This window comes from Ptychodera flava, chromosome 20, assembly GCF_041260155.1.
Source record: "Ptychodera flava strain L36383 chromosome 20, AS_Pfla_20210202, whole genome shotgun sequence".
NCBI classification, from domain to species: Eukaryota; Metazoa; Hemichordata; class Enteropneusta; family Ptychoderidae; genus Ptychodera; species Ptychodera flava.
Window position 1 is genome coordinate 35429527 of NC_091947.1, and position 144179 is coordinate 35573705.

The 144179-nt window shown below is 35.6% G+C and overlaps 4 protein-coding genes across 8 annotated transcripts in view; 2 read left to right on the plus strand and 2 right to left on the minus strand.

Moving 5' to 3' along the window:
• Positions 1 to 3492: 3492 nt before the first annotated feature.
• Positions 3493 to 18353, plus strand: LOC139120815 (uncharacterized). 2 transcript variants are annotated; one of them, XM_070685383.1, is made up of 10 exons: positions 3493 to 3711; positions 5045 to 5203; positions 6331 to 6479; positions 6686 to 6786; positions 7903 to 8031; positions 11931 to 12160; positions 12469 to 12668; positions 13881 to 14019; positions 14476 to 14585; positions 15486 to 18353. In XM_070685383.1, the coding sequence occupies exons 1-10, from the start codon at positions 3688 to 3690 to the stop codon at positions 15832 to 15834; spliced, it is 1590 nt and encodes a 529-aa protein (XP_070541484.1). In that variant the 5' UTR covers positions 3493 to 3687; the 3' UTR covers positions 15835 to 18353. The 2 variants fall into 2 exon arrangements, with proteins under 2 accessions (XP_070541484.1, XP_070541485.1); XM_070685384.1 differs by lacking the exon at positions 14476 to 14585 and having other exon boundaries at positions 3528 to 3711; positions 15486 to 15637.
• A 3788-nt stretch (positions 18354 to 22141) lies between these two features.
• On the minus strand, positions 22142 to 57852 carry LOC139120817 (condensin complex subunit 3-like). The gene is made up of 20 exons (XM_070685387.1): positions 57711 to 57852; positions 52956 to 53080; positions 50637 to 50861; positions 47609 to 47837; positions 46919 to 47149; positions 45822 to 46014; positions 41298 to 41447; positions 39052 to 39171; positions 36384 to 36597; positions 35272 to 35448; positions 34715 to 34822; positions 34370 to 34489; positions 32714 to 32959; positions 31852 to 32033; positions 31230 to 31407; positions 30646 to 30816; positions 29702 to 30122; positions 28984 to 29089; positions 27911 to 28153; positions 22142 to 23608 (listed from the first exon to the last, which is right to left on the minus strand). The coding sequence occupies exons 2-20, from the start codon at positions 53070 to 53072 to the stop codon at positions 23560 to 23562; spliced, it is 3480 nt and encodes a 1159-aa protein (XP_070541488.1). The 5' UTR covers positions 53073 to 53080; positions 57711 to 57852; the 3' UTR covers positions 22142 to 23559.
• Positions 57853 to 58016: 164 nt separating this feature from the next.
• Positions 58017 to 89660, plus strand: LOC139120818 (aspartate aminotransferase, cytoplasmic-like). The gene is made up of 9 exons (XM_070685388.1): positions 58017 to 58245; positions 82254 to 82435; positions 83424 to 83532; positions 84593 to 84705; positions 85432 to 85536; positions 85780 to 85930; positions 86326 to 86491; positions 86835 to 86977; positions 87682 to 89660. Exons 1-9 carry the CDS (start codon positions 58137 to 58139, stop codon positions 87831 to 87833), a joined length of 1230 nt encoding a protein of 409 aa, XP_070541489.1. The 5' UTR covers positions 58017 to 58136; the 3' UTR covers positions 87834 to 89660.
• Positions 89661 to 95516: 5856 nt separating this feature from the next.
• LOC139120819 (LIM domain-binding protein 2-like) overlaps positions 95517 to 144179 on the minus strand; it is a 49185-nt gene continuing 522 nt past the window's right edge. Inside the window, exons 2-13 of one of the 4 annotated variants that reach the window (XM_070685389.1) lie at positions 142730 to 142817; positions 129963 to 130237; positions 128285 to 128329; positions 119453 to 119528; positions 109237 to 109339; positions 106942 to 107114; positions 104599 to 104721; positions 103471 to 103560; positions 101337 to 101460; positions 100312 to 100374; positions 99783 to 99955; positions 95517 to 98345 (exon numbers count right to left, since the gene is read on the minus strand). In XM_070685389.1, coding sequence (XP_070541490.1) covers positions 98112 to 98345; positions 99783 to 99955; positions 100312 to 100374; positions 101337 to 101460; positions 103471 to 103560; positions 104599 to 104721; positions 106942 to 107114; positions 109237 to 109339; positions 119453 to 119528; positions 128285 to 128329; positions 129963 to 130027 — 1269 coding nt within the window. In that variant the 5' untranslated portion in view covers positions 130028 to 130237; positions 142730 to 142817 and the 3' untranslated portion in view covers positions 95517 to 98111. The remainder of the gene's footprint in view (positions 98346 to 99782; positions 99956 to 100311; positions 100375 to 101336; positions 101461 to 103470; positions 103561 to 104598; positions 104722 to 106941; positions 107115 to 109236; positions 109340 to 119452; positions 119529 to 128284; positions 128330 to 129962; positions 130238 to 142729; positions 142818 to 144179) is intronic. The other 3 variants (XM_070685392.1, XM_070685391.1, XM_070685390.1) reach the window with 3 other exon arrangements.

Consider the following 144179-nt stretch of genomic DNA (forward strand, 5'->3'; position numbering starts at 1 on the left):
AAACAGTTTAGATGGACACAAGTCAATTATTATGCTCCAATAATGAGCTAGTTAATTGACAATCTAGGGGACATCTGCATAATTACTATGGTAATTGATATTTTTCCTTTGTACTTTAAAGGTACATTTTAGGTTGAATGCAATACAGAAGCGGACTGATCCTAGACTAATGCTTACACCATTTTCAAAAGCTTTCCTTGCACAGTGACAATTTGACATTCAAGTGGACATTTTCCCAAGATATTGGTCAGCAGTTTTCATATTGGAATTTTATATGATGCTGTATGATGGAAACAGTAACAGCATTAAACAGTGGGCTTTATGAAACAGAACATAGAGAGTAAAGTTTTCATATATGATTTTACAGGCAAATTATTGTTGTAGGATGTACCACCAAAAAGTCTGACCAAACAAAAGTTAAATTGATAAAATGTAGTCAGTACATGCTTAACTTAACACATGCTATGACATCGATCAATGCATCATTTCATATTGCTTCCAGTTATTTTCTGTATAATTCAATCAATCAATCAATCATAAATATATATATATATATATATATATATATATATATATATATATATATATATATATATATATATATATATATAATATATATATATATATATATATATATATATATATATATAATTTTTTATGTATATATATATACTGGTAATAATATCTGTTACTTAAGTTTCATACACCATACATTCCTAAGCCAGACTAGCTTTTTTGTTTTCGCTTTTGCAAAATTTATATGGTTGAGACGAACCATTATACTACAGTCTTAGGTAGTTCTGAAGTACAACAAATAATATTTATTTCTGTTCTCACTTTGACTGCACAAATTTCATTATCATTTGTCAAACTTGGAAAGTCATCTCTAGTGACCTATTATAACAAATTTAACTACTGTCAGACTTGTGGCTTCCAAGAAGCTAATTTTAAATATTTTTCAAGGAAAATGAGGGAAAAAATTACTGTACTATTGCATATGAAAATTTAATTATTTAAACTTGAATGCGGCAATCTCAAGGGACATGAAAATAAAAACATTATTGTTAACTACAGACGATGAGTGACGCCAGAGAAGACAATTATTCAGTTTTCACATTAATTATTCTCATTTGCATAATTACAGCACTAATACCAAAAGTACATCTTCATAATATTAGTTCAAGGCACTGTAAAAATTAACTTTCACCAGGATTTAATTTCTCTTTTTGACGTTGGAACTGTCACTGGTGTTAAATTCAAGGATGTCAGTAAAAGAATGTATTTTCACTGCAATTTATTTTTGATTTCAGCAATAACAGCAAAATTAGGTCCCAGTAAATAATTAATGCTTTGTCACTAAAAGGTGGATCCAGTCAGTTTTCAAGAGACCTCCATGGACAGATATAGATGTATACAAGGCTACACACATATGTGAACTAATCCAGTCAGTTTTCAAGAGACTCCATGGACAGATATAGATGTATACAAGGCTACACACATATGTGAACTAATCCTAATACTTCCCCATTGCTATTGATATGGCAAATGGGAGCTAAAAATTAATGGTATTATGATTGCTTATCTTTGGTTTATTGTCAGATGTCACCATGGATATAAAGCATGGTGGGAAAAGGAGTGATAGTGGTCATACTAAGAGGTCATCGATCATTGATTGGTGTCAACCAACCTTAAACCAAAACTCCTTCATGCAAAACAGGTTTAAGGAAAACTGTCGATTTTTATGTATGGAGAATACCTACCTGTCTTTAATGCACACACTTTGCAAAATCTATGCATTAGATATAGATAAACTTTACGTTTACACTTTTTCAACTTTCAAAGCATCAGGGTAGTCTATATCCTTCTATAATAGTTCAAATTATGTTTTTTATCCAGGAGTAAAATAACTTCATGGTAGGCCAAAACACGTGCAAACCCTGGGAAGGTATTTCAGAGAGTGTTATTTTCCTGGTAAAAATTATTAAAAAGTTTCAAAAATGATGGATTTCATAATTCTGCAATAAACAGGTCATTCATCAAAGTCATGACTTGGAGCAATTTCGTGTGTTGCAATCGAAATATTGTATTTATTATGATTTCACATTCTGAGTATTTTTAAATTTTTTTGCTACAGCAGAATCCTTATTCCGATTTTGACGAATGTAAAATGGAATTTGGTGTTACTCCCTCCCCTAAACCTAACTTAATTTTCTAGTACATCAGCTTTCAAGACGCCCCCCCCCCACATTAAATTTAAGCTTTACATATATATATATATATATATATATATATATATATATATATATATATATATATATATATATATAATATATTAATAATTATTAAATTATATATATATATATATATATATATATATATATATATATATATATATATATATATATAAAATTATAATAATTATTAAAATATTATTTTTATATTTAAGATTTTTTGTAGAAAATGCTGGATATTTAACTGGTCATTCAACATTTGGACAACCTAAAGGCTGTGTCATCAATGCAGTTATTTGATTACACATTGAACTAGCTTCTTTGGAGCTCTTCAAATGTAAACACACAAAATGAAAGTTGACTTGCATATAATTAGCAAGTCAAAGTTGTTGTGCAGAAGTAACTTTATATTCAATTATACACCAGCCATAGATACATCAACTTATTTGGAAGTATCAAATTCTTGTTGAGACTTTAATAAAAATTAAAAAAAATTTATACCAACCAGTAGAAGAATTAATTTAAAAATAATTGACTGTTTTATACTAGCCAGTGCTTTGACTCTAATAGTTCAAATGGCATCTGGCAATCAAGAACATTCTAACTTCTAGCGAAAATTTGCATAGATTTTACAATAACAAATGGAGTACCACACTCCTAGGTTACAGTATTCCGGATCATATGCTTGTTGTAAAGATATCTTACTTCATGACTCTATCAGTCTATGAATTATCCACCCTTGTGTCAAGTTTGAAAGGAATAAGAGCCCGAGGCTCAAGCATTTCTGAGAAAATAGACGGGGATCAAACTATTAGAATCTGTCCTCCTTGCTGACTACACATTATAAGAACTCGATATATTAACATATATTTACTGTTGTCACAATCCGTTACCCTGGTTACCTGTATGTCTTTTCTTTCACGCCGGTCTTGAAAAACCCTGTGAAGAGCTAAAGATAGTCTCATTATTGTATTTTCCAGGGCATTGGAAAGTGCTATTATAGAATAGGTGAGTCCGTGGGAGTGAGTGAGCCAATTTTCAATGTTGAAATTACCTTAATTGTTTTCGGGTGAGCAGAATGAATAGAAAATTAAAAAATACTTTCCGTGATTTTGTTTTAATTTTTTTTCCATTGTTGAAGACTGTCACTGTTTTCATCGGCAGAATAATTTGAAAAACGCTGCATATGCATACTACGGCCATTTGTTTGGTGTATCGATCAAAGTGGAATGGTCTGATTTATAGTTGTTTGTTCGTCGGCACTTTACTCACACATCTCTAGCGGCTAGCGGGACAGTTGAATTGAGTGTTTTATCATCTGAAACAGCGCTTTGGTGACGGTCCTTAGGTGCCACCCCATCACTAGTACGCGCACCTCCACTATAGTAAAGATTGTTGACATGTTTACTGTAATGTTCATTTGAATCCAGGCAGTGATTGAGATTTCGCATCGGAGATGAGGAGATCCTATCCCGATCTGGTGAGCCCTCGATCTGTATCTTGACTTGAGTCGAACACATGACTTACTTGTTTATGTTTGTACACGCAATCACACTCACAGTGGAGGCAGCTACTTCGGTGGTTATATTCTTCACATGTGCTTGCAATATACCCTCGTGAAGTTCAGGCGAACAGAAACAAATCGAATATGAACAGGAAGTGACACTTCGTATTTTTAACTCGAAAGGTTCGGAGTGTTCAAAGTGGTATTATACGGGTCCTACTAAAAACTGCCCGGCAATGCCCGGCACTGCCCGGCGACACACAGGGCACTGCCCGGCACGAAATAAGCGCGTCAGTTATCACAAGAAGTCGATATCTACATACCACAGACCACTAACTCTTATTAAAAACCTAAAAAACGATAGTTCAAGCCCCCAAAACGTCGATTTACTGGTCTATAGTTACGGCGTTCGTAACCTAATTGCATGTACGCTGGACCGGCCCTCAGCCATCTTGTTTACAGGATCATACTATTTACTGAGACTAGAGAAGGGGTAGCAGCCTGTGGTGCCCAAGGCTCGGGCGGCAAAATTAGTTTGAGATCAGATCTTTTTACATGTTTTCCTCCCGTAATGTAATAAAGGGAAAGCGGCTCCACACATCGCGTATACTATTTTTTTGTTCTCTGTGTTTATGTTTGATTTTGTGTGTATGGCTATTGGTGCAGATAAGCCATGGCGAGACGTAGCGGTAATCTGGCTGTCGAATGACAGTGAACTAGTGTGCAGTGTGATCCTTTGACGCTACGTTTCGAAACCAGTGTGTGGTCTCTTCCTCAGACGTTTTGGGGGCTTGAACTATCGTTTTTTTTAGGTTTTTAATAAGAGTTAGTGGTCTGTGATATGTAGATATCGACTTCTTGTGATAACTGACGCGCTTATTTTGTGCCGGGCAGTGCCGGGCAGTGCCGGGCAGTTTTTAGTAGGACCGGTATAAAATACAGACTTTTTACGTTGCTGTGAACTACATTGATTGAATCCATAATTGTTTCTTGCTATAATGGAGGGACTGTGTGTAAACTGAACACCCTAAGCGCCTGTGGCTCGCAGTGCACCCTCTCCCCGTCCATTCCCGCGCATCAGTTCATGATGCATTATAAACCACAAAAATGTATATTTTCATCGTATATATACACTAATGTTGTACGTTTAATGAATACATTTGATTGGGTACTTTTTCGTCATCAGTGAATAAAACTCATCTTTTCTGTTTTCTACCTCCATGTTTGAACGAAAGTTTGAATGATTCCATCATTGTACTGTACTTCCTACTAAAGTGACCAACTTTTCCCCAAATTGTTTGCACTGTAGAGATACAAGTATGTGCGAGGTTTAATACGTCATGAACGTGATCAAAGAAGGCATCATTTTCTAAAGCAAGCAGCAGAATGGACATCTAAAGCAATAGTTTCCCTGTCATTGGCAGATGTGCCAATAAGATCAGTGAAACAGGCACAGAAACTTGAAGGAGTAAGTGTGGCATCTCCATGTTATTACATGTAATACTGTATTTCTGATCTTCTTTCTTGTTGAATATAAAGATTTCAAGAATAAAAGTCATTTAATAAGTGAATTGTGGGTGCAGTATAATTGACAGCAATGACTGAATTAGTTCAAGACAGCAATTCCTGGTTAGTGGGATCTCTTCCTTTTTAACATTATGTTAGTTCTATTGTCTGACTATGAGATGTTTTGCTGTTGCACCAAGCCAATCCTGCCTACACATTACTACCAAGCCAATCCACCAAGCCAATCCTGCATACACATTACCACCAAGCCAATCCTGCGTAACATTACCACCAAGCCAATCCTGCATACACATTACCACCAAGCCAATCCTGCATACACATTACCACCAAGCCAATCCACCAAGCCAATCCTGCATACACATTACCACCAAGCCAATCCTGCGTACACATTACCACCAAGCCAATCCTGCATACACATTACCACCAAGCCAATCCACCAAGCCAATCCTGCATACACATTACCACCAAGCCAATTCTGCATACACATTACCACCAAGCCAATTCTGCATACATATTGCTAGCTAAGGGAATCCTGCATACACATTACCACCAAGCCAATCCTGCATACACATTACCACCAAGCCAATTCTGCATACACATTGCTACCTAAGGGAATCCTGCATACACATTACCACCATTCAAGCTGTTAGAGATAACCGTTAGTGCACTGGTACTTGAGTACTTGAAGTGAATGACTGAACTCGGACATTGTTCAATATTTGTATCTAATTGTTTATTTTGATGGTAAATAACTGAATCATGGTACCTGATTTTTCCATAAATCTCTACATCCTGGGTGATTATTCAGAAAGGGGGAAAGTGTGGGGTCGATGTCCACCCAGGGCCTAAATTTAGCATAAAAACATTTCTCCTGTTCATTCCAGAACTCAACCTTCTATAATGAGTAAATCTAATACCTTGTCTATCTGTTGAGTTTCATGCTGGTTGAGCAAAAAAGGGACCAAAAACACCAGAAATGCATATTTATTGAAGTCACAGTCACACCTGCATGTCTTAATTCCTGCTCAATGGATCACAGTGTCATTGACTTTTTTCTTACATCAAAAGGTTGGAGGTGTGATATGTAGGAAGCTCAAGGAAATAGATGATAATGAATCAATAAGTGCGGATGCACCTCGTAATGGCAGATATATCAGTTCAGCTGCTGCCTTGATGGTTGCTATGTTAAATGCTTGTGAAGATCTTCAAAGACAAACGTAAGCTGCTATATTACCTCAAGTGCTTTTTTTTAACACCGCTTTGTAGAGATATATTTTGGTATCAGTCTGGGTGACTAGACTTGAGAATGTCGACTTTGATTTCTGCAAGAAAAGTCGCAGTGGCATCTTTCTACATTATAGGAGAAGCAGATGTATTATCATTATCTGTGCAATGATGTAATGCTTGCATTAATCTGTTGCAGGGGAAAAGAAAATGTGTTGGTTCCTGAGGATGTATTGAGAGAGTTTGCTGCACCAATTTGTGAAGAATATTTCATCAATAACAATAATAGGGATGAACCTGGTAAGAACATCTCTTACATCAAATATTGGAAAATTATAAGTCATGGATATGACTCCCATGGCATTGTAAATTAATAGTATGATTTGCATACATGTATGCAAGCTTTATTAGCTATTAGTGCAAGATGCGAGGTATAATGATATTCAAATATGCAGATTACATTAATGAGCATTGTTTCGGGTATCAAAATTCTATGCTAATGACCCTTAATCAATGTGGAATATTCATGTACCTCGGATCTTGCATTGTATATTTATTAGAGTGAAAAATTAATGTTCATTTCTTTTCAAAATTTACAACTGTAAATGCCATGATTATACAGAGTCTCTGTTGCAATCTCTTTGCCAGCTAGGAGTTAAAATGTTTACATAGTCATGAAAGATTTTCCATTACTTGTCTGATCAACAACTTTTACAAGAATCAAGAAGCTGAATTCTGTATAAAAACTGTCAAATTCATTGTTCAATAGAAAATTTGAAGAAAGCATGAAGAACCTGTTTATCAAGATAAAAATTGATGACAGTTTACTGCATTAACATATGGTACAATGAAGGTACAAAAGATCGTAAACAGTTCTACTCTATTGAAATTCTACATCACGAGCACAAAATTTTCTATTGCAGGGATAAATTTGCTATCTTTTCAAATTATTTTGGTTTGTTTCATGTGAGCATTCCACTATTCAGGTTGTTCTGCTCACTGAAACATGCTAAACTGTCAGTTGTCAGATCTTTACATGCTCCCTGCTTGTGATATAAATAAATGCTGTGATGATATAATTTGTGGTTTATATCAAAAATTGTGTCGTCAGAATATATACATGCTGTGTATATCTACAAGTGGTAGTATAGCTCTGATGATTGTTCATCCAACATGTTTCAGTAAGCAGAACAACAAATATTTTCTAATAACAAAAAAATTACCGAAATTATTTGAAAAGATGGCAATTTTGCCCCTTTACTATAAATTGTCAAAGTTTTCATGTGAACAGATACTCATTGTTTTGAAGTGACTTTTTGTACTTTGTATTTTACAAGCTACAGTGTGTTGTGTTCAGTCATTGTGAGCATATTCATGCATTGAGATGTTGATGTTTTATGTTTGTTTGTTTGTCAGTGTTTTGTATCGCCTGGTGGAGACTCACAGTCTTGATATCCAGAGGTTACATCAAGAAAAGATCTAAGAACAAGAAACCTGTCTATGAATTACTGGATGATGGATTTGAAGTGGCACATCAACTTAGAGGTAAAATTGAACAGAGTTCAGTGTACAAGCAGTGATGTTTATGGCCATGATACAGGTTTTGTGGACAAAGGTTGTATGGCGGAAGGGCCTGAATGTGTGTCGGCCCGTATGCCATACGACTGAGGTCTGCAAAGTCTGTATCAGGGTCATGAAGGTTTTATCATATTCCTTAAGGATGATAAATACCTTTTAGACACTTTCAGATTTTTATTTTTTTCTCAATTGAACATGTCCCAAACCCCAATAAAGTATACATTTTCTAAAAGCCCTGATATAGAGCTATCCGACCAAGCACAGTACACGGTCATTATTTGCATAAGAGTCACGTGACAAACGTTTTGCTGACCCTTCTAAAAACCGGTTTTCCCGGCCTTATGCGAACACGCTGCAAGATTTCCGGTTTGAATTTCTTCATTGACAAGCCTTGACAATATCCTTCAAAACCGTGTCTGCGATTTTTTCTCGAAGGCTCCATTCAAATTATATGGCGTGATAATTAAAATTCCTTGAAAAGCACCTTCGTCCAACACCTTTAAGAGCGCATTAAAAAATAACAAAGGCATATAAGGAAATCCCATACGGATTTTGAGTTCATTATGTTTCCAATGGACGGTGTGAATTTCAAGCAGCTAGTGTTTGTGAGCGCAAATTGACGAGGTGCCAAAGAAGGGTACTTCATTCACACATTGAATTCGAGAAAAACGCAAAAAACATGTTTTGATACTTCTACGCTACAGCATTTGATAATTAGACGTGCACGAGCCTCAACACGGGCATACTTTGTTACCAAGTGATGATGTCGGCCGGGAATGACAGTTGTTCAGAGAAAAAGTCCCAGGAAAATAAAATAAATCGCGGAAAACTACCAACTTTTGGAGCCTTGCGTGTCGACACATCGCCACAGCTAATGGCTTCAGTGGGAAAACAATGACGTCAGCAGTCATTACTGATAGCGGGCGTGTCCTAAATTCATATGCAGATAAGCTTGTTTGCGTTCCCCAGATCACACTCCCCTCACACGCTATATAGACATTGCAGAACCGTAGACTTGATAGCGTACTATCGCACTAATTGCAAAGTCAATTCTAGGACGCGCCATTGCGCAATAACATCTCGAATGGCCCTCATTTCTACATTTGACGCGCCACTAAGGGCGCAACATTATATGAATGGGTCAATCACGCAGAGTTCACGAAGTTCATACATTCGCGTAGCTCCTCGAAGGTCATTACCTCAGTCATAGTGTGACCCATCTCTAAATCTCTATGTACCACCATATATGCGAATGTATGAACTACGTGAACTCTGCGTGATCGACCCATTCATATAATGTTGCGCCCTTAGTGGCGCATCAAATGGTGAAATGAGGGCCATTTGAGATTTTATTGCGTTAATTGCGCAATGGCGCATCCTAGAATTATCTCTGTAAGTTGTTGGAATTTTCTGACCTGAGACATCAACATGCTGTAAAGTTCACTTGCAATAGTACATCACATACAAACCAAATCAAAGCAATGAATATGGAAAGACAAATCTTCCATGGAGAATAGGAAAAGTACTGCTCTCACTTTAATAACTGTGCATGCTTCGTTTTGGATATGATACTTTCATTTGTTTATTGCAAACACGGTCACTTGAAGACCAAAGCTGACACGTTCTTCTGCTTGTTGTAATTATGCTGCAATTATGGAAGACTGCCTACTCATAGCCAATGTTCAAAGCCATTGCAAATCCAATGTAGAGACAAAGTAAAATGTCTATTGATGGCTTAGTCTATTTACACTCTGTTCATAGGTTTTACTGCTGTAACTACAGTATTTTGGATGCAATTTGCAGAAATACACATTTCAGAGTGTTTGCAAAATATTTGATCAGGATGTTAAAAATTGAATCCAAGGCTATCCAAATTTCTTTTTATTTCAGATAAATATTCTGCCATGAACAGCCTGAATTTAGAAAACTTGTAGATTTTTTAAGCAAAGAGATCTTTTCAAAGTTTTAATGATCAAGTATTGTCATACTACACCAGTTTTGTGACTTCACAAACATGGATTTGTAAAATTCGAAATCCAGAAGTTGATGAAAATGACCTATTATTAAGTTTTACAGTACCAGAATGTCTTGTTTTATGTTTTGTCACACATGGTTCTGCACTTGTCTGAAAGTAATGACTGATGGCTGAGATGCACTGATTATCTAGAAATCAATTAGACAGCAGTAGTTGGTGTCAACGTATGTATTCTCTCAGGATAATTTTTCTAGGAAATGCAATCCACAACATTTCTAAAAAGTTTTTGATCCAAGTCACATACAACTTGGGAATGTACACATTGCTAAAAATCAAACAGTACTCACCCACTTCAAATCACTTTGCATTATATTGTCACAATGTGATTGTGTGCATTCTGTGTTGCTATGACGAGAGCTCTAGCTAATTAATCTCACATACACTGTAATCTCGTCCATACATGCCACTATTATCATGGGTTTGTCAAATAAATATCCACTGTATCCTTCAAAATGGCAGTGTTTGGTAGGTTTCTGTCAAAGTAGTCACATGCAGACCAAGCTACAAACTCATACTCCCAGTACCTACAAAAAGCTTGGACCTATGACCAAACTGGTTTTGTTTGCACTGAACTACAACACATATGCGATATCCAAAATGTCTAATTCTCACATGCTGTAAAGTCGAACATTTCACGTAAATGTGCATATTGAGTGTAATCTCAAAAGATAATTGTACATCAAGTGTAAATGAAAGGATGATCAGTTGAAACACATGGGTTTTTCTTTGCTGGCAAATTCATTATGTTTAATATTTTTATAATGTCCAACAAAATTCAAGAATGGCTTTTTATATGAGGAAGTCATGGGACATGAAGTATTGCACATTTTTCAAGAGATTGATGTAACATTAAATGTGTACTGACAGACAGAACAAAACCATTGCAATTTTATACTCATATTTCTTTTTACATTCACACACACTGGTAGATTGGCATGCAGCTTGTAATGTTGTTGATAAGACAAATACATGTAGGTATGCAAAATAAAACTAAACATGCTGGTAGATTTTTTAACTGTTTTAATTTTGTTTGTATTGCAACTGTTCATTTCCCAACCAACATTTCATTATTATTATACACCTACGTCTCTAACCTATGGAGTTTCGTCGTACAGTAAGTTTCGGTATCAGGGGATGCGGAGTCCAATAACTTTGACGCGGATTACAATAACTTTAGGTGTTATTGGACGCTGTTTGACCTTTGACCTCAAAACACCTTTACGTCAACACGAGGAAAAAGAAGAGAATATTTTACATTTTTTACAAAATTATATACTTCTTAACATTCAGTACTTCACAAGGTAAATCATAGTGAATTTGAGTGAAATTATGCTGCTGACGTAAAATTTCTACCACGTGCACTGTGCAGCGTGGGTTGAAATTTCGTTCTGTGTGCTTAGCGGATGCGCAAAATGCGTTTCCAGTCTTCACAAAATACCGGGATTCATACATCGTATGCTACGCTATTGTCCTCGACGTTACGTGTCTCTGACAATACCTCCGCTGCACGATGTACTCTGACATACATCCTGGTATTTTGTGAATAACCTTATACTATCAACTTTTCATGAGACTAAAAAAATGGTCAGATTAGCATATGACTTGCATAATAGTATGGTACATGTCTTTTAGAATTTGTTACACAACATATGAATCCTAAATAGCAGCAAAATTTTACCACTGATGCAGTGTGATTTGAGAAATGACAATATTAAGAATTATCAGTGATGTGTCTTGTCAAGAAAGCACCAATAAGTTTGAATTATCTTTGTGGTTCACAAAAAGACACTCTTCAACATAATGATAATAAAATCTCTGTGTTCATTCCAAGGCACAACTCCAGTATCAGACAAGGCACGACTTCCAGAACTCATAGACGATGTTGAAAGCAAGCCTGGAACATCACTGAATTCATCTTACAGTCAGTCTAGGTCTCCAAACCAAACAACAGCAGCAAAGCTGTCAAGTGATGCTTTGTATTCTAATGATGATGGTTCTGATGGTGTCTTACTTTTAATTGACATCCATGAACAGGGAGGTGATCGCTGCAAACTTGGAGAGGTAAATTCTATGTTAATGTTGCTCTTATATATGGAACACTCATATCAATAGACATCTTTTCAGTAGTTTCTGTACATGTTTATTTTATTACCATACATCATACATGACAAAACAATGACTGAATGTCTTCAGATATGCAGAACAACACATAGACTGATCATCTATCTATGTACAGAAACATTGTCTGTTGCTGTACAGACCAACACTTCGATGTCTATAGCTAAAACGATTCAAACTCTTGTGTTTTTGTAAAGCCCAACCCAACCATCTATTGTTTTGATGCATCATGTATTTGGCACTGTTTCTAGCTTAGTCAGTCATTGACTGAGATTGGTGTACGACACAAGACAAGACATCTTAGTTGTGGAGATTACTGTTGGATGTGGAGATGTCACGGAGAGGAAAGAATCCTGCCAGTATTGGTTGAAAGAAAGCGAGCTGATGATTTAGCATGGAGTCTTAAAGATGGTAGATACTTCAGACAAAAACAGCAGATGCTGGAATGGAAGTATGTTGATTATTCCTAAACTGATCTACACTGTTCACTTCTTGTCATACTTTGTTTATTGTTGTATCACATTGAAATCATTTCTAGAAACATGTCACAGTATTGTTCACATTGAGACAGCTATTTCATCATGCAGCCTTTGCAGTGTTGACTTCACATAAGAATATTGTACAGATCTTTTTATCTGTGTAGAAATACTGAATAGTTATTGCCACTTACTGATCAGACAAATGTTACACAGTCAGGGCTTTGATTGTACTTTTAAGGTTCACTTTTGAAGGAAGAAACAATCATGATTATTGCATTAACCCTTGAAGCGCCAAAGTCAAATTTTGTCGTCAATATCATATGTCCAACAGTCAACGTTTTCTTAATTTTTGCTAAAATTTTGATAAAAATCTGTAGCCCATAGAATGTGATGTTTATTTTGTCCAAAATTATGAAAATATGACATAAAAAATAATAAAATCAGTAAAATGTTAGACCAAAAATTTTGTCAGGAAAAATTACAGCACTCAAAAGGTTAACTCAATAATATTTGAGGATAACAGAAATAGTACCAAGGTTCTCAAACCATTTACATATCGTCCTAACCTCAGGAAAAACACTATCACTGTGATATGTAGGCTGCTTCAGTCTCATCTAAATATGCCTTAATTTGATTGCTCTTTGTTTCTTAATGTAATATTATGTGTAGATGAATTAACTATATCAATTCGGCAAGGACAGTACATTCAGTAGACACATACATACCAATTTAATTTATGATATGATCTACTTTCCAGATTGCTTATTATATTCCAGCTTTCTTTATATCTAAATTAATTAATTTGATATGCCATAGATGTCACATATACCACATGCTGCTTTCAATGAAAGTTGTTGCATGATACACCAGTGGTAATCTTTTCAAAAAATGTAATAATATTACAACATAATAACATTAACAAATTACCATCGATAATCCCATTGATTGTGATTGCATGTAGACAAGGTGTATTTGTATGGAGAACGTCTCAGCGACTCATATTTATTGTGCATTAGTTTGGTGCTGGTAGTTGAAGTTTGCTAATTTTCTAGCTTTTTATGAGAGGCGTTTGTATGTAAGATCCATATTGTTTTCATAAAAAAATCTACAAGAAGGATCTAATCTAGACAGTGATGATAACATTACCCTAACAATGATTTTTCTTGCTGTATATTTCATCCTAGGAATACTTATCCAAGTCAGGGAGTGTCAGTGACTCTGCAATACATCATAGAATCCAAGCCAGAGTCTTACAGAGTAAAATGTGGTGATGATTGTCAGGGCGTTGCTAAATGTGGTAATCCATCAGTTGATCAAGTTAATGTAAGTACAACACTTTCTGAAAAAACAGACAATCACTAACATGAGGCTCAAATGTGTCTGTGTTTCCATTAACATGGCTTCAGTAAATGATATCCTTTTGATTGCATTTGTAACTCAACACCATGATGAAAACCAAATAATTTGGATTTTGTTCGTGAACTCAAAAAAGTTTGCCCATAAGACAGAGTAAAGATTTGAGGTCAGAGAGTTTTGACTTGGATTTGTGAACACTGTCTTTTTCCTCTGCAAAAAGAGCCATAGGATCATCTCACAGACCCTCCAAAAAGGAGGGTCTATTGTAAGCTGTGATGTTTCATAAATTCTTGGTAATCAAGATAGCAAATATTTAATGATATTCTATTTCACTACCAAATAACACTATGCATGTTTACAATGCCATGCAATGCATTATTTACCAATGCACACAGTGTTACTTGATTTCATTTGAAATTACAGAATGTGATCTCAGAACTTGAAAGCAGTGCCGACTTTGACGTAATACGAACACCTAACATAGAGGGCACAATTGATTTCTTGACTTCAGTCACATTAGAATTAAAACAGAGGTGGGTATACCAACTAAGTGCTTGATTTATACATGTTCAATATTTACATTATGCACATTTGGAATTATCACTGTTGTAGACCGCTTTGACCTATACCGGTACATCATATTCTGAAGAGTAGAAAGAATGAGATGGAAATTGTCCTCAGTGCATGTCTCTATCAAGGTAAAACGCGCCTCGGGGACAGATATTCGGACTCTTAAACTTTTAAAATTCTTTTCTGATCTACCACTTGTTGGGGCTCATTGTAAAGCTCTCAGTGTAAGAAAACTTTTCACTGGCTTAGTTTTTCGAAATTCGAAAATTTTATTTTCTCCACAGAGTTAACACAGGGATGGCGGCCATTTTGAATTTTAAATATCTGTAAATCCTGGGTTATTTGTTTCTGTTGTTGCAAAATTTGCAGAGTGACCCCTGATTTGTATTCTTTACTTTGAAAGAGGATGGTTGAAAGATTCGTTATAAGGAAAGTTTGAGCAAAAGTTTAAGTCTTTCACTTTCAAGGCGCATACTACCTTAAGTGGAGATATTTACACAAATATTTCAAATCATTTATTTGTGGTCAATATTACATACTTGACATTTCCCTTTTCCATTCTCTATATTGCATGGCCTTTGGTCAGTATTACATGACACCTTCCTTTTTCATGCTCTACTGGTATATATTACATAGTCACACTCACTAATGTGCGGTGTACACAGTGTATGCTGCTGTTTTGTGTGCATTCCATTAAGGTTTGGATTTTCCTTTGAAATTAACATGCTGATTTCTTGTAACAGGGATGTTTCACATTGGTAGTTCTTCATTGCTGCTTCTATCAGAAATTATAGCAATCCAAATTTTTTTGCAAATGAAATTTCTCTTTGAATTAACTAACTAAACTTGTTGTTTTTCTTTAGGTTGGATGCGGGTGATTTTGATTCACTGGCATTATCTGATCAAGTTCCAACATCCACTGAATTCTGTCAGCAAGCACCGGTAGCTTCATGTCAAATATGTTGCTCCAAGAAATCAAAACACAGAAAAAATGAATTTGCAGAGAACAACAGTAAAAAGCAAAGGAAGACATCAACAAAACAAGCTGGAAAGCAGGATTTCAGCATTGATGACATCGCTGAGATGGTTGGTAAAGATACCCCTGGTGACTTTGTTGCTGTTGGTATTCCAAAATGCAAAGTCAGAAAAATGGAGGAAAGTCTGTCAGGAAAGAGCAGCAACAACAGAAAGATACAAGTACAACTCTTCTGAAAGGCAAAGGGGAAGAATAGTTGCCATTGGTGGAAACACAGTATCTGATCACAATGCTGATATGCAGTCTTCTCACATTCATGGTTATAAGAAGCCATCAGAGACTGTGAGATCAGGTTGGCATCATCATGATCAGAACAAAGGAAGAGAATCTAAATATGGGCAAATATCCACCATTGGAGGGAGTTTCGGTCCCGATATCAACAGAAATGCAGCTACTGTGAAAGACAGATACCACAATGCAGGCTTAGCCGCAACTACTTCAAATTCCATGCAGTCCAATCTAAGAGACATACAGATTCTGTCATCAGATCATGCTAGCAGTGATGAAGAGTTACAGACAGCCACTGCTAAATCATCAAGACCATCATTATCAAGTATTGGTGGTGTCTTTGGATCAGATATCGGCAAAGTGTCCAAAGAAACACCTAAATTGTCAGAAATTGGTAATGCATTCAAGTCAGAGAACACTGACATAGTCATACTAGGGCAAGACAAGGATGACAGATATGCAGTGAGAAGTGTTGGATGTAGTCCAACACTGTCAAGAACATGGCAGAGACAAACACCTACAGGAAACTTGAAAGTCAACTCAGCCAGCAATGACATTATTCACAAAGACAAACTGTACAGCAGAGAGTCTAAGATGAGCTGTTCTGCAGATGCCAGACCTGGAACTTCCACCGCTGTATCCAGAGACAAATGGAAGACTACAAATGACAGAGCAGAGTGGGATGGAAGAGAACTGACAGACAAAAGGCAACACAGACAAAAGACAACACAGACAAAAGGTTCCAGGAGTATTGGTGGATCTTCAGGTCAAAAGAACACAAATATTGGCAGGAGACGCCATACCTACACACCTTTACCATCTTTTGATAGTGATTCTGATGAAACAGATACTTCATGCTACACATATCTGTCATCTGCTAGATGTGCCAAAAATAATGATACTGCAAAAACAATAAAAACATCTACAGCAGTGGCATCATGTTCAAGTAGTAAAAATGAAAGAAATCCAAGATCATCAAATACTCAGTCTGGGTTTGGATTGGATTTTTATGAAAGTGACATGTCATCTGAGGAGGAACTTGTTGATCCATTTGCATCAACACTACAGAGTGATATCAAATACCCTAGCAGTACCAGGATGTCAGGCAACACTGAAAGAAAACAACACTTTTCAAGTAACCTTAGAGCAACCAAAGCTAGAAACAGTGTTGATGATGACGATGATATCAAGAATGAAATAGAGACTGTACTCAGCATACTGCCACATATCAGTCATTATAAAGCTAAACAAGCATTAGAAATGTCCAATGGAAGTGTAGAGGTCGCCATTGATACACTACTCAATGACACATCAAATTCCATCCCAGCTAACCTCAGTGCCAATCAACACCATGGAAGAAACAATGAACTGATTGAAACAGCTGACTTGGATGGTATCATTGATTTAACAGACTCTCAGTGAATGTTCACTATGTGTAGATCTCATGCACTTGTCATTTAAAACTCAACACATAATTATCACTTTAAGATTGTAATTTTTTTTAACTTTATCAACCAAATCTATGATCTAAATTGAAGCTTTATAACTGCCAGGAATAGATGGGAAAAAAGAAGATATGTGTTTGTTGTCATATTTACTATATATTATTGTTTTCAAAGTGATAAATGATTCAAATATATAATCATGACAACCAGACTACACATATACAAATAGATTTGTTAACGATACCTTTGATCAACTCCTTGATGAAACATGTTGTAACTGAGTTGCAATTTACATACTGTCCATTCTTTCACTCCAGAGGTTTATTTCTGCTTCACAGTGCTTTGCAAAAATAACCCAAATCTATTGCTGCAATGAGGCCTGTGTTTTACAATAATTATATTGCCCTCTTAGTTGTATAGTTGAATTAAAACATGAAAATATAACACTTAAGGACTTTAAAGTGCATGTCACTTAACATTTTGTCTGGTTCTACATTGTCAAGGTGTAAGGGCTAGTTCATTAATCTTTCATCAATTCACACACATACATACACACACAAACCACTTTAAAGGCATGTGTTGGCACCAGATTGTCTCATCAGAAAATTTACCCACAAGCTTACAATTTCAATGGAAAACAAAAGGCTATCACACCTCCGTAATCCTCTTACAGACTAGAACAAAGGCGACTCAAGGGATTGTGAACAGTGCCTTTAAGTTCTGAGTCCCTCAGTATGCAGAAATGTATCAAGCATTATACATCGCCTGAATTAACGACAAACATGTTTATATATACATATTCAAAAACATTTCTTACAGTTGATAAGAATTATTTACATTTTCTAATGTAGCTTTAGCACGTATTGTGACAGTTGTGTTTTATATATCACAATTCATTATTTTGATAGCTTTATAGTATACTCCATGTCCACAATTTTTTACCAAAGTGTCAGTATTTTTACACTCTGCAATAGCATCTGCATGCATACAAAATATTTAATAAAAGCTGATTTTATTTCTGATGAGTTTGTTATTAATGCTTGTCTTTGGTGTGAAAGGATTGGTCCTCATACGTTGTAAGTGTATATATTGGACTGGTATTAGGAGCAATAAGCTGATAAGTAAACGATACTGTATTTCTAAATTCAATTGTCAAATTCGTGAGTTCATCCTCAAAGCAAGTTTGCTGTATTGTGTAGAAGAGGTACATGTAGATATCAGATAATCTGTATTGAATATTCCCTGACAACAACGGAATATTAATTCCTTTTAGGGTGCCAAAAGTTACTATCAAAACTTGCCACTTAAAAGCAGCCTCACACAGCACAAGCATGGAAAACAAGCAATATTGACTATAGAAATAAAGGGCGACGCCCAGACCATTAACATTTATTTATGGACTAGGGTGAGAGAAAAGCTAAAATTTACGGTCAAAGCTTGCTGAGCCCATTTGGCTTGCTTGTGCCCATAAATAAACGTTAATGGTCAGGGCGGAATCTGTTATTTCCATCATATTATCAACGAACCCAGGAAAACCGTCAAAATTTATGAAAATTTCCCACATGAAGGACAATGGAGCCCTAGAACTTGTATTACATAAGTGTTGTTTGAAATTAGTACAGGACTGTCAAGGGTGCTGTAAAAATTTTGCAAATCCAGAGTTTTTTGGAAAAAAGTGTCTAAACTGGCCCACAAATGCTCCATTTTATTTTGTGATTGATTATGATCTTTGTATAAATCACAATTTACGTTTTAGCTGTAAAGTTACTATGTTTACGATACTGTAGGTTGTCAGTATTATTATTCATATGGGCATGTAAACAAACCATTACTGTGTATTTGTAGTCAGTCACATGGTTCGGTTCGACCAATTAAAATGCGACGGACAGGGCACAGTAATATAATGAGAAATGCATGTATGCATGGAGGTTCTGGAAAGAAGGGACTTGACTGCACTGTAGCAGCATGGAGCTACCACAGGTGCAAATCTTGCCAGTGGCAATGATGTCTGTCCCACTGTGGGCAAAATGGCCTCTATATTGTTCACACTCAAAGTGTGACAATTTTTTGCCGCACATACGCTGAATGAGCGTAAAGAGAGCCAAATCAAGCTTCCGCGTAATGTTGAAAACTTCGCCGAATTTCCTAGCCGCACAGCTAAATATTCAGGAAAGAGATTCAGATTCCATTTCCTCATATGTTCCTCTGTCCATTATGATATTTCGGCAATAATTTCATGAAGTAATTCTTAAATACCGAAGCGAAAATACTCTATGCAAAAATAGGCGAAAACACGGCCAACAGCACAAACGATCGTAAACTCGTCATTTCATAAAAATAAGAGGGAAATTTAAAAACTAAAACCATAGAGTTTAGTTAACCTTCATGAGTGCTTAATCTCAAATATTGTGAGAAATAACAGCGAAATGAAAATTTAAACCGGCGGGTTTTTTCAGATGTATTTTTCATTTTACGATGTGCCGAATAATCTCGATTCCCATAGAAAACAATGGCGTTTATGCGCGTCCGATCGACCGAACACATTGCAAACTTCTCGCCGGTTCAAATTTTTCAATTCTGAACCAATGATAATGAAAATTGGCACGGTGATCCTTTGACTAATAAGCAAAAATCGTATCGTTTTAGATTTTTGAATTTCTTCGTAAAATTTGTTTTATTGCCATTCTATTTATTCTGATCACTGAAATATACTGTTGCCGTCAACAATATGGCGATCTGACGGCGTTTACATGTGCAGAACAAGGGTCTGAAATTGACGCAAATTAATCAGCAAGTGTCTCCTAAATTGTACAGATCAAATACCTGTCAGGTTGTTGTCTTTTATACAAAATTTGGTGAATATGAACCATGAACATCGCAGTAAATTGGTAAAAATAACACAAACGGAAGCGAACTGGTGTAGAGTCTCCCACTGTGAACGTGTAGTGAACGTTATCGATCGATATTCTTTTCTTGCGAATTGATACAATGTCGTGTTGCATACCCGCGGATCGCATGGCGCCAAACTTGTCCAAAGAGCGCCAAAATATGCTGAGACATAAAAGTATCACCAAAACTAAACAAATTGTCTTCGATTCAATTTGACTGGAAGAAAACCGATACGTTGATTTTATGGTACATAAGTCAATATATACGGGCTGTCATGGAAAAATTCATGGCGTAACCTGAAAATACGAGCGACAGGCGAGCAGATTTCGATCGATATTTTATTGAAATGAAATTGATACAATGTTCGCTGTCGTCACTAGTAACCAGCCCAAAGCGTTGTCCGGCGGGGGCGCTGTACCCCGCTGTACTGAACAATTTAGGGCCCTTTTTGCCCATAGTGGTCCTACAACACAGTTTACACCGTGGCAATGATGTCTGTCCTACAACACAGTTTACACCAACTGTCCTGTTTAGAAATTTTCACAAAGGCAGTTTGTATTGAATCATAGCTTTATCAGCCCATGCCCTGCCACCAGCTTAAGATGCCAGTGCACTTTACCAGCATTTTAAAGGTAAACAGTCACCTGTTCCAATTTTGCCACAGTTACCATGGAAAGAGAAAATCTAACCAATCACAGATTTTAAGCGGGTGACCGCTTTTTAAAAACAGCACCCTCACATGGGCATTTTGAATACCAAGGAACCATAATATATGGGCATATTTAGATTACAGGTGACTGTATACCTTTAATTGTGAATTGTTGGTTTAGATTACCACTGCAAACTAAAGCAATTTTACCATTCCCAGCCTTTCACATTTAATATAGACAATATAGGGACATCATGTACCAATTCCATTAGTGAATTATCACAAGCACTTCACCGTATTTTGCATTGTTTGACAAACCACATTGTCAAACGCCCTGGCAAAACTTCATCTTCCAAGGAATTTTGAATGTTCTATTGCAAGTGTACCACATTCACAAAGTGGCATAACTGTGGTTGGATCAAAAAAGAAAATGTTTTATTTCTCACCCTCTCACACAAATCTAGGCAAGCCAATTATGCTTTTTTTATGTTCACTCAAAAGAAATGACAATGTGTTGGGTAAATTGGGTTATATCTGTAGGATCAAGTACAGACACTTGACAGTTCAGAACAGTGAAGTTACCATCTTGCTGCATGTCAGAATGCAACTACGTCAACTAATCTAATCTTTGTGATTGGTTGAACCTGGATACAACTATGTGTATTCCTGTGTGCAGGTGTATCCAAGCGTTTCTTGTATACTTCCACATGTGTTTTCCAAAGAACACTGCCGTAGTTAGTGTGGTATTTTATTGCAGAGTAGGCTCATTTTCATGTCAGTTGTTGGATTGGGAGAGTTCAAAAGCAGGAGAAAATAAAAGAATGCATGGCCATATCTTTTTTGTGAGACCTGCACTGAGAAACAAATCTGTGATTTTATGGCCTCATTGCATATTCTTATCAGGCCAGGACTAATGAATGGACAATAAAAATGAGATCTGTTCACTTATATCAGATCATATTCAGAATTTTGGCACATAAAAACAGCTGACTTTAATTGACTTGGTAGGGAAAAGTTACCTTTAATCGGACGGCACTATGGTGAAATGACCGCTGTGCTTGTATCACTTTTTGCCACACCTGGACTGACCAATTGTCAACAGGAGGTAAAGTCCTGGCTCAAATCACAAATTTGACAGTAAAAATATAATGTACTGAGCACAGAAGTCAAAATCTGATTTGCCTTCTGGCATAGTGATTATATCATGGAGACAGGGAACAAGACATACACTACGTTGTAAATCTGTGGGACAAACCCAAACACAAGCTGGGATTATGTTTAGCAAATACCATTTTATTTCATACTCTGGGATGATCAAGTAAATTGATAAGGTGTTTGCATTTGATTTGTTAAAATGATCTCACACTACAGGTATAGTAATGTACATTAAAATCAAAACATCTAAAATATCTGATTTCCATTGGACAGATTTTCCATATTGTTTTATACTTTATGCTGGCATATGTACCATTTAGTCACTCCAGGTAAAGACTGGCTTATATTTACAGCTATAAAATTTGGCAGACTGAATCAGTATTTTTTTGACCCGTGGCAGTTATATACAAAATGTTTCTGAAACTTAAAAGGAGTACAAAGGGACAAAAATGATGTTTTACAATGTGTATGTTGCTGGACAAAGTAATGACAAGTTCATAATGTCATCTAAGCCCAGTAAGTCAAGCAAAATTTGCCAATTTCAAAACAAAGTCCAAATTGTAAGTGTTGAAATCTAGACCACCAAAGTTGCTGGTATTGTGTGTGGATCTAAGGGTGCAATAAGCCAACATGGATCACTTCTGATCTGTGATGACTAATTCTTTTTCATGGAACTGAAGTTTACTATGATATATATCTTAGTACGAAGATGATGATACAACTGATGATTAACTCTTACATCTTTCTCAGGCAGTATCTTTTCTTCCATCAACAAAGTTTGTAAAAAGTAGTATTAAGCCAAAACTATATTTTCAACAAGTTGATGTTTAGCCAATTTAGTCAATAAAAATCATGTTTATAGTATTGTTTTCAGGGTCAGGTGCCTTCAAATCTTTATTCAAATGCAATGTATGGACTTGATTCAAAGATTGACCTAAGTAATAACAACTTACGAACTTGGCAGGATAATGGTTAATAGTTTTACCACTGGGAAAGAAATGAGCATTGCTATCCAAAACAGGAACTGATCAATGACCATCCACAGAATGCTTCATGATTCAATATTTCTGGCAGTGCACCACTGTCCCATTACATCTTTCAAGGTACAAAGTCAATGATACCCCTACAACATAAATAGTAATTGGAATTGCTAAGAGGACAAATGGACAAGGGAATAGGTAAGAGCACCATAAAGTATCATGGGTATACTGGTGTTCAAGAGGATAGAATAAAGGCATATTGACCAAACATCTGCGATCACTACAATTGACACTACGTGAATCACAATTCCTTTAAAATAAAAAAATATGAAATAGGTCTTCAAACATGATTATAAATGTATACTCTGCTAGTACCACTACAATCTTGTCAGTCTGAACAATCAATTGAAATTACAGCTGATGTTAGCAACCATCATTGCAATTCAACCAGGCTAGTATCAAGTCTCATATGCTACACTATCTATTCCTATTATTTATTCACAGTCTACTATCACTCTGCAGTGTGTATCTTCACCAATGTAGCTGAATAGCAGTTTACTGTTTGTTGTTCTTGGATGTAACAGGTTTGTTTCTTCTTGTCACTCTAAAAAATAACAAAATGAAAAGAAAATAATGAGTAATAGTCTACTAAAACATATCTTTTTATGTGAACCCTATCACCCTGACATAGATGCACTAAAAGAAATGGTTTAGGAAATGTAGAGCTTAACAAATAGAGGTCAGATGTCCTGTTGATTGGACAACTGCAGTTTGGCTGTGCAATTGAAATCGTTGTGTGCTTGACTGATAGAGTATGCACAGTTACAAATGGATGATTTGTTGTAAACATAAACAATGGGATCCTTTGTAGTCTTTGTATATATCATAGCCAAATCATGTTACACCAATCACACTACAATATGTATGTGACTTCTTTGGAAAGCAAGTAGCACCTGCTCAGCCAATAATGATGCAGCTGATAACTGATAAGTAGATTTTGATACAACTAACAGTTACTCAAGATAAACCTCACAATGGAATCTCTCAATACAACCAACACTGTCAACAGCCTCAAACATGAATTAAACAACTGATTACATGAACAAGTACACCTAGACTGCAATGACACGACCGAAGAAGCCATCAAGGAGCCAGGTTATACAGTGAAACATGTACTGCTAGTTTTATCAACAATGTGACAACCACAGTGGATATGACAGAGACTTTGCAATGCATTGTTAAAAGGCAGTTTCTTCACCAACTGTGGTTAAAAATCAATGCCTGAATTCATCATTCCATATCCTGGCTCCATATTTTCTCAACTACTCCTATATCTCCAAATCAATCTATGAAGTTCTTCCTCACCATACCTAGGATACATGTACCTCCTTGTTCATTTCCATTTTATTCACCTCTTCATTGTGCTTAAATTGCAGTTAATCAACGGTATGATGGCATCAAAGACACAGCAGACAACATCATTAACATGAAAATTATCTGGCTTGTCAAAAATCTTACCATCTGATCCAAACTTACACAAATGCTGATATCATAAGCTACGCTTGAATTGCTAAATACATCACATATTCCAGAAAAAACCATAATGTATTCCTAACCTTCAGATACCCAAATTTTGAGAAAGTTTACAACACAACATAATTCTAAGTCACTGTTAATAGAATGAGTAACAAGATTCCACAAAACTGTTTAAAACTAATCACTACATAATGATGGTGTGCGAGGACTGGCAATGGACTCATTAACCACAACTGACTGGTTTCATAAAGACTACAAATTTTTATATGTACACAATAACATGCAACTTGCAGTAGAGCAGCATATCCAGTAAAGATAATTACTGTTGATTTTTACCCTTTGGATCACATGACTTCTCTGTGCTTACCTGTCCTGCTAACAACAATTAGAATGAAATCCGTGATCAGGGAATCAACAGCTTCATAGAGTACCATATGTGTGTATGAAAACTTTTGCTCATCAAGATATTGCACATACTGCACCTCAGTTATAGAATGATCCAAATCAGATTACATTAGTGGCAATTTTAGACAAACACAACAGACATGCTTCTTTATCTGTTAATTTCCTATAAAATTGCAACTTTTCCAGTGAAAATGTTTGTGAGTTTTGTCCTATATATTCATTTTACAATGATTTTTTGTTTTGCTTTTCTATCACACATATGAGCAGACAACAGTTTTGTTTTTATATTCACACTGAGCATATGGTAAATTGAAGACCTGCATGCTGAACTGTAAGTTAATACAAAAAAACCCAAAACTTTGAAGACCAGAAAAGGTTATTTAGAAGTGACTTTTTCCTCAACTGTATGTTCACGATGCAAAATTTTGCTTGTTCTTGTTAAAGCCTTTGCTGAAAGATGACAAATCAAGATGAAAAACAAATTACAATTTTGATGAATGCTGCTTTCAATTCTCATTCAGGAAGACATCACAATTTTGTTGATAGTTCCAGGCTACACCAGGATGATAAATTGTTTAAAATTGAAACATCGTACAGAATATCATAAAAATGAGATTGTTTTGAGATAACCTAACCAGCAATTGAGCAGCCAATCACAATTGCTAATGCCATTTGATATAGAGATACTAAGATTTGTCAAAGAAGTCTAAACCCTTACATGTCACTGTACACAGACATAATTCTGTATTTCCTGACTGTTAAATCAGGGAGATTGGTTTCCGGCGATCAATTCCTGATTTTACTATGTGAGATTATTTTGATAAATTGTTATAATTGTGCTGATCACTTTCATGATGTGCAGTATCAGTCTCACAACTGTCATGCATATAGCCTAGATACTAGTGAAAAGACCAGTCATTGTGGTCTAGAAGTGACCTCAGTACATGTGCTAAATCAACCCTTACAAAAGTTCATGTTTTTATGGCAGGAAGTTTGATAATTTGATTTAGGTTTGGCTGTGACATCTAAGTGAGATGACTGACTTGCCATTACAGCATTCTTCTGGCAGTAGTAAGTGATAATTGGTGGTACAGTGTATGTAAGGTATTCCAACAAAATAAATTCATGACAATTCATTTTTGAAATTTGTAAAATTTATTTTTGTGAAAATTTACAGTTTACAGTCTTACAATTTATGTTGTTGTTTTGTTCATAATAATCTGTTGAACATTCTATCAGACTGAGTCTGGTTACTGTGATATTTATGCTATGGTTGTACAATGCTTCTGCTCTGTTCATTTCTAATACTCTCTTTACATCTACTTTTAGGTTTGTACGGAATCTGTGAGAAATCGGTTTCTAAGATACTAGCACTTAATAAAACTTAATTATCATTGAAAATTAAGTAATCAGTTTGACTGTACCAAGGAGAATCAACCTTCCCAGGGCTCAAAATTATAGGTTGTCTTGCGTCAAATGACCACCATTTTTCCGTGCTTGACCTCCAAATTCTGTAACTGGTGGTCATTTTGACCACCATGTAAAACAATTAGTATTTCAGCGGTTGCCGGTTTGTCTGATGGCGAGGGTACCGTTTCATCAATACAACATTGCAATCGGCCTTGAAGAAATTGATACACATAACGTTTCATTCCTTTTTGTGGCGCAGGGCCTTCACAGGTGCTAATAAACTAAATTTCATTTTGCAACATTTATGCAAATATTTCTCGCAACGGAAAAAACAATTTCAAAATCCTTCTACTTATCATTACAAAACATTAGACAACGCAGCGATCACTTTGGAACTCTGGCAAGTATAAAAATATGATTGCAAGATGAACGAATTGTGCCATCTACATGTATTTGCATGTTGTTTGGGTTCCAATAAAGCACGAGTCAGTAGATGAGAAGTTGTTGGCAAAATCATTATCATTTTTTTTTTCTATCCAACATAGGTATTAATTTTTTTTTATCCACTGTACAGACATGTACATTTTGGGTACAGCCATGTTCAAAGACTCCCACCATAACATTGACCTCTCTTTTCATGAATACAAAAAGCCTGATAATATGATTCAGTTAAAAAAAAGATATTGACTGCCAGTTTCCTTAAAATGACCACCAAATTTAAAATGTGGTGGTCAAAATGACTACCAGGATAAAATGTTAATTTCGAGCCCTGCTTCCTTACCAAGTTTAGCCTTGTCTTCAGGGACATGAGCAGCCAAAATATAGTATGCAAAAAAACAGTGTTCATATTTGAACAACAGAACATTGGGAATTTATTTTGACGTATCTTTATTTTGAGGTATCTTTGTTTAAAAGGTGACACCCAGGAAGCTTATTTTAATTGTGGACTACAGATAGTTGACTTGCTTGTCTGTTTTACTTGTCAAGTTACACATACACACATTGCTGTTCAAACAACTATACACACTATGCTTTACCACATTGACACTTGATCAGAGTTCTCGATCAACGATAACCAAAAAAAGCACTTCTAGAATTCTGTTCCATTTTCAGAGATGAAAAGAACCTTGAATGGAGGTGAAGATTCAACAAAAGACACTGCATACGGTACTTGAGTTTAATGGAGTTTAATTTAAAATTCATGTTGTTCTCTCTTGATGGTAAAAAAACGGCTACTTGTAGATTTCTGGTTCAATTTTCAGTGATGACTAGCAGCTTCAATGGGAAATCAAACTTCCAAACAAGACACTGCATATGTTACTTGAGTTTGGTGGAGGTTAATTGAAAATTCATGGTGTTGGTGATCATACCACTATCAAAGCATGTCATAGATTGATCAGATACTCAGTATAAGGAACTCACAGATACAGTAATAGAAATACAGCACTGATTAAGTTAGAATCTGACTCTACATTGTTATTCTGAAAAAACACAAAATCACCGTAAATTCTGTACCTTTGATACTGGTAGTCATAATTTGGAAATGTAGACTCACCTTTTCACGACAATTGGACTGTCCTCAGCTGGAGAATCACTGTCTGACAAGAGCTGTGCTAGTTTAGCTTTTGCCTCCCCTTGTCGCTGGCTTTTGCGAGTACTTCTCTTACTAGACCCCAGTACACTATCATCATCAACCATGGCAGCCTGTGATGATTTTCCTTTAGCATGTGACTGGCTGGATCTTGTAATGCGTCTTGTACTGGTTGCAGGCGTAACAAAGACATCACTTTCCAAGTCGCTGATGGTGAAAGAAAACAAATCAACAAGACTATTACATTTAAGTACTTCTATGCTAATTTCAAAATTCATAAAGTTGTGACGCAAACTCATCTTTACATTTCACATTTGCTTTGGTTTAATTTATAGCATACCTGTCAGTTTAGGTTTATGAAATTTTAAACATAAAACACTATACCACATGAAGGTTTAGATATTTTTTGTTGTGTCACTTGCAGGCATTCAAAGATATAAAGATCAGTTAGTAGACGATTAGAATAACACAAGTCCTTTGCTGTTTTCTTGGTAAAAATTATTGCATTGTTGCATCTGTAAATATTTCATCATCATTCTAACAAATCAAGGTCATCCCTAGGGACTTGCAAACCAATATCAAAGAGAAGAGCAAAACTGACAGACAGTGACAGATGATGATGACTATCTTTCTGACAAGTTCTACATTGCTGACATCAAAGCTAAAAAAGTATGTCACTTAAAATTTTCAGCACTGCCTTCTAACAGTAAATTATTTGTGACTGAAATAATTCCTCATACGGATGGCAAGCATACAGTACGAGAATGTTAGTACTGATCAGTGGATGGACAGAGTTTCAACATTTATTGCCAAGTATTTGGAGAATTTGACGAAGAATAGGCAATCAACCTAGATGCTGAGTAAACTGAACATATCAGGACATCCCTGAAACTTGAAGAACTCTAATCAGTACAGAAAAGACAAGTCTTGGCAATATAGGCTGCAATCATTTCTTTCTTTGATACCAAATCTGTACTCTCTCTTGGAATAAGCTGCAACCAAATATTTTCCAACTAATGATGGATATTATGTTTTACCTGTTGTCATCTACATCAACTTTTTTAGCTTTTCTCCCCCTGGTTACAGGAGTACTCAGAACACTTTTCTTCTGTGTATCCTTGCTTTTACCGGTTGTACTTTTTCCTGTTGACAGAATTATGTAAGAATTGTGTTACTGAATCACGTCATCATTCAGCAATGTTAGTAAATGAGGAATGTACAAAATTGGACTGATGAATTCTAGTATAGCATCAGTGGAGAAAAATTCACCAGCAAAAATGTACAAACATTGATGAATCTTTTGCATAAAATATCTTTGAGACTAGGATCTATGCATTCACAGACACTTAAAATTCAAGGACTTTTTCAGCTATTTTCAAGGACATTTTTTGGTCGAAAACAAAATTTTCCAAGTATCATTTTTACGATATCATGACCAATCACTTCGTGACTTTCAAAAATCAATTTTATTGCTTATCAATTTTCCATGACTTTCAAGGACTCAGTGTCATTTTCAAGGAATTTTCCAAGGACTTTCCTGGAGACTTTAAAATTCAAGGACTTTTCCAGGACCTTCCAGGAGCATACGGATCCTGTTTGACGAGGGTCTATGATTTGACAAATTATCATAGTAAACAGTCACAATTGAACAATGAGAAACTTTCAAATTAATTTACACCAGTGAGTTTTATGAATTTGTAACTTAATAGCTCTAGGCTAATTTGACAAAGAGCTGTGCTGATTTTGAACACTGACCTCTTCCTCTGGTCTCACGTTTAGTTGGTGTCTCTGCAGGAACGTCATCATTTTTCTCAATAACTGTTTTTGCTACACTGACAGTTTTCCTTGTTTTTCTGGTTGCTGATGCTGTAATATTTTTCTTGCTGACTGCATTTGCAGTGTCTTGAATATCTGTCACTTTGTCTTCTGTGCTTTCAGTTAAGGTCCTTGCCTCCTCTCTATCAACTTGAATATCACCATCACAACCATTCTCATTCTTAGCCTCCTCATCTCCCACTTCATCCTCTTCAAGTTCTTTCTCATCATTTTCATCTTCGTTATCTTCATTTCTGTCGTTTTCTTCCTCTGTATTTCCCTGATCAACTTTACCTTCTAGCTGTGTAAGCTGTTGCTGAAACTTCTCCACTAAACGTTTGGCATTCTTCTCCTCAATGGCCTGAACAATATGAATTATTCATAAAATACAATTAGCATAAATTACAATAATTCTGCAAGTCAAGAGGCAGATTCCCCTTCCATGGTTCAAAATAAACCTGCTATTGTTTTTCATCTCATTTATTTGGTTGTTATACACTATTCTTGGACACAAAATAATATCTTGGTTGTCAATACTGTATATTGTTATACCTCCTGGTATCAGAACTCCATTGCAAGTATTGGTACATCAGAACATATGTCGACAGAGCTGACACACAAGCCTTTTCCCACTATTACTGCAAATGCTTGTATTAAGTCTTATCATTGCCAGTTATGTGATGTGCATCAGTAAGTTATGAAAGACACCATGATAGGTGAGTGAAGCTCTCTAATTTTGTGTTAAATTCCAGCTTGTAATTTTGAAACGATTTGCCATATGATAAAACTCAAAGGACAACCCTTCATCATAGTCCCTACCTTTGCTGTTATTTCCAATAGAAGAGTAGAGTAGAGTTTGTGACTAAAAAGGGTTGAGGACTTACCTGTATCATTTGTGCAACCATTGTTTGTAGATCTTTGACCATAGTCTGATTACTTGCTGAGATTTCCAATAATGTCAGTGTTTTACAAAGTGTCCGCACACCAGGTGCCTCACAATCACTCAGAATCTCATTACAAAGTTTAATGGCTAGACCTTCATGTACTGAACAATCCTGCCACCAGATAGAACCAAGATATCATTAGTGCATTAGAGCTGATATAAAAAGAATAAGTCTTTACATCAGCTGAGATTCAATTGTAAATTATACCTATATATTATTGTGCTTCATTTTCTCTGAGTTTGCTATGTGTTACACCACAGACTTTAGTATGTTGTGAGAGATAAACAAGGTAATCCAAATTACATGAATGTGAAAAAAAGCCAAACTGACTTCAGATATAACTTGCAATGTATTAAAGTAGGAGAACATTTTCAACCAATTCAATAGAAAAGTGTCCTGTGGACCCTATGAAAAATGCTTTCCAATACAGAAATGATAGAAAAAAGATGGAGTATAGAAATAAGTGAGGTACATTTTGAGGGTAAGTAATAGATAGAATTGTGCCTGATTGTAGATATACTCACTTCTGTACCATCATTCTGCTTGTCTTTGTTCTGCTGTAGATTTGCATGATTTGTCAAGGTCACTAACAGATCAGCTACATTGTTCTCATTGATTTTAGCCAATGGTGAAAAGATAGGTGCATTGAAGAGAGTCCGTAAGGTTGGTAGGAATGCCTCACTTATGCACTCTTGGTGAGACCTGAAAATTTGAAAAAGTAAAATTAAATTCAAACCTGCTGCTGAAGGAAAATTCTGTAAAAAATACATTGAGTACATGGTCTTCTGATTAATTTTATAGCATTTGCAATTTCTAAACACTGGACAATAATGGTTGGAAAAGTAGGACTCTGAGGTAATTCTTGCATTATAATATCGGTACATGTCTAGTATCTATCCTTTGTTTTTCTTTTGAATAGTTTAAACACACGATTCGAACAGACCACGGTACAAACAAAACCATGTGCGCAAATGCGTATAGAAATATGGGTGAAATAATCACCTCGCTTCGCTCGGTGATTATTTCCTGCCAAATACGCTAATTTTCACCCCAGAGGTCTTATATCCGCAACCAAATACCCTCGCTTGCCGTTTATAACCTCTAATTCAGTTGTAACAAAATGATTTCATAAACTCATAGACTTACTTTGCACTGAATGCATAGAGTGGTAAAAACAGACCAAGACAATGACGCAGTCTGGTATCTTCCTCTGTGATAGGGTTGTACCATAGAATTACCAATCTGGATATCAATTTAGAACTGACAATACGTCCTGATATCAACAATTTGGCCAACCCTTCTGCTGCTACAGTGCGGATCTCTGAACTCTGTCAACATGAAAACGTATAAATATATCGCACATTGAAATGCAAAATGGTTTAATGTGGATCTAATCTCAATAACTAATAAATAATATCATTTACTTTATGCTGGTATTCTAAGAATAATGAAAAAGACTATCAAAAATCATTATCACTTCACTTTGGCAATCCATAGATACTGGAATATCTTCATCAATAGATACAACACCAACTTGGGAAAGTTAAGATTTGCATGAGGAAAGAATTTCCAAATGTCAGTATGATTCATTTTTATGCTTCATCTTGCTGGATTGTATCTTGCCAAACATTAACACATACATGTAGGTAGATGTACATCATAGTACATTGTCCCTATATGAATTTTGAATAAGATTGTTCAGACCTGTCTCTATAATGGCTTTGAACATGAAAACACTGTAATCAAATGGCAACAAAGCAGTCACATTGGATCTATCATTGTTATGTATGTGTACGGTATGTCATAATGGATTATTCTTGTGCCAGGTTTGAAAGAAGTTGGTGCACATATGTCAAATAAATGGCTCCAGACAGAAGAAACAGACAATGTCCTATCTACAAGTCCCACCTGGACTAACAAAATATAAAATAGCATATCAACATACACTGCTTTCTACTTTGATTGACAGAAGTATTGAAATATCATAATGTAATACTTTCTATCTCACCTCATTATCAAGGAGTGTGGTCAAAATAGTGAGGATACTGTTAGCAGTTTTCTTCTCGTTTGTTTCCTTAGCAACACTCCTCTCCATCTCATCACTATCTTTTGATTCATTTCCATCTTCATTATTAGTTTCATCATTCTTTTCATCCTCATCAGCAGTGAAAGTCTCAAAGCCGAAGGTCAGCATCAGATCAAAGATGGCTTTCAAAGCTTCAACACGAATGGTTTCTTGATCCACTTGAGATACCTTGGAATTGCAAAAGTTAACATCAAGGATTTCATCAATCTCAAATGTTACTATACATGCCAGATAGAACAGAATATTACTAAGTAACAGACATCTCATGACAAGTATTTGACTATGGATTACAAGAGTTTTCTCTCTAGTATCTTGGTATTTTCTGTGGGCCATTATACCGGTATGATAGAATGAATAGCTGACATGTATGCAAATCAGTACCCTCATGCTACTACGTCTCTTCCATAATTTGAAATGAAACAACTTATCGTAATCATACAATGTTTACATGTATCCGCTGCCACTCAACCTCAGTGGGATATGGGTACAGAACATTTCCTCACACTCATATACAAGTTCCACATTTGTTGCTGTTCCCTGTATTTGAATTCCTTGCAGGGCCTTTGTGCATATTTTCTGCTGTACCTTGCTTAAGAGGTATATTCCTGATGAAATATTAGAACTATTGGTCTATTCTACCATGTGAAGGAATATGCCCCTTTAAATGTGCAACTGAGAGTTCTTGACACAATAAGAGTCTCTAATGATAATGTGAGGATTGATAAATGGACTTGCTTTTTTAAATTGTAATACTGTGGAACACCATTCAGATACTTTAGACCTCCTATTTTCAAACTTTTAAACCAATCTTCATGGTTTGATAAACAGACATGTTCAATTCAGTTTCCAATTAAAGTCAGCAACAGAAAAATAGTTGCCAGGTAAAAAAAATGGGGAGTGGGCATGTCCTTTTTAATAGTGAAAACAGTAAACTTTTCCCTGCTTTTGAAGGTGTTGTCGGAGTCATGTCTCCACTCAGAAGTCATTCTTCTTCCTGTCACTTAAAAAGGACAGGTTTGTTATCAGCTTTTATCTTTAACCACATTGATTAATTGAACACACATTTCAAAGAGAACAAAGAACTGATGCCACATAGTTAGTTGACATTGACATGGAGGTAAAAAAGACCTCCATGATGTCGACAAGCACTAATGCAAAATCCAGGGATTGTGGACTGCTGCTTTAATGTACTCTGTACACATGTACTCTGTACACACACATGGCTTGCTTTGTCTTGCAGGGACCCACAAGGTTCTCAGCAATTCAGTGATTATGTACCATTATGATGTGACATCACAGCATACAACTAGATTACATGGTTCACTGTGGAGTTTACGGTGGCACAACACAGACCATACCTGGTACTACATAATATTGTGACATTTATGCGTATTTCTATGCAATATGAAAACAAGAGCAGAGCATATAATGCACCAAAAAGGCATCCAAGAAGCAGATCTTCTTAGATAGTTTAACCCTGACAGAAGCAAGACTTGATAATAATAGCTTATCATGTCTTGTGTAAGATATTACTTATCCCTAAACAGCTAATGTGTACAGGTGAGTTGGTGCATTTACCTGCATCAATAGCAGCAGATACTCCTTGGCAAAATTCTTACATAATTGACAACACAGACCAAGGCACTTGACAGCTAGATTACGCACCAATGGATCTTCATTTTGAATTCCAGGAATTATCTTGAAAGTGAAAAAGGAAAGCAAATGACAAGCTATTAGTTTCATGTTCTGAAGATGAGTTTATGGTTGGGAGTTTGTGATTACATTCACATTACTTCATGGACTGGAAATCAAGTTGTTCAATCATATTTGTAGATATGATGCTACATTTTAAGACATTATTATTCTATTGCATAGCTGATCAGTTATGATTGTTGAGAAGAACTGATTGTCAGGAGAACTTACCAAAGTTTCTGCCATGGTTCTCAGAGTTGGATTCAATCCATTGGTAGACAACTCAAGCAGCATTTCACTGGCAATCGTAAGACACTTTGTCAAAGTAGCTGGGTCATTCTGATAAAAAAATTACCAAATTATAGAGCAAGTTAACACCAGTAATTATCCACTGGCTATTGCTGGTTTTAAATATAAATATTTGATCATCGCTTTGATTCCTGGTTCTCTTAGGTTACTACGTGTTTGACATCCAATTAAAAACTGTTATAGTAGTTAATTTCATGACACACCTCTGTATCAGTATTGCATGGCAAAACAATCCTGTCTCAGTTTATCAGTGCATTTCTAAGCAAGTGTTTTTCTTTATATAAATGCATTACTCACCGGTACAATTATGTACGATCAAACTACATATAGGCCATAGGACAGCAAAAGTAAATATTAGCAAGTGAAATCCCTTTCATAATATTCAAACAAGAGATGAATTGTTTAATGTGCTTTTTTCTTCACTTTCAAGAATCTTAAAACTTTTAAAACACATGACATGTAAATAAAGATGTATTCACCTTTTCAGTAGAAGTTTGCTGGGAGCTAGGTTGAAGTGCTTCTATAAGGCTAGCCTTACTCTGCTCCAGTTCTTCAACTCTTTGTTTGACTTCAGCAGCTTTGTTGAAATCTTGGTGAGTGATACAGTTCTCTAACTCATCTCTCAACTGATTTAATTCAACCCGTACACCTGCAAGCTGCCAAATGAAAACACAACAATATGAATCCATGGTCTTGAAAAATGACCTGTGTATGGATATACATGTGTATTACTTTGAAAAGGATAAGTGTCATCACAGTTTTGTAAAGTATTTATGTGTGGGTGCATACAGCTCTGCCTACAGCTATATCAATAGAAAAATGTACATTGCCATTTTCAAACTGACACAAATGGGTTTACAGAAACACGGATGTACAGTTTTTCTCATTTGCTTTTTTCATGTAGAAACCACTTTAGAGATGAGGCTTTCAGTTGGTGTGTTATAAGGAAAAACATTTCAATAACATTCTCCCAACTTTCCATGTTCTTTGGGTGTATTTTTCTTTGATTGGACTATATGTATGCGTAATATTTCTGCTGTCCTTTTAAATATAACTGCACTGACATTAAATAGGGAAATCCTGATAACTATTACTGGTCCTTTTTACAAGGGAAAATGGCTACAACTTTTGATGTTCTTATTTTTGTTGTCTAAAATGAGTATGTTTTCTTAGTCTTCATTGTACAATACGCTGAAATACAAATTTTTAAACTTGTGAACACACTTGTGTAAAATACAAGTATTATTGTTGACAAATGATTTCTAGTCTAGACTAACACTCAATTGTCAACAAGTCCAATGTCAGCATTTGACATATTAACATACATGCAAGCTGTGTCGACACATTGAACACTTTGCATTTTGGTATGACGTTCCAAGTAGAACAAGAAACTGTATATTGCAAACAAAAGTACTTAATATAACCACTGGTAATACAGTTGTCAATAGAGCCTGCCTGGCATGATTCATATCAGTGAAAACACAAACACATCATTTGCACAAACACTGTACTGTAATGCCATTTTCCACTATACCAGTATGTTACCAAATATCTTGACAGTGACAATACAAGGAAATTTTGTCCCACGTACCTTAACTTGATTTAGCCTCTTTTCCTTTTCATCTACTGGAACATCAATTTCTGTCATTGGTTCTTTGATATCAGCAATGATCTCAGCTATCTTGATGATTCTCTGATCAGCATCACTATGGATCTTATTAAAGCAATCCAGTAACAACTTAACCAAGGATGCAGGGATATCAGGAGACACAAGCATATCATGTACAAGCTTGTCAAGACGTTTTCTATGAATTGAAAAGAAGAATTAACATTCACTTGTGAATATATCTCTAATTAAAAAACCCTTGGTGTTGTTCAATAAATAGAGCAGCCTAATGGTTATTGATTAATATATAAAGGTACTGATTATTTTGTTGAGACAAAAATTTCACATATTGCTATAATAACCTCTAATACAGAGCAGCACTATTCAGAAATTTCTACTTTAAAGCAGACCAGAGGGACTGGCCCTTACTCCTTTCTTCCGATGACAGTCTACTATAAGTTACCAAGTCTGACTTGGTTGCAACATGTCATGGGGTGCCTAGTTGGTATGCTTGTCATAGTAAAGCAAAGTAGTTGCCTCCTGCATTGTTTACTGTGTTTGATAGCATTTTATAGTATTGGGTTACTACTAAAAAGGACTTGGGATATAAGAGTAACTGGTGCCAGGGCAATTAATGTTCAGTTTTAACTCGATGTAGATACTGCTTGGTAAGTTCATGGTAGCTTACAACTAATTCCCACCTGGGAGAAAGAGGGTTACATTGCTTTGATACAACATGACAAAGGTAGCTCTTATTTTCTGTAGGTATGACAGGGCTCGAAATTAACTTTTTACCCTGGTAGTCCACTTGGCTACTTTTCTGAAGTTGGTAGCCCAATGGCAATGGCTTGTAGTCCATGCATAGTTTAGTTTAGGGATATTGTACTCATCCGAGTATAAGCCCTGGTTCAGCAACACAAATAGCAGTAAAACTAGGGCTTCAACTCGAGAAAGCGCATGTTATGTGTCACGAACGCTTAATTTATGCTAATTTAAATTTTTTTTAACACTTTCTATCACTTTCAAAATCGGCTTATATACCCAAAGAAATTGTAATTTAGTAAAGACAAAAAAAATATTTTCATGATCTTTATGAACTGGCATGCCTTGCTACACCCGAGTCTCTCTATACAGAACGTAATACATTGATACTGATCGACAACCATAGATAAAAGACAGCAACACTCAGCAACGATTTCCAAGTTTAACTGACACAGTGTTTTATATCGCTGTTTCAAATCAAACATTACACATTACAATCTCTGGATACAGAAATGACAGTTTTGTGAAATTTCAGCATCAAAAACCCCAAACTTGACACAAGAACGTCTTGTATGCTGCAGATCAACAGCATAGTGTGAAGTGGCATGCAAAGACTGCACGGAAAAGCAACTCAACATTCTAGTATCAAACGCTATGTATCTTGTGAAAACTACAACATAGCAATGAAAATTGTAATAGTCACCGGAAAAAACTCTTTACAGATGAAAGGAAAATTGCTTCAAACAAATGAAACTGCATGTTGACTGCGTTTAGCTCGTCGTAAATTTAGTGACGGACATCGCACGCCAAGTATTTCATGTCCAAGGCTTTGGTAGTCCCTGTGGGCTACCATTTGGTAGCCCTAGGGAAAAGTTGGTAGTCTGAGAACGCGGGACTACTGCTAATTTCGAGCCCTGTATGACCTGCATGTACATTTAACTTTGAAGCCAACAGGTCATTCAAGACTCTGGCAATGTGGCAAAAACAATAAAGCCATTTTGGAAACACTTCTGCCTTAAATGTAAAATGAAAATTAACCCCTTTCCTGCCAAACAGTATCGTTTACCCATCTGCCAAGTCAGTCAAAAGCAGTATTGAGACAAAGTGATAAAGATTTTCACTCACTGGGCTCAGTATGTTATAGCAGCTTAGTGTTGTAAAAATTATGTTTACAGCCTATGTTTTCAAGGGCCTTGTTTGTCAAAATGCACCATATGGAAAATATTGTGCCTTACTACAGTGTAGCTTTAACCAACTTGACCTGATGGCAAAATATGAACTTGGCAAGATAAGGGTTAACTTTGTTTGTATTGTACAAGTGAATAAAAATAACATCTTTGTAATTTTTTAAGTTTGAACTGGGGGAGAATCTGCAACCAACCATGATTAAGCAATAAAGCACCCCATGTGATGGTATACCACGAGATTTTGACCAGTTCATAACATATATGCAAGAGCGATAGCGAGAGCATATATGAAGTGAACTGGTCAAAACTGAGTGGTATACCATCGCTGGGTGTGATTTATTGCTATTAAATCATGACAGTATGAGTTCGCGCGTGTGCCAACCATGGTATATTCGCGATATGCCACCGTTCTTTTCACATCTCGACCAATCAGATTGCTGCACTTGCGCCATCAATATACTGGTATGATATAATAATTGATATACAACATCTAATGTGACCCAATGTGACCAAAACCTTCAAGGGTCACTGTACATTGTCTATTTTCATATCAGGGTAATATGGCCAATCTCTCCAACATTTAAATGAGTTAGGATTACAGTGTATACAATCAGTTTCCTTATGATTTGAAGCCGTTCAAAAGTACAATTATCAAAAAAATCCCATAGGAGAGTGAATGCATGCTACTTTTACAGGTGTCTTACCTTCCAACCTCATCAGACAGGTCCAGTACTTTTGCCAGCAACAACAGCTGTTGAGCAATAAATTCCTGTTTCAATGTCAACTCCAGATTCTCTTCTGACTGTTTAATCTTCTCCATGTAACTACAAATAGTAAAATTACATTCACATTACAGTAAGTGGTTCACATAATTTGGAAAGGTGCAGCAGAGTGATTCACAATATTTGCACAGATAATACCATAACTGATAGTATACTTCTTGTTAGTACATGGATTGTGTGTATTTCACTTTTATCATTACACCCTTTCTTTGTCTGACAGTAAAATAGTGAACTGTATGAGAACATGGTAGTCACTTAGTACAAAGTAAGGGTTTAGCAAGTCCTGCCATACTGTCCCATAGTACTGCTACAATTTTAATCAGCATATTGTTTTCAAAATCAGTCTCTAGGCCTACATGTATAGTGATATTGGAATGACAATGTGGACATACCAACATATCAGATAGTCACATCAAGCCTTTGATTATCAGGTGTAAGCACATCTACAATTTTACATGGCTTTATTCTGAAGAAAGGGCCCTACACTCAATTAAAATCAAAGGACTTTCAAGGACTTTTCAGAAATTTTCACATTCTTTTTGGTCTAAAACACCATTTGCAAGGTGTCATTTTTCCTATATATCATTTTTATTCATCATTTTACATATCATTTTACAGTATCATGCATGATCATTTGGCGATTTTAAAAAATCATGAGTGACATCAATTTCTAAGGACTTTCAAGGGCTCAATCTCATTTTCAAGGGCTTTAAAGGAGGAATTAAAATTCAAGGAATTTCAAGAAGCATCTGGGTTCCTGCAACTTCTCCTAAATGGTGTTGCTTTGAAGTTGCCTCGACATTGAATTTCTGATGATTGTCAATTGCTGATCTCACCAGCACTGTGAAAGTCCTGTTGTTGAATATGGCCAGTGTACAGTAGCTGTTTCAAGCTATAACATCATTGTTATCAAAGTTGCAGCAAAGCGTTCATTACAAGTTTAGACCGTTAGTTGACCCCTGGCAATAAAAAAGTGTAGCTATAAATATCACTTCCATATCTAGCTGCATGATAAAAACAAACTAGGAGTAGAACACACAAAATGTAAACCTGTCTATATATATTGGAAAAAATGACATGTATGAAATTTACAAATGGTTTTGTCAAATTTACAATGTACATATGAAGTAAAATCAGGATTAGTAAATTTACTGAGATTTTTCAAAATCCAGAGGAAATTGAGATAGCCATGACAGACTTTCAGAAGTTTGTTTACATCTCAACTAGCATGATTGTGTTCAAAGTCTAAGATACCAGTCCCTCCATACTCTTTGCTGTGATTTCTTACAAGTCTGAACAGACTCTTCATGCAAAAGACTGGCAGAGTTTGTGATTAATCCTAGAATCTACTTCAAAGAAATTTTGTGGTTAAGTGCAATAGTAAGCATATAACTAACAAATATGAATTAATACGTATGGGCTCTATAGAGAGTATAATCATTTAGTTTACTTATTTGTGATATGCCAACAAAATATGTTAACTGGCAAATCAATATGTATGGGCATCCATCCTGTTGTATGACCATCAATACTGACTACTTACAGCTTCCTACCATTGGTACCTTTGCAAAGTGATATATATTCCAAACCTTTAAAATGCTCAGAAAAAAAAAATCAATTTTCAACCACACAGCAAATCTACAACTGTACACTAATTATATAAAATCAGCAAAAGAGACAAACAGCTCCAATAAACAATAGCTGTAGTTGTTCCATTTGCAACTAAGCTTTGACAATGGAAACTGCAAATGGGCCACAAGACGTGCATGTATGTAGCTATGTCTGCCTTGTGCCTGACTCTTACAGACCTTATCCGAAAAGTGAATATCCAAAAACTCATGAACAGCAACAATCATCAGCAAAATAGAAATGCACAGTGACATGGCTAATAACATATATCCGTTTATATTAAGTTTACTGCTGCTGAATTGAAAGAAAACCATGACAAAGAATTTACATGTATTTTAGAACGTATAGAACTTCCTGTAAAACTGAGGGTAAAGTGTGACTGAAATTGAAATCTCTTTGTAATTTTTGTAATTTTTGTGAACTTAAATGTAGAGTACTGCTTGTGAAATTGTGTGGCAAGTTGAAAGAGTTTTTCTTCATTAGTCGAAAAAGTTCACCGTTAACATACAATAACAAAGCTAGTAGAACTGGATTCTTACCCTTGTGCATAGTCAGAGTATTGGGAGAGAGTGGGTAACAACTTCTCTAGTTTTTCTTCTTGAACTGCTCCAAGAGACTTGATGTATTGACAAAGACATCTCCAGTACATGGCACTTTCACAACTCAGCTGTTCATCAGTTATCACATGCCTGTCAACAAACATTATATTACAGTATAATCTATAATATTTAGTTTTGCGTAAGCAGTATACCCTATCATTATACAGCTTCAACTTGTAAACTTGAAATGTCGGGTCAAATGTCAAGTCTTTAGTGCAGTCAGGTCAAATACACACAAATACAGGAGAAATACATTTTTTGACCAAAAATGTCAAAAATTGCCTTAAAAATGATAATTTGCATATTTCTGCACAATTTAAACAAATCTGAAATAGATCATCCCTAGGGACCTATGTACCAAATATCAAAGCTATCTGACAGGTAGTTTTGAAGAAGATTTTTAAAGATTTTTTTACCAAAAAATGACAAAAATTGCCTTAAAAATACAAATATGCAAATTTCACCACGATTTGGACAAATCTGACTGAAGTCACCCTAAGTAAACTGCATATCAAATTTCAAAGCAATCGGACAAGCGGTTTCAGAGAAGAAGATTTTTTTACCAAAAACAGTGAAAAATGCCCCCAAAATACAAATATGCAAATTTCACCACGATTTGAACAAACTTAAGTGAGGTCACCCAAAGTGAACTGCATATAAAATTTCAATGCAATTGGACTTGCGGTTTTAGAGGAGAAGGCAATTGTTGATGGACGACGACGACGGACGACGGAAAATCAACCTATTTGATAAGCTCTGCTTCGCTGACAGCGGAGCTAAAAAATTCAACATTTTTTGAATTTTTTTCTATATTCCAATATGGCCGCCAGGATCACATGACCTTCTAGGTGGGTCACATGACCTTTTGTGCATTTTTATGATGTTCTGTCATATTGCAATGCTCAATGAAAAATTCCAAATACTCCAGATACAGCTCATGCATGTAAATCAATATATTTAAGGCCATATTTCCATAGAAAACTACGCGTAGGAATGCATGTATAAAAATTAATTATGCAGTGAAAGTGTTAAAAATGCCTCTTATTCAAAATGTAAGAACTTTATTGCCAAACAACATATTTGTTTTGTTATATGTCATTTAAAGAATATAATGTGAACATTTCAGAAAATTTCATCCAGCCTGAGTGGAGTTAAATTCTTTGGAATTTTTGAATTGGGAGGAAAGAGAAGCAAGGAAATCAGGTGATTTGCATATATTTGCATACATTAACACCTTTATATCACGCAACTTACAACTTCTTGACAAGCTAAAAGGTGAACACAACCAATATTTTTATCTTTGGTTAACAAATCAATTAAAATTGAATGAATATTTGCGAAAAATTTATTTTTGAGCAAAATATGCAGCGCCCCCTGAAAAGGTCTATCATAGCTTTTGGAAAAACGCACGAGAAGTTCAAGTCAAAAGAGGGAATCCTTTTTGATTAAAGAAATATACGCAATGTAGTTAATGTCCATTTGAAGTCTGTCAGTACTGGTGAGCAGCAGATCAGTTAAATTTGTCAATTTATGTCATGTAAACATGACAATGGCCATATATGGAAAATACTGATGAAAAATAGCGCCAATGGCACTTGATCACAACTGGCACATTGTGAAACTACTCTATCTCTGGGTACACCTGTACATGAAATACTGAATGGGTAGGTGCTGCGGGTTTGGAGTTTGTCAGTAAATGCACACAGAAAACAAAGTCCCAAAGTAGCGAATTCCAGCCATTTTCAAACCACACTGTTTGTCAGTAGGGTAAGCAATATTCGCAAAAATCACATTTCCAGGCTAATAGACTATGTTTTTACAAAATCACACGTCCTTATTACAAAATAAAATGATCTTTGTCTTTAAATCATGCGCCAGTAAACAGGTCCAGCAGCTAGTTATGTCATCAAGTCTGTAATGTTAAGGGTCATAACAAATGTGAGAAATCTAAAACATTAAAAATGTTGTTTTTTATCATTTTATTACCAAAAGCGCATGAAAATCTCTGATACTTTGAATTAACCATCCTGCATATTTGTAACATTCATCAAAATAGTCCACAATGCAGGACTGGTGTACATTCCAAAACTACATATATGAAAGACCCCTAAATCAATTAGTTAAAGAGGGGTTAGAAATTTCCCAAAACTATCTAACTGCTGCTCCGTTTGGCTCCATTTTTCGGAATCGGAACCTTGGAATTAGTCTGAATATCTCTACCAAATATCAATGCAGTCTGTTCAGCGGTTTTTGACTTTTTGTCGTTTACGGAAAATGGACACTGTCCACCACCGGTTGAAGCTAACCCTATATCACAACTTCCAGATGTGATAATGACCTATGGTCATTATGTTAAAAAATACCGCCAATGGCGCTTGGACATAATGACCGCCTAGTATTATCGGCATTTATCAACAACCACACTCACTGTGAATTAGACAGACCACGAAGTCAATGAGCAACATATAGCTGAAAGACTATTTTTCACATTGCGATTTTAAGCTCATTTTTATGAGAAAAGAGACATGTATATGTATATAGAGAAAAAAGCAGAAGACATATTTGTAAATTGTTTGTTAAGTGACAATCATATATGCATCTCTTGAAATTTTGTGGTTATAAGGTATAACAGTAGTGTAAGAATAATGAGGTTAGAGTAAGTTAGTAAAGCTAAGTTGACAGTAATTAAGATTATACACTAAGCTGGGGAAATCTGATTGAAATAAATGTTGAAAAGTAGCAAAGTCATGGTCATCTTTTGTCTAATACCTTGTGTAAGTTCATGAACTTTACATAAATCTTGCTATAGATTTGTTGCTAATGGGCAATAACTGTGTTTTAAAAACTATCTACTGTTGATTGACCAATCAGAGTGCTCAATTCAGGGTGTTTTATCTACTCATAAGCCTTGGTCACCAATTCCAGAAACGAATGACAGCGCAGTATAGTAAAGTACTGTCCAATCAAAGTGAACATGTCATATTCTGTAGAAATCTTGTACGTTTTAATATTCAAATTTGGTAACACAGCGGAAACCAGCTGCAACACAAAATCTGCTGTGCCCTAGGGCATTTATATAATGTGCCCTAGGGCATTTATAGGATTTCCATTACATTGGAAGGCTATTTCACAAATAAAAGTTTTAATTCATATCCTAAACATATTACATTGACAAAGGGGACGGTTGACGTAAAGACATTGAAATGAAAATATATCACTTAGGGGCGATAGTTTTTAAGTCGGATAAAACCCTCGTACTCGGGCTCTTCTGGTATATAAAGTCCAACCCTACGATAAAATGTCTCGGCCTGCGGCCTCGACATTTTATCATTGGGTTGGACTTTATATACCAGAAGAGCCCTCGTACTCGGGCTTTATCCTATACTCAGATCATTTGAGAGCAATCTATCCATGACAGCTTTAAATTGTAATATACTTCTATTTAAAGGAGAGAAACTTCTCAAATAATTTTTTTCCCTGTAATTTGCTGTGAGAACACATGGACAGATGCTCAGGACTCTATGCTGGTGCTACCTTGATAACTAACCTACAACTTGTAACGTCATTGTCTAACCTGTTCACCCCAATTTCCTGTAGACAGGTCCACACTCTCCATTGATAACAATGGGTTTGGGCCATACCATTGTAGTGAAGAGACTGTAACATGTGAGGTTGTGGATACTTAATCTCTGGAATGTCAAAGTCTGTATTTGACTCAAGGATGTTTACTTAACAAATGCCTAGGGTCATCTCAAAAGTGAGAATCTAAACTATGAAATATGTTATTTTTTAATGCTTTTGATGCCCAAAAGACCATAGAAATCTCTTATACTTCGAATCAGCCATCCTGCATATTTCTAACATTCATCAAAGCCTCATTTCTGTTCAACAACTCATAAAACAGTCCACAATGCGGGATTGGTGTACATTCCAAAACTACATATATGAAAGACCCCTAAAATCAATTAGATAAAAAGGGGGTTAGAAATTTCCCAAAACTATCTAACCGGCGCTCCATTTGGCTCCATTTTCCGAATTGGAACCTTGGAACCAGTCTATGTATCGTATCAAATATCAACGCAGTCTGTTCAGCAGTTTTTGACTTTTTGTCGTTTACGGAAATGGACGACATCAAACACCCGGTTGAAACCACCTCTATATCACAACTTCCAGTTGTGATGAAAAACTAACTTGCTATTCACAACAAACCTAGCTTGTCTTCAATTCACACCAGAATTTTGGTAAGGGTGGTAAGCAGGTAAATGTTACAGGGGTTCCTCAGTCATTTTACCAAGGTTCCCCTTGGTATATCAATGCAATCAAATAAAGGGACAGCAGCAATGTTACCTTGGTTCCCAAACCATTTACCAATATTCCCAAACCTTAGCAAAAAATACTGCACGCAGTATATGTTCATGTAGTAAGGATTACATGAACCTTACAGCTAAATGTACTGATACTTACTGATCATTGAGAAGATCAAAATTTTGGACCAATTCAGCTGCTGGAACACTTTTGAAAATACTTTTCAAGGCCTGCTCTGCTACATCACTGGAGTTCTCTACGTCCAATGCATCCAGGAGATCAATGACATTACCTTCAAATGAGTGCAGCCAAGCCTGGAGCAGCTTTGTAGAACAAGCATTTCTGACAGCCTCTGTGCACAGGAATACAGTACAGCACTCATCAGATTACATGTCATAGTCATGTGACTAAAGCCATATTCTGGTTATTTCACTGGGGCCAACAAACAATTTACATAAATATTAATGTAAAAATATAACAAATATCAGTGTAAGAGATTTTATGTGACAAAATCAATTGGGACTTAAATATAAAATTTGTAAACATTTAAGCTGTATATGCCTATTTCATGGTTGGTTTAATATTGACCTTTGTCTCAACATGACACTTACAGGTGCAGAGTGGATATGCAATCATTTCTTTGAAAGTATCTAATGACATAAAAGTATCTGAGAGATGTCAGAATAGTGTAACAGAGTACACTAGTCTGTTAGAGTATTTTTGTAATTTGTACCATTGTAACTATAGCAATAATGTATACATATAATGCAGTTGTACATTTAGAGCTTCATTATAGCTATAAGTTTTTATGCGTTTCCAACAGTTTTGTTTTGTTACTAAAACAGAATAACATAATCCTTCTAATCAACGCTGAAATGATTGATGTGTTTTTTTGTAATATTGTTCACATCTGATTTTGATACCGTTAGCTAATATTGGCTCTGACATTATGGATAGATTCCGTGAAGTATAGAGTAAAAGGACAATTTTAAGGCACCACCCTCCACATTTTACTTCTGATTTTGATTGGATGCTATCTGAAGGTGCATTATTGTTCCACACAAAGGAAGGCCAATGCCTTCAGTGTAACATGCAAGACACCCACAAGGATTGGAATGTATCTGTACTCTCTAGCTCAGATTTCAAGAGTGACGGTGATGATAAGTTTGATCTCGTAAACTTTAAATTTATCAGGTCATTGTCATGCAAACTTCTCCCAAAAAGCCACCTTTTTTATGAATATTTATGTGACATACCAGACCTATCATTGAGTCCATCTTTCAAGATTGTCACTCGCTGCTGAATTCTCAGTGCCTTTATATGAATCTTCTCTGCCAAGACTACAAAGGCAAGTTTACGGACACCGTCTTTGACATCACGTGTACGCTTCAAAATAACTGGTAATGTTTGAGCTGACGGAGCAATACATGACATGATTGCATATCTCACATCAGGGTTAGGGTCACTGCCCATCATGTACATATAAGCTGTGAAGACACAAACACAAGACCATTTGTTAGCTCTATGGTATATTACAAACAAAAGATTAATTTATAATTTTAAGAAATTTAAAATTTGTAAGTCACATCATTTAAGTACTTGGTAACCTGTCCTACACCAAAATTACTATAATTTTGTTGGCCACTTTTAAGTGCTAACAGCTGCAACAATACTGATTTATACTGATGATGATAATAATGATTTGCTAAACTCAGACTACTTGTAGTTTACATAGCCTTCAACAGATCTCACATACACAAGTTGAAGACAATTTGAAGTATTCCTTGATGTAGAAGATTCAGCAATGATGTGTTTTGCAAATCAAACTTCTAACCTTTATAGTAAGTTTTATGAAATCCACGCAACTTTCAGTTGGGTTGGGAGTTTCATAAAATCAATGCAATTTTCTGTTTTGTGATATCTTTCACAAGAAGAAGTATTCTGACCTTTGATGACAGGACACTCTTTATCAGAGGGATCCTGCAGTCTGGCAAGTGCTGTGACAGCTTGTACACGTACTGAAGCCTTCTTGTCTCTCAGTCTAACCAGCATGTTATCATAGATTCTGTCAAAGAGATCATCATCTATCTGGGCATCATCTCCCATTTGATTTAATAATTTATTTATCATCTGACAGCATCGGAATCTGACTGCTGTGCTGTTGGCACCATGAGACTGGAATGATGGGAAAAAAGATAGACACCAGGACATTGTGGATAGAACATATGGAAAATTCACATTATGACATACCAGTACGCTGAAAGTCCAGACAACTGGCAAAATTTTCACAGCTTTTATCAACTATGTAAAACTACATGTAAGCTCCTGTCACAAACTAATCAGTTCAATTAAAGTACGATTATCTCAATGGCAATATTACTTCTCAGAGCCTAGCATCTCAAAACAATTGACATGAAGTCTTTGAAGCAAACACTGGTCCATGTCAAGCAAGGTGAAATGATATACATGTAGTATCAATGTTCAGACAACAAATATGAATTCTGAAAGTGTACCACAAACTGTATTAATTTTTTTTCATTTGTGTATGAGATACTGTACCTTTAGATTTCAAATCACAAAAGTAAACATCAATGCCAGCTGGTGCCACAGGGAGATTGTACAAACTACGGAGCTATTCTTTGGCAAAAGACACAGATACTGCCAAGTATTAACTCCAAACCTTATATGTATGTGGTCAAAACTGTTTTATACACCAGACTTTAACCCTTTTCCTGTCACGTCCATATTTCACCATCAGGTCAAGATGGTTGAAATTAATGAAACACAACATATTCCATATGATGTATTTTAACATAATACTGTCAGGGCTTGACAATTCCTATCGCCCGACGCCCGGGACAAGTGAAATTTACGTTCGGGCAAGTCAAAAATAAAATCTGGTCGCCCGCCGGACAAGTTGTTTATACAACTTCTGGCGCAATCAACGCGAACCCAAGTTGCGGTTTGTGCATGTGTCGCCCGATTTGCGTTGTCGTTCACACAAAATAAATGTCAATCACTGACTTTTTTAGATACAATTGTGACGTTCTTCTGCGATTCACTTGCCGACTCACACGATGTTGCAATATTTCGATGATCGACATGAAATTGTTTCATCGTCCAATTAAAAAAGTCGCTTAAAATTTGGCGTAAACAGCATTTCTTTGTTGTATGCTGACTGCTCCGCCCCAACAAATTAGGTAAAAATTGCAAAACCCAATCATATTGCTTATCGGCGATCGACCGTGCAGTACTTCAAAATCATTTATGCAGCCTCGCGAAGTAGACGAACATTGTTGGCAGATAGTTTGTGGAGTGATCGCTGTAAATATGAGTATTTTACGGTAATATTTCCACTAACGCAAACAAGGCATTGTGCATTTTCGCGAACCAGAGCGTAATTTCCGCTCCGCAGTTGCGCAGACCTCCGCAAAAACCAAGCAAAGCTGTTGCCGTAAAGAGGCGCGTAGTTTACGACGATGGGCATTGTGTAACTCTGAGAAACGACGTTGCAATGATTTACGACAGCGCCACGAGGGCCAGCGTGAGTGGGATCGTCTGAGAATCGACGACTCGATGTGATGATTAGAACGATGTTTCTTACAAAAGATCTAAACATAAGCGTTTTGATGAGGAAAAACGCCGTAGATGTCATCTGCCGAAATGGAAAGCACAGTAGCCTTGGTTGAAATATGACGGTTCCAAAATGTTCTGTACGTCGTGTCTCAAATACCCCATCATTGCCAAACCATGGAGGTAGGAAGAGACTACCTCCATGGCCAAACCAAGCGAAATGCTTTTCTTGACGGATGCGACATGTTTCGCATTGAATCGATAAGGTCTCACGAGTTTAGTCAACCGCATTTGGACTGTTTGGCGCATCGCAGATGAGATCGTGACGGGGACAATGATTGTGGAAATTTTGTGGGTCCCACTGAGCCCGATACGGATTCACTTGCCAACACCCCGATCGCATGCACTCGCAATGCGTGAACTGACCAATCTTTTTACGACGGCATTTATGCTTGCCAAACACAGGAAGCCGATGTATGATATGTACCTTCAAATTTAATGTAAGCCCTGCGTACAGATCTGTGTGTTCCCGGCGTTATACCGCCTCTTGTGGTGGAGGCCGTATAACGCCGGGAACACACAGACCGTACGCAGGCCTACTTCAATGTAAACTTTTGAGAAAAATCGGCGTCAACATCGGCGAAAATTACCAAAATAAGAAAGCCCTGAAAGCTGCTACGGAATTCGTCGCAAGTATTTTGGTCTTGATTATTACAATGGAGGACAAGTAAAATTTTTGAGAGGACAAGTGAAATTAAAAATCCACTTGTCCGACAGACAAGTGAACTGGAAAAAAAATTGTCAAGCCCTGACTGTACATTTAAAGGCTATTGAAAATAAAATAAATAATAATAATACTTAATAATACTTGGTTCTTATATAGCGCACATATCCACAAGTAGATGTGATCAAGGCGCTTTACAATTATTATTACCCCTGGTCACTGGACCTAATATGATACCACTCAACTCCCTGGGGAGCAGACAACAGCTCACATGTGCAGCCAATAAGCGCAGCAGAGCTAAACGCACACATAACAACCTCTGTCCTACCAGGTACCCATCACTCCTGGGTGGGGAGAAGCAATGAGGAATAAAGTGCCTTGCCCAAGGACACAACACCACAGCCATGCCGGGCTCGAACTCACCATCCTTTGATCGTGAGTCCACTGCTCTAGCCACTGTAAATACTGTAAACTTGATTTTTTTGGACTAAAGATGCTATAAAATACCAAGCCAAGTGGGTGAAAATACGTCATGTTTTGGCCTAATACCACTTTTTACTGACTTGGCTGATGGGGAAGTTATACTGTCTGGCAGGAAAAGGGTTAAATAAAGTCTACCAGTAATATATGTATTATAATGAGTACACAAAACAGCATAATAAACTTTCCAAATTTACCTCAAGGAAGAAGTTAAAGAGAGCCATAAGGACATTGTCTTCCTTATCATCTTTGTTGATATTATCTTCATTTTTGCTGTTCTCATTGGTTTCATCAGCAAAGGAGACTGCAAACTTTGCAACAAATTCCAGAGTTCGTTCAACAGCTGGTTCCCGTTTCAGCACCACCATAGAATACATCAGATACTTGATCAATTCTGAATGAAACTCTTTCTTGTCTTCAGTCTGTAAAAAGAATACAGTATTATGGTAGGTTTAGGTCTTAGAGACAAGAAACAAACTGTATTTTTTTAATACCATCAAAGTCAGTCTGGTATCTGTAGACTGCATCCTCTTGAGAGAAAACTATTAAAAAGCCCATGAGCTGCAACTTTTGAGGTTTCATTCATTCACTTTCAACCTGAGATTAGTCCAAACAGATGTACTGTACTTACTGAAGGATGAGTATACAAGTATTATGACATATTGACAAGATGATCAATAATAAATGGGTGGCACTCTCAAACGTCTGCCTCCACAAGAATATGCAAAAGACAGTGTGGACATGTAGTCTTGCATGCCAGACCTTGAATCTGAATTTGCACTTGATTTACGCCACAAGCGGCAAAGCTGCAACCAAAGGTCTGGCTAGAACCACTGATATACTGTTCAATGGGATGCTTTGGTGATCAATCAGATGAAAAAGTGGAGATATTATTTATTAGGTATATGTTTAAAGGCAAAGTCAACAAAAATTATTTTTTATTCCACTGAATGACTGTGTGCACATTCAACCAGGAAAGTTTCACTGCATGAAAACTGTCTTGAATTGGCCTCCGCATGGATGTAGTACAGGTAAAACAACTACTGCACTCTGATCAATGAAATGAAGAAATCTTTAAAGAAAACTCTTGATTTGTGATAGCATGACTGGAATGAAACATGGGCTTCATAAATTTGCCGATGGGTCATGGCAAGTTGTATATAAACTGTGTACCATATTGCTACATTTACTCTCGAACATTTTACAGTAAGTGATAAACCTGCCTTATGAAGTGACACGTCTAAGTATGAAAACAGTAAAATAAAGGAAAAACCTCCGGCAGAATGAAAAATGTTGCATTGATGGCGAGGTGATCGCAGAATTGAAGCAATATACTTTGACAGTTTCATAGATCATGTAGTGAACACAATGGCCCATAGCCAGTAACTACATGTACTGCATACACCAGAGAAAAGCCAAGCGACCAGAGAGGCAGTTGAGTAATGCAACAATTTAATTGTGCTTGTGACTACAAGTGGAAGATATCAGTTAATCATTGACTGTCAAAATTCTCACTATGGTACATTTTACTCTAATCAAAAGGGCTTGGCCTTTTGGCCCAAGTCACATGCTGGTGAGACACTCAGGACAGTGATATACAGCCTTGCCATAAGTTTTTACTGACACTGTGACATGATTGTATTGTTTTCTTCCCGTTTTGCTCCTAATATGTTAATGTTTTCAAAATGGCAAGATATTTGAAATATTCTGAGACCTGTTGAAATTCTTGCCTATTCTGTCAAAAATTAATGTTGTCATGACATAGTAATAGGTGATATTATTTAATTAGTATACTCAAAATGTATCTGCAAAAATTAGAAGATATTTCGAAGTAAAACAATTTTTGAAAGTTGAAGCACATATATTACATACCATTACCCTTAAACATTCTTACAAAAAAAGTTGATGCTGAATGGTTTCTGTTAAGGCAGATTGTGCCTCATGGATGTTGGGATTCTCACATTTTACAATATTTTATAGGTACGCTGTCTGTGTTGATGTATTTTGTAGGTACGCTGCCTGTGTGGATGTATTTCAAACCTTGAGAAGTAAATGAAGCTTTAACTGTCTTGTTTTATGAAAATAGAATATTTCACCCGTAGAGTTAATTTGTCAATTTCAGCCATTTTGAATTTGCAATATCAGTAAATTATAAGTATTTTGCTTCTCAAGAGCCAAAATTTGCATGGTGACCCCTAATTTTCATTCTTGATTTTGAAAAAGAGTAGTTTAAGGTTTCTTTGAGGAAAATTCAAGCAAAAGTGTAAACCTTTACATTTCATTTTCAAGGTGCACACATCCTAAGGTTGGGGAATATAGGTATAAGTGGATTTATAAAAGTACTTGTAAGTATTTTGTAACATTTTTGGTACTCCATTCCTGTACACAGCTGCATTAATAATGTACCAAGAGCGATCCCATAAGAATGGCTGGTAAGCCTGCTCAATCTATTAGCCTACCATCCTTTAAACTGTTAGAATTCATGCTGAAGTGGTTGGAATTACAAGATTACTTACACTTTCATAGATGTCTTTCAGTTTGCTGAGTAACTTGTTATGAACATAGACAGTCTTATGACATTCTTCAAACACCTGTTGCATGGTACATGTACCTTGACCCTGCTTTGATGGCATCTTCAAAACTAGAAAAAAAGAGAAAATGGCGATGGTTATAAGGATTCATCAATCTTACATGATTTCAATCACTTCAATAAAACCATGTCCAGAATAAGGGCATTTAGATTAGACTCCGTCCATGAGTCAGTCCAATGTGTCTACTGCAAAATGTGTAATTGAACAGATTACTGGTTCAACCTATAACAGAGACTAATGCAAGATACACTATTACTACAGTCACTGACTTTCATTTCAATTTGGTTGCAGTGAGTATGAAGTATCAATGGTGTAAACTTTTCTGTCATAACAGCAGAGCATTTACACATATTGAAACAAATGTATACAATATATTTTCCTGTCAATAAGAACTGTTCATACCTTGAAAAAACCCTAATCTAATACTAAGGGTCCATGGATTTGTAAAGCGTGCATAACACTATAAACGTACAAAATAAAAAAATCACTGTATTAAAATGAAAGTAAGAAAAGATATATGCAATCCCAGATATAGTATATCTGGGATTGCATATATCTTTTCTTACTTTCATTTTAGTTTGGATTTATTATAATTGGAATTATTTGCCACAGTTACACCATGTGAACCCTAAGACTCACTCACTGCTCCATGTTGGCTACACATTGTGGCCCTGTCAAGACTTGGTTTTGAACTCAGTGTAGCCCAACTCAGTAAGCTGGCATAGTTTTGCAACACATTTTCCATAAAGCTGACTTAAACAGACTGTTAACAGTCCGGGTTATGTCCATATAGAGGATAGTAGGGAAGAGCCAATGGCGTACCGTATATGTAATGAAATTAAGGCAAGAACCAATCACGTACTGTATATGTAACAAGGGTCAAAGGTTACGTTGGTTCACTTTGTTCAGATGGCGATATGACCTGACAGATCCACCGATCGAGTGAGACTGTTGGCTACCCGGAAGTATCTTAGCTCCAGTCGATTGGCGACGTTCTACCGTGTTAAAAATTGTAAGATTTCTTCAAGAATAGTTTTCTGAGTTTCTTAACCCTCGACCATATTCGACAAAGAGTTATTGGACGTTTTTCGTTCTCTTTTCCAGCTTTTGGTTAACTTCTCGGCGATTGATCCGGCGCGCGTTTTTCTGAGCGAAGGGTCAATCGTACCGGAAAACGCATGGTGATCGAAAAAATCGTGCTCCATCGTGCTCCGATGACCGACTAAAACAGTTGACCCATCTTTGCAAAGCTTGAAACATTCTCCATACTGCAGATGGCAAGATTAAATTGAAATTTGACCAAAAGTAGGCGATATTTGGCGACAAATAACTTGCTGTAGATTTACAAGGGTCAAAATGCTGATTTCTAGGAGCCGTACCCGGCCAGGAAATTAATCCAAATAAGTAATTTTCAATGTACTAACCACTTGTGTCGGTCACCATCTCGGCCGCACTGAACATTGTGCGTAACGTCTACATCTAAAAACTACCCAGTGCTAAAAATAAAGGGCGAAATAAAGCCGAAAAGTTCCAAACTCGTTGCAATGTACGAGCAAACGTTTGCATGGTTAATTATTCATGACGTTGGCGGCGGCAGGTTCGCTGATTGGTCAATCGTAATATCCTCTCTATGGACATAACCCGGACTGGTTAAGGGTTCATTACCCTAGCGACCTTATCCCAGTTATCCCACAATACATTGCTATGGCTACATCAAACTCCGTATATACACTCAAAATGAGGAAAACATACTGATTTGTGTTGTACAACAGATTGTTATGCAAGAATGAGACAAATTTGCAATTCCAACTAATGTGCTGTGTATATTCTAACCATCAGCAACGAAAATATAGGTCAGGGTGTAATCTGCCATAGAGTCCTATGAGTAACATATACGGTACAAGTACCTGCATGTGTACCCTACGGCAAAAAAGTTTTATGCGTAACGTACGCTTCATATATCCTAGCAACACTAGATCATGGAACTGGTAAAAGAACTATTAGTAACTAACAGATTTGAAGCTGTGCAGCAAATCAGGGCTCTGTAAGAGAGTCTGGGAAAACATACTTTTCAGCAGTTAAACTTCAAACAATCTTATTTCAGCAATTTATCACATTTTGGGGGAGGTCTATATCTCTATTTTGTCATAGGAGTTTCAAACATCAAAACTTTTGTTGAGGAGGAGGGAAAAAGGGGTTTCTCAATTTATTTACAATTTTTTTTGTTTAAAATGATAATCATTACTGTTTGAAGTTTCAGTTTTATGTTTTTGTACATGAGAATGTGAACTTGAAATGAATGAAATGCTTGTTATATCATTCTTCAGCGTTTTTTGTGAAAACAGTGACTTTTAATCATCACTTTTCAGAAAACCAAGCACAGTGACCCCTTTTTAAAAATTTTTTTTATTAAATTGAAATTCAAAAATCCCTAATTCATTACCATTGTTTCAAGTATTCTGATCATACAAATGAAAGATGGTCACAAAATTATTCTTTTGATCTTATGAGAGCAAATTTGGTAGGATTTGTTGTTAAAACTTGCTGAGATCCTCTTGCCAATGTACTACCGGTATGAGTGCAAGAGTTTTTGCAGTTTTGAATCATCCCTCTTGGCACCATGGACACTAAGACACAGTCACAAAGCCCTAAACTACTATAGCAGATTGGATTTTGCAGCTTTGGCTAAAAGCATCTTCTGTTCATAGACCTACATGTATGTGCACCACTACCATTGTGATTGCTGTGGGCATCACAGGCTTAATGAACCAAGCGTCAGTGTCCTTGCCATGGTTCTCTGCCAGTAGTACTACTTGTGATTTTAATGTAGTGGCAAGAGTACCATGAAGTTAGGCTATCAGAACACAAGCCACAAGGGGCTTACTAGTCACTTCAAAATAACTTTGCATACATTTCAGGTGAGCTATGGCCAGTAGTTGGTGAAAATGCTTGATTTACATTTTTGAAGCTAACGTTGCTATGAACAATTATATTAGATTTTGCATTATAGAACCCAAACATGTAAGCCAAATGTGTATGACTATAAACTGCCAAAGCCTGCACATTAGACATTTTAGACATGTTAGGGTATCAGAAAATGTGACTTAAGACCCTCAAAATGACCATAGTAGGTTATAGAGTAACGAGTACGGACCTAACGTGTCTAAAATGTCAAACATTTTAGGGTCTCAAGTAAGTCAAATTCTATCCTGCCAATCGTGCACACCTATCACGTCTTGTGCTGACCTAACGTGTGCGGACCTAACGTGTCTGAAATGTCTAACATGTGTATCATTTTAAAATCTCAACATAAGTACAATTCCATCTTGCCAATCATGCACACATATCATGTCATGTGCTGACCTAATGTGTACTGACCACAGGCGTGATGTTTACTGGGTAGTTTGTATAAGTGTAGTTTATGCTACGCTCCGACGTTCTCTTCCGTAGCCTAATCACCAAGGTAAGAAACAGAATTATCTGGCCTGCAAAGAAAACTGACCGTTCTAGTCGAAAAATAAACACAAATCCTACATTGAGTTACCTCGTTAGACTCGGAAGGATCTCTGCTGTCCAAAAAACACACTCATGTCACGATAAAATGAAAACTTTAGGAGAAATCTGCCGTGTTTTGACAAACTAGGCATTTCTGGCGTCCACCGTTGTAATAACGCAACTCATTATCATAATGGTACGCCGTCCGCATCGCTGATTGGTCCGTGAGCAATGCCATCAACGGCATCAGACTGAGATTCACCGCTTTCTATGTGCGGACACCGTCCATTATGATAATGAGTTGCGTTATTACAACGGTGGCTACCAGAAACGCCGAGTTTGTCAAAACGCGGCAGATTTCTTCTAAAGTTTTCATTTTATCGTGACATGAGTGTGTTTTTTGGACAGCAGAGATCCTTCCGCGTCTAACGAGGTAACTCAATGTAGGATTTGTGGTTATTTTTCGACTAGAACGGTCAGTTTTCTTTGCAGGCCGGATAATTCTGTTTCTTACCTTGGTGATTAGGCTACGGAAGAGAACGTCGGAGCGTAGCATAAACTACACTTATACAAACTACCCAGTAAACATCACGCCTGTGGTACTGACATGTACATGTGTATTAGCCTACAACACAATTAGCACTGCAGTAACTTCTACAGTGTAGGTTGCTGAATAGGAACTTATACAAGTACATGTATAATGCTATAACGCTAGTTCGGGTCCAATACGCAATCTATCTGTATTTTCGGATTAACTTACACAAGCTTCACCGAATTTTCATGTTTACATGTATAAGCCTCGTCACCTGTTCGATGAAAATCAAGAGTTCTAGGAGTTGGTTTTGATTTGTGTTTATCACGTCCCAGAATGTCACTGCTAGGGGATCATAACCTCAAAAATACACAGGATTAGGGCAAGGATGCTTTGGCAAAAAAATATTTTAGGGTAGACTTGGGTGCAGGGTCGAGTTGACTTGGGTAAGGGGTCCAGTTGACCAGTTACCAGAGCAAGTACCCCCCCCCCCCCCCCCCCCCCCCGAGCTAACCTTACCGTCAACCATATACCGTCTATGGTTGAACGGCCTTTCAGTAATTTTGCAATTGCTTTGTATTTTTTTCAGTTAGTATAATCTTAAATCATTTTAGTTGCGTAGCTATAGAGTTATAATAACGACTACGGCCTACCTTGTCCGCTCCTTCAAACTATTGTGATTGACGATCAGGATCGTTGTAACCGTTTACTCTGCCGTTGATGTGAACGCTGCTTTCAATTTTCAAAATGGCCGCTTTTTAACCTAAACGAGAGTTTACGAGATTTGAAAATGGATGATATATAATTGGAAAACAATTGGATATAGAGCCTTAAAGACGTTTTGTTCTTCAACAAAATTATCCATTTCACTATTTTATACTTTATTACAGAAGAAAGAATGTTTTTAACTGTATTCGCCCCAGCAACGCAGCGCCAACTAGCGTGTGATCACCATTTTTAATAATGTGTATGCGCATGCGTAAATGGCATAACAACCGAAATTCACCTATGACCTGTTCGTTCCCGGGTTTAGGTACAACTTGATATAATACATAGTCGTCCTCAAACTTGTATTAGGAATGTCTCGCTTCAAGGACGTCGATATTGCACCGCCAGTTGCCGTTTTTCATCTTACAGCACGATACAAGGAGGATCCCCATCCGCAGAAAGTGAATCTTGGTGTTGGAGGTATGTATAATACGTGAGATTCATTGTGAAGATGTGACGGGAATACGTGCAGTAGATGATGACCCGGTCGCCGCTAGTGCGTTGCGACGTGACCTTGTATAAACCCAAGCCTCGACTCCTCGGTGTCGAGGCTTTGGAGCAGGAGCTCCTGTAAGCAGTCTGCAAGATTAACTCGAAACTTCGTGTGGCATATCGAAGTATATCTAGCCTTTCGTGGGAATCTTCTGTGGTATGTTACCGGTTGTACACTTCCAACGTCGGGAACGCAGAAACCTGGCTGCAGTGTGTAAATGTGTACGGTACACTGTCCGCGGGTCCTACTAAAAACTGCCCGGCAATGCCCGGCACTGCCCGGCGACAAACAGGGCACTGCCCGGCACGAAATAAGCGCGTCAGTTATCACAAGAAGTTTATATCTACATACCACAGACCACTAACTCTTATAAAAACCTAAAAAACGATAGTTCAAGCCTCAAAAACGTCGATTTACTGGTCTTTAGTTACGGCGTTTAAAACCTTACGCTGGGCCAGCTAGTGTGGTCCTGTGCCCCCCCCCCCCCCCAAAAAAAAAATCTATACCGCACAAGTGCATAATGTGCGAATAATACATACATGGCCATACGATCGTTACCCGTTTTCATCTTTGGTGGCCGGTGTATTAGTTGTGGCATGGAATTGGTGGTACACACTGTGTGCTACCTCCATGGTACATGGACTGGTTATCACTGCCTCCCTCCCCCTCCCAATCGATTAGGTGAATTGTTCAGAATCACATGGCCTGGCAGTAAACAGTGTCAATCATGGAGCCAGAAGCGATTCTTGCTTCTATTTCTAGTTCTACCTCCATGCTAATTGACAATTATGTTAACATCTCAGACTTGCAAATACCATGGACGTCTTGTGTTACGCCCATGCAAACACCAGCGCCAACTTTAACACAAGAGGATTGGCATTGTTTTTCCCATGAAAATAGTGGCCATCTTCTGGTAAGTCACCTGCCTGATTGGCCTGGTTCATTTTTCAAGTCAATGACTTAAAAAATTTCGAGTATAAATAGCAAAAATTAATCCCTTGGTATCTGCTGGTAGCATCAGCTGGTGCAAGACAGGCAACGATTGCATAAATTAGGGTAGTTCTGGTACTGTGTGGTTGATGAGTGATCAGCCACGATGTCATAAATTAGATGATTGATGTGTTTATTGCAGTTTTAGTAACAAACAAATAGGTGTACATGTATAAGCCAGAATCAGTGGGGTCACCCAAGCCAATTATAGTGTTCCATTGCACAGTGCAGAGTTAAGGTACTGAGGGGTACAGATAATCTCCCAAAAAAGAAAACGCAAAAGTACATTTGTTTGTCTTCTATTGTACATCCATTGCTTGGATGTAATTTGTCTCCCAAACCACAAATGTATTAAAACCACAAACTGAAACTGAGGTGAGACCTCTCACTGGGCTTTCTATCTGCTCTACACTACATGTATGAATCAAGTGACATTTCATCCTAATAAGTGTTCTCTTTCTATCGTGATGTTTATGTAATTACGTCATCCAATGCTTTTGACACCGAACTTCAACCAGGTCATTGAATGCAACCAAATTCTAATAATTTGAACAGTATGATAATCATGTACAAATGTAATTTCAGTCTCCAAGAGTCTACAGAGTTACACACTATGAAAGTTTACTTCCTCCAGGCAATATCACACAAAATACTCAGGCTAAAATATTCACATGTACCATAAGCACATAGTGATATTTCAGTTAATAAACCAGTTTATGGCTCAATCAACTGGTCAAGTACCAAATAGGCCATGTAATGTTTTCCAAATTTCCGGATGCCTAAGACAATAATTGTAGAGTTGGTTATGGGGTGAGAACACCGCCAAAATTATCTTGAAAACTTTATTTAAACTTATCTCATTATTGTTATTCCATTGTTTGGTGATTTAATGATAATTATATCAGTATTTGGCCATTATTTTGCAATTATTTGATCATTATGTGGATATTATTTTGACATGATTATGAACTTATTTGGTAATTCGGTTGTTTTGACATTATTCAGCATTGATGTCTTGATTTGGAACTTATTTCATCATTATTATGCCATTATTGGTGATTTGGTCATTTTTATGTCATTATTTGGTCTTTATTATGCGATTATTTGGTCATGATTACGACATTGTCTTGACATTCTCTTGATATTGTCTTGACATTATTATGTTAATTCGGTTCTTTTGCCATTATTCGGCATTGATGTCTTGATTTAGAACTTATCTTATCATTATTATTCCATTATTTGGTGATTTGGTCATTTTTATGTCATTATTTGGTCTTTCTTATACAATTATTTGGTCATGATTACGACATTGTCTTGATATTCTCTTGATATTGTCTTGACATTATTATGTTAATTCGGTTCTTTTGCCATTATTCGGCATTGATGTCTTGATTTAGAACTTATCTTATCATTATTATTCCATTATTTGGTGATTTGGTCATTTTTATGTCATTATTTTGTCTTTCTTATGCGATTATTTGGTCATGATTACGACATTGTCTTGACATTCTCTTGATATTGTCTTGACATTATTATGTTAATTCGGTTCTTTTGCCATTATTCGGCATTGATGTCTTGATTTAGAACTTATCTTATCATTATTATTCCATTATTTGGTGATTTGGTCATTTTTATGTCATTATTTGGTCTTTCTTATGCGATTATTTGGTCATGATTACGACATTGTCTTGACATTCTCTTGATATTGTCTTGACATTATTATGTTAATTCGGTTCTTTTGCCATTATTCGGCATTGATGTCTTGATTTAGAACTTATCTTATCATTATTATTCCATTATTGGTGATTTGGTCATTTTTATGTCATTATTTGGTCTTTCTTATGCGATTATTTGGTCATGATTACGACATTGTCTTGACATTCTCTTGATATTGTCTTGACATTATTATGTTAATTCGGTTCTTTTGCCATTATTCGGCATTGATGTCTTGATTTAGAACTTATCTTATCATTATTATTCCATTATTTGGTGATTTGGTCATTTTTATGTCATTATTTGGTCTTTCTTATGCGTTATTTGGTCATGATTACGACATTGTCTTGACATTCTCTTGATATTGTCTTGACATTATTATGTTAATTCGGTTCTTTTGCCATTATTCGGCATTGATGTCTTGATTTAGAACTTATCTTATCATTATTATTCCATTATTTGGTGATTTGGTCATTTTTATGTCATTGTTTGGTCTTTCTTATGCGATTATTTGGTCATGATTACGACATTGTCTTGACATTCTCTTGGCTTTCAATTATCTGACCTCCTTTATTATCTGAACTCATTATTTGACCTGCATTTGAACCCTACCCAGAAATCATTTCACATTCACAATGGCGCAGATGATACGGTCTGTTCCCTCGCATAGAGATAGAAAACCGGGCTTTGCGTTAGTTTTAAAGCGCAGCTCAGCACATCGCGTATCTAGAATAGTTGGGCGTGCTCGAAAACTGAGATCGACCACAATTTTGGATTAAAAATCGATTATTTTCGGCGGCGGAACTGGGCTGTGTTGGGTAGCCTTTGGTGGCCTGTAGTATTAGCTATTACACCTAGCCGAGCGTACAGGTCTGTGTACCGTGTGTTCTCGGCGTTATATGGTACAGGCCCACGGCACGTTTCGTAGATCGTCGTCGGATGGGAAGTGACTAAGACCGAGGTTCGGTCTTCGGCCTCACAGTGTCAGTCACTTCCCATCCGACGACGATCTACGAAACGTTCCGTGGGCCTGCTATGTTATATGGTGGAGGCCGTATAACACCGGAAACACACAAGACCTGTACGTACGCACGGCTAGGTTACACCCAGCCTGCCGCACAGAGATCAGTAAAGGTATCGATACCGTGGACGAAAACGACAATCGCCGCGCTGTCTTAAAAAAATCGCAACACATAGAAGACTAGGGGACTAACAGTTACCATGGATTTTTGAATTCTGGCATATGAGAACAATCAAATATATGAGAAAAAAGATGGGGTCACCATACTTGATCTTATGCAAGTGTACGATGAAAGTCAGTTTTTCTAAAATCACTTAAAATCAATATATAAACCATTCATTTCAAGTTCATGCAGTAAATTAAATTTTCACATCTCATTGTACCAATAACACAAAGTTAAACTCTGAACAGTAAAGACTCTAATTTAAATGGAAAAATGTGTGACTAAATGGAAACTTTTATTTGTTATTAAATTTGCCATTATTAGACCCAAAATTTCTGAGATTAAAACATTAATTTCATGGAATATTTTAACCTTCCAGTATTGTCAATTTTGTAAAACATTTTATAAGTGGCATCTAAGTTGTACATGTCTTGTACTTTGAAAAAAAATTTCGGTAGGTCACTGTGCTCATTTTTTCACAATTTGGTTAAACGTAGCTAGGGATACACAATTTTCATACTCTCTCATGATTGTCATTTTGTGTGCTCTTCAGCTGGTGCCATTGAACTGGCCAGAGTTGGATAAACTCAAGTCGGCTTAGACTGAGAAATCCAAAAAGTTCACTGATGCATTTAAAAATGAATCAATTTTAGAACTTGCCCTAGGTATATGGCTCCACAACCTGCTGATAAGAGGTAGTGTTAAAGATTTGCGTGCAGAACGACACATTACATGTTTTTTTTACTCTGTGTGCATTCCTAATAAATATGCGGCTATATGGTAATTTGGGGGGGGGGGGGACTTGAAAATTTTTGAGGGTATTGAGGGGGGACTTGAAAATTTTTGAGGGTATTGAGGGGGGGGATCTGGAAAAAAAATAAGATTTCAATCGCGATTCCTCCAGCCCCCCCCCACCATTTTTTTTGAACGCAGCCTTAAATATGTTTGACCTTGACAAAGCGATTACATTGTCGTATTTATTTGCCAAAAATAGACCACACTGCATTTGATTTATAGTAAAAAGAATTCAGGTTGACCTATTTACGCCCGGATCTTTTTTTCACCCCGTTCTCCAAGCACAGATCGTAAAGAGAACCTGTTTTGTGGCCACACGTTCTCTTCTCGTTCAGGAACACGGTGGTACAGAAATATGTTGATAAAAATTCATTATTTTGATAAAAAATGCGATTTTTCAAAATCTCTCGCAAAATCCCGTGTACTCTCGCTTACCCTAACAATTGACGGTGCCCCCGCGCGAGAAATTATAATAAAGGCAAATATAAACAAACACAATCGCATTTAATGAGGTGCATTTTGGTATGTTTCTTGCGGATTATTCTGACATTCACCTGGTTTAATTTGTTTGCTTAAATTATCTCCGTGTTTGCGATTAATAATTATAATATCCCGTCTCCGGTGGGGGCTCGCGACCGACTTTTTGTTTGTAAGTGCGCCCGACCGCTATACGTGACCCCCGTCGCTTACCCCTATGTTCTAACGGAACAAAATCAGCACAAACGAAAACCGCTAATTTCAAGTATCTTTACGCGTATAATGTCCCGAAACATGTTAATTTACTCCAGCCATACCTTTGTTTACTCGTCCCGTCTTTAAAATTGTGAATGGGTTTGATTTAATGTGAATTAGCGGTATCAAACGAACACTCCGGACAAGCCGCGGAGTCGCACACCCCCCCCCCCCCCCCCCACGATGTTTTCGCCTGTGCAGACAAACATAAACCTGTGACCGAAACGGTATACGCTCGTAAAAGAGGCGTAGATTTAGATCAATAGATAGGAATATGATAGGAGCCATAAAATTTTAAAAATTATAACCTTTAAACAACATGAACTATTCAAAACTTCCAATTTTCATTAATTTTCGATTTCGCGCGCGTCGCCCAGTCGGTCGCCCAGACGTACAATGAGGTCAACGAACTCCTATGTATTTTGCAAGCCGATGAAAGGCGCGCCGTATCTCCTGGCCTGGGAAAACGTATATTTATGTGCATATCGCGCAAAGTGAGGAGTTTGTGAAGGGATGTTTGGATAATAATGTCAGAAAGATAAAGTTTTACAATGAGTAGGATGTAGTGTATTTCTTTTCAAGTATTGCTTTCACATTGCCGTGATCATCACATCCATGATCCAGTCCGGCCGGGGCTGACACCGGGATGGAGTGGCGAAGGTCGATCATCACACGAACGAAAGGACGTGAAAATGTTCTTATATGCGACGTAGTCCGTCCCTTGGTTTATTCTCAGTGCATGGAGCATAAGCTTATTATTTACGCGATTGGAAATGTGTGATTTACAAAATATCCGCAAAAAAGTAATGCGAGATAGTAGTAAGAAAACTTTACATGGTATGATCTATCAACGCTAACGCCGCGTTTTTGGGGTAAATATTGTCGAGGCCGGGTGATCGTACTCAAACATCCCCGGGCCGGCTCTCGCTTTGTTCAAAGTTGTGACTTCAATGAATGACTTTTCTTCAGGATGTCTATAAAATAAGTCCAAACTATCATTGGATGATATTTTAAAAATAAGCCCTCCCATATCCCTCGGGTTGATTGTCTTCTCTAAAACTTGCGCCACGATTGCCCTTTCCGAACTTTGTCTCAATTTTATACCACTTTGGGGGAAGTTCATCAACAACAAGGTTTGTGAGTGGTTCAAAAATTGCAACTTTCGTCTCACAAGATTGTCAATCAAACAGTGTGGCGTCCATAACGTTTTGTCGCCGCACTCCAGGATGAAAAAGAATCACTTTGCGAGCAGACAACGAACATCTAACGCTGCACATCGAGTCAGAAAATCCTATCGAAAGTTTACTCACCAATCCGAATTTATTCTACTTCTTTTCTACACTGAACTAATTTTAATCAACTAACCACATTAGCCTACAGCGAAGCAGCTATATTTTGGTTTTATCACACATTTTACACTTTACCAATTATCTGTGATGACAAAATGCAGAAAAAAATGAATATTCGATGCCTAGAGGTTTTATTACATTTTTCAATCTGCATCATCAATGACTGATTGCCAATCTGAGACTCAAACTCCAACAAAAATAGTTCTGGGTCAAAATTGGTAAATACTCATTAACATAAAGGAATGGCATAATGTTTTTGGTATTGCACTGCAGTGCAAATACCGGTAGTACGAGCGGGCTTCGATGCAAGTAAACTGTGGTACATATTGTAAAGTATTTTTTCGCTCAGACAAGTTTATAGACCGCGTCTGAGGTCATGACCTTTATCCAACCCAAGAGACGTACGAGGCACACTCAGCATGCTCAGTAGTAACTGGCAACAATTTCAGAAAAAGTGATTTGGAGACGAATATGTGCTTGAAGACGTAGGTATTTAGTGAATATCACTTGGAATTTTGTGTCCTAATTGACCACATGCAAAGTAGAATTAATGATATTAAGCTGAAGTTCAGATCCCGAGGAAATAGAACCTAGCCTAGACAGAGCCGGACTCATTGAACAATCTTCAAAAATTAGCACAATCAAATGGAATACAAAAGAAATTCAAAGAAAAAAATTGAGTATAATGATACTAAACACTAGGACGTAATCTAAATTCGGTATTGAATTACTAACTATTCCAAGGCAAAGCACTTCAGCAATTTTGGATCTGACGCTTTGCTTCTCAATCGTTTTGGTAGCGCAGAAGCTCTTACGCAACACAATCAGGAACTATTTCACTCAGCAGGGTTTTGCGAAGCATCTTGTTGTATTATTAGAATCAAAATCATCTCAACATACTCGTGCCATTATTGAAGCTTTCTTATCCAGATGAGTCCAGATGGGAATTATGAAAAAATGAGAAAGCAATACTTTTATCTTTTATCTTATTTTACGGCCAGTTAGAGTTGCACCTGTAAGCTACAGACTGAAAAGCCGATACTAATAAGTATCAAGGAAATATTCGTTCAACGAAGATGTTTTATCGTAGGTATGCCACATAATATTTTTGGTTGGTCGGGAACTATTCTCGAGCATGGTTTTTTTTTTATTGTAAACTCATAGGGGCACGGTCGCTAACCTAACGACTTTTTATTGCTTTGTTGGTATGAAACCGCAATGAATCAAAATACTTCTTTAAGGCAGAAAAGTCATAACGTGGTGAGCGGGGCGATAAGCTGTAGAGGAACACACAGCATCGTACGCAGGGCTAGGCTAGGTGTAATAGCTAATACTACAGGCCACCATCGGCTACCCAACACAGCCAAGTTCCGCCGCCGAAAATAATCGATTTTTATCCAAAATTGTGGTCGATCTCAGTTTTCGAGCACGCCCAACTATTCTAGATACGTGATGTGCTGAGCTGCGCTTTACAACTTACGCAAAGCCCGGTTTTCTATCCCTATGCGAGGGAACAGACCGTATCAACTGCGCCATTGTGAATGTGCAATGATTTCTGGGTAGGGTTCAAATGCAGGTCAAATAATGAGTTCAGATAATAAAGGAGGTCAGATAATTGAAAGCCAAGAGAATGTCAAGACAATGTCGTAATCATGACCAATAATCGCATAAGAAAGACCAAAATAATGACATAAAAATGACCAAATCACCAAATAATGGAATAATAATGATAAGATAAGTTCTAAATCAAGACATCAATGCCGAATAATGGCAAAAGAACCGAATTAAACATAATAATGTCAAGACAATATCAAGAGAATGTCAAGACAATGTCGTAATCATACCAAATAATTGCATAAGAAAGACCAAACAATGACATAAAAATGACCAAATCACCAAATAATGGAATAATAATGATGAGATAAGTTCTAAATCAAGACATCAATGCCGAATAATGGCAAAAGAACCGAATTAACATAATAATGTCAAGACAATATCAAGAGAATGTCAAGACAATGTCGTAATCATGACCAAATAATCACATAAAAAAGACCAAATAATGACATAAAAATGACCAAATCACCAAATAATGGAATAATAATGATAAGATAAGTTCTAAATCAAGACAACAATGCCGAATAATGGCAAAAGAACCGAATTAACATAATAATGTCAAGACAATATCAAGAGAATGTCAAGACAATGTCGTAATCATGACCAAATAATCGCATAAGAAAGACAAAATAATGACATAAAAATGACCAAATCACCAAATAATGGAATAATAATGATAAGATAAGTTCTAAATCAAGACATCAATGCCGAATAATGGCAAAAGAACCGCAATTAACATAATAATGTCAAGACAATATCAAGAGAATGTCAAGACAATGTCGTAATCATGACCAAATAATCGCATAAGAAAGACCAAATAATGACATAAAAATGACCAAATCACCAAATAATGGAATAATAATGATAAGATAAGTTCTAAATCAAGACATCAATGCCGAATAATGGCAAAAGAACCGAATTAACATAATAATGTCAAGACAATATCAAGAGAATGTCAAGACAATGTCGTAATCATGACCAAATAATCGCATAAGAAAGACCAAATAATGACATAAAAATGACCAAATCACCAAATAATGGAATAATAATGATAAGATAAGTTCTAAATCAAGACATCAATGCCGAATAATGGCAAAAGAACCGAATTAACATAATAATGTCAAGACAATATCAAGATAATATCAAGACAATGTCGTAATCATGACCAAATAATCGCATAAGAAAGACCAAATAATGACATCACCAAATAATGGAATAATAATGATAAGTTCTAAATCAAGACATCAATGCCGAATAATGGCAAAAGAACCGAATTAACATAATAATGTCAAGACAATATCAAGAGAATGTCAAGACAATGTCGTAATCATGACCAAATAATCGCATAAGAAAGACCAAATAATGACATAAAAATGACCAAATCACCAAATAATGGCATAATAATGATGAAATAAGTTCCAAATCAAGACATCAATGCTGAATAATGTCAAAACAACCGAATTACCAAATAAGTTCATAATCATGTCAAAATAATATCCATATAATGATCAAATAATTGCAAAATAATGGCCAAATACTGATATAATTATCATTAAATCACCAAACAATGGAATAATAATAATGAGATAAGTTTAAATAAAGTTTTCAAGATAATTTTGGCGGTGTTCTCACCCCATAGAGTTGTAGCTAGTTGAATGTTCATCATTCCAAAATTATCAAATGTTCAAAGTTTTGTCATGTGAGAAATGATAATGTAGCACTTACATATAAGATTTCTATATTGGTAATATTTCAAATCTTCACTATCTTGGATTATATAAAATAATGATGGTTTACTGATTGATGCAACCCTAGTAAGCTTCAGTAAAGATGCTTATCTTCCCCAGGGCCCTCAGATGAACATACTAACTGATACAAAGCAGAACAACATGAAACATGACAAACAAAGCTAGCACAATACAATGCACAGAAAAAAAGTAGCCAGGAGTGAACCTGCACACAAGAGAAAATAAATGCACAATCGCACTTGACGACAAAAACAATTTGACAAAGTATAGCTTCTTATCTATACCATCATTTCTGTTAGTCATAACCTCTACTTTATTATACGGCATTAGAGAAATGACATTTCAGTACAGAGTTCATTACCCTTTACTGTAAGACACTAGCCACAGATTAAAGTGAAAATTAACAATGGAGCTATATTGAGCTGCCACGTGATACTTACATGTAGTTCGCTTGTTTTAGTAACTGGTGAAGAATTTTAAAACCATACATCATGTCATCTCTTTGTTATTTAGCTAAACTATAAATTACCTTAACATGATACAAAAAATCCTAAATGCATGGCTGTGGTTCAACTGATAATGGTAGCTGCTAAGTTCCCACCAAGCAAATATAATTTAGAATAGAGTTTAACTTTCATTTCACAGATTGACATTATTGGGGCCGACTCGCAGCGATTTCGAAGCTGTTATCCAATTGGTTGGCAGAATCTTACCGTGATAATTAAATAATACAAATAAACTCCCTAAGTTGCTGTGAATAGTAACAATCGACCAATCAGATATAACCTTGCAAACACGCTGCGAGTTGGCCGCATTATTGCAATAACATTTGTATGAGCTCTTGATACTGTATACTAGTCTGAATGAAAAATATTATAAATCAACCAAATCTTTTTTTTTTTATTGCTGTCATTAGTATCATTTTTAAATCTGAAATTATCTATTGTCTTGGACTAGACAGAAGATTTACATTTTGGTAATTACATGTAATGGTTTCTGTGCAATTTGTAACTTAGGAGAATTACATATTAAATTAGATTTGGGAGTAGATGTACATTGTAGATGGCCACTATACCAGTAGATGATGGGCATAGCACATTTGATATAAGTAATGGTGCCAGTGCTTCTGTTGTCATTTACATGTACATACATTCATAAATTGTACATACATTGTACATGTAAGCAACGTAAATACACCTACTGGTACTACATTTCAGCCATTCCAAGCAAATTTTTTTTAGCCATCATGTGTAAGGGTCACAGATTTGTCGTCTGTGCACACAGGAGCATGGCTTTTTCATCTGTGCATACAATTTTTGGTTTTTAAGCTGAGGTTGTCAAGTAGAATCACATATTGCATGTCACTTTTTAAAGATAATTATTATGCTGGCAACAATACTAAATTCTGGTGTTGACGTTCACCAATTAATTTCTCAGTATCAACTTGAGGAAATCTTTGTCAAAATCTCATCAGTCAAGTGCTCTACAGTATGAAAACCAGACTGCATCATTGAGTCATCTACACTTTCTGTTGTCAAGGAATTTCATACCTGTCATTTATTACACAAAGTGAACACTTTTCTCAGGATATTTGAAGGTTCCAAACAATAAGAGATCATTAATAATACAGAATTGATGATGAAAAGAGAGCAACTTTAGGGGACATAGTCACTGTCTTTGGAAATAGGACGTTTTTAATTTTGGATCATTTTTTAGCAATCAGTTATAGATAGCTTACATCACACATCAGTTGGAGACATTCTGTGATATACCAACCATCAACAATACTAGTCTTTGGCTGAACTTTCAAAAGAAGTGCCAAAAGAAGCAAAGCGTTATAATTCTTGTATCTACTCAAATACAGATTCTCTAATAAACCATAAACCCCTAGTAGCATAGGGTCCAGCAAGGTTGTAGTGAGCATAATTCATCAAGTCAGGTTGTGGACTTTCTCTCAACTTGTGATTGATTTAGGAGAGTATGTTATTTTTTCTTGAAACCTATATCAAAAAAAGTATGATATGTCCCATAAATCTTGTGATTACATTGGTAAAGTACACATCCTTATGAGAACCATTGGTATACAGTAGGTCCACATATAAGAAATTTTAGATGCCATGTTTGTTCTGTAAATGTATATTCATTGTATTGGATTCTAGTGCCACGTATATGGAAAGTATTGCAAGTACAAAAATGCATAAAAGAACTACATTTATGTAATAATCCATCTGAAGTGCCTTTGTTAGTCCCCACGGACACCGTTCGGGGGGACTTATAGGTTTGGTCATGTCCGTGCATGCGTCCGTCCATGTGTGCGTGCGTGCATCCGTTCACACAGATATCTCAGAGATGCCTGGAGCGATTTAATTCAAACGCGGTACAAGAATTACTTATAGTCGCGCCAGCAGCTTACTGACTACGCATGCGCTTATTCATAATATACTATGCGAGTAACCGGAAGTGTCCCTTCCTTCATGGGCGCCGCCATGTTTTTTTTTGAGTACTCGTAAATAAACAATACGAAACAAATTACTATGATATAACATGCCTTTTATAAAATATACCTCTTTTATTAGCCAGTAAATGTTATTATACACCTTGTCGCTGATACAATGTATCGTTGATATAGATAAACGGAGAAAACTGTCGTGCATATGAACGGGGGGCATACGCAAAGAATGCTGGGATCGAATTATAGAAGAGCGCGCCCCCTGTGTCAATAATTAGATTCAAAAATGGCAAGTTTTTAGACGGAACGCAATAGTTTTCAGCTTGCAAGTGGAAGGTGGGCAGTGCGGTTACCATTGCAATGATAATTATTGCATAATACGTCCCTTGTTTAACGCAATAGGCTGTTATCATTGTAAAAATTGCCAATTTTTGTCCAAAATTTTTACACGCTACAGAAAATCTATACCTGCCCTGCTGCAGGGTATGATGTCGTGTAAGTACGTGAACTGCTTTCATCAGAGGAAAACTGGGCATAGTTGTCATATAAACGTTTATGAAGTAACAATTACAGTTTATCATGAATCAATACAAATAACATTGCCAATCTTAACCCTGGTGCGACACCAAGGGCTGAGCCCTATATAATATTATGTCATACATATGCACGTCGATTTGTTTTGTGGTACAATCAAATATGGCCGCCATGCGACCATTTTATTACGATTTTTTCATGTACAAAGCCATAACTCAGACATGTTTCAACCGATTTTATTCAAAGTTGGTACAAGGACATTGACCTATGTCGTACATATGCAGGTCAATTTGTTTTTTGATACGATCCAATATGGCCGCATGGCAGCCATTTTGTTACGATTTTTTCATGTACAGAGCCATAACTCAGACATGTTTCAACCGATTTTATTCAAATTTGGTACAAGGACATTGACCTATGTCGTACATATGCATGTCAATTTGTTTTGTGATACGATCCAATATGGCTGCCGTGTGGCCATTTTGTAATGATTTTTTCATGTACAGAGCCATAACCAGGGAAAGACACTAAGGGTTGTCCGATTGCCCAGGGCAAGTGAAAGTCACGTTCGGGCAAGTGAACCTCTGATGCCACTTGCCCGACGGACAAGTGAAAAAAAAATAATTACCTAGAAATCAAATATCACGAGAGCGATTTTCTGGCGAGGGAACACGGTATCATATTATGTCATTGTGAACATTTCCATAAGATTTTTTCATAAAATTGCATGAAGAATTGATGAAAAGAATCATATAATCGCTTCCAATAAAACGCAATTCAAACAATACCCCAGTTAAATACCGTACGCTGATTTTGCATATGAAAAAGCTGTTCAGCTGGTGGAGCGTACGTTCACCAAAGTTCATTGCATTGACTGTGAGGTTACGGTGTCTCACATATGTCGATACGGTAAAAAATAGAATACACAGCGGTTTTTTGTGCTTTGTATGAGCGTTTATAATAAGGTAAAAATAAAGTCAAGTGGTGAAAAATCACCACAAAAAATGAGACTTTTACTAAAACGTACTCTTCAATGTTAACTTGTTGAGAGACAGTGAGTGAGTGGCATCGTGGCAAGACCGCATACAAATTACAATGAAAGTCATGAGCAAGCTTTGGTGTCAACGGGTCCGTCTTTGAGTTTTCAATGAACACTAACGTAATTTTCAGGTCAATAAGCCAAAAGTTACTTGTCCGTGGCGACCAACCTCTCTTTTTGTGAATTTTCCCATTCTAAAACGACTGTCAAGAAGCAATTGGAGCGAGATTGACATCGACAAATTCAGCTTGCAAAATACATTGAAAAACACCGACGCCTTAGGTTGCTGGTTTAAATTCTATTTAGTCTGCGCATGAGCATTAAAGACCACCTAGGTTATTAGAAAAACATAGGATACTGGTATAGTGCAATGGTAATCCAAACTTCATAGGGCTGGTGCATGATATAAGCGCAGTAAAAAACATGACAAAGAAGTACATTATTTTCAGAAGCTTCAAAACATACCTTTAGAGCTACAGATTTTTTTCTTTCAGTATAGATAAGTTAAAACTTTTAACTGCAAAAATACCTTGAAGGTACAATTGAAATGGCTGTTATTATAGGAATTGTAAGAATTTTTTCTATGAATATGAAAGCCCCAATAGCTGTAAATCTTGAAATTGTGTTGATCTAAAAAGGCTTCCTATTTTCTGTGGTTTCTTTAAATTCTACCTATTTACAGGATATAGAATCACTGCTTTACAAAACATTCTTTATTGAAAAATTGGACAAGTAAATTTACATTGTAACCATTATTTTGATTGCCCGCCATACTACAAAGAAAACAAAGCATATGTGTCCCAGTTGAAAATATTCAACACTATGCATTACATTGGACTACTCTCTGTTGTTTCCGTGAATATTCAAATGATATATGCACGGTTGTACACTGGTTTTGCTATATTTCCATGGGTGCCATTTTACGTTTGGGCACACATTTATTATTTTTCTTGTTCAAAATTGCACATGCAGTCTCACTGGGCAGTTAACAATACTTGTATTCCAACCCCTCAAAGAGCACATTCCCAAAAACTTGTTTTTTAGTTCAGAAGTAAAATCACATAAAGAATGCTAAAAGGTACAGCTAGTGGAGCTCTAATAATTAATTGAATATACATGAGCCGTCCTGCACTCTTAGAAGTGTGAGGAGAACCCTATGAGAATGTCTGACATTTTCTCATGATAACATGATAATTTTCAAAATAAAGTGGGTGAAATGTAAAACTGATGTTTTAGCTTTTTTAAAACACGTAAATTATACGGGCAAGTGGTTTTCCAATTCGGACAAGTGAACTGAACCCCCACTTGCCCGAAGGGCAAGTGGGTAAAAAAATAAGTGTCTTTCCCTGATAACTCAGGCATATCTCAACCGATTTTATTCAAAGTTGGTACTACAAGGACATTAACCTATGTCATACACATGCACGTCAATTTGTTTCATGATATGATCCAATATGGCCGCATGGCAGCCATTTTGTTACAATTTTTTCATGTCCTTAGCCAAAACTCAGGCACGTCTTGACCGATTTTATTCAAACTTGGTACAAGGACATTGACCTATGTCATACATATGCACATTGATTTGTTTTGTGATATGATCCAATATGGCCGCCGTGCGGCCATTTTGTTACAATTTTTTCATGTATGGAGCCATAATTCAGACATGTTTCAACCGATTTTATTCAAAGTTGGTACAAGGACATTGACCTATGTCATACATATGCACGTCAATGTGTTTCATGATATGATCCAATATTGCCGCATGGCGGCCATTTTGTTACAATTTTTTCATGTCCTAGCCATAACTCAGGCACGTCTCAACCAATTTATTCAAAGTTGGTACAAGGACATTGACCTATGTCATGCATATGCACATTGATTTGTTTTACGATAAGATTGAATATGGCTGCATGGTGACCATTTTGTTACGATTTTTTCATGTCCGGAACCATAACTCAGACATGTATCAAGCGAATTTATTCAAAGTTGGTACAAGGACATTGACTTATGATATACGTATGATACGTTGTCACAGTATGATCTAATATGGCCACATGGTGGCCACTTTGTTATGGTTTTTTTCATGTCGAGAGCCATAACTCTGGCAAGTCTCAACTGATTTTATTCAAAGTTGGTACATGGACTTTGACTAATGTCATACATATGCATGTCGATTTTTTTGACAGTAAGATCAAATACGGCTGCATTGCGGCGATTTTGTTACGATTTTTTCATGTTCAGAGTCATAACTCAGACATATATATTTCCACCAGTATAATTCAAAGTTGGTACAAGGACATTGACCTATTTCATACATATGCACATCAATTTGTTTCACGTCATGTAAACGTAGCTGTATCATGTCAATTACTGAAGTTTCATAATTAGGTTGATATGTCAAGAAGTATTGCATCAAATTTCATGAAACTTGGTACAGATGTTAAGCTCATATTGCTTTAACAGTGAAAAAGACATTTCTCAGTATCATTTTAATTAGTTTGTCATTGCACATGAAATGAACTTTCCTAATTAGAGTGATATATCCACAAATACTGCGTCAAATTTGATGAAACTTGATACAGACTGATGTTGATCTCATAGTGTTGTAAATAGTCCGTCAAACTTTATGAAATATGCTACCGGTGATAATCTGTTAGTGTTAGGATAGTATGCAAAAATGTTTGGCAACATCCTGTCGATTAATTCCTAATTGACTCATGGCCTTTTGTAATTAGGATGGCGGCCTACCTTGGTTTTGTTTTCACCACCATGGAACTCATTCTTGGCCATTGAGTGCCATCTGTATCAAAGTAGTTTTATCAAAGGACCTTATTAATGAAAAGGACTCTATCATCTCTGAGGACTTTTAATCAAAGTACCCATTAACAAGTGGGGACTGTGTCCTCAACGATGACTTGTTCATAATGGTAGAAGTAAGACCAATCCATGATTTATGTAAAAACAACACTGCAGTAGTATAATAAACGCTGGCCACTGTTCTGCTTGCATTTTGCACATACCTCAGTGATCCCCATAATCATCATTTCAGTATCCAAGTTAGGGTAGTAAATGTCTGATCATTTAATGCCCTACTTGTATTATGTAGTTCCGTTGACCTTATGACCTCACTGCCAGTGACATCCAATGGAAACAGAGCATGAGCAGTTAGTACTTACCATCATTCAGACACAAGTCAGCTTTCTCATGTCTCAAAGACTGCCAGCTATGAACATAGGCACTGCTTTAGGTAGATTGCAAATGTGTTTGAAACTCAATAATAGGTTTGAAATTGATATACCAGTAGAAATAAACCAGAAAAAATGATACAATGTGAAATAAGTTCACTCAGTGACTTTTAAAACATATCATAAATCAGATAAACTGTTTATCAGTCAGAGAGATGTCACTGATATATTTCAAAGTTCCTACAAATGTTTGAATTCTGCAACTTCTGTGTGTCGTATGATAAATAAAAATTACATGGATCATAAGGTTAGATAGTCCTGTTGTGTACAATGCTAACAGCTAATGAATTATTTTCATGAGAGGAGAATTTAGGTCACTGATATTTGCATATTGTAATCAGAAATACACCAAGAGTCCGTCAAAAAATGCCAAGTACGTTGTCATACAATGCAATGAGATTTTACTCTTGGTGTGCCACGTAGATGTCAAACTTGAAAAATTTTCAGGTACACAGCGTTTGTTATATAGTAAAAGTTGAATAGGAAACTATAATACAGTCCGTACAGATGATTACTTCCTCAGTTTCCTGTAATCATTGCATAGCTGACCTGCTTTGATTATTGCAATGACTTTCAAACACCTAGATGTAGAGCCAAACCATTGTTTTCCACAACAGAACAGTATTACATTGGTTCATTGGACTTCAACTCAAGCATAGTTTGATTGGTGTATTATGTCAGTGTTATAATGGTCTGCTTTTTAGTACAGAATACTTCATGCATAACATCCTTTTATGCATAACATCCTGATTGGGATATAATTGAAGATTGCAAGGAAAAGAAAAGAAAAAAGACAATGAATAGGCCAAACCCGGAATTCGAATCGACCACGGTACAAACAAAGCCATGTGCGCAAACGCGCTTAGACGTACGTGTATTTCCATACGCGTTAGTACACATGTGGGCTTGTTTGTACCGGCATCACGTGATTATTTGGGCGTACTGAGTCTGTAGAACGCATCGCGTCCTTTTTATTCCGGAGTAGAACCATTGACACATATACATATATATGTTTCCTGTTCAGCACCATTCATGACTTCAATAGTTAAAACACTAGTCATACATTAGACTGTGTGTATTTCTGACAGAAATTACTTTTGAGTTTAATGAACTGCAAGGTGATTATTTCTCTCAGGAAAAGTACAACCATAAATCAGATTTAGTATTGGTATGTAATAGTAATTAGAGAGAATAAAATTTCCAAATGTGTATACTAGTACAGAAATTAAAGGGGCACATTATTGCTGATTTAAATATTTTAAGAGAAAACTAAATCTGTGTCAAATTCATCTGAAAGAATGTAAATAGATTTTGCAATTTGCGCCCATAAATTGAAGTTAACATAAATAGTTTTTAGCTCACATTTGGTTTTACCAGTGAGTTTATCGTATAGGCAGAAGTCGATGCGTCTGTATCAGGGATTACCCTGGCTCAAGAACGGCATGAGATAAAATCGCACATTAAAAAAAACAGTGGGAAAATTTCAAAGTCTGTGGGAGCCGGACCTAACTTTCCCTGATTTTCTGCATATTGATTAATTTGCATAACAATACACTCAGTGAGACAGTTTTCGGACGACCTCAGTTTTCAGACATTTAATGACATGCTGTTCGTTATACTCACTTCGCTCCGTTTTGATAGCGTTTTACAAGTCATGCTACAGCATATTAAGTCAGGTGACGCTGCCGTCCCGTTTGGATTTTTTTTTGTAAAAGCTATTTCGGGCTACAAACTTGGTAAGTTAGCCACACCGTACGGTACGAGGTGTCGAACGCAACACACAGGGACAGCCCGTGTCCGATATCTAGCAGCGCTATACACGTTGAAATATAGTTGCGTCGTCCATGGATTAAACGTAACTAATTATCACGAAATATTTCCATATAGTTTTCTAAACACATCGAAATTCAAAATCGGGGTTCGAAGTTTCTAAATAACTATATTTAGCCCCTTATCACATTCAAAATACGACATCCGATTACTGCGATAGCAGTCCGATTACACACACTCAACATGGGGGCAAAAATTTGGCAACTTTGACCCCCTAAATGCCACTTCTGTCGGTGTTAACAGTTTGAGGATAAACACAATAAAGTTTCGAAGGGTATGGTAATAAGATTTCGTATTGCTGGTCATTTATGAAACGGCTTTGGGCGAAATTCACTAACCCTGTCCTGAAAACTGTCACACTGAGTGTAGTTGTAATCGAAGGCGATCGAATCTATACTTTCTAGTGCGGGAGTAACGGAAGTACAGTAGTCCAGAATAGTGCATTTTCGTTTTTTCTTCGCACTACCACTCGTACTGGACACGAATATTCCTTTGAAAGCGCCATTTTGAGCGACGACAACACACTGTACATCAGCAATGAACACTTGCTCAATGAACGCGAAACTGCCTGTTGGCAACAATCACAAACGCTGTTGAAACGGGTAACTCTGCAACAGCTTTTTTCTAGCGTAATTATAGCGCTCTCTACGGCGACACAATGAGTTGTTCTGTACTGAAAACCTGCCAAATGTTACCGATGAATTTAGATCGCGTAAAGGTATCACGTACGCGCCATTTGAATTATCGGCGCGACTTTTTTGCCCAATTGATTTTTCTGAATGCGATTTTTCTGATTTTTGAGCGTAAATATCGCGTTATCGCGCCCCAAAGTGATCCCTGTGTATGTATGTGTGTATGTATGTATGTATGTATGTATGTATGTATGTATGTATGTATGTATGTATGTATGTATGTATGTATGTATGTACGTACAGTATGTCCATCAACATCAAAAACACGCAAACCACTGCACGTTTCAGCTTGGTATTTGGTGTGTGGATGCATCCTGGGCTATAGATGGGATTTTGTTCAAATGAAGTCTGCATTGCCAAAATTATGCAAATGAGCTTACAAAATGTGAAAATGGTTAAGAATTAATAACTCAAGAACCGCTTTTTTGATTGCTTTGAAAATTTGTGTGCAAGTACCTTAGGTGAACCTTATACAGTTTTATGAATATTGTGAAGATATCCTTAATTTTGTATTTTTGCTGAATTTTTTGTGATTTTTCTCATTTTCAGTAAAAATTCTTCTTCTCTGAAACCGCCAGCCCAATCGCTCTCAAACTTGGGTTGTCTCTTTGCAAGGCTGTTCCTCTTCTAATTTGTTGAAATTATGACAAAATTGGGAAAATTACTATATTTTAAGCAATTTTGTCATTTTTGGTCAAAAAATCTTAGACAGTATTTCCTTTTAAAACCCTGAACAGACAGCTTTCATATCTGGTACACAGATGTACAGAGATGACAATAGTTAGATATGTGGAAATTGTCCTGAAATATAAAAAATTGTATTTTTAAGACAATATTGTCATTTTTGGTCAAGAAAACTTATCTCAAAATTACTTGTTTGATAGCTTTGTAATTTGGTATAAAGTCCCTTGTTTGATAGCTTTGTAATTTGGTATAAAGTCCCGAAAGATGTTATTAGATAAATTTCTGCTCAAAGTGTTGGGAAACCCCAAAATTTGTATATTTTAGGTACTTTTTCTCAGTTTGTGACCTTAAATGACCTACACCAACCCAGGATATGTTGTGAGACAATTTTGAAGGCTGTGAACATAATTTTGTCATATTTGGTACCAATTTGTAGGAAAATTTGATCCAGAAAACAAAGCTGAGGTGATTTTTTTCATTTTGGACCAATTTTTGCAACTTTTCTATGTAAGACATACAAGAACTGATGAGAAATTTGGATCCAGGATAATTCCAGATGTTGTAATCACCGCCCACAGTGGAAGGCATTTCACTATCTGTAACTAACTTAAGTGCTGTTTACATTAGAATGATAACACTCATGGCATTAAAGCCCGGCTCGAAATGGACCGGGATCAGGATTAGTGCCAAGTTTGGGTGGGCGTTTTGGGGCATGGCTCTGCATAATGAGTCTGTTGGCAACGGTTGCGATCGTTCGCATTATCTGCGTAATCTGTTTGCTCTCAAATCACACTCAGGCTTGGGTACGTACAGCCTTCGTTTCCCGGTTCGTTTCAGTTATGCCATGGCAATACTCGAAAGAAAAAAGAAAGAAAGAAAAACTAGGAAGGAAAAGGAACACGTAAGGAAAATGGCAGGAAAAGGTAAACGGCGACGTCATGACCGATCGCAAAAAATATAGGAAATTCACGGAAGGGTCGAGACTGCCTTGAATCTCGTGTATCACGATATCTGTAATAGCGATCGCGGTCAGTTGCTCGGTTGCTTGGCGGCGGGGTGATATCGAAATATTATCACGAGTTATGTTTATTTTCGGAGCAATTGCAAGTTTTGTTCGAAACGTTTGTTACCTTCGACTGGAATCAATGACAGACTGGGTTCCTCTCCGTCTTTCTTTCTACCTCCATGGTTATTGAAGGAATTAAAGTCCAGCTTTTGCCGAAATATTATTACGATGTAGCGCGGAATCAATGAGCTGTCCTCAGACACGCGTATCCTAAAGCGTTTACAAGATTGGGTGATGGCGCTAACTTGCTCATCTTGAACTGAAAGATTGAATGTTTCAACTGTTCAAATATCTTACAATTTTTGTTAAATTCTCATCACAGAAGTCCAAATGTAACTGGGATAATCGGTATATCAAAACCTTACTAGTACCAGCCCTCCGAACACGACATGTCATTTCCACGTGTAAAAACACGTGTACATACGGCCGTTTTCGGGGCCAGCATATATATCCAAAACAACTCTTCAGTACCGTCACGTTCGGTGTAGATTTTGAAGGGGGAAGTTGTTAAAAACGTGGATCTCTTCGACTGACAATAATTAAATTGATCATGGAGGCTACCGCCATGTTTGATGGTTATTTTCGATGCCATTCTCAGTGCAAACTATGGACTCTGCTTGTGCGCTTTTCGCTAAAAGATTGTACTACGGGTAAGCTTACTGACTAGTCCTCTTGCTAAGTCACGTCTGAAAATGGTTCACTTTCGTGATGTCATTGCACCATAAACGCTAGCAAAAGAGTTGATGGCAACACAAAGTTTTCATCCTTCGCCCGCTGATATAACTCTAAGTTTACATATAGTTTGTTTACATCGTAATTGTTCTCGTATGCACAGCAAATGTTTGACCAGTTTACGCCTCTGCGCGTCACCGAATGATTGACAATTGTTTGAATCATGGAACGACTGTCTCCTGAGGGCCATTCCCTTCATTCAGAAAGCGATTTTTCCCTAATCGTCGTAGTTTTAAAAACTTTGTGAAACTTTGCAGATACCTGTATGGCCTAGGTGTTTATGAAACAGTCTATGTTCATGGTATGCCAATAATATATGTTTGAGAATCGTTTAGGCCGATTTTCACGGAGCGGTCTACCTAGCTATTGCCAGTTGTCACTCAAGCGCCATTATGAATTTTCAATAAGTTAGGGGCCTTTTATACCCCGCACACCGGGTTTAATTAAAAATCTCCAAGTTGTAATTATTCCTGTCATTTGTGCTTATGTTATACCAAGGGGTGGAACATTGTATTCAGGAGGGGGTAGGGTCTAGAAGATCGATGATGCAGCATTACTTTTTACCAGATCCCTTGTGCATTTTTGCCCCACTCCCACCTTTTCTTTTTTATCAAGCCTTTCTCTGTTTTTGTTATTGACATTTGCTTATGTATTTAGGATCTGCTTCTCCCATTGCTATAGAATTGATATGCATGTTCCTAAAGATGACCTCCAGTACCTAAGTTGGAAACCTTATTTGCTTTTGCTTTTGTCATTCTTGTTTTTTCTGGTTTAAATATTTCTTGAATGGACCAATTCAAACCGAATGTGAGCACATAGTGTCCTTGACGGTATTTTTAAATTTTAAAACCCAAGCTCTAATTGTTAAAACAGAGAAGAACTGCTGGCAAAGGTTTTTACTAGACTCTGACAAGGTGGCATAAGTATATCAAAAGTAATATATGATCTACAAACCCTATGTGCCATGGATGAATGTAAACAACACTTGATAAGCAAAACTTAACAAGTTCATAAAAATGCTTCATTAACCCTTTTCCTGCCAGACAGTATCACTTCCCCATCAGCCAACTCAGTGAAAAGCGGTATTCAGCCAAAACATGACGTATTTTCACCCACTGGGCTTGGTCTGTTAAAGAATCTTTAGTCCAAAAAAGTCAAGTTTACAGTAATCTGTTAAAATACACCACATGGAATAAGTTGTGTTTCATTAATTTTAACCATCTTGACCTGGTGGTGAAATATGGACTTTGCAGGAAAAGGGTTAATAGTTCAACAACTTTCCACAGATCACTATTACACTCTATGTTGTTAGTATTCTCAGGAATGCTGATCTATCAAAATGGTGTTACAACTAGGGTTACTTACAAACAGGTGTGTGGAGGGACTGTGGGTTACACAATAGTTGATTCTTGGTTTGACAAGCTATGTAGGTACGGCCATGGAAAGTCCTGAAACATCCTGTAACAAAAACACTGATACTTCACACTGCATCAAAATATAACAGAAATTAACAGTCAACCTCTGTGTTTACTTCATCAGCTTATCGTACAGATGACGGTGAACCATGGGTGTTACCAGTTGTACGTACTGTGGAATCTCAGATGGCTGCAGACCAAAGCCTGAACCATGAATACTTACCTATTGCTGGACTTAAAAGTTTCACTGATGCTGCTACTAAACTGGTGCTAGGAGAAAGCAGTCCTGCCCTGTTGGAAAATAGAGTAAGCAAGAATTAGATCAAGCCTTTATTTGTGATCATCTCACATCTTCATACACTGAAAATTTCAGCAGAAGTTACTGCATCATATGACAAGACCGGCTAGCAAAAGTAACACCTTGATTAGATTTCTGGTTACAGTATACTGTGTTTTCTCTGCATGTTTACTCAATGGGGCAATTTCTACCTCATTCATCAAAATTAAGGGGTAGACTTTACATTTTAGGGGCAGAAACAACAGCAAATTCACAGGTCACAACACTATGCACTCGGGTCACCATCATATGGGCATATTTGCTTGCTGTGTTTTGTGCACGATTTTTGCGCTGTCAGTAACTTTTAAAGGGAGAAAATGGCTCGAAATGCGCAATTTGCACAATCGGGCAGTTGGGAGAAAACCCTGAGTATATGAGTTGGCCAAGAAATGATTCCCTATCTATTACCTATTCAAATACAATCTCTTTAATCTTAACTTTTGCTCCATTAGAAAGGTTTACAGACAATCTGTACATGTATGTCCATACCTATCTCATTATGATAACATTGAACTTGCCAATTTTTTGGCATTCAGTGCTTTGGCAAATATCTTAGGATTTTCCAAGATTACTCAGGATTACTATCACCATACATGGTATGCATGTGTGTGTCTGCAGGAATTTTGTCACATGTACATGTATATATACATATATAGTTATGAACCGTTGGTACACTGATATGCATGGACGATTTACAGCTCATCTAAAATTTCTCATATTGATAATTTGACAATAATCTTAATATTAATGATATTTTTACTTACCCAAATACGCATATCATATGAAAACAAGTGAGGTATTCTGAAGTTTTGCAGAAGAACTCTCTAGAAATAATCCTGAATTTAAGTCAACGAAATTAATCATTCTCCGAACAATTACCATCAAATATATCAATCAGTGTATAGCGTTTTTATGTGCTTATGGAGCCATTTTAAGCTCTTACTGTGATTGTTTCAGGCCAATGGTTTCCAAGCCCTAAGTGGTACTGGTGCTTTGCGCCTAGGAGCAGAATTCTTGAAGAGATTTGCTGTACGTGACATTGTCTATTCCTCCAACCCAACATGGCGTGAGTATTACATGATACTTTGATAGATAAGTTGTAGAATTCTCAGTCTTACAGGCCAATCTCTCTGAAATACTGAAAGCTAACTGAATTGCATGCCAAATGTCTTCAAACTTTTGTAGTTGTAGTTTCCTGAAGAATAAAGTTGTTTTCATCTTTCTCATTTCTTTGAAAAGGTCAGACTATATGCATGTACACAAAATTTTCATCTATCGTTTTCATATTTGTCAAAATGCTAGTATGTAGACAATCATATACCTACTCTGTGTTAGCATATACTGGACATGTCTGTCACTCAAAAGATGTTAAGAAATTTTTTTCAGTACAGCTGAATTTTCAAAACCTTTCTCTTTAGGAAATGTAGGTTGATCTTTTATTGTGAGTATAAAGTAAATACAATTTCAATTAGATACTATAGTGATGATCATACTGATGAATGGCATTGCAATGGTGATTTCTGATACACACAATGTCATTGGGGTACATGTACATGTATACCAATATTTGATGACATTGAATAGTGGGCTTGGAACACTTAAGACTACTAATCAGATAACTAAGGGTGGTTTGACATGTTGAGTAGTATCACTTTTCAAATGAAATAACCAAAATAATGTGAAGTACGACTCTCGATCAAGAATAAGCTAGACACAGAATACTTTGAATCTTGTAAGAAGGTGGGCTGGATAAATTTGTTGCTTTATCAGAAAATTTTGACAAAGCTCTGAAGAGCTTATGATTTCCATGTTTGCATGTCAACTTCATAGCATAAAAGCTATGACCACTAACCATCTAGTATACTGTGGTGAAAGGAGACTTGAGCAATCCCTACACTGAAAAACATCCCCACATGCACAGTTATATTGTAGATTCAACAGTTTTGTGCAGAACTCAGTGTACTAACTTTACTGTAGAACGTATGTGTAGTTTTACAAATTCATAGATCATGTCAGAAATTTGCCCTTCACATACATGTATTGTACCCTCCCATCTTTGCCCATTTACAGTAGCATATACAATTGGCATCAGGTTACATGTACACCTTTTTTCTGTACACTTTCAGCAAACCACAATGGTATTTTCAAAGATGCTCATTTCTCTGAAATTCGCTCATACCGTTATTGGGATGCCAATACTAAAGGATTAGATTTCAATGGTATGATTGAAGATCTTAATGTAAGTATTAAGTATCATAAAATATTACAAATATATAAACTATATTAATTGTTGATGTACTACTGATCCAAAGATCTCTCATTCATCGTAGGAGGAAATCTACAACAAAGACCAAACTGTTACTTTTTAATGCAAACAAGCCATGAACATACATCCACACTATTTGTCAAATTGTCAGTTTTCTTTGTTACTGTTGTGTACAATCAAAAGCAATATAGACATGCAAACAAAAGCTTTCATCCATTAGTGTCATTGTATGGACCATTTAGACATGTACAAACAACTGTTTTAATTTGCCAGGTGGTAAGTTTAATATTGGAACTTCCATCACCAAACCCTTTCAAAGTTTGTGCAACTTACATTCAAACAAAATAGTTTGAGATTATATTTACTTAATGTGGCATTAATTTATGCATGTAGCCTCCTTTTAAATAAATAATGCCACAAGAAATACAATATTTGTAGCCCAAACAATGAAGTGCTTTTTTAAACCAACTCACAAATTATTCAAACAGCAGAGATATTCTATTTTCATCACAAATGATATAAAAATCCCTGACAAGAAATTCAGCATCCTTTACCAATACTAATTTTGCCCACTTGCAGTGACAACATCTCCATGATAAAACAATAGTTTGTGAAAAGCACCATCGCTTGTTTTCAATGATCTTTCCACATTCAAATTGCTATGTTTCTTTATGACATTTTATGTTGTCTATTCCACAGAATGCTCCTGAGAACTCTGTGATTATACTCCATTCCTGCGCTCACAATCCAACTGGTGTTGATCCAACTCAGGAACAATGGAAGAAAATTGCTACCGTTATGGAGGTGAAATAGCTTTACTGTTAAAGCAACACAAAATACTTTTCTTATTTTGAACAGTGAATTTGCTGAACAATTCTTAGAATAGGTACTCTGTCTAATCTTTCTCATCATTAACCAAGTCACTGGCAAGTGTTCTATGTCCAATAGATGTACTATAGCATCTTTGCTCAGTCAGATATGATATCACTGTGAGAAGTGTGATTGGTCATTAGGATAATCACTAGTTGTATTAATTTGTCTACACAGCAAAAGAAATTATTTCCATTCTTTGATGCTGCTTACCAAGGCTTTGCATCTGGTGATTTGGAAAAAGATGCCTGGTCCATCAGATACTTTGTTGAACAAGGCTTTGAACTCTTTGTTTCATCATCCTTTTCCAAGAACTTTGGTCTCTACAGTAAGTAGTGTCAAGTTTATGACTACAACTTGTGTGAAGTAAGGGAAAATGCAATCCACATCACTGTCAAACATGTCAGTGTTTTAGGTGCCACAGTTTATGTGTGCATTCCACTCCATGTCTGACAATCTGTTCTGATGGATTGTGAAGATACCTGCTTTTATTTTTATCCATGTGTACACTCCCAGTGAATGGTAAGACAATCTAAACACTCTGACGATTACGACCCTGGTCTACATTTAGCAACCAAATAGCAGTACTTGCTAATGTTGTCAGATTGTACAGGAATTTACTTCGCATATTGGTGACATACTTTAAAATGTACATGAGATGCATCTTGAGTTGTAAAGTACAACATTATCTGCTCACTAATTTTGTTATATTTTGTCTCACAGATGAGCGTGTTGGAAATTTGACTGTTGTGACAAATGACCCTGAATGTAATGCCCGGATAAAGTCCCAATTGGAGGTTATTGCCAGACCAATCTGGTCCAATCCACCCAATCACGGAGCTCGTATTGTTGCTACAACCTTGAATAATCCATCATTCTTCACAGAATGGTAAGTTTACTAATTGAATGGGGCCAAGATTAAAATTTCAAATGTTTGTGTTAAGTACTGGCATGGTTTCATCAAGACTGCAGTGTAAAGTATCAATTGCAAATTGACACAATGACAGGGAATTATTGTAACTTGCTCTACTGGCATGGCCATGGATAAATTGCATTTTCAAAGTTTGGGTAATGATTAGAGCGTGTAAAATTTTTTGTTATGTTTATAATATTAAGGTGGTTTATGGATTGTAGTTGTCTTCCCAGGAACAGATGTAGTCATGTGTAGCTATGATACTACAAATAACTCCAGACTGTCAATAGCGTTTCCATTATTCTATCCCTTCTCACAGGAAAGATGACATCAAAGTCATGGCAAATCGAGTGATTGCAATGCGTGAGGCTTTGAAACAGAAACTGAAGTCGCTAGGGACTCCAGGAAATTGGGACCACATAACAGATCAGATTGGAATGTTCAGTTATACTGGTCTTGGACGTAAGTTATCATGTTTTGCCGTTTTATTGATACTAAATCACCGTCTTTATGTACATATTAGATCTGCATCTGTGTGTACATGTATGTAACTAATGTATTGTGTGGTTTGTGTGTGTGTATGCTGTACAAATCCCTGCATCACTTCAAGTCCCACATGCCGTGTCTTTTTTCCTCCTTTTTGTATTCAATAAAAAAACCAGTTGATACACAACCTAAGTAATAGACTATACATGTAAGTGTATTTGTCTAGCTGCATACCTGCTAAATCATAAACAGGAAGAGCAAGAAAATGAAAATAATTCTTTGCGTAATCTCACAATGAAGTGGTCAGGGAAGCAAAGAGCACCACATCACTTTCACCCAAAGCCAAGGGTGAGAGACAAATCTTGTTACTTCATGGTTATATATTTGGCCGAGATTCTTTACTTATTATCTGACAATGTGTAGAGTAAAAAGTAATAGGACAATGTGTACAGTATAAAGTAATAGGACAATGTGTAGAGTATAAAGTAATGGGACATGTCAGCAAAGGAGTCACGAGAATGTAGAAGTCAGTGTTTAGAGAGTATCCTGTCCCAGCAGTTGTCAGTTGGATTTTCTCATTTAGGTTTAATAATGACATTCAATATATTTATTACGATAAGACAACATGGGGAGTCGCATAAACAAAAATTTTTTTTTTCTTTCTATCGTTTCCTCCACAGCAAAGCAAGTTGAATATCTGATCAAGAATTATCACCTGTACATAATGAAGAGTGGTAGAATCAATATGTGTGCGATTACCACAAAGAATGTTGACTACATAGCCGCTGCTTTCCACGACGCTGTCTCAAATGTACAGGAAGATCAATTGTAAAACAATAACACAAAATTTCAGGGTAGTGTTAACAGTCATTTCAGATTTCTCATTTATGTACCATCCAACTGAATACTTTGGTATGGCATTGCATAAGATTGTTTTGGGCTTTCATAGTACCTGCTCAAACTAGAACATTTTAGTACATTTGTCATTATCTTTTACATTTGCTGTGGAAGACGCTATGCCTTGCAAATCTTATTACAACGATGGTAGCTGATGTGTATTGCTAACCTTTTTACATCAATCATTTCTATGTGCTGCAGATGAAATGATTGAAAGGTTTTTCAATTCTTTTAAAGTCTAGTTTCTCTGAAATATCAAATCATGTTGAGGCCTACATTAGATTTTTGTGCATCATTTATGACTTCAAAGGAAAGTCACCGGATATCAATTATTTTGAACAAAATCTGCTGAAAGTTTTCATTGCTATACAAAGACACTGAAACTTGTCTTGAGAAATGCATTAATTTCCTGTATAATAAATTCTTGTCTCCCTGTACAGTTATTCTGTGTGTGTAGTTGTTCACATTGCATTTGATCCAAAAATGTAAAATAGATTTACATCATTATTTATCAGTAAATGCATGCAGTTACAACTTTCATTGTACATTAGTATGGTGAGTAAGTAAATATACATTCAGATGCTAGTTTGTATGTTGTGAAGTAGTTTCTTTAACCCTAAAAGAAAAAACGCATACACTATATGCTTTGCCAACCAGAGACTCTATCCATGACTACAACAGCAACAATATCTGAAGCAAGTAAAAACTGAAATAACACTCTCAATAAATAAATCTATGTCAGTTTGGTGTTACTTTGAAAAAACCCTTTAACACTCGGCATGCCTGAACAACATTAGGCCCAAGCTTTATTCTGAAAACAACCAGCTTTTCTCATGGGTCTCCTCCCTAGTTTCATTGAGCAACCTGACCCTAGGATTATGGTGCTTTGTGCAAAAAGTGGAAAATGACAACTGGAAAGAAACCCAGAGTGCTTCCAATTGATTATTAGATAGTTATTCTGGATTGCAGATGTTCAACTGTGCAAACCTTTTTCAGTTTAGGTACGACTGAAGCATCCAGGGCACTGTTTTAAATTATCTTGATATATGCTTTCTGTTAGTGCTTGGATTAAATGCCACACAGACAGGGCTCACTCAGCTAAAGTTGATCCATTTTGTCACAAAAGTTGTTTATGAAAATAAGCTACTGACATATTGCTGTCATTACAATGTCAAGAAGGATAACCAGGGTTTTGTGTGCAGGAAAGCAAGTTACTTTAGAAATGATGTGAAGTTAGCATGAAATAAGTCAAGCATAGGTTGTTGTTTTTCTGATGAAAATTGTATTTTTCAGCCATTTATCAGTAAATTAATGGAAGATGCATAACATAATGTATATTCTACCATTGCAGCCTATTTTTACAGTCTTCATTTCTTCCGCAAATTAAATGATTGTTTGCTGGTGATGATTAATTCCCAATTTTCATGAAATTTCATATAGCAATAAATTTGCTGTAATTTCACTTTCAAGAGGAGTGAAAGACGCCCTCTAGTGTTAGTTCCCAGAAACACAGTAAATGGATGTACATGTATCAACTTCTGTGACAGAATTAATGTATGAGCATTACTCTTGCGTGGTATGTTAACTTGTAAGCAATTAATTTTAGTACGAGTAGTAATTGATTTAATCTTTTATGACATATCATGGTGTGAAAATGTTTGGATTGTTACTTTTCTGTCAGTTGCACATCACCCCATTTGACCAATTGTAATAGGTTGCATAACATTTAGAATTATTAAAGTAATGCATACCACAAGCATAATCCTCATTGCTTTATTTTGTGTGATATTGATGTGTTTATAGGTACTGCAAGGATGGTTGTAAATTACTGGCCAAGTAGTGGGTTTTACATGTTGATTTTGCATACCATGTAGTATAAATGTTAAAACCGTTCTACATGCACATGGAATGGTTCTACTCTGGAATGAAAAGGACATGTAGTGTTCTACAGACTCGGGATGCCAAAGAGATCATGTGATGGCAGCGCAAACAAACCCATGTGAACAAATGCACATGGAAATACTTATTCTGTGCCTGTTAGTGTACGTATGAATGGTTCTGTTTGAACCACAATCTGAATTTAGGGTTTAACCTATTTTGAATGTCATGTACAGCCAGCTGAATGCTGTTCATGGACTTGTCCATGATTGTGATTTCATTCACAACCGAAACATCTTCTGATCTCTGTAAGATCAATGTTTGCAGGTGACGTAATTATTAAATAGGATGTTGCTTTATTTCAAGTAACAAGTCAATCCCTCAGTGTTCAATCCTTGACTAATTTCTTCACCATTTCATTACTGTCAACCATGACACAGACAAGTACATGAAAGACTTGTTATAATGCAGGTCATCTTCTTGTGCTGTATATTATTTTAAAGAACCGGACAATACTCTGAACCTTGTCACCACACCATGGTTTGGCCCAAATCCACTGTTATCAATGGCGATTGTGGATCCATCTACATTGAATTTGGTGAACACGTAAAAGTCATTGAAAGCAATATGGTAATGCTATGGTCAATAGAGCACTCCAGTGGTACTGTCTCACTTTAACATACAATCCCACCCTCTCTAAAACCATAACTTGAAATTAGCTCTACTCTTGTACCAACTACTCCATCCAGACTAGCAACTTTTGAAAATTGTAGGCAAGTTAATAACCAGTAAAAAGTCTGAATAAAGTCAGTATACACATGGTACTATTGAACACAAGTTGGATTAATCAGTTCAGTGACCAATGGAAATTTAAACAATTTGAATCTTTTAGCATCATTTTCTCTTTCATCAGCTGCACAGCAAGTGAGGCTACCCACAATTCCCCTTGATTGTTCACTCAGACATTTTTTGCTAAAGGCTTTTCAATTTTATCAGTTTCTTAACAATTTTTAACTTACAATTTAAGTTCAGGATTATTTGTCAAGACTATGTTCCAAAATTATTGATTATGTTTACAATTCAAGTGTAAATTGAATGAGAAGTTGATGTTTGGAGGTGCTAAAAATTGCACACTTGTCAAGATAAAGTTATCAGCAACTAAGATGGTCTCATCATACCACCTGTCAGACATGCAAATTTTCTTTGTTACGAACATTAAAAAAGAATCAATACCCTTTCTTTTGCCAACACAGATGCAACTTATTCCCTTAGTTTCCTTGAAAATATTGTGTATGGCTGTCAAAAATCTATGTCGACAAAATTACAAAATTGCTATCTCCTCCGCGGAAAAGGGGTTGATCTTCTCATTATTCACAGTGAGAAATCAGAAAATTATGATTATCAGAACTATGTTGCCTGAATTTCGAAAATTGGACTGAGTTGTTCTGTGTACAGAAGAAATTTGCTTCAATTCAGTGAGTGATCTCTCTGTGTACAGATCATGGAGCATTGTGGGTAGTCTCACTTACTGTGAGCTGCACTTTCTGAACTGATATTAAATTAAATAACTATGGCAGGTCCATTAAGCTTATTTTAAACATTTATTTATTTTTCATTTTCATTATTCTTTGTCACCCGTTCTAGGAAACTTTTCTTGCAACAGCAAAAAACATGGAATCTCAAACCATTTTACAAAATTCACCAAAAAAAGAAAAATTGGCCAGAGGCACATGAAGATGCAATATTTATAAAACCTATGATTTTTCATAACAATTTAGAGTCTGAAATGTATACACACAAGTGTGCATGACCCTCTCTGACAATTGTGGATAAAAACATCTAAAATGTGTACCTACAAATATATACCTCTATGAGAATCCTGCACCAAACCAGTCTCTGATTGAGTAATCTAATAGGACACATAGCTGAGATGAGTTCTATGCATCCTCAGACTTAAAGTTTTAAACTTAGAATCAGATGGATAATCCTCGAAATACTTGAATAATGCATTCGGGTTGGACTAAGCTCTCTTTTTCATGTCAATAATAGTTTAATGTTTAAAACATTTAAATCTCCAAACCAGCTTCAGGAAAGTAAAAAAGTTAACAGACTCACAAATATTACTTGAATAGAGATAATTATAAATAGATGCCACAACTACCACAACCTCAGAGTTTTATTTGATGGTAGTAGCGCAATTCCTGAGCTTGTGTAGGTCAATAACCATTTCTTATGTTTTTTCCTGCTATTCAATTCTAAATACTAGTGTTATCATATCACACCAATCCTTTAGATGTTGTACCTGATCTTCAAAATTTTGGTCATAATTTGAATAATCTCTGAAACATTTTATCATATCATGTTTTACCATCTTTGCTTTTCCACACCGTGCTTAAAACAGGAGAATTTGATACCAATTAAGCCCTGCAGTGTGCACCCTACATGCTAGATGTACTAAACATATACCAGACTGTGTTCAGAGAAGAGTGCAGTTGACATTCATGTGTGGCATATGCCATACTGCTGTTCTTTGTCAGAAAACCCAGAGTATTACATGTCGGTTTGCATTTAACTGTTTCACCATCAGATGTGGCTATACAGTATGTGTCGTAAGCTGATGGAAAATCAATGAATAAAATTCAGACAAATGTGATTTTGGCTGTTCTTACAATTTGGTGAGGTTGAGAAAGCTTATAGTCTTTCACCTGACCTGTTTGTCAAGGATCAGACATATTAGCCAAAGTCTTCAATCTACCGTACAAAAATTGTATTTGTCTAAATGAAACCAAAAGCCAATATGTCAGTGGAACCACAGATTACAAAATGTTTACTTGATATCCATGATCTATTTTTCTTACCTTGTTTAGCAGATAATATAGCAAGGCCATTCCAGGCTTCCCTAAAATTGCTGTATGCCACACTGAAACTGACTTTCAATGTATCATACAAATACGATTTGCTGTTTTATTTTTTCTAAGGGAATTTTCCATCACACACTCTACTTTCAGTGAAAGCATGTGTTCCAACCAGGGAGTTACTCAACGTCTATTATTTGCATAAATTTTAGAAGCTACTCTCTCAACCAGCATGTACTCACAAACTTTGAAATAGTTGTTATGACATCTGTTGATTCTTCAAGGAAGTGGATCTCTGCAAAAATTGACCAATCAGTGCTCCCTTATCCATTTAATGACACATGTAGATTCTTTGAGGGAGTGGCTCTCTGTGAGAACTGACCAATCGGTGCTTGCTATAGGCATCTTGAAGTGCTTTGATTCACTGTTGTGACATTGTGCACAAATCTGGACTGCAGTTTGAATTGTTTTGATTTCTGCAATGTATAGGATCAGATATACTGCATTATGACACGGTCCCTCCACAAATATCACCCAATGGTAGTTTTATTTGAAATTATATGCATTGGTGATGACTTTGAGTAACACAGATCCATGCAATGTCTTTTGTTTATTTGCATACTGATATTATATCCGATTCACCATTTTGAACCATTTTTGACAAATTATCAAGTCTGTACGGCGTACGCTTTCACAATTAGAAGACAACTTCACAGAGAATATTGTGTAAACATGGTTGAAATGATTCCTTGTGACAAACAAGCTAAAATTGCTAAATATGAGTAAATCCAATGATATTAGTTACCATGACAACAGAAAGGTGAATTTGAAACAACTAGAAAAAGCCAAAAGTGACAAAAGTGTTTCTTCTGTAGACTGCAAACTTCAGAAAATGGCAGTCAACTTCAGACCACCATCCTAAAAAGTTAATTTTAAACTGTGCACAAAGAAAAGGTGGAAGCCTAGGTTTCACAGTAAACACACAGCTTGCAAGCCATTTACCTAGAATACAATGTACTGACAGTATACACAAGTCAACTGGGATTATTTGGTATGGTCTGTGAGTTACCCATTCATTCTTAACATTAAGTGCAAACCAAATGATACCTACAGTAGCCGATGAAGAATATTGCAAAAAAACAATTTCAGAAAAACAACTGCCTGCAAAGTCTAAGGAACAACAAAGGTTGCTTCAAGGAAGGTTGAAAAAGTTTGCTTGAATGCATCCCATGATGATACAGTTTGGCTTCATGCAGTAAGCTTCTAAATCATTTGAGGCCTGCAGGCTTTCAGCTGGTTTCAGGGACCCGAACTGTCCCTTACAAGCATTTTACCTTAAAATGACGTGATGTTTGACATACATATATACATCAGAGTCCATTCTAATTTGGTATAAAATAGGGCAACCAGTATCAATAGATCTATTATTACAATATGTTCATGCATAAAAAAAGGATTGAGAGATGTGCTTTTTCAGTGAAAACTTGGCAAATGGGATATTTTGTTGAATGCATTTGTTACTGGCTTTGATCCAGTTTTTGCATCAAAATGTAGACTTCACCTTTGTTGCAACAGAGGATTATAGTTTGAGATACTATCTCATACTTGTGTATCCAATAGTCTTCCCTACCAGCCATATGGATAAATCTCCATTGGTCTACAGCAGCCATTACAAAAATTCAAACTTCCATCTCCCCATCGCGCCATTTTACCCTCTTTATCTATACACCATATCTGATTCCTACTGTGGGCTTTTTTTCCTGGTTGCCCGCTGAACAAAAGAACAAAATTACCAATGGTCCTGATGAGAGGAAGTTGTTCATGAAGAAATCCATGACAATAGTTTTAGCAAACATCGCACTGGATGCCCCTTTGACATTTTATTTCCACCATAACTCAATTAGGTGTTTAGCGGTTCCATGATGCAGTGCCCCCTAGGGTATACAAAACTTATGTTTAATACTCATAGAACTTTTTGGCCATGGCCATAGAGTTAACGCATGGTATGTAGAACACTATGGTAGCTGACCAATATTTTCATTGTCAATGGTGTCTTTGTTTAGAGTGTATATTGGTGATTGATAGAGCCACAGCAATGCATTGTGGGATAACCTGGGAAACGGCTGTGAAAGCAGGACAGATGAGTGCAAGGCTTGCCAGAGGAAGTTTTTTTTATGAGATTCAGCGAGATACATAGTACTTCTCATTGTACTTATTGAGACCTCTTTGAGGCATAGATCTTATTGTGAAATGACACCCTATGAGGGTACACTTTGAAATTGGTTGGTGTTATTGTTCTTGTTTATAAATTGGTTTGACAAATGAGATCTTTGTGTTGAAGATACAATATTGTCTTCATAATGCATTTAACATCTGATTAAACTGTCATTTGTTCCGTAGGACGTAGAAAGAGTCTGGTGATTGATTCAGTACATAAAGTTGGTTAAATTCTAAAGGGGTTCAGATATTTGGGGAAAACTAGCGGAAATGAGATATTTATCTGACATGGAACTTACAACTCTGTCCCTTATGATCATGGGGATCTCTTCATGCATGTGTAAACACACTTACTGTAAATGTAAAGTAAATTGTACTTCCAGTAAAGTGAATTTTGTTGAAGACCGTCCTACCTTTACAGAACACATCACGTCACATCAACAATTCCTAAAGGACATATAGCGAATGGAATTGAAATAAGTGATCAGTAACTATGAGTAAAATAATTCACAGGACTATTTGTTTGTTGTGGAAATGTTTCATCGGTATTTTTTGTGTGTCTTTTTTATTTGTTGAGATTTCAATATGCCCTCTAAATATACAGGAAATGAGTTACTTATCAGACTATGAAAGAAATAACCCAGGTATGATACAACACAAGACTACACTTACAGAACACCCAATCTTCTTAATTTATTCAAATACTCAGAAGATCATATCAAAGAAAACGATTTGGTGACTTTCAGAGTTAGTAATCAGTTCTTTGTATAACATGTATACACAGATCCGAATTCTTCAAAATTCAAAAAGACTTTTGTCTCAAAGTCCCACTGAAAAGGGTATTCATAAAACAAAATGTGGAAAATATGTACAAAAATACAAGTCTGGTAGTATTATTGTAAACCATTTTTATTAAAAGAGATGTTATAGTTGATGATGAACCAATCAAGAGAAAGAAAACTAACAATCACACTGGTTTTAATCAATGATTGACCAATCATGAAACATCTCAATTTGACATATTGACCAATCAGAAAACATTTCAATTTGACTTATTGACCAATCAGGAAACATCTCAATTGGACATGTTGACATTGCAACAGTTTGATATTTAAGATACGTCCCTATCTGGTTGACACGCTGATCATTTACAAATCAAAGTAAAGTTGATGTCAAGTTAATTTTGATGCCAAGATATATATGTATTATATTATGTAGTCACTGTTTTATTAATTTAAAAAAAAATGTGTGACACTAGCCATCTGCATATACAATGAGTTTAAATCTTGGAAAAGTCAGGGCTTAAAATATATCTCATTTCCATGGAAACACATAAAGTACTAATCTACATATCATCTGCTCATTTTCACTAAATAATGTACTTTTGAATACATACAGTTGAGCTGAAAAAGTCCCAGCTTTTAAAATAGACAACAATTTCTTTCATTCATCCCCAAAGCTCCCCCAAAATCTGAGAACTGCCCCTTTAATCTGTATAGTTTGCTCAGAATTGAGCTAATTATTGGTTTCAATGAACACTTTCACTGTCATTTCCAATATAAATGTTTGAAATTTGCACATACAAGCAGAACTGAACAAGGAAACAATTTCCGAAGATTAAAGACATCAAACCAAGGAAGTAGCTACATCTAGTTAGTCTTTTGATAAACTGTATACCAAGATAATTTGTTGACAAGAATTACAACACAAAAGTTATTCACACTGCAAAAGTATTCTGCTAATTTAGAAGAGAGTTTGTCCATGAGGCGATGGATTTGAACTGAGCTTTCACTGAAGTATCATGACAACAATCATGCAGCCATACTTGAATTTAAATTTCCAAGAATGAACTGATCTAGTTGGAATATCTTTACAATGACATGGTCAATGAATTGTAGAACTGGACTGGCTTTGGTAGCAATACTCTAGCCATATTTTGAATACACTAATTTTCATGTTGAAACAAAATTCACACTCTAGAGTAACAAATACCTGTGTGGTATTTATTTGTAATACATCTTGGTGATAGACTGATGATATCTGAAATGGTAGCACTATGGTTTTGAATTAAAACATGCTCATGAACTTCTCACAGATTTGTATTTATACACAATTACATTGTAGCCTCAATACAGTTATCCTTGCATGGCAGATAGCACAAGCTGACCGTGCTTTTGATCGATATACAGATGAAAAACATTGAAAGAATTTAATCTCTTTGATAGAGCAACCACAACATAAAAAAGAAAACGAAATTAATGAAAACGACCTTACAAAATTCTGATGATGCATTTTACGGAAACTTGTCTGTTGATATGTCAGCTTTGATTCTATCCTCTAAAAGCTACAAGCTCATTGCCTACATTTCCTCACAATATTAACACAATCCCATCAAAAAATGATCACATTTTCTGTTAAAACTTCAAGGATAGAGTGAATTTCTCAAACTCTTGATAGAGTGGGTGTGTTTGTGTGTGTGTGTGTGTGAGAGTGTGTGTTTGTGTGTACAAACTTTTAAGCAGACAATGTTCTGGTCACAATTTGACCACAACGGCAATGGATTGCTTCATTGAAATGGTACCAACTGACAATCCTTTGTAGAAAGGTGCATGCTGCATTCTCCAAATAAAGTATGTCTGTCTCTTTGTTTTACAATCTCTGTAGCCGATGCCTGTTTCTCAAACTTATAATCTTGTAAAACTAAAATGAACGGAAACTGAATGAAAGTGACATGAGAAATGATATGAAATGAAATGAGCTAAAGGTCAAATACAGACTCTCATCAACACAACTTCTTAAAGCAGAGATCCTGTCTATCTGTGTTTGTACCTTGCAGCTGCATGGCCTTCATGAAATTCAACTGGATCACACCACACAATCAAGAAATTTTAGGTGGATTACAGGTCAGGTCAAGATGACTTATTCCTAGATCATAACATTGAGCTTTACAACAGTCTCAGTAAAAATAGAACACATCAATGAAAACAAACAGATTTTGTCATTTTATCAAAAGACAAGACACTATACACAAAGCATTAACTGCATGAAAGGAAACTCACACTGTGTATGTATCTTACATGGATCTTGGTTGGTTATTTAAAAATCCCCAATCTCTCTCCTCCTACTATACATTTTGTAAAAGTGGGACCATTTTCCACATAATCACAGCTACTGCACACGCTTTTCAGGTTCCTGAGTAAGGACATTCTATAAAGGTTAAATAAGCCCGGCCTTGTATTTGACAATGTTCACAGTTTCTAGGTTCAGTCATTGGCAGTGCTTGTCTTTTCTGATTCCTGTGAGGTGGGGGCGGCAGACGTGGTCGCTACTTTCTGTTCTGCATTCCAGGGACTTTGGTTTGAGTTTTCAAACTCCTCTTCGGCATCTATACCATTTGTGGCATCGTACTGTGTGTTTTGCAATCGTGTAATCAGTCTCTCGTCTTCCTCTCCAAACTCACCTCCCATCAGAGATGGCTCCCCTACGACCATGACGTCCTGATCAAAAACAAAACAGTTGAATTCAAAATTAAGTTTGATAAGCTGCAAACACTTTCGCTTTGTAAAGTGCAAACTACTGTCAACAGAAAATTACTCTAATTTAAAACTTTTTTATCTGTGCTTGATGATATCGATGCTTCAAGACTGTTCCAGCAATGATACAAACATGGACGTAGTCAACTTAATGCTACTGAAAAATAGAATGGGCACATCTTCAGAGTTATGAGAGAGATGTCAATATTTTTAATGAGTTCGCTGTAAAAATATATCTTTCACCATGTAAAATAACTGCAATCTTGTGGACTACCATAATAGACGCACTGAACGGACTTGGACAATTCTATGCTGGGAATATCTACAGCAAAAATTCCTAATAAATCACTAAATTCATACATACATTGAATAAATCTTTACTTCAGTGTACACAAAGAAATTATCATAGCCCACTAGACTGCAGTGCTCGTTGACTGACAAGTATTTGTACACTTTGTATGGTACACAAAATAGGTTGATATTGGCAAATATCAAATTTGTTGCTACAGTCCAAAATTTGATAAGATCCATAAGATTAAAAGAATTAGTGGTATTTGGATGACGTGATGTAACTATACTGGGCACAGATCTTGAAACATGACATAACTAAAGGTAGGTAAGTGGCTAGAAAGCGTGGTCTGAGAGCTTCCACCTGTATGCCCCCTATGGTCCCATCTAACAAACAGAGCATCATGGGATAGCAGAAACTAAGGCCAGTTGGGAATGTCTTTTGGCAGCAAAAATTTAACAGCTGCACTGTGGATCTCCCTGCCGCCAGAAAACTAAATCACAAAATGACTGTGTCAGCAGGGTAGAGCATAATTTAGCCATTGCTTTTTTCACTGTTTACTGGATAAATCAAACAGAAATCACAATTGCCGGACCATTTTTGATCTACTAGAATAAAACAAGTCACTGATGTTCAAATGCAAGTAAGTTGCTCTCTGTCAGATAGGGCCATTCACACGGGAACATTCTAGCCTTCTTAAGACAATTTGAACTTTCTTTATTTTGCAGAAATCTACCACAGTCTAATATTGAAAACTGCTGACTTAGTCTGAATTTTTTAAAATTAGGATAATAAAAATATACAAAGAAAACAACTGAAAGAAAAGATTAAAATCAATATAAATGAAAGAAAAATGAAAGTTGTAGATAAAGGAAGATAGGACACAGCAGAGAAATTATAGAGAACACATGAAATGAAATAGAAGGCCCAAGATGATGTTCAGCAAAACAAAACAAAACAAAAACTAGTTTGAATGCTTAGATGCTGGTGGATGGTGTGCTAAAATGTCCAGAAATTGACTAGAAAAAAGAGGTGCATAATTTGTGCATCAAAGCATTCAAACTACAAGTAAATAGAGAGAAATGAAAATATAAGGGTTAGGGGTTGCATACAGTGGTAACACTCTCAACCTGAGAGGTTAGGGGAAAGTTGCCTGGTTGTTTCTTCTTGCCGCCTACGCCTTGATTGGAAGCAGAATTAGGTGGCATGTTGTTACCCGAGGGTGTGCTCCCACTCGTGGCTGATGACTTTCGCTTCCTTCGTTTACTAGGTGGTCTGCTGTTCTCTGTCAACACACAACAAAACACACAACACTGACAATTAAGACACGACTCAAAAAAAATTTATGCGAGTCAGCTCAATGATCTAATCTACATAACTACACATCTACCTCTTCTGAAATAATACTTCACATCTCAACGACAAAAAAATGACAAATAAAATTCTTTTTGTCTGAACTTATCTCTTCCTTTGAATTGTGTTCCTAAGAGAAATATCAGGAGTCATGTGACATATTTCTTGTTCTACAGTTAGAGACATCAGGATACTATCTGTTAGAGTCCAGATGACACCTCCATAACCACAACGGATTTAGCTTTTATTGGAAACGCTGCATGCTATACTGTAGTTGGCAATTCTTACCTCTTATTTTGTGTTTTCCCTTTGTCATGTATGTATCACCAGGCGAAAAGTCTTGTAAATTCTCTACAATACAATGCCAAAGTAGGGATTCTCAGGCAAACAGCAATCGCAATTTCTACAGAAACAGTCACATGACTCCTTAGTTTGATTCTGATTTGCTCTCATTGTCTGCTTGGGGGGGCTGTTTGAATCTTCGATGTGATAGGTGGTCATCATACACTTACAAAATGAAAACTGGGGATAACAACATAAATGAAATGTCTTTCTAGAAATCAAAAGTCTCAGGTTTCTGTGCCGTGGTAGGGCCGAAACTGACTTAATGATTTTGACATTGGTATGACAATGTATGATGAATGAAAGCAATACAGAAACAGGCTACATGAGCCATGTGTTGGAGGACAATTCATGATTCTATTTCTACGGCTACATCTAAAATTATTTTAGTAAAGTCACCTTAAACCATAACACAGTACATTAACATACTTCCTTATATCCCCTGCACTGTATATTACACCGTTGTGTGACAATGCCACATAGCAACAGGAAAACATGCACACCAGATCACCTACAAAAGCCTACCTAGAAAACACTATAAAAGCATAGCTTGCCAGAGACATACACACGCAATATTCACACTTGCCACACAAAGCGCAAAAACTGTCTATATAGAGAGAGACCAAAGCGAAAACTACATTTACTGTACTCAGAGCAGTTAATGCTTGTAAACCATACCACAACAAATGTTTCTGCAGAGAGTCACTACATCTAGGAAATAGTTTAGAATCAGATATGAACATTATAAGACAGGTCCAAGGCTTCAATACACCCTATATTTGACACATTCACACACAGCAAAACATTCACAGAGTAGCAACTGCATTTACGGCATCAATGTTCAGAACATTTCTGATTAGACATATCCTTTGAGGAAAACCGCTATCTCCATGTGAAACAAACCAGCAATTTGGTTGTTACCATCACAATGGGAGATAGAGGTTGATAGCGTTTACTGAGGTGATTGTTACCTGGTGGTGCTACCATGCGTTGCCATTTCTGGAAGAGAGTAGTTTTCAAACAATCCCTTGGACTCAGACTGTAAGCTTTATGCCTAGACATGAGTTCCTGCATGGGTTCCAGGATTACGCACAACTGGAGAAATGGGAAAATTGATAGACATTGAAAAATGTTATAAAATAAATTAAACCTTTACACACAGCAAAACACCTGAATACAAACAAAATCAAAGTCCACATGGATTCAATATTTTCATGTAACAAAACAAATTTCTTCTAAGTGTGGATTTAGAATTATGAACTGAATATTTGTGATATGCAAAATAGCCTTGACACTTAATTTAAAAGGTATAATTACAGTCCCTCCATGTAATACTAAATAAAACAAGATAATACATATGACAATTCATGTTAAAATATCATACAAAAAATACTGCAAATACAAGATGTTACACTATAAATTTATGAAGATCATGGAGAAAAGGAAATTTTAATTTGAAATCCACTCAAATCAAAATGAAACTTCTTGTTTGTAGCTTGTCTCTACTTGAAATTGCTGACTTCAACATTTACTGCTCACTGTGTGGAGTGTATAGATAATATGACAAGGCTAAATCAAGATGTCACAATACAATATTTACAAAGAGAAAGTTTGAGAATTTTATTTATGTTGTGCTCGTTCCTAGTCGCAAGGTTGGAAGTTGAATGCATCTGTCAGTATAGCAAATGAGAGTATAAAAATAAACAACACAAGCAATATCTTGAATTGTGTGTGAGTTGGAAACACTGACAAAGGGTGATGAAAAGGTTCCTTGCAGTAAGTGTGGTTGGTGAAAACAACTATGGATTTAAATATTGATTCTAATTTAAGAAATGTCAGCTTTTTCATTACTAGCACATAAACTGCATAAAAATCTGTGTTTAGGTCAAGAAAACAATTAAACTTCAAAACTGTAGACTTCAGTATTGCGGTGGTTTGTATGTTTAGAGGAAGAGAAAGGACTTGCAAGAGTAGAGTGATTCAACCACATCTAGAAACCTGTGAAGTTGTACACTTAAGTCAAGTACTGTATCCGACACTTCACAGTGTTTAAATACAGATAGGCTAATTTTCTCAGTACAAGAGCCACATTTGAATTGTGATGAAACTCTAAACAGAATCTGAATTGTAAGTCCTGCTAGTATACAAGATGTACACAGATGATGTCAAAACCAAACTGCATTGAACTTTTTTGACACGGTGGATATTATTTGAACATATTGACCATTGCAGTACAAATCAGTGGCATATGGTATATTTCGCGAATATTTAAATGTCATAAGTAAATTATCAGGCAGGGTTCATACACTCAAAGTTAGTAAAAATTCATGGATTTTCAAGATTTTTTTGCAATTTTATGGACTTTTTGAGCTCCAAAATACTGTATAGAATAATAACATTTCTGTGACATATCACATTTATCACTTTTAGAAAATCATGGCTGATAATTTCATGATTTTTGACACAATCGAGGGTGGCCTAGCAATTTTCTAGGACTTTCAAGGACTCACTTTTCATTTTCAAAGACTTTACAAGGGCTTTCCAGGAGGTTTCATAGTTTCTAGGAGTGTATAAACCCTGTATTTTAGTAGTCTTCTTGCAAGTTCTTGCACTGCTTACAATATTCAATATATTTTTAAAAAATGAAGAAATAACAGATGTCATGTCTACCAGCAAGGGGACAACACTGTTCTGACAACTTAAACTGCATCAGCTTCAGTCACCAGAATGCTTCATTTCTGTTTCCACTTGGAGTAAGCAGATCCAAAAAACGTTGAGGGATGATAACTGCATCTTCAGCAGACTAAATTTTCAGTAGGTACAGCAAGGCTGTTCGTTAATAATTGTTGAGTTTTTTCTCTATTCAGGTGATATAATTGTACACCAGAACCACTTCACAGATTTCACACAGGGATACAAACAGAAAGGTATATCCAAAGAAGTTGTGCTTACCCTGAGGTAGTTTAGGGTGTAGTTAGTCTGTCCTTGCCTGGTTACATTGATAGACAAGTAGTCTAACATTTGTGGGTCCTGTGTGTGATACTGTGAACACAGGTTGAAGGACTGACAATTAGACAATGAATAGGATACAAGGATATGGCTTACCCTGAGATAGTTAAGGGTTTGGTTGGTGAGCCCCTGCCTGGTGATATTCTTAGATAATTGTTCTAACATTTGTGGGTCTTGTGAATGGTACTGAAAATAGCAGCATGCAAATGGAAAAGAGTTGATTACAAACAGCTCTTCAGGACGATGGGCAAGTACGGTAGGTGCTATCAATAAACACCGGTCAGTACTATTATTTGTAGAAATGCACTAATGATAATGGTGTTACCACAGTCAATGAGTTCAATGCATCAACACAAATATACCGATATATGATGATGCTTAAAATCACTACACAAGAATAAATCTGTGTGTAAACACAAGAAATATGCAGATTTTAGGATCAGACATAGCCAACAGCTGACATTTTATGTTTTCTGTTATTGCAATTCAGTATCAATAAAATCATACCATAATGTGATTAACAACTGCTGTCACACATTATTACATGCAATTTGCGGAATATTTTTAAAACTTTTACTGAAATCACAATTAATAGTAAATTGAAAAATGCCACAAAGGCAATAATTGAATGTTTTGTTCTCTGATATGTATTTTTACATTTTCTGCAAATAATAGTACTTGGTCAGGATTGCAAAAAACCACAGCTTAGAGGTTGAAGCAGCTCTACAAAGAAATATAAAAACAAGATTATCATATGATCATCATGTGATCATCATGTGATTAAAATGAGACACAGCTGTGCATAGTGACACTTAAAAAAACACATTTTTTTCAGCCGTATTTTGTGCTATACACACAGCATATTACACACAATATCATCAATATAGAACAATATCAATATAAAAGCCAAGACAGAATTAATCACCACAAAGACATAGAAGGGATGTATATTTTTCCGCAAAATGTGTGAACTTTGTAAGAAGGGGCAGACAAGATTACACTTCCCTGACTACACACTAACAATGGAGTTAAACACAGTATTGATGATATGAAATTAATAACAGAACAATCTAAATGCTTTATCAAATTATCAATAAATATATAAGACTGCACTGACAAGAATAAAAAATTTGAAAGTGACATTGATGGTATCCTGAAAGTGTTGACAATCTGGCAGATTTGGATATGGAAATGAATATCTATATGCAGATTGACAATACTTACCTGCATTGCTATTACACTTCTAGGAATTAATTCTCTGTGTTGTCGTATTGCAAAATGCCATGTCCGTATTCGCATTAGATCATCAAATGTGAATTCCAAAACTAATCTGCCTTCTGTACAAACCTGCAAATGTGAAACGATATATGTGGTATGTTTACATCCAAATGCTTTGACATGAATTATGGGTAACAAATTAAAGACTATGGTAGCTGTATATGGCAATACAATGACAGTAATATGAACATTCTTCTGGTAAAACTGGCTGAAAAAATGATGACTTCCTAAAAGCTAAAAGAAAATTATGTTTACTCTCCATGTGTGGTAACTTTCGGCCATTTTTCCCAGAATTTTCATTATTTTATTCAATACAGCTCATTACTTGAAGTTGTACTACTACTACAATCATGTAGATATGCAAAGTGTTCAACTTGGCAACATAGCCTGAATATGTACCATTATGATATGTTTAAGCAATGAACCACACTCAGCAACAGTATACCATGAGATTTTGACCAGTTCACGACGTATGTGCACGCCAAAATCAAGTGGTACACCCATTGCTGTGGTGGTTTATTGCTATTATATCATATTATATTACCATGCTCTGTCCATCGCATTTTAATTGGTCGAGCTAAACCATGTGACTGACTACTAATACACAGTGATGGTATGTTTACATGACCGTGAAAATGAATAATAATATTAAAGCCCCAGTGCTGCTAACTTTCGATGATTTTTTCATTATTTTTATTTTATAAATCAATTGCAACTTCTTATTCTACTCCCCAAAGAATGTTGAAACACCCACTATTTAGCTTGTCAACTTAGCGTCTATATGTGTAAAATGCATGAATATTGTTTACATTTGAATTCTAGTCCGGACCAGAAGTCAGTTTTCAACAATAACAATGCAGTTTACAACCATAGGGGCTGAGTTGACAAGCTGGATACTGTGTATATCAACATTCTTTGGGGAGAAGAACAAGGAATTATGGTTCACATTCAAAATAAAAATGGTGAAATTATCACCAAAAGTTAGCAGCACTGGGGCTTTAACATCATAACTTCATAGCTAAAATGTAAATTGTGATTTGTATAAAGATCACAATCAATCACAAAACAAAATGAAGCACATGTAGGCCAAGTTAAGACACTTTTTGCCAAAAAATCTCTGAATTTGCAAAATTTTTACAGCGCATATGACAGCCGCTTTCATATTGCACAACTTTTGGGCCCTGTTGTCTCTTGCGTAGGAAATTTTCCAAAATTTTAAAAATTTTCTCGGGTTCATTGACAATATAATGGAAATAACAGACTCAAACATAGCCATTAATGTTTTTTTATGGGCTCGGGCAAGAGGAAGCCAAAATTAACGGGCAAGGCAAGCCTTGCCCGTTAATTTTTGGCTCTCCTCTAGCCCTTTCCCAGAAATAAACGTTAATGGTCAGGGTGTCATCCATTATTTCTATCTATAATATTAAATTGAAATCCTGGCATGAAATGTCAAAAAGGGAATTTTTCTCTAGCTGAGAGCTTATGCCTGTTTGAACCGTGCTATATTACAAATATATCACGGTTATTTTCACATCTCGAACAATCAGATTGCAGTATTTGCACCATCGATGATCACATGAAATGATTTAATTCAATGATATAATTCAAGTAATTGTTGGCAACTGAATTCTAGTGGCGACTTGAATTCACTGCTCAACAACAATTCTGTTTAGTGCACACAATGTTCTGTATTGGCAACACTCATATTTGGTATTTCAACATACTTTCAGGAGAACACAAGAAAGATTGCTTTTCAGAAGATAAGAAATGAAAATACAAAAGTTACAGATATCGTCCATTTATGGAAGTTCATGAAAAATTACTATATATACATCTTACATGTATTGAATGTACTGCAATGTGTTTTCATAGAGGAGAATCCAAAGCAGTGTTGCCCTGTACTCATTAAATGTTGGAGTCAAATCAGGAATTTATTGAAATGTCTTTGTGTCAGCACTGTACCAATTTATCTTGTAACAACAAGGATTTTCTTGAGTCAGAAGAACATTAATTTCACTTAGGGGCAGTTAAGTTGCTAATATTCCATTACATACAGTAGTTTTGAACACATTGTATCATTGAGAAGTGTTGTAAGTCCCGGTATACATTAAGATCAACATTGCCCAGTTCAGCACGTCAGGTTCAAGTTTCACTAAATTCTATTGCAAAAACTTTTCATTCGGGTGAAAAGGCGAAAACTACAAACTGGGTCAATTAGGCAGCTGTAAACTATATTTGACAAAAGTGGAAGCTAATGATTTTGTACAAAGCATTGATTATGTGACTTACCTTGGTAAACATTGGTTTTCCATGGTGTGTTATCATTGTTGCTTGTTCACAGTCTAGTGTTATTGATGTGTTATGAAATGACTCTTTTGGATGCTTTAGAATGTAATATAAATCTGTGACCCCACCTTCAAATATACTACGAAAATAACGAGGTATGAGCGTTCTACCAATTGCTGCAAATACAAAAACAAAATTCAGTGAGTGACTACCCCATGTGTAGTTATCACATAATGATGACGTCAATGGAACACTACTGGTAATATGTTGGCAAGGCATAGGAGTTTTAATGATTTGTATATGAAGATACAAAATTTGATACCCTGGTGAAATTCTTTGTGGAGTATGAACATGTACAACATGATCAGTAAACAATTAAGAGTAGCTATGAATGGCAAGGAAAAAATATTAATATATCAAATGAATTTTATGGTCTTGTAATAGAGAGACATTTGTGATGAATGTGTCCCAGTGACACCAAACTGATGTTACTTGGAGGAGAGTTCAATTGATTCAGGATGTGAAGAGTGTATGAATAATAATAATACTGTAATTGTTTTATGACAGAAATGGGCAAAGGGCTTTTTTGTACTCTGTAAATATGATATTACAGTGTATCATGAGGAAATGAAACACAACAGCACATGTTTATGCATATAGCACAACTAATTTTCAATAAACTTACTATCAAACATCATAAAATGAGTTTTGCATTAATTTCTTGCATTTCTTGCTAAAACATACAATGGGCATTTATTATGCTATAGACTACCTATCTTCTGCATATTTACAATTTTGATATGATTTCAAAACAAATGCTGTAAAAGCCTGTAAAAATAACATAGAATTCTTGATTTATTCTGTTCAGAAGAAAAGACTACAACTGCAGTCATCTGGTCAACAATGAATTTCATTGTCTTGCAACTCAATTCTGCCAAATCATCTCATGTGATCAAAAAACGCTTATTGTGGTTGGTGCTTGAGTACAATTGAAATCATAAAATGGCAAATCAACATTATTCTAAACTGCTGATCAAAATCACCAAATCAATACCTTTACTTGAAAAAGCCTGCTTTGCTTTCAACCCCCTTCAACCTTCAGTCCAAGTGTTCTTAATATTCACTGGCTGACAGTGGTTTACATTGATATTACATGAATATTTATGAGTTTACATTTGAATAATGTCGGCATTCACCAACACTCTGTGTGAAGAATTGTTTGCTCTGTTGTACTTTTTGCATCAAATATTGATTGTTGAAGTGTTGAGTAACAGCAGGGTTTTTATAGATGTGGTCAGCAATTGACTTTTTGATATGGGCATTTTGTTTTAGGAAACAACCGCAACTAACAGTGTTGACAAAACAAAAGATATAAAACAAAACAATGTCCTACATGATGCTACACAGGCATTCAATGGATAGATAAGAATTACCATGGCAACGTACAGTTCCTCTGTTTGGAATCACAGTCTTACATTACTGCCTGGAGTGATCTTCAAATTTTGTGACAAATGAGCAAAACTGGTTGCTCAATTATTTTTCATTATTGCACATTGGCTGTAATACACCAAATTTATCACATTTTCCAGTATATGCTTTACCCCATGCTGTTTAAAGGTTGACCTCCAATATGTGTAGCTTGATATAATTTATGTGATATTCAGTGTCCCTGTCAGACTGTCTAAACTTATGACACAGTACATGTACATAGAAAATTGCAATCATCCATATTGTTTGTACTAACGTTAATTTTAGTGGTCAAATTTGTAATGAATCATTGAAATGGCTGGGACACAAACTGCAAATGAAATGGAAACAAAACACTTCCAGTCCAGCACACTGTCACTTTGTGCCATACATTGATAGGGAAAATTATGCCCAGATTTCTTCTACAGAGCAATATGTCAATTGTGATAATTTCTTACACTTCGGTTACTGTTTCAGTAGCTATTAAACTCACTGAATCATACATTTTTGTAGAAATCTCACAATTCATCATTGTTCAAATCCTTGTTTTCAACAAACTCAATTTATTTTCCTCGATGAAATGAGCACAATATTTGAACAAACAACCCTACCATATCCTTGTTTCTTTTTCATAATAAATATTTCAAATTATCCTACAAACTGAAAAAATCATAAGCTGTGTCCTGCAACATAGGCAATACATGTACTTTCCTGTATTGTAATCATACTGAAACTTTGAAAAGCAGTAAAAATTGCAGTCAACATGTCATAATGCTACTTCATTGAGAAAGATCAAGATAATACAGCTGAGAGGATACAGACGTAACTTACAATATCTTTTTGGTCCGTCTTCTAAACAAAATGACAAAGTTAACGTCGCATCTTCTTCAAAAAATTCTGATGCAAATGCATCCCACCACAAGTTGTCACTTTCCTGAGAAGACACAATCCATAGAAACATTTCTGTTAGCATAAAGTTTGAATTCAAGAGTTACTGGTGACATAAATTTGATGTGATTGGATTTGATCATACTTCTTTCAATTCTAACACTAACACTCTACTGTTTTGAAATATATTATTAAAGTTGAATATTCAAAGGGCATTGGTCATCAGTTGCTAAATACTTCTCTTTGCAAACAATATTTATTTTTACCCATTACCAGTTTCTACCGGGAGTGTGACAGCAAAGGTTTCAACTTGACAAAATTAAAAAGCTGTCCTGATAACTACTGATGAATATGCAGGCAATCCACAGCTTGCAACCATAAAGGGAGTTTGTACTAAAAATCTGAGATAAGATACACTTCTTTGTTGTGTCATTTTCATGTTCTTACTCTACTAGTTATTTTCACCTACACCAAAGCTGTTGTCTGTATCAAGCTGCAATGGAATTCATTTGCTTGGCGAGAATCATAAGAAAACACCTTTTGAGGCATTTTACAAAATATCAACTTGTAAAATGAAATGTTGCTATCCTTGATTTACTTCCTACACAATGTTCCAAAATGTAGTATTAGGCTTGTCAACACAGAATGTACACATCCCTGATACGAATGATAACAGTGGTTTACAATTTTACATTACATACAAAATTTATTTACCATAATACCAAGTTCTTTTCTCTACACTGGCATGGCTGTGTGTTGAGAAGTGGTCTACCCTACGGTATATTTTAGGGAATTTCAGCTTTTGGGAATAGACTGAGAATTTGTGAGTGACACAGGCAAAAATATACTGAAGAATATCAAAAGTTTCAGCAATTGTCTCTTGAGAATTAATAAACAACTCGGCAAGCAACCTGATGGTATTTGCTGACTGAGCACCGTGATGACACATGATTTCAATGTACCATAAGGTATATGGATTCTGAATGGAACCATCTTTTGGAACCTTTGAAATAACTATCAATGCAAAGGGACAAATGGCCAATGATAACAAATTCTACATCAAAGAGAGACAATACTGTTAAAAATAAAAATTGTTCATTTTAGCAAATTGAGAAAAATTCAATACATGTACATTGAAATAAACAGAATTATGGTTTCTGAGTGTAAATAAGCCAAAAATGACAAAATACATTCTCAAAGAATCGACAATTTGAACTTTTATTCAAATTTTGATCTGAAAGCCATTGTCCATTGAGACCTTAGCTAATATCAAACAAAGAATGGCATATGGTATTAGTTGATACTTGTAGACTTAAATGGCATCACAATTTAAAAATTGCTATTATTAGTTTTGTCATGATATGGAATCTAAATAATATGATGACATTATGATCGAAATGCTTCAGCCTTACGATATGCTGGTTGAAGAAGTTGTTAGTTGAGATATAGATTGTAAGATGATAAACAATCACTTACATGTACCAGTACATGTATATGATGAGTTCTATGTTGCCAGTAATGCTGAAACAATTTGTCATATTTAGACATGATCAAGCAATCTTTAAGCGAGCTGAATATACAGTAGTTGAATATGACAAAACAGTAACAAGACAAAGTGTAAGATAACAATCAGTATCACATGTAAGATACTGACTACCTTACACCTGAACATATGAGAAAGATGATGTTGTACATGTGAGGTAAATTTCAGGTGGACCTCTAGAGGTGTAAATTGATACACCATGTGAAACAGCTTTCTGGGTACACTCTCATCTAGTGGTGAACATCCAATACGGTACAATTCACCTAACCAAAGCATTCCAATGCTATTCTTTGTGTTGCAATGCTCAGTGGGTCACAAGACACTGTTAGTTGTGTTTCAGTCTTTTTCACGTGAATCTTTGCCTTTCAGGATACAAGCACAGTAAGTAATAGTAAGTGAACTGACCATGGATTCCAACTGAGAGTTCTCTCTTAGCAAATTACTTCCCACAATGCACCAGAAAGAAATGGTCTGAGGTTAAATTTGCTATTCCAACTTTGCAATATATCCCTTGATCATTTATCTCTCTTTGGATGACTGGTGTAATAATTTGCTATAATATTCAATAGTCTTTTTTTAAATATCTGTAATTATAATTTCAAGGTAGACTGATTTTAAATAGCCACACATTCAGATGCCAAATGGTGACCACCGTTTTACAGTAGTTACGGGCCAAACAAGCGTCTGTTGAACTTCTAGGGTATGATTCCTGGCTATGGCACTGTATCATAGATTAAAGATAACATCAAAAAGGTATTAAGAAACAGAAGTATCTTAAGAGAAGGTTGATAAAGACATGACAGTCAGTACCTAACAACTGAGTGTATGGTTTACTACAAATAATGAAAATATCTTTGATGGAAAGCAAAGAGCACCAAAAGTGCAGCAAAGATAGCACACCTTGAACTGCACTTAAAACTACAGATGTGTAATTATGTAGTCCTGATGACTGTTGTATGAGTCATAAGATGTACATGTACCGTACTCGTCATACCCGACGTAGAGGTTCCTCAACTGATGAAAACTGAAGACAATTTGCAGTACAGGATGTATGCACCACAGAGATAACGTCATTTTCACACATTAGGGAAACAAGATAAGCAAAGGATGCTGAAATTACATTTACAGACTTTCTCTTCTTCTTAAATTAATATCTTATGCAAGCAACTCACATTTGGGGAAATCTACTTCCCTTTGACATACAGTTTCCAATTTCCACTTTAAAATTTTCAGCACCATCATAAATTTGAATCAAAGCTTCAGATAAAGTCCCGAAACAGTAAGCTAGCATTTGTGATTTCTACCGGTATATTGTTAAATTGTTATGTCACTCTGAATATCCTTGGAGAAATAGCAATGAGGATTTCACTGCGGGATTTTGTAATATTTAATGAAATATACATTACATCTGCAACACTCTCAACCAACGAAATGGTATTTGAAGCAGATGTAAGTACATGTTTGGCTTTGACTATGTACATCACATGCTAGCCAGTATTGCATACATCACATGCTAGCCAGTATTGCATACATCACATGCTAGCCAGTATTGCATACATCACATGCTAGCCAGTATTGCATACATCACATGCTAGCCAGTATTGCATACATCACATGCTAGCCAGTATTGCATACATCACATGCTAGCCAGTATTGCATACATCACATGCTAGCCAGTATTGCATACATCACATGCTAGCCAGTATTGCATACATCACATGCTAGCCAGTATTGCATACATCACAAGTTTATGACTATTTGCCATTTTGTTGTACATAATTGACAATCACTGTACTATAGTTTCTTCAAAAGTGGTAAACTGGCTCAATCAGGAATCCGCTAGTATGATGCCTTTTTCAATTGAACATGCCAAGACACTGTGATTTTCCTTGATATGAAAACAGGAATTCTGAGTTTCACTGATAATTGGACTCAGTACTTCTGGGTTTCATTTCTAACATTATCTTGGACAAATACTGTCAAGCAGTTTATTGTTATGCTGTGGTCGGATGTTGTAATTATACCGGTATCTTCAGATCACATATAGAAATTGACTGGGAAAAAGTGATACAATATAATTACTTTTTGTCAATGAAAATTTACAGAATTAGAAGAGAGCAAGGTTTTCATGTATCTGTTTTTTAACACAAACTGATATAGATTTCCAGCATGCACAAGTTTTGTCCATGACAGTCAACTTGATCTATTTTACATTGCTTTAAATTACACTTTTTGTTGTTACCCTGAACTCTGAAAATATCAGTAAAACAATTACAATATTATCTGTGCTTTTTAATATAATCTCCTTATATGATATTGATATACTACATTTTGGAAAACATAATTTTATTGTTAATGCACTCTATAAATTTGGATTATCCTATATCATGCAAAATATTGAAGTTTTTTATAAAGTCACCAAACAAGCCAAACAAATCTCAATTCCTTTCCCAAGGTTCTTTATTTCTCCATGCTTTGTCATAGAACTTCATAAATTTAGGAAAAAAGCAAACTGATAGTCTCTTGGACAGTGAATGTTAAGATTGAACCATAATTTTTTTGACAACAAAATGAATGGTTTTGTTAACAGCCTGCAGTAATTTGAAATTTGTAACACTTCAGCAAAGAGTTCCTATTGACAATGATGGAATGAAATAAAAGCTGTACAGATGTGAAGATTCTTTGTTCTAATTGTTTTTCAATTGACTGTTTCTGGTATCAGTGGATGTGTGTAAAACAAATCTCTACAAACCAAACTCTGTGACTGCACACATGATTACTTCACACAATAATCTGGACATCGCCTTCATTATTTATACATGATTTGAACTGAGATACCATCATATTATTCTTCTTATTATTCTTTAACATCACAGCCTTTTCAAGTCTCACTCCCAATATAAATGCGCAGTTGAAACAATTTCGATATGCAACGTATGCAACATTCTTCTCTTTGACTCAAACAATTTTTTCTACTGTCACTAATGTATTGGTATGGGGCTTTGCCCCTTGACTTAAGGACATTTAGAAAATTCTCAAACTGACTAAAAATTCAGAAATCATCAAGGTTGAGGGTACAACCTTTATAAAACGGAAACGTAAAAATATTATCAATGACACTCGGTTCACATTCAGTTCGATGTGGCAGGCCAGCGTGAGTACCGGTATACTTAACTTAGTTTACCCCTGGAAACATGTGTACCAAATTTCAAAGCTATTGGACAAGTAATTTCAGAGAAAATGATTTTTTGACCAAAAATGTGAAAAATTGCCAAAAAATACATATATGAAAATTTCACCACAATTTTAGCAAATCAAACAGAAGTCACCCTAGGATCAAGAATATCAAGTTTCAAATCAATCCAACATGACATTTGGGAGAAAATTAATTTTTTGACCAAAAATAGAAAAGATTGCCGAGAAAATACAACTATGAAAATTTCACCACAATTTCAACAAATGTAACAGAGGCCTACCATGCATACCAAGATTCAAACAATGGAACAAACAGTTTCAGAGAAAAAGATTTTTTGACCAAAATGCGAAAAAATTGCCCCAAAAATATGACGATAAATTTTTCACCACGATTTGAACAAATCCAGGTAAAGTCCCATAAAGAACCTGCATACTAAGTTTCAACCAAATCTGGCTTGTGGTTACAGAGTTTTAGAAATTTGCTAGATTTTCCTTTTTTTTACATCATAATTTTGCATAATTTTGACAATGAAATGTTCATTTGAACAAATTCACATCTCCACCCCTGGGTGCACCTGTAGACCAAATACTAAGATAGTAGGTGCTGTGGTTTTGGAGTTTTGATGTGGACGGACATACATACTAACATACAGACATACAGCGCCAGTGACTCACCATATAAGCTCTCTTTGGTATATATACATATACAAAATGTGAGCTAAAAAATGAAAAAATATTTTTATTATTGGATTATCTCAAAGTATATAATCACAGGTTTGCTAGTTAAACTACCCTTTCTTTTGGATATCCGCCATGTTGCAGTCATCTATAAACACCCTTTTTCCAAAATACAATTTTAAATGATCTGTTAAACACAAACATGCCTTGGCAGAAACATCCTATCAAAGAAACTGCACATGCAAATATGTTTACCACCACGCAGTTGCATCTTTGTTATAAAGCCAACTCTGAGAAAATACATGTATGCACCAGGTAAAATAACATATTGTGAAAAGACAAAATTCATTTTATTTTGTCTTTTGTTAAGTTACTTGAGGTTTGTAAATACAAAGGTCACATGATATCTCCTCATGCTGGATGGGCAATATTGAAGAAATATACGTGTTCTGCTTTAAAAAACATATTGTGTACACCATACTGGCAAACTAATGACAAATGCAAATGAGAGATATTTTGAAACACACATATCAAATTGTTCACCTATACATAGATTTCAGACATGATAAACAATTCCTAAGACTTACATCGACGTTATTCTAGACCAGATATAATCAATGGTAATGTTCTCGAACATGGAATTTTGAAAACAGTATCAGAAACACAGCCTGTCATGACAGCAGCTATAGTCCCAGTCTACTGTTGTCATACAATGATACAGTATGAAATTAGTATAGTAGGGATGATGAGGCCCAAGGGATATGCAAATTATCATCTACTGACAGTTCATCTTTACTGAAGAATACAATGGCTGTACCAATTCAGAACATGGATGCAATTTTTGTCAAAATCATTTATTTCACACACCTTTTCCTTTTCCTAACTTTATATATCATGTAATTAGCAGCTATCTGTATGAGACAAATTTGTCAGTGATATTTTACACCCACAGTGGATGCACGGCTGTCACAGTGATAATAGTCCATGATCACTTCTTGTTTCACATCACATACTGAACACAACACAACAGTCACTTGATGTGCATGTATATGGTACATGTACTTTTTTGTGAACTGTTCATCTACCGTACTAATATACCCAAAGCGTTTCTGTACAAAGCTAAAAAACACTTTCTCTCACCTTCTGGTGTTTTTAAACCATGTAAAACAACACCTGCTAACCACAATAAAGGTAAAATACAACACCACCGAGCAGTTAAGTGTTTATGGATCAAATTTCTACTTCAGTTAGTGCCGAGTAGCTACAAAAACACTCTCACATGCTGACTGTGTACTACCAGTAGCACACTCTGTCAATTTTGAGATTCAAATAAACAGATTAAACTGCAGGCTAAAATGACCAGACACCAACGTGAATACAATTGAATGAAATTGGGTGCAAATCAAATAACACTATATTTTACATCTCTGTAGTGTATCTGCTATGCACGTAAAATATAATCTTAATCTCAGTAAATCTTCATTAAATGTATGTCGGACAATTAAAATTTAATCATGATGTGATTCAGCATTTACGCGTAAAAAAATTGTAGTTTGATAAAACATTAAGAAACATAATTTACAGATACAAGTCACAGATCAAAGTATGGGTGAAAGTGGAATTTTAATAAGCAACAGCAAAAGAATTCTCAAATACCAATATTTCAAACAATTTAGCAAATCAACCTTTTCACCTCGACTTCCTTATATACAAGTCAACACTCACCATTGAAAACAATAGGGTTGGGCCAAACCATGATGTTACAGGGTTAAAGGGTGATAAAATGCAAAATACCACTTCAACTGTATTTGTTAAGAAAAATATCCAACAGTAATTCCCTTTTCCTTTTAGCCTAATTTTATCTTCTTACCATTTCCGCAACACAATCTTTTCATCACAATCCCGGTGATGTAACATTTTATGCGTGTTTCAAGTGACATAAGGAAATGGCACAGAACATGGAACTAAAATTCTCATTTTTAACAACACCATCTGCATGAGAAGATATCAGAAAATTTAGAAATGAAACAAATCGGGCAGTGCAGTGCTGACCTTAAACAGTCAATTTGATGATTTCTACAATGCCTTGACTGTGTCGCAAATTACCTTGGCTAAAACATACATGCTAGGGGGTCTGCACTGACATAGGTTAAAGTCATGACCTGGAGGTCAAGAGAAACTTGTCACACACACCAATAAGGCGCTTTACTTACACTACAATTCTTGTCACTGTAAGAGATAGTGAAGAAATCAAAACAGAACCAACACCTTTGTTTTCAATAACTCAACAAACATCACGATTGAAAAATTTGACTGTATTGCTGTAATTTTCATGGTTCCACACAATATCACTCAACATAGGAATTCAAACTTAAACAGTCAGGTTTTATCAAGTGGGAAATATTGAATGGTAAAAGTTGAAGTGAAATGACTTAAAAAGCATAGATACTGTATTTTATCACTCTCTATTGAAAATATTATATGCGAGTTGTTATAAGTTACTATAATAACTGTGGAAACATTTTACAATGTAAAATTTTCTCTTTTGAAATAACACTTTTGAGGCATTGATTTGAGTTTCTATCCCCATAAAACAGGATTTCCTCATATCTATTTGGTCAATTTTCTTCGAAAAAAGGGCAACGTTGTTATGACACTGACCGTGAGAGAAGTGAGATAAAATTAAGGGTAAGAAAACATATAATACACATGTATCACAGGATGCATTATTCATCTGATAGTGGTTTGAATTTAATATAATAGTATCATCTAGTATCTTTTTAGGAATGGAAAGACTAACATGCAAAAGAACAGAGTTGTATAAACATCAGCTTCACAGTATGTATAAATCTACATAGACTCAATATCTGTCTGTGAGAATAGCTGTGTCTGAAATACTCACAATTTGTATTTTTCAAATATTGTTGGTGTGGAAAAGGGCCTATACATGGTTTAAAAGTCACCATTTCTTTAATCACCTCCTTTTCAATTGATCTTTATGTCACAATTCACCATCAAAATTTGTGAAATACACACCAATAAAAAACAACATAAATGAACATGAAGAGTAAAACAGCCACAAACACTTTGATTCAATAATTTCATCCGAGGAGAAAATATTATGTTTTGTAGTGAAGATTTCAGACATTCAAACTGCAGACATGAAATAAGGACCTGGCACTGAGAAACTGCATGTACACTGATTTTGCCAGCAGAAGGTCAAACCACTTCATGTTCTGGATAATTTGTAAATGCCCTATGACTTGCCGGCCAAACTGTATTTCTTTTTCGTTTCTCAGTTGACCTTACTTTGGACCCTACATTGGAACCTACCGAGAACTTATGTTCCATTTTTAACAATAATTGTAAAGTATAATACAACGACAAAGTGTGCAACAAAAATTTTCCTGTGCTTTGAAGTTCTGCCGTTTCAGTTTATTCATAAACACTGACAGCCATTAACTAACTACAAGTGATTTTTACATACACTCTGAAGCTCGATAAAGATAAATGCTATTTTTTCATCAAATTGTAATTTTTCTGATACAAGGATAAGCAGATACCCAGTTGACATTCATACAAATCAACACAAGTAAGGATTTACTTCGTTATTTCTAAAATCTTCACAATTGGCAGCAAAATACAAATATAAAATGTCAGAATTTTTTCCCTTTAGCTTCAATTTTTTTTGCTTCAGGTAGCATTGCAATTATAGTCTACACTCTGCCAAGTTATATGTATTATTTATTCTGACTGGTTGAAATATACACCGACCTAACAATGTTGCAACCATTCCTTTGTTATGGGGATTAAATGTGCAGCTCAATCCATTCACAGCGGTATGTGTATGTAGGATCCACAGGTGTACATGATGATGAGTTTCCTATTAGTGAAAGGGCTTTACATTTACTTATAGTTTAGTTTTTGTTGTCAGAGAGTAAAATGACATCTAGACAGAGAGAAATACATGACAGGAACAGATACTGTTCATTGCAGTGTAACAAATACCCATTATCTCATTTCCTGAGCATCCTGCCCTCCCCTTTACTTGAATGCAATGACCTAGTCTCAGCTACACATGTATGGCCCTTCTTTTGCATTCAATGTTTTAAGGTCAGTTCACTGTTTGAAAATTACACCGAGATGTTCCTTGCTCAACAAATACACTTAATATTCAGATCTTGACAGTCAGAAAGAACAACTTCTGTTTACAAAATATTGTCCATATGAATATTTAATAGCTACAAAAAATACGATTACTAAAATAATCTGCCACGGGTTGAGCATTCTAATAAAATATACAAAAATTGCACATGGTCAAAAATATAATCAATATGCTAACAATTACATCTTGCTATATGTTGCATGATTACCAATATTGACTGTATATTCAGAACATGTCCACTTTGAATTGAAGGTGTTTTGGAATCAGCTCCCTTGGCTGACATTCGATCAGAAATATTAATCCAGAGTTGAAAGTGTAGACATTATCAGATATCCTGAGTGAGAATTGTAGTACTCACACAGTGTAAGACAACCTTGTCAATTTCAACAACATTGGCAGCTAATTTGACAAATGAAATATTTATAGGTATTGGAGCTATATTTTAATTAAAAAATGACCAATGGTTACTTGATATTTGAAGTAGGCGACTAATTGATTTACTGCTTTCTCTTGACTTGTGGGGAGTGCACAGCTGGAATAATTACAATGGGATTGAATGAGTAAGAAAAGAAACTTACCTCTGTTCTTTGCTGTAGACGTTTGTTTAATTCGTATATTCTATAGTCTGGTTGACTAACAAATGGTGTGTGTCTCCTGTAATATAAAGCAGCAAAGGGACTGAAGTCAGCTGCAGCCATCATCACAAAGACAATTCAATGACACACTACTACATTGTCGCGCCGCTGTCTCACTGTTCTGGTAGCTTGGACACACATGAGTAAGGTAAGCGGCAGATTGTGGGCAATTCCAGGCAGAACCTTACATGTGTATGCTGCATTTTAAATGGTGTGCTAAATTTGGCACAGTCTGTCTTCTGATTGGTCCAAGCCAATGTCTCTGCAATTCAAATGAGATGCTGGCCGGGGCATTTACATCTATGCTGAAGCTTGCAGTGTTCATTTAACAAAGTATAATTTCCACACTCATTTTCTCATAAAACAAAGCCAAAAACAAGATTCCCCGCATCAATCCTGACACAGACAGAAGTAATTGTTTATGTTGAAATAATATGGACTATAGTTTGAGGCCATTCTTGTGCTTGCAAAATCACACTCTTCAACCCAGATTAGCAGAGAATACATAATTCATTCCAACATGGATAATTGCACCAGTTTACAACAATACCTTTGTCTTTGATAAGACCTACTAGATCACTTATTTCTTTATCTGACATGTTTTTGCTGCTATCACAGCAGCTTTACAGCACAGTGCAAGTGATAGTGTCATTTCATGTTGGGCTAAACTCCCTTCGGTGGCCTCCACTAGTACATGCAAAACCTTCACAAACAATTACGGGTCAAGGGGCCCAGCACCTCTTACTACTCAACACAATCCCAGGTCAGGGCTGGTGAAAATATTACACATTCAGGAATCCATAGATATTTCTAAATTGAATGGTACAATTTATTTATCCTATACAATGCCAAACTAGTGGTAAAGAAATTAAATGACTGCTTTTAAAAATAAGGAAATTTTTGGTCAAATATACAGAATATATATCTTTGAATATTTCATCTAAGCCATGTTTCACATATAATACAGTTGTTTGTCTTTTCACATCTAATAACTTGCTATACTCTGAAAAAAAACACCATAAACGAATTTTACGCGGGCCATATTTGTTGCGATCATGAAATATAGAAATGAATAAATAAATAAATAAATAAACAAACAAATAAATGCAAAAACAAACAAATGAATGAATGAAGTTTACTAATTACTTTAAAAGTTCAATTTTGCAGATATAAACAACATTGATTTCAGGACTTGTGAAATATTTCTGAAGGCCTTGCGAACTATATAACTTTCACAGAGCCAATAAGTTGTCTCAGTAATTCCAATGTTAACAATTTATTAGAGAACTGTGTTCTTTTTTATTTAGTCTAAACATTTTCACATAACGTTGGATTTTTAATGGGTTTCACTATTGTGGAATACAGAATTAAGACTCACATTTCTAAAGAATGTAAATATATTGAACAATAAATAGTTAACTGTATATATCTTGAAATGGATTTAGAACAAAGAATGCTAGAATGTGTTTCCAGTCATATATTTACTGAAGATGGCAATATTCTGTATATGCCGACCTATATCATGACTATCATGATTAATAATTTCAAACATTACAAAAACTGCAATACTAACATTATGAAAGTCATAAATTGTTACAGGAAGAAAACACAATACTGTTCAGCATTTGAGAATTGTCATTCACAACTATCTCTGATTTCATGCAGTTCATCCCTGGCAGACATTTAATAGTCTAATCCAAAAACTACATTTTACCTAAGTGACCAGTGAAGTAAGCTCTTTCACTGTCATATACATGGTCTAAGACAATCACTGTTTAGAAAAATTGAAAGAAAACAAATACACATTCTGGGATGCAATACAAGAGTGTCTGCAACCAGAGAGAATAGAGATAAATACTGAAAATGTATCTTTTCACTGAATCTTACAATCTATTTCATGATACACACAACCAGTAATTAAATACCAAATAGGATCAATACAATTGTCATGTTTCACCTTACGAGCCTGACAATACAGCAAACAAATCAGTTATAGAAATAAATGGTGAAAACCAGCCAATCTAAACAGATGAAACTAAATATATGTAGTACGTAGGACATACGATTCATAATCCTCATTGAACTATATTGCTACATGTATTATATTTCACCAGAGGTTTTACTCAGAATCCATCCGTAAGTTTTGGGGTAAAGAAACAGCACAGATAGTAGACAACATGAGGCAAGTTACATGCAAAAAGCATGTTGCATTATGAAAGTCATCTTTAAATTACAGTATTAAGTTGAAATTTGAGTATTATCTGCTTATCAGTGATTTACATTTGATCATCATGGGATATAACCTTCTAAATTTATTTTTTGGTTTTTGGCTACATAAATGGGAATCAATTTTGTCTTTGTTTGACACAATTGCCCTGAATTGTTACCTGTATAATAATTGTTTATATTGATATCATTTGAGATTCTGCTCATCTTGTCATGAAATATTCATCATAAGTCTGCCAATGGAGTTATGAACCCTGTACTTGATAAGAATTCCCATCAAGTTCAAATTCTGGGTTTCCAATTTTAGTGGCTGTTGGCATATTTATGAAATGAAAACTTGAATACCTCATCAAAAGCTACCTGTAACACTAGACATCTCAGAATGGATGATACTTACACATTCAATAACCAAACTGGCAAGCTGTTGGTTGACATATGGCACACAGCGTGTCTGTCTCTCAAGAGAAAACAAACACACATCTGGAGCCAAGGGTATTTTTTGTGATAATTATGGAAATCTTAATCCTATGATATTAAGTATTCATTAACATGACTGCCCCACCTTAACCACTGCAGCTATGAAATGCACTCCAGCCAACATTTTGGCAGATATTATTATTGAAATTTATGTATACTGCAAAAGTACAGGAAATAACAAAAGTTGGATTTGAGGAACTAATGATTGTTATTACAACAAAATGGTTTTGTTGATATCGGTCACTCTTCACCAGAGTGTGGATGCTGCGATGTGGTAACCTACGACATCACAAAACACTTTCATTACAAAACATTTTTATTTTCATCAATATCCGAGCCTACTCACCAAAATTACTTTCAAAGAAGCACCGTGCCTTCACTGATCTTAACTACTAACAGAACTTGAGGATTTGTATCATATATGGAGAAATATAATCCAGTAAACAGCACATGCCTGTTCTTTGCCTGACAGTGAAAGCAACTGACATCACACAATAAGCATTTTTACTTTGTGCTATCCAGTATTAAACAACGGTCACCCATCCATTCATCCATCCACCCATCCATCCATGTACAGTAATATTTGTTTTTAAATCCTTAAAATTTATGCCATAAAATTGGGTATAACCCTAGCATGAATTATTATGAGATACATGTATGCTCTACGTTGTTCAACAAAACAGATTATTGTACAAGAAACACAGAATTTCAGATGGAAGATGCCTACAGGCAGACTGGAAAGATAACGAAAGACGGAAAGAGGAGACATACATCAACATGACAGATCCAAGAGATACAGTAAAGACATTGACTAATCAGAGAACAAAACCTGATTTCATCTTGAGGAAGTTTCAAAATCAAGCATTTGCATTATAATTTGACTGTACATTGTTTCCTTAATTGTGATGATTTGCTTCATGTTCATTTTGCCGTTTACTTTTCCTGAGAATTTCACCAAAATTTATTAATTTTGCATTCCTACTTGGAGTGTTCTTGAGAAGAAATTACACTAAAAGTGTCTCTTACTGGATACTGTAGAAAAGGAGCAGTTGTTAAAACTAATACAGGATCACAGGTACACCAAGGTGTAATGACAAAGACCAATTATTTTCATGAAGAAATCCTCTATCATTGGCTAAATAACCGATCTGCCATAGCATCCCATCAGCAATGTCCAATTTCATCCTTTACTGAATGCCATCATTGAAATTTGAAATTGTCCATACATGAGTATACTGCAGTCATTATAGGTGTACTGTACCATGAGCTTTATTCATTTCATATATGTTCTCTGTCCATTTTTCCTCCTGGCTCCCCTAGCTACCAACCTATGAAGGGAAAACTTTTATGTAATGCAACCAAAGTGGAATTCAACATTGGATATTGCATTGAATATTGAAGAGAAACATGCAAAGTCAAAATATTACAGCATTCACAGAAGTGTTGTACTCTGAATTCCTGCCCCTATGAGGCTACATTGTAAGTCTGAATACAATGTATGTTGAAAAAACTTGCAAAAAAAGGTCAAAATTTTACCACTGCAAAGAAAGCAAAGTATAAGCAACAGTAACTAGATCAACTCAAGGTATGACTGTAACAGAATTAATACATTTCAGCTAAAACCTGAGTTGTATCTTCTGAAAGATATATGTGTCCGATGCTATTTTAGTAAAAGTTAACATATACCATGTCAATTATTGAGAGATGCTTCATTTTTGATTCAGGTAAAGTTTGCATTGTTCTGTATCAGAACTCTACCAAACATCTTATATTATTATGAAAATATGTAATGGTAGTGGCGAAGACACAGATCTTTGTTGCAAAATTTTAAACTTCTGGGTTATGGCTCTCCTGATACTAACAAAATACATATAGTAGAAAATATTTATTATTGACTTGTAAATATATGTCTAAGCAGTTGATAAGCTGAATGCCATTGCTACCGCAAACTGCCTCTACTTCACAGAATCAGGATTCTAAATGTAATTCCTAGAAAAGCAGTTCTAAATCTTCTGTGGAAAAATTCCTTGTTTTTATGTCGATAGACATTGTAAGGACAGAAGCAGCTTTATTCCTTGGTAGTGACCACAAGAATACTGTGTAAACTTAAAGATTAATAAGAGTGTAGATGCATCAAGGTTAGTACCGGTACATTTCATGATTTAGACTGGTATGAACAATACGCTATTACAATGGAATTAACAGCTATGTCATTCCACAAGTATTAGCTGTTTGAAATTCTTACAAATTCAATGTTTAACAACACTCTAAAAGGAAATATTGATCATGTTTACTCTATCTATTCTGATGGTGCCTAACATCTGACAACTGCTCAAAACTAAACTGCTATAACTGTTTCAGCAGACCAGGTTTACAACAATAAAGGATCATGTAATCAATAAACTTGACAGTTGAAATTCCATACAAGGGTACCTATCAAATACTCTACCACCAAATAAATGAAAGCATGTTTTCCAAACTCTATGTAACGTCGATTTGAGGAAACACTGAGCTGCAGAAAAACCATACAATTTGGGAGTTTAAAATGCCAATCAGGTGAAGGCCCCCTAACTTGATAAAACTTCATCAAGTATTTGGAACAAAAAGAAAGGGAGTATGTAAATGATCAGTTGCTATAGTTACCTTTATTGATATTCTCTGTTGAGTAGTGAAAGAGTACAGAGAACACAAGTTCAAACCCAAAATATTGTATTGTTTCACAAAGCAGATAGAAATGATAGACACCCATTATTCCACTATTCTTACATGTAAATTGAGCAATTTGCATGCTGAAAATTGTACTGTAAATTACCAGAAGCATAGCAGCAACACAGAGAGTCAAAAAAGCTGAGTAGCAACTACATTCTTGGTTGCCCTGAAATTTCTAGTCCTAGAAATATATTCAGATATAACTGATATAATTAGTATCTACACTAACAACATATTTTACTACCGGTAGACCGGTAGGTGTATGATTATGTAATATTTATCCATTTTAAATACTTCAACTTTTATAAATTATTTTTATTTATTATTTTTACATTTTTTGTGGAAATGTGAAAACTCTGCTTCTTGTTACCCCATAGATGGCATGACTGTTCAGGCAAACTAAATCTTTACAACCATGAACAAAAACTGAGCCAAGTTTGTCCTCCTTTATATACATAATTTGAATTCTGTTGATCAATGCAGTAGCCATTTGTTTGTTGTTTTCGTAGTTGAAAATTACTGTACAGTATAGTGACCACACTTGATATGTACACAAGGATGATATCATTCCATCAGCAATTTGTTCATGTCACAGAACACTGTTCACACTGGGAGGGGGGTGTTAGCACATACTGGGCATTACTGAGCAAATATACATAAATATATCCGATTGGCAATAAATATTTTTTGATTGATAGTAAATATATTTCAATATAAGTAGTATAATCACTCTGCAAGTTTCCATAACTTTTCCTTTGTGTTTGTATATTATAAAACTTACTCAGTTATAGAGTATACATAGTAGCAGGGTAGCATTACATTTTGTGGTAAGCTAACAGATCAATTATATTTTAAGGTTCTGTACATAATACAGTATTATATGGCAGCATACCGGTATATGTCAGTACCTATGTCAAATATAGTGATATATATCTTCAATTTCAAATTAATATTCCAAAACTCATGGGTTACGTGGTAATGAAGATGAAGAAATATGAAAGTGACTATCAAATTGTCACAAACGACCAAATTATCTAATGCATCTAATATTAAAATAATGCTAAGAAAAACAAATGTAGATTTGTTCTTTGCGAATATTCCTGTGCCACTGATATACATGTTTCAATGTTTCATGTTGTTAAAGCTGGGTGATGTCCATGAAACACCTTTTGCAGCCTTTGTTGGTGATCCTGCAAAGTTCATTTGTAACAACAATTTGTTAAAAACTAGTTTGGCATACCCGTATATATTGCATTTTAACAAAGACTTGAAAATTTGAAGGCATCTGAAACAGGGCTATTGTAAACTGGACTTTTACTGACTTTTATAATATATACCTTGCCAAGTAAGGTTTTGGCTCAATAATACTGCTTTTCCCTGACTTGGCAGATAGGAAAGAGACACACTTTGCAGGATAAGGATTAAACACATGCCAGCAGTGGTACACGGATCTTGAATATTATTGCTACAGGAAAGCCATCATACCATACATGTGTTGTTTACTGTTGGAAATGATAAGAATGCTAACCTTCCAATATAAATATTTCACATTACACTAATAAAGGTAATTATGGTTGATAGTGCAGTAGTCTATTTATTAAGTTTATTTACTATTTTCAAGCTTGTTGAAACTATTATGTAAAATATTGCCTGCATATTAATGAAATGATTCAGTTTAATGTATGCAAATCAGTAATCAATATGCACACATACTAAGAACTGCCCACTGAACCCTCTGTCACATGAGTGTGTGTACCTTGAAGTAGAATAACAATTTCATTATACTCACATAATCTTCACTATTAACTAACTAGAAGGATGAATAATTATGCATCGCCTTTTTTAGGCTGGTACCTATAAGATAGACTAGAATAGATCTGTACATAGCAAGACTAGCTGGCAGACGGGACATTTGAATTTAACAAACAGACATTCACAAGTTAGTGACAGTAAAGTACCTCAGAAGGCCCCTTTCAAGACAGTAGTCACACACTTAATCTACATGTGAATCATAATCCTGGTTATTTCAAGCTTGCATCCAACATGCCGTGCTTCCCAGCCCCCTTTCTGCAAATGTTTCAAGAACATGGTAATTGAAAGAGATCTTATTAGAAATACTAAACGTTTATCATAAAGATTTGTTACTGGTTCATCATATGAAAATAGACCATGATACACATCTATGCATTGTCTACACAATTTTACATATCACGAAATCTGTCGTTCCAACTTTGAATGACATTGAGAATCTCGCATCTCCAGAGGAATGATTTGAAAATATGCTTCAGACCAGACTGAACATCTAACCATATGTATTCTTAATCTTCTTGCCAAACCAGACTCAATATAGGCACTCACATCAAATAGCTACATGTTCAGAGTTTTTGAATAAAAATAATTGGAGTGTGCACTATAAATGCAACTTTCTGCTGTTACAGTGGAGTCATCATGGACTGTTGGGTGGAAAGCCTTAGGAATTTTTGACAGCATAGACTGATCCACACAAAGTAGTGTGTACATATAGCAATATACCTCTGCATGGAATGATGGTGCTTTTATGTGTGAGTGGCTGACTGGCTAGGTGGACACACACCTATATACCTGTTAACTTAGTTTCACTATACAGGTGTATCAAATTAAACATTAGTAAAGTGACCACTATCAAGTGAACACTATTTATTTACCCTGCACTGTTCAATGCACACATACAGGTATGACTCGAGCAAATTGCTTCCCATTTTTGGTAAATTTCTGACATATTTGCCAAAATGTCCTGCAATATTGACTTGTAATTTCAGACTGTGGCCAAAAACAGGTCCAAACACACTTATGGTTAACCTTCACAGTTTGAACAAAAGACGACATCGTTCTATCACCATTTTATGTGACTTTACAACAAGTATACTCATCATTTTTCTGATTGGAAGAAACACTGTGGGCCAATTCTATAAACACATCACTCAGTGAAAATAGGTGTCATGCATCAAACTTATTTAGACACTTTCTGAGTCTGTAAAATTATTAAACAGTTCAACTTATGTTCTTAATACTAAAATATTTTATGCAAATGATGATAAAATTGACATTTCTGATCCATACATTTAGGTACACCTACATGTAGGTACACTTTGAAAATCGCATGTTCATGTGTGTTATGCAGCGACTTGTAAGTTATAAATGATATTGGTATGGATTACCTTCCTTAACTTTTCAAAGCAATTGATGATACCCTGGAATACATAGAGTTCAATAACTCTGGGACGATGTCTCTATCCAAATACCAAAGTTGAATTTTGAAAGTGGCATGCATTGTAGGTGTGATAAAATTGAATGACTGTCACAGTTTTTCATTGCATTACTTACATTTTGGGTTCATAACTCTTCAGATGTTCATGATTGTACATTGCGCTGCAAAAGTGAAAATCATGGAAAAAACAAGGACTAAGAGGAAAATTTGGACTGATATGAATAAACTACACTGAACTATATCAAAGACAGCAAGGAATTCCAGCCACAAGTTCCATGCAGTAACTGCAAAGCAAGACACTGCAGCAAGTACAACGCAAGCAGCATTAGAAAAGACTACTAATGCTATACTAGTATACCATAACCTACAAGTATTTTAATTTAGCATAAAAGCAATGTTGTACTATTTTTTAGTTCAATTGTAAATATCAGATTTCTTTTTTGAATGCCAATATTCTCACAATAGCTATGTGTACGTAAATTAAAGTGCCTTTTGCGAGTTGCTTTAAAATGAAGCATTCATCACAGTGTAATCTTTACAGAGGGCAACTGTTGCACTTTCAGAAAATTTGAAGATGAAACTGAAAGACTACCTGCCTCTGTTTGACAAACGACAATTCTACATGTATAGAACTGTGGAAAAGGTTTACACTGGTACACACACAATATATGCACTGAAAATATCTGTAACATTCAAAATTGTAAAAGTCTTCACCAGAAATGTTTTCTCTGACCTGTCTGAATTAATATAAGTTACCTTTTGTCTGTTGTAAGATATACACAAATCTACACAGTTCAGCAGTAATTAACTATGCTTCAGCCTTGCATTCACATCAGGAATTCAACACTGCGAGTGGAAGGCATAGGGAAAGAAGGCGGCTACATGCAGCTGACATGACTGTGGAAGTTTGTAAGCATTTATTGGCACAACTAAGCAACCATCTACACAGCTTAACCCATGGTACAATACACTGTACAAGACACATATAAACCAAAACTCTCCTGTAATTGCATCTACCATGTACCACTGTGATAAACATCCGAGATTTCAATGTGAGAAATATCAACTGTTTTTCAATTACTATAGTATAGTGTAAAATCACAGTGCATGACATCATAGAGCGGAGTACATCAGTGTGCCAGAAGCTGAAAAAATTACACATTGTTTTTCAATCTTCAAGAAAGTAGACTGTACCGGTACATCACTGAGAACTGTTTAAGTTTTGGCGAGTTCCCATTTTACTGAAACATGTTCTGTACTGAAAACTCTACTTAAACTCAAGATTTTATCAGAAATACATAATATTATTTGTAATCATATATGAAGTATAATTTCATTATTGATAAAAATACAAACTAAAGGACACTGTATTTTAATAATACATTGTGATTACAGTACATACCAAATCAATACTGTTGTATTTGCCAAAATGCTGTACATTTGACTACTCAATATTAGGACTACTCAGTGGGACTGGCACTCAACAATGGAAAACTTCCAACCTGGACACCTTGCAGTGAATACTATACATCATATTGTTTACCTTTACCCATAAATGGACCAACATTATTTATATTGCAGAATGAGGGTTTTCAATACAAGCAACATTCCAAAGGTAGCTTTTTTAAGCTTCAAGCAAAAAATATAGAAGAGCACATGGAATAGGACTAAACAGCGACACAGTTTTGCTACATTAGGCTATTCCAGCAAGCAGCAGCACCCAGCAAGCTTTTAGATAATGCACATTCAATAATGTTTATGAGTACTCAATGTTGACAGAAAAGGCTGACTTACCCTCCTGGCCCCCCAGGGTCCCTGTGGTCCATACCCACAGGGCTTGGCATGGGATGTACAGGCATGTTGTTGAATGGGAAGTGTAGTCTTTCCCCAGGCCCGTCCAGCTCGCCGGATTGCCTTCAGACACACTTAGCTAGATACTTGACAGTTATGGTGCTTTCTTCTCTCAACACGATTGTAACCACCAACCTAACTCCTATTCCCTCTCTCTTTCCCTTCACCGTTTCTTCTTCGCTTGCTTTTGTTTTGGTTATTTTATGTTAAAACAAATCCTACAAAGGAAGAGAAAATGATAACACATTAATTGAATTATAAACACCAAACAGTGAATGAGAGATCAACAGGTAGTTTTGTAACACACGTACCTCATACAAAAATCTCTGTTGTGATTCGTCACATGGTACATGTATACATCATTTTGATGCTGATAAGCATGCAAAGAGCAAGTCACCGGTTAATAGCAACTTTCCAAAACTGTTAACCAGTTAACAGTTCACAACTTCAGAGCATCTGTTAACTGGGGGAGTTTGAAAGTGCAGTCTATGCATGCACACATTTTACAACGTGTGTAAGAAGATGTGTCTGCCACTGTGATGAGTGATGACATCGAGGAACTTGTATATATTTTGTGTTACAAAACATATATTGACTGGCCATATTTGGGTAAGAGCATACCTTTGTTTTACCACAGGCCAGTCAACCAAATAGTCTGTTTCCCTCAACCTATGGCCTCATGAAACAGACTGTTTTGGGTGACTCTCAGATCCTGAGGTAACAAATGTACACTGTTACCCACACAACCCAGTCAATATGTACATACTGGTATCATGGCATAACACTTTTGGTAACTACTTTATATGACACCAATTGTTGTCTTTTCTGTACTTACTGAGATTTATCAGTTACTTCAAGTTCAATATCACACCATGAATTAATAACAATTTCATATTCTAGACTGAAATTCAAATTTACCTGTCACACATTTCTTTTAAAACTAGAAAAAATGTTAGGAAACTGAAGTTTCTTGAATCAAATCCTGTTTCTGGTTTAAAAAACTTCCTTCAGCCATACAGGAAATTTTACAATACTTTTTTTATAATCAGAACAGCTTTCAGTGTCACTGCATATTCAGTGTTATCTCAATAACAGCCATAAACTAATGTATATTATCAGTAAGTGATTTTTTGGAGTCAGAAATTTGAAAGGGTGACCTCTAATCATCACATGATCTACAAAGAAAGTTCATATCATCATAAGAGCTGTGAATATTATTTTCATCATAGCATTCTTATATGCTTGAACAAATCAATATACAGCTATTCTTTGCACAAATCCAATACTTCACTTACTTTCTATACAAGAATACCAGCTATTGTATGATGTAAATGTCTGTAACCATAGCAATGCAATTACTTTGGTTACATATCTGCAAGGTTTCATAGAAGGATTATACAAAGACGACGACTGCTGTATTATACACAGAGCTTGTGTAATATTAGGGTCAGTGATAACTGAGCATTTGTATGAACAGTTCTATTTCATTTTCTATAATGTAATGTTGATATAATGTTGGTAAGGGTTCAATACTGGATACTGCCAATGGAAGGATTACCAATATGTCACTACATTGCAGCTTATACACATCAACTCATGTACATATAGGGTACCAGCATGCTGGATATCAATGTCTCAATGCATAGTACCCGTCATTTGGATCACTTCAGAATATCAGCAAGTCACTGAAATGTTTGGAAAATTGCACATTTCCTGAAGTTGTACTTTCAAACTATACAGCTGATAAAATAATTCCAAAACCACTAAAGATACATTTTCCTGGCCTCAATGCAACAAACTTGAACATCTGATAATCTTGATAATCTTTCTCAAGACAACCTGGAAGTTATGTCTTTGCAGTCACACACTAAAATGCTTTAACAACTAATCTTTTTAAGGTTTTTTAATTAAAGTTATGAAATTTAACAGAGCAGTTGTCATTTATCAACTATTGTTGATAGTATTTATAATCCATATACAACACAGTCTCTAGTTTATCTTTTTCCATAGCAATTTCATATTCTATGTGGTAGTTATGTTTCACTTGTAGCATGCAAATAAAGCAAATAATGGTTTCCTATTATTCATTTTCATTACACAGATAAATTGTTATGCTATTGGTACATGTATCAGATTTTTACAAGTGCATGTAGCTGGAGAACTTCACTGAATGTCTATTGTCATCAACCTGAAACTTTCCATGGTGCCTAGTCCAAACTAATATTTCAATTTTATAAAATACATTAAAATGTCTAACCACAACAAGCAATTGTTGGAAAAAATACTTATTCAGTATTTTCTTCGTAAATCTGACAAAAAACTAATAATACAGAGAAATTTTGACCTTAAATCTAATCTTGAGAGATACTACTTTCCCACTGCAGCGGTATTGAGCCAAATCTAGGTATTTCATCCTACTTGGCATGGTCATATACAAAATGTAGCAGGTTTGCTTGGTAAAAATCACATTTACACTACAGTGTCTAGATTTTCAGGGGCTTCTATGTAATACTAATAGTTTTTGTTAAAATGCTACATATGGGACCTGGCTGTTATGCCTCGCTGGTTTTAACCAAAGTGACTTGATGGTGACATATAAACTTTAATAGCATGATAAAGGGGCCCATGGTGCATTAATAACACCCTTGAGTGGCACACTGCACAATGTGCTACCACATATATATGTACATACGATACATACATACATACATACATACGTACATACATACATACATACATACATACATACGGTACATACATACATACATACATACATACATACATACATACATACATACATACATGCATATATACATCCACGCATACATACATACATATATACATACATACATACTACACATGCGTACATACATACAGCATACCTGGTACTTATACATAGACATACATCCATACATACCGGTACTTGCATGTACTGTACTAAAAATTCATATAGAGGCTTCAGCATATGTATTGATGTTAAGTTCAATTTTCAGTAATAAAAGTACAGGTATTTTACAATGTTTCTATCATACATGTATTTGTAGTCAGAGATCTGTTAGCAAGTAGAAAAGTGGTCTGTGGAAACAGCGCCACCAAGAGGTAAAACTGTTACAGCCCGTACATGTATCAATGGAAATCAAAATGATGAACAAGAACAATAATGTATTACATGCACCATTTAGAATACGCTAAATTTCAGAAACAGCATATGTACAAATATCACACAGGATAATTTGAGGGGTCTACATGTATCTTAAGGTAGTATGCACCTCGAAAATGAAAGACTTCAACTTTGCTCTAACTTTCCTAAGGAATCTTTCAATCATTCTCTTTCAAAATCAAGAATAAAAATAGGGGGTCACCGTGCAAATTTTGGTACTAGAGAAACAAATTACCTACTAAGATTTACCAATATTAGAAATTCAAAATGGCCGCCATCCCTGTGTAAACTCTATGGAGAAAAATAAAAATTCTGAATTTCGAAAAACTACGCCAGTGAAAAGTTTTCTTTCACCAAGAGCTTGAAAATGAACCCCCACATGTGGTGTATCAGAACAGAATTGTAAAAGTTTGAGAGTCTGAATGTCTGTCCCCGAGGTGCGTTCTACCTTAAGGGACAATCCCGATGTTTTGCGCAACCTGGTGAGTGAGTCATTCCTCAGCTCTGGTGGGACAAGCTGAAATCAATGATAGAATTGACTATATTGAAAACACTCTGGCATGAGCATATTGTAGTTACATCAGAGGACAAGTGGATTATATCATGGTACTGGATTTCACAGTTGTTCAGCTGTCTTCAATGTTACATTTTGATTAGTCTCAGACTGTGCATATCAGAAATCTAATTTCATTCTCCTACAATACAAACCACTGAAATTGGCGTCATGATTTTGCAAATTGTATCTTGTCCATTCACTCACTCACAATTTTGTACATTGCATCTTGCTAATTTACCTTCCCTAGTAGTGGTAACATGATAAATCATTGAGTAAAAACTATTTACATGCAAATTTTTTTAGAAACATGATCAAAATGGCAGACGGCTGAAATAAATAATTTTAGGTTTACACATCTTGATCTCTTCAGTTTTTCAAGGTCAATGCTTGGCGCACTATAATATAAGATGGCTTCAAATTAGCCTACATAACTTAAGGATGAGAGGTCATATGGCTACAATGGTTTCTATAATGCTTTAGTCGGTCAGTTGTTCTATGAATAATGACATGGGTAGGGTTTGTATTTTAAATTTTACCCCTATTCTATTGACAATGATTCCCATGCTGATCACTTTTTTTGCTATATCATTCATGGGTTTAGCTCTGCCAGATATTCAGGCAATATAATGCATTGTCAACACACAAAGCATACTCACCTAATCATATTTTTATTACTGCCTTTGCTTTGTCTTTAACAAGCTGACCTTCAGACTATGATATTGCATTTGAGTTCATAATTTATCCTCAGTTGAACAGTAAGACCACATATGGTGCTTTTCTACAGTCAGAACATTTCCATATCTTTATGCTAGACACACAGTAGATTGCTAATATTTTTAAGATCATTTTCACTGAAATCGATCCTCGATCTGTTCAAACTCTTCTCAGAAATTCGTTTCAGCGAACGTGGTATTTTGACCAAAAAATGAGAAATTGGACTAAAAATTTACATGTGAATTTTGTTGTAATTTTCAAAATTAGATCATCTCTAGAAAAGTCAAAATCAAATTTCAAATCTATTGACAAATGATTTTAGGCTAACTGATGTTTGACTAAGCACAAGAAACACTGCTTTTGTCTTGTGTTACCGAGCAAACAAAAGGATATTGAAATGCATTATGGGTAAAAGTTGATTTCTCACCACAGCAAGAGTTTGACTTAGTGATCAAATACATACTTTCAACTACAATATTATTGTTTTCATGGCAGGAAGTTCTGTTTGATCATGAAACTGGCAAAACTCATACATCTATCGACTTTTAGGTATTTCTGGTAAACAATTTCCTGTGTAACCAAAAACTCTACTTTGGCTTCTGTAATCTTATGTGTTCTACCTTTAGAAATCTACCATATTCAAAATATGGATGACCACATAATGCTTTTAAGACTCACTTTAAGTGACACAATCATATTTTAGGTACCAGGAATTCCATGTGTATCTTTCACAATCATTTCAACAAATCTGATTGAAATCTCCCATGGACATTTTTTATACCAAATTTGAAAGCTCTGGGACAGGTGGTTTCAGGGAAACAGATATTTCACCAAAGAGAAAGAAATAAATCTTTATCCTTACACACATACATACATACATCCTTACACACATACATACATACAAATTTCATTTTAAGAAACCTGGAAATGTCACATATCAATAATTATTCCAATTACCGCTGATTTTGTAAACCTAACCAAGCAATCTCGTTTCAGTTCTTTAGTATTGTACTTTGTACAATACTCAAATAATGACTTAAAGTTGAACCTGATTAGGAGAGGACCATTTTATTTCTGAGGGTGGAGGATGGCAACAATATTTTGTTTTTCCGTCACTGTGTCAGTCCTGCATAAAATTATTTTTTTCTGTACACAGAAGTAACACAAATGTGCTGGAACAATTTGTTCCATTTGATCCATTACAAGATCAAATTACATTTTTGTTTCCTTCACCAGATGATAATTTTTACTACCCCCCCCCCAATCTTACAACCCCCCTCGAAATCAAATGGTTTATCCCTAAGCATTTTTGAGAAATCCCGCTGACAGACAGAAGGGCAGAGAAACACAGAAAGTGTTCCCCATTATTGGTATCCCGGTAATCTATGTTTTTCTGTTCTATATGTGTAGATGGACACATACTGGGATGATGACAGCAATGAAACTAGGATGTTTGTTGATCAAAGGAAAATTTATCTCCTGAACCTTCAACCAACCCCATAACCAAGTCCATATGCATCACTAATAGCAATGGGTTTGGGCTGAACCCTGGCATTGACAGGGATGACAACATTAATTAATGACCAAAATTTGCATTTTCACAACTAGGTCTATGCTTTGACTAAACATAAGCACCATTGTCTGAGATTTCATATAAATTACAAGACTTGGTGTTCTTTCTCAAAAGGGGTTACAGATCACAACTGCCAGATTTTATTTTCCTAAGAATTTAATAAAAGGAACTTACAGTTCTTAATTTCTATGTCATCCACTTCATGCAAGTCCCCAGCAAATAGATATTTGAAATATCAAAATAACATGTATTTTGAAAGAAATTTTAAAATAAAGAGTGTACTATTTTCATGATTATTCTGCAGCAGATAAAAGATGTCCATAGGAATCAAGTTGACTTGGACAAGATTTAATATCCAAATGAATACGGTTGTGACATTATGAACTGGAAAACATCAGGAATCACAGGTATACAATATATACACTTGATTGATACATTTACACATACATGTACTATAATTACCTGACAGCGCTGCATATCACATAAGACAGGGTAATACACAGACAATGACACATTGCCTCAAAGATATAAGAAATCATTATGAAATGTTTATGGAGTTTACATTTACATTTACATTTACATTTACATCAATGACTTTTTACAATGCAGGGATGATAAAAATGGCTGTCAGCTGGCAAAAATAACCATCTGTCAATTGAAATTTGCTGGCCATGAAAATTACTCGTATTTTAGTAAAAAAATCGGACACACTTCCCACAAACTTAATGTGCTTACACACTACTTGTAACCACCTTATTTTTATTTTCTACATCCCAGCATTGTATATCATTCACAATACGATATTCATATTCCGAGCAATTTGATAATACACAACAGCATCTGATATTTTATATTTAAAAGCCTAACCACACTACTTTAATTTCAAGTTCATGAAAGAAACCACCCCTGACTGAGATGGATTTAAGACATGCAGTGGAGTGGAAGAGCGGCGCTGTCTATGGTTGGATGACTGAGGTGAAAACACGTATACAATGTGAGTTTAATAAGAGGATTGAGTTACAGTGGTAACATATGGAAAGTATTTTCCGTAGTTTCTCAATGCATATACCAATAATTGAATTGGTATAATCAGAGCTGGGCAACTCAGGAAAAATGATTGAAAAGCTAGAGCTTATTGCCACAATGAAAGGTTTACTTTATTTTAAACCGAAAGATTCAGCCGCATGTGGGTGCCAAGCTACCTCAAACACCAGCCACTGATTATCTTAAAATATTTTCAGTTATTTGAAATACATTTTATAACCAAAGCAAAAAAGTCAACACCATATGAACTTAGTAAACCTTTAAAAACCATTACTGACATATGTTCTAACTTGGATTCAAAGTCCTCAGATACTCAAAGTTACCGAGACCTTAGTATGTTGTGGTTTGCCATAAACAATTTATAAAAATTATGGTAAGCATATCAGACATATTACAGAAATGATGACAGGAAAGGCTGTATCAAATACATGAAAGAAGCCTTGTACATCACGTAACGACCATTAAAGTGGAGAGAGTATTAATATTATGTGACAAGATACTATACAAACACATAGCTGATACCTTCACAAGTCTGGAGGTAACATTGAGAAAGTAGTGAATATGTTCATAGATAAAGGTATGATTATTGTATCTAGACTTAACACACTCTATTATGATTACTTTGTCATGTTATTCTATGTTATGATTATGATACTGATAAATGATACACCACTGATAGTAAAATAGAATAAACTTCTTGTTGTGGTACATTCATTGATAACTGCACTGTACTTTTCATTTTAAACTTGCTTACCACTAAATTACTGGTGGTCAACTTTTCAGCTAACTTTAGTACATTTAACAAGCAGCCTAGTTCTGTGGATTACTACTTACGTTACACAATTCAAAAGAGATAGCTCAATGAGGCAGCTTTAACTGTGAGTTTATGTAGTAGTTACCTTTTAACAAATTCAGAAAAAGTGAAAGCTGTAACCCCGAAGGGAAGAAAGTACAGCGGTACCGTGATTGGCAAATAATTACCTACAATAAATTTAAATAGCAATTTCTCATGATGATATATGTAGAAAATCTTTATTTTTTTGAACAATTCATTTTTGTTCAGTAGTTGTCTATTTCAAGAATCTACAATAATAACACGGAAGATATCAATGGAACTCTCTTTTTTAAGAAAATCAAAGATATAAACGGTGAGGCTTGTGCTTGCAAAATTATCCATTTTATAATCAATAAGAAACAATAATTTGTTCAGGATACATGCATAGCTAGTGAGTGGTTAGCAACTGACTGTAAATAACTGAACGGCAATGGGCTCAGCTGTTTTGCATTGTGAAGCTGGATGTCTATAGATATATGAATGAATTGAAAGACTTACAATGCATCTTGTGGTAACATTAGAGATGAAACAAGCTCTGATGATTAATGACTGGTTTCACTTACAGATTGAACCGTCTGTAAATGTTGTTACTGCTGGTTGTAATGTCTGTATTATCAAGCTTCATTCATGTGTGCCCAAAGCTCGTCATCTGAATGTTTTGTGGCTATGTACATTTGTACAGACTATCACTTACACCTGAGTGGACGGAATTTTGTTGACGCTTCATTGAAGTCTTATTACCTAAATAATTGTCTTGTATAGAAATGAAGTTTGTTATTTATTTTTTGTATCATATTCTGTTTGAAGGTAACTCTGCTTCCATTGTACAAAATAAATGTATTTCCATAAGAGGACAAGTAGGATCTTTGCTGACAACTAGTAAAAGCAGCTTGATTAAAGTAATTATTTCCATCTTTGAGGGGCATGTTCAGGCTACTGTTTATATTTGTTGCAAAACCATTGAGTATTTGTGCATTGAAATATTGAATGATACAGTTTCATCTCTAATTCTGCTTAAGACAGGAAAGAAAGCTATCTTTGGAGTTGAAAACAGTAATTTTTAATCTGCATTACTATCTTTGCCTTAATAACATTGTACAAGTAACAGCACTATGGTAAACACTTCAGCATGACCAAATATGACAGCAAAAAACAAAATCCATTTTTATATGGAAATAACGTAACATGTTCGCTATAACATCAACAGATGGCATCTAATTAATTTGTAACACTTGCACTTTATTACAACATACATTGTCACTGCACTGTACTCTTATTACAAAATATTCTATCACAACATTGCACTATTTTAATATGCATTAATTCTTCTTGAAACTAGAGGACAGAATGCCCTTATAACGTATAGATGCATTTGCTACCGGTACATAACGTGCTTAATGTAAAAACATTTGAAAAATGTCACTGCATTTTAATATAAGGCACCACCCAAGAAATTCACAGAAGATTGAACTGGCAATAATAAATTTTATATTGAAGCAACCCAAAAATGTCATTATTAGAACATTTCAAAAATGTACATGAAGCAAAGTATAACAACAGTGCTATGTGTAGCAAATTACAAAGAATGTGAGAATATCTGCAGCCATCTAAGAGACTACATGCCCAAGACACCAGGAACATTACCAGATGCACTTTAGGAAGTAATCAGCACTGACTAAGCTGACCATGATTTTCAATAATATAAAGTCACTTCATTATGAGTGTCTAAATGATTTATCCTTTTGCATAATAAAGGTCTTTTGTAAGTGTACTGTATGAACATGTTATGTACGATGTATATAAGTATGCATACCAGTATACTGAACTAGGAAGTTTGTGTCTCTCACATAATAACATGCAGCTGTGACAATACTACATCATTAATAGTTAGAATTGATATCTCCGGATAAATATCAACAAACACTGTATTATTGGGGTCTGCTTACAAAGTCCTGGCTCTAAGATACTGAAGTGGTATATTGTACTGCAAGATGTAAGCACGGTCATCACGCCATCAAAACTATCAGAGTTTATTCTGTTTTCGATTGTCATCATGATTACATAATTCTACAATGAGTTCAATTCAGTTTATAAATGTTTTTCCCCAAGGTCAAAGATTACGATATACTTTCCATGCTATTAATTGCAGATAATGTGACATTCAAGTTACAATACAATGCTCATTTCTATGCATCTTTCAAATAATTCTTAGTATATGCTACATGTATGTTTCTTTCAGACAGGAATACATGTATGTGGAAAAAATGAAAGCACATTTTATCACCTAAATATGACAAAAAGTTATAATATCAACAGAGCTTTAAATATCAATGTAAACAATTTACATTAACAAAATTATCTTTTCATAGTATTGATTCTAACTTTATTTATTTATTATTTATTTGCATCTTTTGTTTATAGCATATTAAAAAAGGTATCACAAGAATATTTGGGTCTTTAAGTTCTACAATGGAATTCCCTACAATTACTGTGTTATTGACAGACTACAGTAAATTACTGTTATCTGTTCTTTTAAACCACCAATGTCAACAAATCAAAGCAAATGATACTTGGAAAGCTGCTGTGAACATCAGCATGTATGGGGGTCACACTCACAGTCATGTCATAATCTTTGTCATGGAACTGAACTGACTACAGCTGATTGTCATCGAAGTTTTCTAAATTTCAATGCATGAAATTGACAACTTTTTCTTGAAATATGGCAGACGCATATCATAGGAAAGCTTAATATTACACCACGTGATTTACATCACTTTCTTAGACAACTTCACTTTAAACTCTCTTTTAACCTTTCAGAGGTAGTGTACAATTATGTATTAACATCCACTATATTTTGCTTGCATCCTAAACTGCCAAAATGATCACGGTAACATTTACTACAATGTTGACATGGGCAGGCAAATTTCTGCTTTGTGGCATTTGACTTAATACCAGAATATGGTTCTTTCATGATTAGTTCACATTTCAAAAAATTAAATGTATCCAATTACTTAACTAGAATCAAGTAATCAACAGTTTAATGTGCGGTGACTACTTTCAGAATTTACATACCCATTGCAAAATGACTGTTTTCATTTCATCTGAGACAAGATGTGGTCTATACTGTACCAATGCATACAAGACTAAATGCAATTGGCTAAGAGGACAATGAAAAATACCAAATTGAACTTAGAAGTAGGTTAAGAATAACCTAAGATATGTAAAGCAAAGCACTTTTGTGCATGTTTTCTTGAATCAAGTGAATTGTAGACAGTAAAATCTATTAATTGCATCAACAAAGCTATAAATTGAAAGACATTATTTTATCGATTTTAAAATACAGTAAATTCAAAATAGCTGTAAAAACAGAGGTTGACTTTTCTTGTCTGCTTGCTGTGCTCATGTAAGTGAAATATCACAACAGAGAGATGCCATATTAGCAGAACCTGTTGGTCAGAGGGTGCATTTGTATTTGGCGGTACGAGGCCAAAGTGTCAATTTTCTAAGAGTGGTTTATGGTGTTGTAGTGGAGAAATTAGGTCATGCACTGTTGTTGCATACAACTGCACGTAATAGTTGGGAGATTTGATGAACTTGGAAATCTAATATAGTTATGGTGATAGTATGTGATGATACATGTACAAAGTAAACGAATAACGAGTACAGTATTGGAAAGTCCTTGTATACACCATATATGCAAGCACAGATATCTGAGATATTACAGAGATGAAGTTGTTAATATAAATGATTTTATGGAATAGGAATATGGAACACTGCCGGTTTGGATTAAACCATTCCATATTAATTAAGGGTCAATCACACTCAGGACAGATAAAATTTTGTGTGTACAATGTTTGTCTTGTTCACTACTTGCCATTGTCACAATATCTTTCTCAACAATGATGTGAACCTAACAAACATGAGCTGGGCCAATATAATTGCTTTGGGCATGAAATATACAAAATAATTACTGACATCAACCCTACATCAGTCTGCACAACAAAACAAATTAGCATGCACATGTATTGATTTGAATAGCGCACATTTGCATAGATGCAATAAAATTGGAGCTGATTTGTCTCCATGTAAAGCTTTGACTTAAAATGGTGACCATAGCGGATCACATAAAAACAATTAATGTCCATATGTAATCTTTCTTTTTGCAAAGTTTGAATCACGTCAGTCATGGTATAAATGAGCAATTGTTGTCAATGACTGCCGATGTATGGATGGGACCAAACTTATAGATTTCCTGTTCTCAGGTGATGATCCAATCCACTACAGGAGCAGAAATGTGAATAAGGCCAGAAAGAAAAAATAAATTGTTCATCAGAATCGCTGCTTCTACTTTGCCTGATTTGGAATTTTTTTTTATTTCGGCAAATACATACTTCTGCATTTCAGTGATTTGCTGTGCATATCAGATTTATTCTGTGCACATGTTCTAATACTCAGAATATGTTGTGCAAACACCGACTGTATATGTAGTTCCCTATGTTATTGTTGAGAAATATAGTGTTGAATTCAATAACCAGTATCAGTGTATCTTGTCTGAGATATTTCTGGTTAGCCTGAAAGGGGAAAAGATTATTTTGCATTGTTTGCATCCCAGCAAACAAATCTAAGGGACCGCAGTTACCTTTGGCCTGAAAAAATTTTAAAAATATTTTTGCATGCTGCTCCTGAACCTTGGTCCAAAAAATCTGATGAACAAGATTTTTTTCCTCTGGCCTCAGAGTATATTACATCAGTGATAATCAGCATATACATGTATGTGATTGATCTGAATGTTGATTTCAGCATAAAATGAATCATGTCAAAAACTCACCTAAATTAAGACACGTGTTTCTAGTGTGTAGCACTGTTCATTTTGCAACACAGCACACTGATGTCTATTTTGGTTCAAAGTACTGTACCTGTAAATTGTGAAAAAACAAAAGATTTCTTTTACTTTAAGCTGTAGTACATATTAACATATAAATGACCAATTCCTTGCAATGTTTTCCTTGGTGCACATGTGTTTATGGTATTATCATAATTTTGTCGCAACATTAACTAAAATTCATAAAATACATCAATGAATAATGTCATTCTACATTACATTTTTTAAATGTGCGTACAGACTTAAGAAGTCAATCTGGTATGGAAGTATGGTCCTACTATGTAAAGTATGCAAGGGTCAAAGGTCGCGCCCAGTTCATTTTTGTTGGCAGTGAAAGAATAAGCCTCCATATCATCAAATAAAAAATGTGTTTATCTCCTTCTGATAAAATTACAATATCTATGCAAGCATAAATGACAACTTTCACAGTGAAATTTCAAAATGAGTATGACAGTGATATTAAATTACAAAATACGATTCAATAATTTATTGCAGGATATTTTTGTTCCACTCCACTGATTTTGACCTTTCTAGTGTGCAGTTATAACATTCTAAAATTGACAGCAATACATGTGCAGAACAAACAATGTAATTTTCCATTATTGTCACACCTTAAAAACAGCACTATACAGTAAAACCACCATTAAAAAGTTAGCCTGTCTTATGTGCACAGTATTTTGCTCTCATTATTTACAACAAATCAAAATCTTGATGGCAAGCTCTAATCTATTTTGAAGACCATTCAAAAGCATAATTTTTAATATATCAAGTACGGTATGATAAACTGTGAAACCGATATTAAATACACCAAGCATTCTGGTAAATAAACACTCTAAATGTAATACCATACATGTTAGGATAGTTGAAAGACAGCGTAATCATATATTCCTCCATCTTGGAAGTAATTTTGACACCATTTTGAAAGTGCACTGGCGTGTACATGGTACATGGGTTTAGATTTATTTAAAATGTACAATGATTGATCATCTGTCTATCACAAGGGAATAAACATTGTGTGTTTCTCATATTTATACTCGATGGAAACTAAAGGCAGAGTTTTTTGTGCAACAATGTATAATGGTTGAGTATTGGATTCAGAGAAGACTTTATTGTGACTCGTTCCATTGTTTGTAGTAAAGTGTTCACTGTCAACCATTCATCTGAATGGCCAGAGGTCAACACCAAACTACCCAATAGTCAATACTGCGCTGTGAGAGGCAAGTGTAGCGCCGCAGTGTACTCGGTTCGCGAAAATTCAAACGGCTGTCTTGCGAGGCAACAGCTACACTATCTCCATCAAAATAACACCCTTATCAATCTGTGGGGCAAATTATTTTTGAAGAGAAATAAAGCAACAAGCATTGAACGATTCCATCGACGCCTGTATAAATACATA

Excerpts from the sequence above, each read along its gene's own strand:
- LOC139120818 (XM_070685388.1), top strand. The coding sequence starts at position 58,137 with ATGTCTCGCTTCAAGGACGTCGATATTGCACCGCCAGTTGCCGTTTTT. Across the intron at positions 84,706-85,431 it reads GTATGATTGAAGATCTTAAT|AATGCTCCTGAGAACTCTGT; the intron begins GTAAGTATTAAG and ends TCTATTCCACAG. Across the intron at positions 85,537-85,779 it reads AAATTGCTACCGTTATGGAG|CAAAAGAAATTATTTCCATT; the intron begins GTGAAATAGCTT and ends TTGTCTACACAG.
- LOC139120817 (XM_070685387.1), bottom strand. The coding sequence starts at position 53,072 with ATGCCATCAAAGCAGGGTCAAGGTACATGTACCATGCAACAGGTGTTT. Across the intron at positions 35,449-36,383 it reads AGAGGCTAAATCAAGTTAAG|CTTGCAGGTGTACGGGTTGA; the intron begins GTACGTGGGACA and ends TTCATTTGGCAG. Across the intron at positions 32,034-32,713 it reads CCACACTCCTTGATAATGAG|AGTTCAGAGATCCGCACTGT; the intron begins GTGAGATAGAAA and ends TCATGTTGACAG.
- LOC139120815 (XM_070685383.1), top strand. The coding sequence starts at position 3,688 with ATGAGGAGATCCTATCCCGATCTG. Across the intron at positions 14,020-14,475 it reads CATCAGTTGATCAAGTTAAT|AATGTGATCTCAGAACTTGA; the intron begins GTAAGTACAACA and ends TTGAAATTACAG. Across the intron at positions 14,586-15,485 it reads ACATTAGAATTAAAACAGAG|GTTGGATGCGGGTGATTTTG; the intron begins GTGGGTATACCA and ends GTTTTTCTTTAG.